This window comes from Lissotriton vulgaris, chromosome 4_1, assembly GCF_964263255.1.
Source record: "Lissotriton vulgaris chromosome 4_1, aLisVul1.2, whole genome shotgun sequence".
NCBI classification, from domain to species: Eukaryota; Metazoa; Chordata; class Amphibia; order Caudata; family Salamandridae; genus Lissotriton; species Lissotriton vulgaris.
The window spans coordinates 127,229,803-127,373,981 of NC_141691.1; positions in this window are offsets into that span (position 1 = coordinate 127,229,803).

Sequence of the window (144,179 nt, forward strand, 5' to 3'; positions counted from 1 at the left end):
CAGTTGAAAGATTGCTCTGCCAAGCCTCAGTAGTAGGCCTAGGGGCGGGTTTGTTGTGTCACTGCAGTGGGTGGAACAATGTGTGCGGTGTACACTGGTGTCAATCAGGTGTATAGCAATTTCATAATGTTTATAGGGGTAGTACAAGCTTTGTGTCACTGTTTAGCAGGGGTAAAGTGTGCGGAGTTCAATGGCCATCAAAAACCGTCAAGGCAAAAATCTTGGTTTATACCATGCAAAAGATGGTCCATTGCAACATCTGTTTTTTGTTGGTTTGGACATGCAAAACTATTGTTAACATCATCTGTACATTAAATTGTTGTGTTTACATTAATTACATTAATTTAAATTCAACTTAATGATACTTATAAGAGGATCTGGCTCAGAGTTCATTTTATGTAAATAAGGACTTCAGAACTCACCAGTGAAAATATTATTATCATCCGCCAGTGAGGGTGATGAGCAATTCTTATGATACTACATGAAATGTGTCCTTTTGTTGATTTAAAAAGTCCCCTAAGGCTCAAAAGAATTGTGCTTAATTTTAGCACTCCTCATTCACACTGTCGCCGCTGTGTATGTGTCGGCCCCCTATCTAGGAGCTTAAAAAATTTGGATAGTCTTCATCATGACTGTAATCCTCATTAGTGGTCAATCTATTAAAAATAATTAGGTTTATTCACAAAAGTTTTGCATTGGCACTCGTCTGCCTAAAAGCAGCGCATTGCAATACAAACATTACATTGATTTATTTAGCATTATAAAAGGATATGGGTGCAGTGCAACATTGTGCAGACCCAGACTAGTGTCCACTCAAACCTTAATGTATAACCCTCACCGTTTCATGATCTTCCTAATATTACAACCTCATTATGATTGAGGAGACTAATTTCATCCAGTCTTGTCATTGTGTCATAATTAGCAGTATTAAGACAAATATCGAGTTGGAAATATCGTGACACAGAAATATCAACAGCAAGAATATTGTGGTCAAGAATATCAAATTAGCAGGGGATGCCCCAAGTACAAAGAAGCCGGAAAAGATCTGGAATATGTGGAATAGTTACCGGGGGTACTTATGTGTGAACCCGAATGAAGAAGCTCAGCAGAGATGGACCAGTTGGAGGACTCCCCGCAGTATCAAAGACACAAAAGCAAAGAGGTGGAGGGTTGGGGGGGAGAGAGACTAAACCACGAAAGTAAAATGTACAACGCATTGTAAAAGGTTTTTTTAATCAAATGTACTATGTACTGTAGAGATCAATAAAAAGATACTTTAAAAAAAAAAGAATATCAGATTAAGTTAAGAAATATTGTTTTAAAAAATATAGAAGGTATTAATATCGTTTGCAAAAATATAGTTGTTTAAAATATCTATTTTTTTATTAGTGCTATGTATTTTAGTATATATTTTATGTTTAAAGTATGTTTATTGTGCTGCACATACGGATCAAAGACAACATCATGCGTTATTCACTGGTTCGGCGTCAACATTCGGCCTACCCAGCACTGATACAGCTTTTAGTTACAAATCAAAACATTAACCATGAGGGACAGACTGGCGTAGGTATGAGCATTTCAGGAACCATGACTAGTCTTTCGAGTGCGAGGAACAAAGGCTCCTGAAGGCTACCAGCGGGGAAGAAAAAACGCATAAAGTCTGTACGAGACATTTGCTGTGCAGGCCAGGTCCCTATAAAGCTACATAACAGTGTCGTCCTAAATGAAGGACCCTTAAACCTTATACCCCAAACCCCACCGCCCCCGACCTACCCACCCACCACCCCAGTTCCAGGTCCAAATGTCCTCCACGTAGGCACAAATGTCTAATTCGATGATTCCGTGACATCACAGTGCGGCAGCCGAAGGAGGCGCAAATATCTGGGACAGGTTAGTATATATTTTAAATGTATGTGAGGTATGTTTTTTGTAAAAGTATTGTTTATGTTTTTTAATATATGTGTTATATTTTTAGTGGTTATTAATTTTATGGTTAGTAAATTTAGCATTTTTAGTTCCGTAGCGGGTTGTGAGTTTATAGGGGAATAGAGTGGGAAGTAATTAAATTAAAATACATTTATGATAATTTTTTAATCATCAATATTTATTTAATTGAGATTTTGTAGTGTTAATTGTAGTAACTAATTTATTATTTATTGGTTGTTAATTAATATTAATTAATTAATTGAAAAATTAATATGGAAATGTAATTAATTTTAGGTGTGGGCCGTGACATTTATAGGGGTAAAGGTTAGGAAGTATTTTATGTTTAATTAATAATTCTTTGTTAATTAATATTAATTAATTAATTGAACATTAATTATAGAAATTGTATAATTCCTTTTGGGTATGGGTTGTGGAGTTTATAGGGGTAAAGGGTGGGAAGTAAATTATGATTGATTAATTAATTAATAATTAGTTGATCATTAATATTCATTATTAATTGATATTTCATTAGGGTATTTGTTTATATCTTTTTAGTGTGTGGGTTTTACTTTTATAGGGATACAGTGTAGGGAGTAAATTAATTTTACTTACTTTATAATTAGTTGTTAAATACTATTCATTTTTTGTTGAAAATAAGTTTCAATTGTATAATTAATTTTTTTGCAGTTTAATTTTAGCTGCGGGTTGTGGGGATTATAGGGTTAAGGTGTGGGAAGTTTATTAATTCTTATGAGTTTTAATTTGGTTTTTAATTAAGGCAAAGGTGTGGGAAGTTTATTAAGTTTTTATGAGTTTTAATTTGTTTTTTAATTAATAATATTCCTACTATTAGTAATTAATAATGTTAATTAAGGAAGTAAATCTGTTTTTAAATTTAGATGTGGGTTGTGAATTGTGTGGTGTTATAGGGTAGGAATTAAAAAAAAGTAAATGTATGTACTAATTAATGTTTTTGTTTCTAAATAATTTCTAATAAAAAGTATTTATTTGTTTGACAATTCTTTTTTATTTTATTTACTATAATATTTGTAGGTATATGTCATATGTATTTAACCCCTTCCACACTCATGACGAGCTGGGCTCGTCATGGTGTAGCCTCCTCGTACACTGATGACGAGCCCAGCTCGTCATGAAATAAAGTAAAACAGCAATTCCCAGCACAGGAGGGGAAAACGCATAGCAGCCATGTGGTTAACATTATAATACGTTTTTTAGATTTTTCTAATATTAAATATATTTGTATTTTAATTTTTAACATTTATAATATTTTTTATTTATTTTGTTTTTTAAATATTTTGTTGTTAATATTTTGTTTGTTTTTAATTTTGAACTGACTGAAGTGAGAATAATAATTCTTACCTTCCGCAATCCAACACTTTCCCTATTGCTGCACTCACTGGAGTAAGAATAGTAATTTTTACCCCTCCGTTATCCAACATTTTCCCTACTGTTACAATTATTGGAATGGGAATAGTAATTTTTATCCCTCTACAATCCAACACTTTCCCTACTGTTACAATTATTGGAGTGGGAATAGTAATTTTTACCCCTCCACTATCCAACACTTTCTCTACTGTTGCACTCATTGGAGTGGGAAAAGTAATTTTTGTCCCTTCGCTATCCAACACTTTCCCTACTGTTGCACTCACTGGAATGGGAATAGTAATTTTTACCCCTCCGCTACCCAACACTTTCCTTATTGTTACACTCACTAGAAAGGGAATAGTAATTTTTACCCCCCGCTATCCAACACTTTCCCTACTGTTGCACTGACTGGAGTGGGAAATTTACCTTTGAAGATTTTTAAATAGTTTAATGTTTTGATTCATAATGCAATGTTTTTTAATTAGATTTCATGTTGTTGGTATATAAATATATATATACTGAAAAAACCATAGGTTTCACACCAGTTATAGTTAGGAATTAGCATTTAAAAAACCTATTAAATTCACTGAAAAAAACATAGGTTTCACACCAGTTATAGTTAGCTGGAAATTTTACTGACATAAAACCATTGAAATTCCCACATTATAGTTAGTTGGACTCACTATAACTTGCGCGCCTGCAATGCACTGCTGATGACGTCACATATTACATCACTCATGACATGGTCAGTGACATCACTTATGACATCACTGATGACACCATCCTTGTGACAGACTGACATACCTCCTTTCGGTGTAATGTAACCCTTGAAACACATATTAAAAAATAGAAACTAACATTTTCAAAAAAATTGAGATACCCATACCACTTACAACAACCAATTAAGTAATTCCACTATCTATATACACATCCTCTCATTCAGCAACAGTTCTATATAGTCACTCATACATATACTCACTCATCATATGTAGTGATACACATATACATCCTGTTACACACCGACAGTCATCCAAAAGTTACTCACACACATACTCACACATGCAAATAAACTATTGAACATCCATTTATTTACATATACAGCTATACACACACTAGTACATTACTTCTAAGGAAACTTACACATACTTACTTCCTTAAACAATCACTTATAGAAACACATACTTATTTAAACAGGAACTCTTTCAATCTCTCACTCTCACATATACTCACTTATATACATCAATACTCACATATACTAGATTAAAACATATGTAGTTACTCATAAAGACACTAGTGAGGCAGGCATTCACTCACTAACACACACATATTCACACTCATCCACCCATACAGTCCTGCACATACGCTGTCTTAAAAACACCACCAAACAGTGAGTCAGTCACCAACCCATGCAGCCACTTATACACAAAGTGAAACACTGATACATATATGTAAAATATTTAAAAATTACTTGCTAATATATGTATTCACTAAGATACACTTTATAAGCCAGTTAACCAATCAATATTTTATTAAAAATAAACATCCATTTACACACTTATTTAAAAATGTATTCGTCCATTGACCTTTACAAATACATATATAAAACATATTGATATTTCAGAAAGACACACATTCACTGGATGGTGTCATCAGTGATGTCATGAGTGATGTCACTGACCATGTCATGAGTGATGTAATATGTGGCGTAATCAGCAGTGCATTGCAGGCGTGCAAGTTATAGTGAGTCCAACTAACTTTAACGTGGGAATTTCAATGGTTTTATGTCAGTAAAATTTCCAGCTAACTATAACTGGTGTGAAACCTAGGGTTTTTTCAGTGAATTTAATAGGTTTTTTAAATGCTAATTCCTAACTATAACTGGTGTGAAACCTATGGTTTTTTCAGTGAATTTCATAGGTTTTTTAAATGCTAATTCCTAACTATATATAAGGCCCCAAACCTATGTTTTTTTCAGTGAATTTCAAAATGTTGTTAATAGTAAATGTCTATAGCTATGAAATGTAATATTTTTGAAAATGAATGAATCCTATATTATAATTGTATTTAAAACAATTTTTTAAATGTATATATATTTTTATATTTTTTTTTGCCTGGAACGCTCCCGGGGCGCGCCCCGGTGAGCGCCCTGGAAAGCGTAGTCTTTTGAAGCGCCCCAGGGCGCGCTCCGGAGAGCGTCCCGTTAGTGCTATTGCCGCGAACGAAAACATCATCGTGACGTATCGCGTAGCCTCATCCACGTGATACGCACAGCGTAAGCGCACCCGGAAGCACTCGAGCGAATACGATTGCGCAATGTAAACATCTGACGCGCTTACGCGATGCGACCCGGGGGGCGCGTCGCGTAAGCGCGTCGGGTCATGTGACCTGAAAATAACACTTTTAATTGGTGCAGAACAGTTTTGGTTTCATAATGATGAAATCCCTAGTCTTGTGACCTGAAAATAACACTTCTCATTGGTTCAGAAAATTTTTTTTTCCAAATGATGAAAGACCCCACCTTTTTTCCTTATTCTGACTTTGTCCTTTGACTGAGGAAGACCTGTTTTGAAATCTTTGAGGTATATTTTGTACTTTGAAATGGCTACAGTAGCAGCATCAGCTGGAGCATCTGCACCACCACCACTACCACCACCACCAAGAGGACCACCACAACATCACATTGGTGGTCAAGAAGAAGAGGAGGAGGAGGAAGAGGAGGAGGGGATGAGGAGGAGGTGGCTGGAAGAACACAATACCCCATACCAACCCAAGCCACACATTGTATGGGAGTTTTTTTCCATCCCTGAGGGAAAAAAGAAAGTGAATGCGGCAAAGGTGACTTGCCTTATCTGTGACATGGAACTCTCAAGGGGTAACCCAAATAAAAAATATTCATTTGGGAACAATACCATGATAAGGCACATGCAGCGCAAGCATCCTAACAACTATGCTGCCGCAGAGATGAGAGAACTGGCCAGCAACCCTCCCCAATCTACACCCAGCACCTCCAAACGAAAACAACCCACTCCGTCAGGACCAGAGACAAGGGAGACAATCCCTTGCATTCAACCACGGTTTGGAGAATTAAGGGTCACCTGTATTTTTTGTGGTAAGACCATCTCCTATGGTGAGCAGAGCCTAAAGCTCATCCTCCTTGCTGGTGACAACCACAATTGCCCCCAAAAACCCTAATTTTTTCCTGATTTTTTTCTGCTCCTGTTGAGCCATTTTCAATTCCCTGTTTTTTGTTTCTCCCTATAAAAATAACCACAAAAAAATACAAAATAGTTCATAAAAGCCAAAAAAGTACAAAATGTTCAAAAAACCTTTAAAAAAATATAAAACAACAAAAAGAAGAAAAAAAACAGTTCTTTTTAGAACTACCTCCAATTTCTAAAAAAAAGGCTACATTTAAAAAAAACTCTATCATTCATTTTTCCCCATGGGAACATCCCCGGTCCGCTCCCCGGTGCGCGTACCAGGCGCTCCCCCCGCGCAAATAAAAAAAAAAAAAATGTTTCACCCGCGGGGCCCTTTTATAGCCCCCACATCAAACCTAGGGGGTCAAGGGGCGTCTACTCTGCCCCCTTATTGTCATTTCCCCCTTTGTTTTTCCCACCTCTTGTGTCTCGATCCTACCGAGACACAAGATGGTGGCCACTCCGGACTGTTTCGAATGTTTACAGACACCCGAGAGCCAATCAGCTTTCCGTGCGCACCTCAAGTGGCGCGCCCAGAGCGCTCCCCGGTGAGCGTACCAGGGCGCTGCCATAGATATATGTATTTTTTTTAACCTAAATTGCTCAAAAACCACTGGAGCACATATCTTGAGACATAGCAAAGGCACATCGGGCTACCAGTCCCTACAATTTTGCCAAGTTTGGTGGAAATCCATTCAGCCGTTCGGGCTAAAAGTGAGTTCGACAGCCCTATGGAAATTAACATGGGGAAAACACGTTTTGGGACCCCCCTTTTATCTCGGCCCCCGCTTCACGAATCCCCCCCAAACTTTCAAAGAAGGACCGGAGCTCCGCGAGGCAAATTTGAGGAAATTTTCAGGCAGATTCGTTAACCGGCGTCAGTTATTCACAATAGAATTTTGAGATTTTGCATTGAAAAAAATCCTAACTATAACTGCCTACTGGCGACCGCCCTGATCTTTGGACTGGGTAAGAGTGGTCTGCTTAATTCAGACACTCTGTTCATCACCACCCCCTTTTCTGAATCATACTGGCGACCGCCAGTAGGTAATATATATATATATGAGCAGTGAGCAAGGACGTAAGTCCGAAACGCGTCTGATGACTGGCGCCACCTTCACCATTTGTTGGAAATAAATATTTTTGCAAAGGAGCCTGGCTTGCGGTGATCATTTAAGGAGTCTGTGAACTTGTTTGCTGGCTGACGGCTGCCGCCGGCAACGTGTTGGATTTCATATATATACATATATAGTCAAAGTCAAAGTCAAAAGATAGCTTTATTCGGTATTTAGCAAACACCATATAAGCAGACACAACAAAATGCAATAAAAAACACAACATTTGACACTTGGATTAAGAAGGGAAATCACTGCAACAAACTCTTCTTCGTTACACTTGTCAATCAAGTAACCTAATATTGAAAGCCATAAAATCATTTCATAAAAACATTTGGTACAAAAAAATAAATTCCTAGGATTATTAAGAAGGTTGAGGTAAATATGACATATTTATGTATTATGTGGTGTTATTAGGCACAGAATAATACTCCAACAAACCCTCAGCCTTCTAATCATTTCTCATGGTTCCTCTACATTTTATAATGAACGACAATAATTTTATCACCACTACGATAGTGAGCTCATCTTGGAGTAAGTACAATCTATGTAGGGCAGTCTTACAGCTTCTCAAACCCCACAGCTTTAATAGTGGCAGCAGGTGTTTTTTCCTCCCCCACTGATAATACTTGCAGAAAAGAATACAATGTATATTGGACTGGGTGGCTACTCCGTCACACGGACATTTCATCAATTTCCCAGACCAATCATTTGGGGCAGGGAACGTTAGCCTGAAGAAAGAATCCGTCCTCAATCGTGCTAACAGCATTCTATGATAGCATGAAAAATTTGGCCCCAAGTAAGGATGAAGGCCATGATCATGGAGGATCTGGCGATGGGCTATGATGGTAGGCTTATTCCCATCTAGATGATATCTCCTCTCCTCCAGTAGGCCAAGGCATGTCTCTTTTAATGCTTTTTATGACACTTGAGCACATGAGGTTGGGTTCGAAAAGAATTCTGGTTGGCCGATAGAATTCAGAAATTTTTTAACATAGGCCAGCCATGGCTGTTTGGCACCGTTAGCTTGCTGCAGGCAATCATGAATTACTTCCCTATTGAAGGTCGTGTCCTCGCATGTCCAAATCTTGTGCCACAACATGACTGGCGCTAACTTTATCAGATCACTAATGTGGGATCTGTCAAGTTCATTGTGGCATATAGTAGTAGATGTGGAACGCGGGACACCTAAAAGATACCTCAGGAAAGCATTTTCCACCCTTTGGATTTCCGAGCTATCTGCAAGTCCCCAGATCCCCGCCCCATAGACAGCTGTAGACACACATTTTGCTGCATAAATCTTAAGTAGTGTGTCTACCGGTTTCCCGCCAAGTTTTTTAGCAAATTGCTTGACCGCCCCTATTGAGCGTGCAAAGGCCAGGTTCCGGGAGGTAATCGCTGTAGACCATGTCCCCCTATTATTAAAAATAATTCCCAGATAAGAAAAGGTTTTTGTCATTGCTATCTTTGAATCGTTAACAAAGGTTTGCAGTCAGGTGCTTTTTTTCTGGTGGTACAAGACATCGTGAAAGTTTTCCCCACGTTTATTTTTAGGCCTCTAGAGCTCATGAAGGTTGCAAAGCCCATTAATGCCTTTTGGAGTCCCCGCTGAGTGCGGGCCATAATCACCGCATCATCGGCGTATAACAATAATGGGACAGCGAGACCATTTATCTTGGGGTAGTCCACCTCCAGATCATTCAAGAAAGCTGCTACCTCGTTGATGTATAGGTTGAATAAGAAGGGCGCAAGTATGCAGCCCTGGCGAACGCCTTTTGCTATTGGAAATTTTCTAGTTCGCTCGCCATTTTTGCCAAATCTCACCGTGGCGCCTGCGTCTCTATACAGCTCCTGGATAAAGCTTAAGATGTTTTTATCTATTCCCATTGTGGTCAGGGTTTTCCACAGTATTCCATGATCCAAACAATCGAACGCCGAGGTTAAGTCGACGAATGTTAGGAACAGGTTCCCTTTTTTAGAACCAATGTATTTATTCATTATGAGGGACAGGTTTAAACCCTGCTCTATTGTTCCCAAACCCGACTTAAAACCATACTGGAATTTTGAGAGTATCCCATTGCTATTGGACCAAGTTTGCAATTTGGTTAGCAACACCCTGCCTGCCACTTTCATTAGTTTGTCTAGCAGGGAGATGGGGCGGTAACATTTTGGGTCTTGTCTGTCCCCTTTTTTAAATATTGGGATGACTATTGCTTCATTCCATGTATGGGGGAAACCTAGTTTAGTGTAAGCGTTCAATACATTTGCTAGTAAGGGGGCCCAAAGATCTACATTCCCCTTGAACAAGTCAATGGGGACTCCATCAGGTCCCGGGGCCTTTAAACTAGCACTCTGGCAAATCGCTTGTTCCAGGTCTGCAGGAGTAAACATTACTTTTAGTGGGAAATTTCCCTGTAGCTGTGAAAGAACCTCTCGCCCCACATCCATCTCATCTCCCAAAGCAAGTGATTCTTTCTTATAGAGGGAGGTAAAATAATTGACCCAGACGTCTTCTGATATGCCTATTTCCAGGGAGTCTACCTTCCTATCCAGGAAGAAGGGGGCATTAATTTCTTTCCAGAACGACGTGTTATCCCTTAGGGCGCTTGCCTTTATCAGGGCTTCCCACGCTGCATTTTTAAGTTCTTTCTTTCTGGTCAGGAGGGTCAGCTTGTAAGCTTGTCTAGCCTCCTTAACTCGGCCGCTATCCCTAGGGACAGTCTTTAAAGCCTGTAAAAGGACTTTGTGTGCATTAGTGCAGGCCCGATTGAACCAGCCATGTAATTTCGTATCATCCCCTACCTTTAATTTTTTGGTTAGCTTGGCGTTTATTGTGACTTTAATCCCTTCATACGCCTGTATTATTAGCCCGGGGTTGATGTTTGGTTCCAGACAGGTGGCAAATTGACTAGATTCTTTCTGTATCAGATCTTTCAGGAAGTTTGTGGGTTCAATTTTTGCCCATTTGATGGCGTAGCCATTTTTTCTGGCCAGCGCCACTGAACGACCATGCAGTATATTCATGGTACTTATTTTTTGGGTCCCAGAATTCCCTAGTCTAAGGGAGGTGCTAATAGGAAAATGGTCGCTTATTGCTAGATCCTCCGTATCAAAACCCCTCACCCATCCTTGGTTCCTATTGGAGACTAGAATGAAGTCAATTACAGTGCCTGCCCCGTGGCCAAAAAAAGTTGTCTGAAACGCTACGGGTGGCTGACAAAGTTCATTTGCAAAGGCCAAATCCCATTCATGCATGAATTGATTTAGCAAGTTGCCCCCTATGGAGTGTTCAAAGTGCGTGGTAGGGTCCCCTTTTAAGTCAAAAATGCCACCGTTTTTTGTTTGACTATGGGGGCATAGGTGACAATTAAAATCCCCTGCTATAAGTAAGCAGTCTGCCGCCTTGAAAAAAATCCTAACTATAACTGCCTACTGGCGACCGCCCTGATCTTTGGACTGGGTAAGAGTGGTCTGCTTAATTCAGACACTCTGTTCATCACCACCCCCTTTTCTGAATCATACTGGCGACCACCAGTAGGTAATATATATATATATGAGCAGTGAGCAAGGACGTAAGTCCGAAACGCGTCTGATGACTGGCACCACCTTCACCATTTGTTGGAAATAAATATTTTTGCAAAGGAGCCTGGCTTGCGGTGATCATTTAAGGAGTCTGTGTACTTGTTTGCTGGCTGACGGCTGCCGCCGGCAACGTGTTGGATTTCATATATATACATATATATATATATATATATATATATATATATATATATATATATATATATATATATATATATATATATATATATATATATATATATATATATATATATATATATATATATATATATATATATATATATATCCAAAACTAACAGGAACCCAATTCGAGGAAAGACCACACAAATCAAATTGCAGCTCACTTCTCTTTATTGAGGGCTTGCCAGCAAGCACCCTGCACAGGAAACACATGTCGCTAATTCTGCCAGACGCGTTTCAGGGGTTATCCTTTCTTCAGTGGCATGGTAGGGACGAGAAAGCGTCATCGCGCACAGTCAGTTCAAATACCGGCCACAGTGGGCGTGGCTACCTGGACTTCTGGGTATTGTAGTGCGCTGGTGACTCGCTCTCACCTTTTCAAAAAACAATGTTGCTGGTGCAAAGTCCTGGACAGGGGCCAGCCCCGCTTTGTAGCACTCAAACGGAGCTGAAGCGTCCACCACCCTGCACTGGTGTAGGCTTCTCTTCGTCCCGATGTTGCCGCACACAGTGGTGCAGTCACGGATCCGCTTGTTAGAAGGCGGTTTGTCTCTCCTCACGAGCGGGACCGTCCGTTGTCATATCCAAAACTAACAGGAACCCAATTCGAGGAAAGACCACACGAATCAAATTGCAGCTCACTTCTCTTTATTGAGTGCTTGCCAGCAAGCACCCTGCACAGGAAACACATGCCGCTAATTCTGCCAGACGCGTTTCAGGGGTTAGCCTTTCTTCAGTGGCATGGTAGGGATGAGAAAGCGTCATCGCGCACAGTCAGTTCAAATACCTGCCACAGTGGGCGTGGCTACCTGGCCTTCTGGGTATTGTAGTGCGCTGGTGACTCGCTCTCACCTTTTCAAAAAACAATGTTGCTGGTGCAAAGCCCTGGACAGGGGCCAGCCCCGCTTTGTAGCACTCAAACGGAGCTGAAGCCTCCACCACCCTGCACTGGTGTAGGCTTCTCTTCGTCCCGATGTTGCCGCACACAGTGGTGCAATCATGGATCCGCTTGTTAGAAGGCGGTTGGTCTCTCCTCACGACCGGGACCGGCCGTTGTCATATCCAAAACTAACAGGAACCCAATTCGAGGAAAGACCACATGAATCAAATTGCAGCTCACTTCTCTTTATTGAGTGCTTGCCAGCAAGCACCCTGCACAGGAAACACATGTCGCTAATTCTGCCAGACGTGTTTCAGGGGTTAGCCATATCCAACACAGAAAAGGCTCCTACTGGAATGCTGGGACCCCTCGAAGGGTGGCGTACACCCCAGTGAAGCACGCCGGTAATTCAATATTTTCCAAAAGTCCAAGTAAAGTATGCTCTCAGGGAGGACAAGGCAATCCAAGCATCAGGTTAGTATTCGATTTATTTCACACTACGCGTTTCGGCAACAAGCCTTGATCACGTGACTTGGACTTTTGGAAATATATATATATATATATATATATATATATATATATATATATATATTCACTGAAAAAACCATAGGTTTCACACCAGTTATAGTTAGGAATTAGCATTTAAAAAACCTATTAAATTCACTGAAAAAACCATAGGTTTGACCCCAGTTATAGTTAGCTGGAAATTTTACTGATATAAAACCATTGAAATTCACACGTTATAGTTAGTCGGACTCACTATAACTTGCGCGTGCAATGCACTGCTGATGACATCACATATTACATCACTCATGACATGGTCAGTGACATCACTCATGACACCATCCTTGTGACATAGTGACAGACCTCCTTTCACTATAATGTAACCCTTGAGACACATATTCAAAAATAGAAACTGAAATTTTTAAAAAAATGGAGATACCTATATCAGTTACAACAAGCAATTCAGTAATTCCACTATCTATATACACATCCACTCATTCACCAATAGTTTTATATAGTCACTCATACATATACTCACTCATCATATGAAGTGATACACCTATACATCCTGTTACACACCGACATTCATCCAAAAGTTACTCACACACATATTCACACGTGCAAATAAACTATTGGACATCCATTTATTTGAATATAGAGTTATACACACACTTCCACCTTACTTCTATTTAAAATTACACATATTTATTCTCTTAAACAATCACTTATAGAAACACATACTTATTTAAACAGGAACTCTTACAATCTCTTACTCTCACATATACTCACTTATATACATCAATATTCATATATACTAGATTAAAACATATGTAGTTACTGATAAAGACACTAGTGAGACAGTCATTCACTCACTAACAAACACATATAGACACTCATCCACCCATACAGTCCTGTACATATGCTGTCTTCAAAACACATAGAAACAGAGAGTCAGTCACTCATGCATCTATGTGCTAAGTAATACCCCCACCAAACCATATAGACACTCATACTGATACTAAGAGAAACATCTAATAACCCATATACATACGCATGTAGCTACTTACCAACACATGTAGCCACTTATACACAAAGTAAAACACTAATATATATATTTAAATATTTAAACATTACTCACTAATATTTACTTTTTCAGAAAGGCACATATTCACTGGATGGTGTCATCAGTGATGTCATGAGTGATGTCACTGACCATGTCATGAGTGATGTAATATGTGATGTCATCAGCAGTGCATTGCACGCGCAAGTTATAGTGAGTCCGACTAACTATAACGTGTGAATTTCAATGGTTTTATATCAGTAAAATTTCCAGCTAACTATAACTGGGGTCAAACCTATGGTTTTTTCAGTGAATTTAATAGGTTTTTTAAATGCTAATTCCTAACTATAACTGGTGTGAAACCTATGGTTTTTTCAGTGAATTTCATAGGTTTTTTAAATGCTAATTCCTTTCTATATCGAGTTTGTATCCTTTTTTTTTTTACAATTTGCTGTTTTTTTGTAAGTATTCTTTTTTTTATATATTTTTTTTTTTTGCGCTCTTGGTGCGCGCTCCGAGAAGCTTTCAGCTAAGCGCTCCCGTAAGCTTTCCGGTGAGCTTAGCAGAAAGCGCACCCGGAGCGCTATTGTCGCTCGTGAAAAAAAATATGAATGAAAAGATAATAATAATGCAAAACTTTTCGTACTATACAAATAAAATCAGTTTTTTTTAATAAGGAAAATGATTATGCATTTCTGTAAAAGTTTGATGACATCACTTCGGCGCGCAACGTAAGTGCCCTCGGAAGCGCCTACGCTCGCGCCTCGTAAACGCACGCAGAAGCGCCTACGGTCGCGTCATATGTGCGCCCCGGAAGCGCCTCAAATCGCGCCGCGTAAACGCACCCGGAAGCGCCTACGATCGCGCCACGTTTGCGCCCCGGAAGCGCCTCCGCTCGCGCCGCGTAAACGCACCGGAAGTGCTCCGAAGCGCGCAGCGTAAGCGCGTCGGGTCATGTGACCCTAAAATAACACTTTTCATTGGTTGCTAACAGTTTTTTTTACAAAGAATGAAATCCCCACCCATTTCCTTCACTATTGCTTTGTACTTGGAGAGAGCAAGAGCTGTTCTGTGTACTATCTTCATCTCCTACTTTCCTGATCTACAGCAATGGCTGCAAGAGAGTCATCCAGCAGTGATTCAGATGCATTTGTAGATGAGGACCCTCCTACGGAGAAGAAAAAAATCCATTTCATCTGGAAATTTTATAACATCCCTGAAGGTGAAAAAAAAGTCAACGCTCCAAAAGTAACCTGCAAAATATGTGGGAGTACTTTATCCAGAGGCAATCCTCTGAAAAAATATAGTTTTGGTAATGCCAATTTAATCAGGCATGTCAAAAGAAGACACCCAAACAACTTTGCGAGGGAGAGTGTCAGAGACCTGGCACGGAAATTACCCACAGATGGCGGCAGCACCTCCACTGGTGGAGCAACACCTTCGGGACCATCCCGTAGAAGAATGGTCCCTAACATACAGCCAGAGTTTGCAGGCATCAAATTTCTGTGCACGGAGTGTAACGAACTGCTCTGCTATGGGGAGCAGAGTGTTGAACTTATTGCCCTAAAGAAACAGCAACACCGCTGCCCTGACAGTCCCTAAATTTTCACATTTTTTTGCTCCTGTTGAGCCGTTTTTGAATTCCTGTTTTTTGTTTTTCCCTTGACAAAAATCCAAAAAAATTATAAAATTGTTTTAAAAAGCCAAAAAAAGTTCAAAAAGTTCAAAAAACACAAAAAAATATAAAACAACAAAAAGAAGAAAAAAAAAAGTTCTTTTCAGAACTACCTCTAATTTATAAAAAAATGCATTTTTTTGTGAAAAAAATCTGTCATTTTTTTTCTCCTTAGTACGCTCCTCAGTAAGCTCCCCGGTACGCGTACCGGGTGCGCCCCCCGCGGAAATCGAAAAAAAATAATTTTTTTTTGAGGCCCCGCGGGGCCCTTTAATGGCCCCCACATCAAAACTAGGGGGTCAGAGGGGGTGTACTCTTCCCCCTTATTGTCATTTCCCCCTTTCTTTTAGCCACCTCTTGTGTCTCGATTTTACCGAGACACAAGATGGCGGCCGCTCCAGACTGTTTAGAATGTTTACAGACAACTGAGATCCAATCAGCTTCCTGCGCGCAAGTCGCGTGTCGCGCCTCGAGCGCTCTCCGGTGCGCGCACCGGAGCGCGGCTATAGATATATATATTTTTTTGAACCTAAATTACTCAAAATCCACTGGAGCACATATCTTGAGACATAGCAAAGGCACATCGGGCTACCAGTCCCTACAATTTTGCCAAGTTTGGTGGAAATCCATTCAGCCGTTCGAGCTAAAAGTGAAATCGACCGCCCTATGGAAATTAACATGGGGAAAACGCGTTTTGGGACCCCCCTTTTATCTCGGCCCCCGCTTGACGAATCCCCCCCAAACTTTCAGGGAAAGACCGGACCGCCATGAGACCATTTTCCTGAAAATTTCAGGCAGATTCGTCAACCGGCGCCAAAGTTATTCAAAATAGAATGTTGAGATTTAACATTGAAAATTATCCTAACTATAACTACCTACTGGCGACCGCCAGTAGGTAATATATATATATATATATATATATATATATATATATATGTCCAAAGGTCGTAGTCAAAATCCTGCCTACTGCAGAACAACGAAGAAAGCGAGACCACAAAGTAGGTGCAGTTTCTTAGCGTGGTTTATTCAGTGCAAAAAGTCAAAGCCTGCAACATCGCCATAATATATATATATATATATATATATATATATTACCTCGAGGTCTCCTCCAACAGAAAGAAACAGGCAGCACACGAGGCTTGTGGAGCATCCACCTTTAATCTTTCATCAGACCATGGGCATGACGCGTTTCGGGGGTTTTTCCTTTCTCAAATGCCCCCCTGGTTGAGTTGTGTCTCTCGCTCACAGTCCCAGAGTAAAGTGTAATTGTCAGTTCCACTTCTAAAGTAGTGTGGTGTGGGTTGCCTGACAAACACGGCATGGAGTCGCCTCTGCCTTGGGTAGTGAACTGCATTTCCTAGCATGCAGTGTTCCATGCATGCCGGCGGCGATACCAATTACCGGCTCAATTTCTTTCTTGGGTCAACAGCCGGTGTGCCATGTCGTCTGGAGGGAGCTGTGGCTGTTGTGGGTTCAGGTGATGACTTCCATACTCCTTTTCCCCTTCCTCGCACTTCAGACTGTCCTGGACAAGGAAACGCCAATGAAGTAGGGGCGTGGCTCCATGCAGGTATGGACTGTTTTCACAGCATTATCCGTTGCAGGCTTGATGCGGGGTAGTCCGAGGGTCTACCTTTTTGCGACCCCCGTTGGACACTTGCGGGGGGTGCACGCCTTGCGTGTGGTTCAGCACGAGTGCCAAACGCTTGCGACACGCTAAATGTTACCTCGAGGTCTCCTCCAACAGAAAGAAACAGGCAGCACACGAGGCTTGTGGAGCATCCACCTTTAATCTTTCCTCAGACCATGGGCATGACGCGTTTCGGGGGTTTTTCCTTTCTCAAATGCCCCCCTGGTCGAGTTGTGTCTCTCGCTTACAATCCCAGAGTAAAGTGTAATTGTCAGTTCCACTTCTAAAGTAGTGTGGTGTGGGTTGCCTGACAAACACGGCATGGAGTCGCCTCTGCCTTGGGTAGTGAACTGCATTTCCTAGCATGCAGTGTTCCATGCATGCCGGCGGCGATACCAATTACCGGCTCAATTTCTTTCTTGGGTCAACAGCCGGTGTGCCATGTCGTCTGGAGGGAGCTGTGGCTGTTGTGGGTTCAGGTGATGACTTCCATACTCCTCTCCCCCTTCCTCGCACTTCAGACTGTCCTGGACAAGGAAACTAGGAATCAAATTGCAGCTCACTTCTCTTTATTGAGTGCTTGCCAGCAAGCACCCTGCACAGGAAACACATGTCGCTAATTCTGCCAGACGCGTTTCAGGGGTTAGCCATATCCAACACAGAAAAGGCTCCTACTGGAATGCTGGGACCCCTCGAAGGGTGGCGTACACCCCAGTGAAGCACGCCGGTAATTCAATATTTTCCAAAAGTCCAAGTAAAGTACGCTCTCAGGAAGGACAAGGCAATCCAAGCATCAGGTTAGTATTCGATTTATTTCACACTACGCGTTTCGGCAACAAGCCTTGATCATGTGACTTGGACTTTTGGAAAATATATATATATATATATATATATATATATATATATATATATATATATATATATATATATATATATATATATATATATATATATATATATGCTAAAGAACTCCTCCAAAAGAAGAAAGAGAGGCCACAACAGGGGAAACGAAGGAGGCACCTTTATTCAGCAGTAATACACTCCGAATGGCGAATGCATTTTGGCGTCTGTATCGCCTTCTTCAGCGCCGGGAGTACATTCAGGATGCGAGCACCAATGTGGGATTAAATGCCCTGCTCCATCCTGTTACTTAAAACGACACTCCGCCCCCATACTTCCTGTAGGCCATCTGTTGTCCAGTTCCTACAAGTCCCAGAATGCACTGTTCATTAAGGGCCAGTGTTGCGGGAGTGGATGTGGTGACTTGATGGTAAGAAACCCCCAATCCAAGTGAGTCCTACCAAAGTCATCCGCCTCCTCAGCTTCCCAACTGCAACAACCCCCTTGCCACGGGTTAATCTGCAGCGGGGGCAAGGCTGGAAATCCACCTCTCCCTACGCGCAATCCCTGATTGCGACACCGCACCTTCTCTTCCCAGGCGTGGAGGCGGGCTTCGGTAAATCCAAAACATGGATGCAATAAGAATTCCACTGGAGCGGAGACCAGCGTTTTTCCGAAGCCATCTTAAAGCTGCGGGGGCCTCCCAAGCGCGACTCTGGTTCACGCGCTGTAAATATGCCAAAGAACTCCTCCAAAAGAAGAAAGAGAGGCCACAACAGGGGAAACGAAGGAGGCACCTTTATTCAGCAGTAATACACTCAAAATGGCGAATGCATTTCGGCGTCTGTATCGCCTTCTTCAGCGTCGGGAGTACATTCAGGATGCGAGCACCAATGTGGGATTAAATGCCCATCCCCATCCTGTTACTTAAAACGACACTCCGCCCCCAAGGTGAGTAGTTTCAGCATATACTTCCTGTAGGCCACCTGTTGTCCGGTTCCTACAAGTCTCAGAATGCACTGTTCATTAAGGGCCAGTGTTGTGGGAGTGGATGTGGCACCTTGATGGTAAGAAACCCCCAATCCAAGTGAGTCCTGCCAAAGTCAGCCGCCTCCTCAGCTCCACCTCGCCTAACTCGCAATCCCTGATTGCGACACCGCCCCTTCTCTTCCCAGGCATGGAGGTGGGCTTCGGTAAAGCCAAAACATGGATGCAATAAGAATTTGTTTGAAATACAGCAGCCCATGATTAAGGGGCAGTGCGCCTTGAAACGCGTTGGGTCTAATTATAAGTTTACCAGAATGCCGAAGCAGGTTTCCTTTGAGTGAACAACCGAATGGTTAACTGAAAGCCGAGTGCGTCCTGAAAAAGCCTTGAGCCTTGTTGAAAAAATATATATATGTACATTTGTATATAATTTGAAAATTATAAAATAAATTCAAATTAATAGTTTATATTAATTACTATGTATGTACGTTTAACTTTTTTTTAATTACGTTTATTTGTTATATTTATTAAAATATATATTACATTTACTTTATGTTTTTATATTAATTTTATTATTTAACATACTTATTATTAACCCTGGGCGTAGTGTGCGAAGTAGGGCTACGCGAAGCTACACGAAGTGCACTTCGCACTACGTGAGCTACACGTAGCACTATGTAAACTGCGTAGTAGCCTGTTCACGATGATTGTACAGTGCCGGATGCTTGCAATCATTGAAAATGGCATCTTGCACATTGCGAGCTGTCGTTTTCTGCCGCTCGAGTAGATTTTTACTCGAGTGGCAGCTTTCTCAACGCGGACTGGTAGTTTCTCACTGCGAGCAGTTGCGAGCATACACGTCCACTCGCAATGAGAAACCTGACCCCCCTGCGTTGAGAATCTCGCCGGGAACTTTATTTTCCACGCTCGCGATCGGCCACTTGATGTTGCTGATCACGGACGAGGAAAAAGTCTCGCCAGGATGTCATTTTGCTTGCTCGGGGTAGCCAGCTTGACGTTGAGGACCACGAGCAAGCAATAAATGACCGCTACGCTATGCTACGTGTGTTTGCACTGTGCTACATGCAATTCGCGTAGTGCGAAGTAGCGCAAACTTTGCAAACTGCTCACATACTTTGCCCAGGCCTACATATTATGTATTATTTTATTTTATATATATATAAAAATCGATATTTTGTACAATTATATTTTTTACATCAATATTTTTCCCCGATATTTTAGTACTTACCTGTTTAAGTATAGGGAGTCAATATTTTTGCATTCTATATTTTTTCACCGATATTTTTTACTTCTATAATTTTTACATCGATATTCTGTCAGTGAACCCTGTTTATAAGTTTGTATTTTGGTTTTCTAATTTTTTTAAATATATTAACATGTGTTTAACCATAGTAGTCCCATTGAACGTTCCACCTCTATTGGTGGCTTAAAATTTTGAGATGAATCTTCTCAGGGTGTCCCAAGGGGAGCTTGAAGATAGTCAATCAATCAATCAGGGTTTTTTTTAAGTGCACTACTCACCTTTGAGGGTCTCAAGGCACGGGGGAGTGCAGCTCTGGGTCACCAGAACAGCCAGGTCTTGAGACTCTTCTTGAAAGTGTGCAGGGTGGGGGAGTGTCTGATGTTTGCTGGGAGCTCGTTCCAGGCTTTGGCTGAGATGTAGGAAAAGGCTCTTCCTCCAGCTCTGGTTCTGTGGATGCGTGGGTTAGCTGCCAGGGCAAGGTCGGTGGAGCAGAGATTTATTATGGGTGCGTGGAAAGAGATTCTGTTGTTGAGGTATTTGGGTCCAATGTTGTAGAGAGATTTGTAGACGTGGGTGAGTAGTTTGAAAGTTACTCTTTTCTCGACGGGGAGCCAGTGGAGGTCTCCTAGGTGTTGGGTCATATGCTCATGTCGAGGGGTGCCGAGGACTTGTCTTCCTGCAGAGTTCTGGATGGTCTGGAGTTTGTGTAGCAGGGACTTGTTGATTCCCATGTGGAGGGCGTTTCTGTAGTCCAGTCTGCTGGTAATGAGTGTGTGGGTGACGGTCTTTCTGGCTTCGGTGGGAATCCACTTGAAGATCTTGCTGAGGATGAGGAGGGAGTTGAAACAGGTGGAGGTGAATGCATTGATCTTGCGAGTAATAGTGAGGGAGGAGTCAAGAATGATGCCAAAGTGCCGGGCATGGTCCGTCAGAATGGGAGGGTTTACGAGGGCGGAGGGTCACAAGTGGTGGGGGAGGGAACGAGGATGAGAACCTCAGTCTTCTCCAAGTTCAGTTTTAGGCAGCTGTTGCTCATCCAGACTGCAACGTCTTTTATTCCTTCCTGGAAGCTGAGTTTGGTGACATCTGGAGTATTCAAGAGGGAGAGGATGAGTTAGGTTTCGTCGGCGTAGGATACCATGCTGAGCCTGTGCTGTCTGACGATGGTGGCGAGGGGAGTCATGTAGATATTGAAGAGCATGGGGCTGAGCGATAATCCTTGGGGTACTCCGTAGTTGATCTCTGTGGGTTCAGAGAGGAAGGGTGGGAGTCTGATCCTATGGGCCCTGCTGGCTAGAAAGTAGCGGATCTATTCGAGGGCTGATCCCTGTATGCCGGCGTCATGGATTCTGGCTGCAAGAGTGCAACGGGAGACGGTGTCCAAGGCTGTGGAAAGGTCTAGTAGGATGAGGGCTGCGGTGTGTCCCTGGTCGAGTAGCATGCCGATGTCTTCAGTGGCAGTGAGGAGGGCAGTCTTGGTGCTGTGGTTGCTGAGGAATCTGGACTGGGAGGAGTTGAGGATGGCTTTCTCTTCAATGAAGGTGGTCAGTTGTGCATTGACGAATTTCTCAGTGAATTTGGCTGCAAGGGGGAGGAGGGAGATGGGCCAGTAGTTTTCTGGATCCGTTGGGTCAGCCAAAGGTTTCTTGAGGAGGGCCTTGACCTTGGCCCACTTGCAGTTATCGGGGAAGATGCCGGAATCGAGGCGTTAATGGTCCGGCATAGTTGTGGCACAATAGCGGCAGCGGCTTTGTGGAAGATGTGAGGCAGGCAGGGGCCCATGGGGCTCCTGAGTGGATGCTCTTCATGGTCGTGGTGGTGTCTTCGGCCGTGACTGGTGTCCAGCTGGTGATGGTGGGCTGGCTGTCATTGCTTGAGGGGAGGGGGATTTCAGGGGTCTGTTTGCTGAAGTTGTCGTAAAGGGCCTTGATTTTCAGGTGGAAGAAGGAGCCAAGCTTGTTGCAGAGGTCCTGGGATGGTGGGATGTCTGTGTTTTCGCTGGGGGATTTGGTGAACTGCTGGATGATGTTGAAGAGTTCCTTTGAGTTGCTGGCATTGGTGAGTAATTTGGTCCTAAGGAAGGTCCTCTTGCTGGATCTTATGAGCTAGTGGTATTCTGTTGTGACGCACTTTTAGATGGACTGGTCTTCGTAGTTCTGCTGTTTCTCCATCATTTCGTGATTCGTCCGCAGGCGCGTCTGGCTTCTTGAAGGTTGGTGGTACACCAGGCAGGCTTCAGCGGGTGTTGTCTTTCAGGGTGGCAGAGGGGGGCGAGCTTGTCTGCCCAGTTGGTGATCAGGTGGTGTAGTTCCGTGTCTGCAGAGTTGGTATCAGTTGTGGCAGAGGGGGCTTGTGGAGGAGGGTACAGTTGTGTTGCTCCTCTGTGACCATGCTCCAGTTCCTTCATGGAGGGCGTTTGCAGCCTTGTGTGCGGTGGTGGTGTTGAAAGAGAAGTGTACGCAGTGGTGGTCTGTCCAGAGGGGCTGCAAGGTGTGGCTGAAATGGATGTTTTTCCCTCCTGCTAAGATGGGGTTGAGGGTGTGCCCAGCCTTGTGGGTCAGGGTGGTGATGAGCTGCTTCAGTCCGAGGTTGGCAAGGTTGTCCATGAGGGCAGGGCAGTGGAGTTGGGGTCGCTGCGGTTGTCGAGGTGGAAGTTCAGGTCTTTGATGAGTATGTTGAACAAAATTAGTTTTCACTAGGTCCTATTAATTCCTCCATTCCTTGCCATCTCGTGACAAAACCCTGCCTACAGCCTCCATTTCTGCTGATGCTAAAATATATCACATACCCACACCCCCGTTCTTTGCAGTTAGCCAATTCCTCAACAGAAAGCCATGAGACACCTACGCCCTGTGTAAACAAGCTTCTTTTTTATCTTCTGCTCCCTTCTTGGTAAACATCCTTGACACCGTGATCAGGTTATCTGGACAATGGTCTGAATGCCGAGCCTTGATCAAGCTGATTGAACAATGGTCTGAACACCGCCTTGATCAGGTCATCAACTACAAACACCGCCCTGATTGAACAATGGACTGAATGCCAAAGAGTGGAGTGAAAATGTATATAAGGCTTGTTCGCTGTGAAGTAAAGCTGCAGCCTCCTGGGTTTTGTCTCTGACTAGCTTGGGACTCTGTTCCATAGCCCAGGCTATTGTAATAAAGGTGGTTCTCTCTGCAGACAAAGGTTTCCGGGTCCACTTTATTATGTAAGGAGGGTAAGAGTAGACTCAAGTGATTCCCGCACCCCCAAGCCCCCACTCCTCCTTGAGGTGGGCTTTTCTTGGTTCTACAATGTAGTCCATGGAGGTGATGGCATGGGGTGCAATGAGGTCGACAATGGCGGTGGTGAAGGGGGTGCGGGGCCCAGAGGGTCTATAGGCGAGGGTGCCGCGCATCGGGGTTCTGAGGTTAGTCTGGACCTGGAAGTGGAGGTGTTTGGTTTTGGAGAGGGAGTCACTCGTGTTGGAGGTGTGGAGTCGGAGGTAGCTCTTTTGTGTGCGATGGCGAGTCCTCCTCTTGGGCGGTGGGGATGGTCCTTCCTCTGGAACTTGTAGCCGATTGGAATGGAGGTGGCGATGTCGGGGCAGATGCAGTGTTTTTCCAGGTTTCCGTGAAGAAGGTGACGTCTGGCGAGAGGGTGTCGAGGAGGTCCCAGATCTCAACGGCGTGTTTATGCAGAGAGTGCACGTGGGGTAGGATGTATTTCAGGGCTTTTTTGATGTGGGCGTGCGATGTGGGTGCGGCGGTTATGTGGGTGCAGTCGATGGTGAAGGAAGTCAGCAGTGTCGGCCGGAGAATTGGCCGTGGTTGATGCTAGGTGTTGATAGCTAGCAGTTGATGTTTCTACTGAGGTACAGTGCGTGGAGGGCAGTTGGGTTGTAGCAGTGGAAGGTCAGAGATCTAGAGTCCCTGGTGCTGGTCGCGGTCAGATCGCAGACGGGCTTGCCTTTGGCGCGCCTTCGGCCTCCATTAAGTAGAGGTCGGGGGATAGCGGGGCAGCTGGGTGGCAGGAATGGGAGTGGGAAGGGGAATGCAGGAGCAGGTGGGGCCGCGGGGCAGCAGTGGTGGGAAGGGGTGGGAGGCTGAGGGCTGAAGGCTGCACAGGACTAAGGCAGTCAGCAGAAGGGGAAGCCCTCTTTAAAATAATAAAACAATGAAATCAATCAACCTGGGACCTGGTTGAGAAAAAAGAAAACTGACAGCTGGGGGCGGGGCGAGTGTACCCTTATTTAAAATATTAGATTGTGGCAATAAACATTTTCTTCACTTACCTTTGTGACCTGAACAGCAAACGGTAGCCTCTGCTTTAATTTCCATTATGCTCAAGCCCATCCCCAAGCATAGTAAAAGAAATACAGATATTTACCATCAGCCTGTCGCAGATTACTATGGGTTGATTAATATGTGAATATCATTTACAACTACCAATAGATTAGATGGGGTTTTTGCCTTTCTCTCTGGATACATAAAAGAATAAGCTAAAACTGCCTCTAGTCAGACCTGAAACCATAGAAGGCACAGCACCACCATGTAGCAAGAAGGCTTTATGCACTATATATAGCACCATGTAGTGGCAATGGCACAGGAGATGCCCATGCTACTAAAGTAGGAAAACCTGCATATGTGAAAATCAGTGCATTAAAACGCCTGTGATATAATAAATACAACAACATTTCACCATAGTATATTAATGCATCGGGTATGTTATCACCAGGTGATAATTCAGGTACATTATCACGTAGGACCATTCATAAGCTGGGGAACCAAGCTTTCAGGGCATCTCAATGCATTCCCTAAGTGACTAAGGGGGATATTCACAAGAAACTGTTGGAGCGCGGTGTTAAGTCAAAGTTGCTAATGCCGCGCTCGGACAGTTTAAAAACAGAGGGATGCGCCGTATTTACAAGAATGTGGCACACCGCTGCCTTTCCCGTTGTACTGGCGCTAAATTAGCTGCCTAGCACCAACGCAGATACCCTTGACCCTCAGTGCAAGGGTGTTTGAGTTGCAGGGAAGGATTGTTCATGTGCAGGAAGGTGTCCCTTCCTCACATCAACAATCACTAATGGCGATTTGCAACTTCTATGTCTGCTGTAGAATGCTGCACCTATTGAAATTGCAAAACGTACTTTTTTTCAATGATTGTTTATGTGCAGGAAGGGACACCTTCCTGCATATGAACAATCTCTTATGGCGATTTCCTGTTTCTCTGTGTGCTGCAGAACGCAGCACACATAGAAACAGCAAAGAAGAGGCGACATTAATCATTTGTCCTTGTTGCGCCCATTTAAGACAAGGTTTTCTTACTTTTACGGCACCCTTGTAAATATGGGGCAGCGTCAGAAAGCAATGGTGTTGTGGAGGAATGCCCAATGCAAAACCCCTTGCCCGCCCCTTTGCGGCAGCGGGCTACTGCGGTAAGGGACATTTTTTCAAGGTGGCGTTAAGCCACTCTAAAGGGCATATTACCAAGGTCTTATCGCCGCTTTAGCGGGAAATTTTCCCGCTAAAGCGGCGATAATTTTATCGCCCTATTACCTAGCTGTCGCTAACCAGTTAGCGACAGCTAGTAGGAGATATCGATCATCTTGCGGCCCACTTTGCATGTCAGCGATAATTATTGCTAATGACATGCAAAGTGGGCGTGCCAAGATGTTAGCGACTGGAAACAGTCGCTAACATCGCTATCTTCTATTACCTACTTTTGGAAATATTCGCGCTAAGCGCGAAAATCTCCAAAAGCTAACGCCTGCCCAGAGCAGTTCTTAGCCATATTATCCAATGGTAGGTGGATAACATGGCTAAGAGCATTAGCTCGGTAATGCATGAATATCACTGACTTTTCAGCGATATTCATGCATTTCGGACGATTTTTATCGCTTAAGAGATAAACCTTGATAATAGCAAGGTTTCTAAGCGATAAAAATATGCGAATCATGGCGATAAAAATATTGCCGCTAAGCCAACATAGCGATAATTATCGCTTATTCTTCGTAATATGCATTTTAGTCGCTTAATGCCACCTTGTAAATATGGAGCCGGGCATTGCACCACAGGAACATCATTAACAAGCATTGGTCTCGCCTTTGGGACCTTATAAGTGTTTAGCAATTGCTATTGGCACATATGGAGGATGGTTGCACTTGAGGCAAAAGTGCACGTAAAGCATCAGGCACCGGAAGCTGGGTACTTGTGGAGCAATGGTACAAGTAAGCTCACGTAAGGCAAGCTTCATAGATCTTATTGACAGACACTCCTGTGCAGATAGAAAGGGGGTTATGCAGCTGCAGCAAGGCGTTCCAGAACCAGTGTGTTTTCATAAGATAATTGTAGGACAGAAAAGAGGCATGCTCCTGAACTACCTTAATGCATTCTGGGAGTTGTAGTCTTGATTACGCTACTGGAATTTGAATAGCACTTAGAAACATTGGACTATCACCCGTAACACTTTTATTCTGAGCAATGTTTAGTAAGTTACACTTAAGCCCATTAGTTGTGGGCGTTGCTTGCTCATCATTTGCTGTCTGTGGTCAGTCAACAGGCTTGGTATTGAAGCGCCATGAATGAATGAATGAAAATTGCACTTGTATAGCGCTAAACTACCCGGAGGCCTCGTAGCGCTTGTGACTGAATTTGCTTAACGCGGGCTCAGGGCAGGTCAGCAGAGTTTGGCATACAAGTGTGTTTTCAGGGCTTTCCTGAAGGACAGGTGGTTACTTTTGCCTCGAAGGGATAAAGGGAGGGTGTTCCAGAGTTTGGACGCAGTATGGGAAAAAGAGCGGCCTCCCCATCGAGCTTTCCTGACTGGCGGAAGTGGCCAGCCGGAGGGTACAGGAGCGGAGGGAACGGGACGGGACGTAGGGAGTAGCCAAGGAATGCAGAATGGCGGGACCTGTGCGATGAAAGGCTTTGTGTAGGATACACATAGCCTTAAATTGTACTCTTGCCACTATAGGGAGCCAGTGAAGCTCCTTTAGGGCATTCCTCGCTGACTGCCAGCGAGGAAGGTTATAGAGTAAGTGGGCCGCACTATTTTGTGTGACTTGGAGCTTCTGGGTGGCAAAGGTCGGAGCTCCCATGTAGAGGGCATTCCCGTAATCCAGGCGGGAGAGTATAAGGGCCTGGACCAGGATCCTCCTTGCCTGGAATGGGAGCAGAGGGAGCACCTTCCGCAACATCCTGATAAGCCCAAAACAGGTGGCGGCGGTCTTAGTAGCTTGGACTGAAAAGTCCAAAGCTTTATCGAACCAGATCCCGAGGCTTTTTATTTGGGATTTAGGAACGGGGGGCAGGCCCAAACATGGTGGCCAGATGGATGCAAGAACAGAGGGAGAAGGATTGCCCAAAAGGATGACGTCTGTCTTCTCCCCGTTAAGTTTTAAGCAGGAAGATTGCATCCATATGCTGGGCGTCGGGCGGCTCTGTGGTGCGGGCCGCGCCCCTCCCTTGGTGAATGAGTGATTTACTTGCCCAGTGTAATTTCCAGTGCCTTAGATAATGTCATCGACTTTCACTTAAATTAGACACCCTCAGTGAGAGACGGCCAGGATCTGCGTGCGTCAAGAGGGAATGCCTGCTGACTTCACAGACACAGGGTGTGGAGGGGTGAGGTGGGGAGTCAGGGCAGGGAGGGATGAAAAATGATTTGATGGTATCACCTTCAATCCCTGATGACTTTCCACCCATCCATGCAGGAAATATAGTCCCAGCCATTGCATGATGTATGCAAGTTAAATGCAAAGATTCTGTTATGTGTGTGGGCCTCCCGTGCTCCTATAAAATAGTTATTAAACAAGTTAAAAAACAAAAAACATGAATTTAAAAGCAGCAATCGGAACATGTAGATTACAACAAACTGCACCTGGCCAACTGAAAAACTGTTATGAGTGCAGGGGTGTGGAATTTAGTAAAATATCTACTTGTCCATGGGGCAGGTTGCTTCATAAATCTACTTGTCCTGGAACAAAATCCACTTGTCCCTTTAGTGCCATGTAGTGCGGAGCCAAATTATGGCAGCAATTTCATTATATAAGAGCTCTAATATAGCCTCTCCGATTATGCCAGGGCTCATACCATCTTAGTGTTTGAATACTAGCAATCCCATTATGTTACAACGTTTCCACAGATCCACATACTGGGACTGAAGGTAGTGGTAAGCCATAGCTCCAGGGTTGGAATTCCCTTTTGATCTGTGCAAACCTACTAACTTGCATGTTTTAAGGGTTTTCAACAACTCTTCTCTAGTTTTCCCATACTGAGAAATGTTGGAAATTCACTCCTGACAATGGCAGATGTAAACCTTCTTCCAGAGTTGGGAAAAAAGTGGTTGGAGGGAAAATAAACTTGCAAACACTCAAGTTTTCACATGAGCAAATCTACACATGCAAATTTGCTCATGCTAAAATACAGTTCACAACTATTTTCTAGGAGTACTATTTCTTGCTCTACTTCTGGAAATTCTTGTGAATTCACGAAAGCCATATAGCTGCACTTAATGCAAGGACATATACCAAGGGTGCACTTTTGAGACTTTCTTTAATAATTGGGCCCCACATTTGGTCTGGCGTTAACCCCTTAACTGCTGCCGTCGGCCAACGGTCGTCACGTGCACTACCTCCCCAGTGCTGCGCACGACCGTTGGCCGACGGGCCAGCATTCGTTCTCCGAACGTTCAGCACTGGGCGCTGAACGTTCCGAGCTCTGATGAGGTTAACCATGGCCTATTGTGTTTATTAAAATTCTCTCTCACTCTCTGTATCGGCTGGCTTTACTGTGAGTGACAGCAGTCTGCTCTTTCTCAAGTAGTTTTGTTCAATGCCAGTAACTAATTTGGCAGCGTGTGCTTTTTTGAGAGCAAAAATAATTTTTTCTTTTGCCAATGTTTGTTATAATGGTGAGGGCCTGGCAGCTCTCACATCAATAAGGTTTTACAAAAACCATGCCAAAACAAGTCACGCATTGCCAAATAAAAAGCTGACCACCAATTGCAGATCTACTGGCTTTGCCAATGCTTGTTTAATTTGATGTTTCTCTTAATCCTATTGAAATTGGTTACACTGATTTTCCAATATGAATATTTTTGGGAAATACGAGCATGCATCAACACATTTTAATAAATGTTGCTGCAAAGAAATGGTACCTGAAATTTTACAGTAGTTTAGCAAATTGTTTTTTTTTCCTACTTTCATTTTTTTGGGAACATTTTATATTGAAAGAAAAGAATCATTAACCCCTTCGATGCGGATGACAAAGCCAGCTCGTCAGGGCGTTACCTGTGCTGCGCGCATGACGAGTTGGCTTTGTCACAAAAGCCGCGATTTTCACATTTCAGCGCGCAACGGGAAAACCCGCTAGCGCGCATGCGGTTAATATTTCTTTCAAGCTTCTGCAAATAATTGCATCTAATCAGAGAGCATTCTTGGAGCAATATGCATAGCCTCATATTGCCAAACTTTGAAACCGTGTGTACACATTTTTATATTGGAACTTCTGTCAGCAGTGCATCAGAACTTACATTTACTTAGAGCGCTCACTCTAAAAATAAAGGCTTTCAATTAATAAACCATAAACACAACTATGAACAGCTTTAACATATGCACACAAATATTAACTTGACTGCAGGCAGTGCCCTTCCCTGGTCCCTAATGTGGTACTGCAAACTGGCAGCCAAAGGGTTTGTGCTGCAAGGGGTAGGGCCGACTTGTCCCAAGGACAAAATACACATTAAAACTTGTTGCCCTTGACCCCAAACAATATGTCCTGGGAGTCGGGCTATAGGAATTCCACATCCCTGGAGTGCAAGGTGAAATCAACATGAGCAGCGCCGGTGCAGGCTGTTGCTGCTGCCTGTAAGGTGCAGGAATAAATAAAATGAAAGAAAAGGGAAACAAAGGGGCACCAGAGGAACGGGCCAAATCTAAAATAAAAAAGCTCAACACTCACTTGCACGTGACGGCCGTTACCTAAGTGTCCGGATCTTGTAGTGAGAGATGGGCGACTCTTTGCCCGGCTCGCTGAGGATGCATTGAAAGGCGTTGACAGTGGTAAAAATAGAAGACAGACACCGTCTTTTGTGTATTCGTTTTGTAGGTGTCGCCTGGCGATCTGCTGCGCAGCAGCGTTCGCGCATGCGAAATCTTTTGAGAATAGTATGTGGCTTTGTCCCGCCTCTCTTTTCCATTGGCTAGCTCCATAAATGGAGGCTAGCCATTGGAAGAGAGAGGTGTCCGTCATTGTCCGAGGCGATTCGTGGGCGTTCTGGCAATTTTTTCCCTCTCCGTCCCTTTGTGAACGTCATTGCGGCGGTGGGCGGATGTTTTTTTTTTTTTGTCAAGCTTTGTTTTGGTCATTTCGACGAAGATGTTGGCATGCAGTAGCTTACTTGAGAAGCTCTGCAGTGCCGTCTTGAACCAGCGTGTGCCAGTTCCCGCCCCCTCCTGCTGTTCGTGTGCCCGTTCCCGCCCCCTCCCGCTGTTCGTGTGCCCGTTCACGCCCCCCCCTCCCGCTGTCCGTGTGCCCGTTCCGGCCCGCCCTCCCGCTGTCACGGCACAAAGGGTATGAATGCTCTCCGCCACTGCATACCCTTGGGCAGGGTTTCAACTTCTGACCCTCTTATCCCCGCCTTCCGGATGCACCTATTGCCGCGGTCCATCACGTGCCTTCTACACAAGGGCACATCTCCACTCTGGAAAGATGTGCTGTGGGACGGCAAGCTCCGTGCAGTGAACACACAGCGTGCAGTGAACACACAGCGTGCAGCGCAACCAGCAGCGAGCGCCTTGAGGCGTGAGCATCAGCCCTATGATAGTGGCAGAGATATCCGGCCACGGGCCCGATTCCACGTGGCTCTGATCATTCTTGTCCACGGGCAAATGGCACATCGCGCAGGGGTCAAAATTGTGAAATGATTGCACCGTTTGGGTAGCCGGAGCGGTAAAATGTGATCTCTGTTACATTTCGACAGGTCAAAAAAATGATGGAATTTAGGGGGGGGAGGGTTGGAATTTAGCTGTACTTGAATTTTGATGCATGTTATTAGTGAGAAAAACTCGGAATAGGTGCTGTTTATTGCACCCCATAAATGTTGAACCTCATGGTGTCAGATTTCATCCCATGATAAATTCTGAGTACTCCTAGTCAGACCCGGAGTTGTCTGGTCACTCGAATGTTTCTGACAAAACCCAGCTTTGAACCTTGACCGCGCCGTCACTGGTGGGCTGTAGGGAGAGGACGGTGACCCGAGTGCTTTTCAGAGACATCTCAAACTAAAGTTAGGCCTTGGTGAAACTTTGTTGGCCCAGTCGGAAGTTCTGCACTGTTGAAAAACTCCACTTTGTGTGAATCCTATACATGGTTATTATTAACACCTCTTTTTGTTGATGGCTAAAAAGATGACAGAGCACTGTTTGTAAAGGAAACAAGATGTGTTTTTTTTAACTACTAGCCTTTCAATTGTAAATTAGTCGCTATTTTGGGATCACATTTTTAAAAAAAAAATTTGCTTGCAGTTTAAAACCAGGCCCTTTCATTTGAAGCGTCCTAGTAGGTCAGATTTGAAGTGCAAAAAATGTTAAGTGCTTGTGTTCACGGTAAACAGGGCTCTTTGCTCTAGGAAGCAGGCACTGTTTAGTGGGTGTCTCTTTAGTACCCAGATGACGTCACATCAGTGCACAATACATACCTTGGGTTTGCTCTCCTCTGTCACGCATTCTAAAAAGGATGTCATTGATAATGGCCATGTGGTATACTGTGCAGTAAAGCACGACCAAGGCCACGTCCTATGGATTTGTATGAGTCATAAAGCACTACAGGGTGATTTGCTTTATACGTACGCTGCACTTCACAGGGACAATGTGTCTTCTCACCTTGAAACTTCCATTCGGAACCCTCCAGAGAGGCAGATGTTGCAGAGCAAGGGATGGGGCTTTCTTTGGGTAGGTGTTGCTCACTTGGGACATTACAGCATTTTCACGTCTGTCACACGACAATGTTTAGAAGGGTTATCTTTTGTGTGCACGTTAGTGTGCACCGTGTTTTTTACCATTTAGGTTCGGAATGTCTTGCTTAGTGCACTCTAGGAAGGTGTGGGGGGGATGTCTGGTGACAGAAGTAGACTGAGAACCAAATTCGAGAAAGTCTACCCTATATATTTAAATCTAAGGGCTCATATCGAGTCCCAAATTACCAAAGTGGGCACAGCTTTGAGCTCGCTGGACCGCGGTCACCACATTTAAATTCTCAACAACGTTTAGGAATAAATATACATTTTTATTTTCATTTTTCAAAATTTAAAGGTGATTCCAGACACATATAAAAACATTTTGCTTTACATATATGTACAAATCAGTGATGAAGTCAGATACAAAAAATTCAATACAAAAACCCCCTAACGCACCCTCTCATCATTCATTCAGATTCAATAGCTAACTCCACTCAAAACAATTCCAAACATTCAGTCCATTCATCCTATCTATACAATACAAAAACCTCAACACCCATTGCACACAATTACGCTGAGGTGGTTCTGCAGTATCCACTCAGTAGGTCACTGGGGGGACACTCGATGTTATTGGCAGAACAGATGGTCACCACGCCGATGCTCGTTTCGGTGCCAGGCCCGTTCTATGGCGGCACCTTCATCAGGGCATGTATACGAGGGGGAGCAGAAATCGGGGGTACAACACAATTATGCAGCCATGGTCACTACTTCTTCACGGAGCAGTCAAAGACACTCTGCATCAACAGCCACGTGGACTCAAATGGTGCTCTTTGGAACTCGTAGTTTAAGATCCTAGATTTCTAGTGGCTGCCTGCTGATGGAATCGTTTAACCAGGGATTCAATTTCTTCCCTCAGTTAAGTGGAGAATAAAATTGGGAGCCTCATTTAGAGAGGATTCCAAGTATAGGATATTACTTCCCGGCCGTCACCTTCTGTATTGCGGCTCGGTGACACAGGCCCGCCGCAGGGGTCCTCCGATGTTGAATTCAGGGACTCCTCTTAGGGTCCTCTCACAGTCGCGGCATAGGTCCGACAGAAGTAGACTGGGCTGCAGTGGTATCTAAAACAGACCCTCATCACACACCTTGTGTGAGGGGGAAGGTTGTCTAGTGGGGCATTCTTCCCGCTTCAGCAGTCGGTGGCACCTGTGAAATCGCACATGCACAATTCTAGTCTGATACGAGCCTAACTTGGTTATTGGTGGTGACCAGTGCGGAAGCAGAATACTTTGTAAAGTGAGCTCTCGTACGTAGGTGACCTGATGGGTTTTTCACTGCTGCTCTGTGCAGTTACAGGACTCCATTTCATACCAGTATGTGGAACTGTATGTGTTAGTTTGACTGTAACCAACTTGTCAATAACATGACCTGATCTGTAAGGAACTAAATCAGGCAGGGGTTATGTGCCAGGCCCAGCTGCCTCGAGCCCAGCCTATGCTCAGATTGCAGAGAAAATGACCTACTCTGGTGTCCGCCCCTCACTGCTACCCTTACATCTGCTGACCTAGTACTTTTTTGTGTGTATGTGGGTATGCACACACAGATGAAAATTTCTGAATCCGCTTCACTGAAAATGCAACCCACGGTGGCAAAAGGAAGCAGAGGTTAAAAAGGGACAGGCTTGAATAACTACATAAAGTCGCTGTGTGTGTGTGTGTGTGTGTGTGGCTCTGGGTGTGTGTGGCTGGCTCTGGGGGTGTGTGTGTGTGTGGCTCTGGGTGTGTGTGTGTGTGTGTGTGTGTGGCTCTGGGTTTGTGTGTGTGTGGCTCTGTGTCTGTGTGTGTGTGTGTATGTGTGGCTCTGGGTGGGTGTGTGTGTGTGTGTGTGGCTGGCTCTGGGTGTGTGTGTGTGTGGCTCTGGGTGTGTGTGTGTGGCTCTGTGTGTGTGTGTGGTAGTAATTGCTGTCTGCTGAGCTCGTCCGTAGGGTACAATAGGTCTCACATTTGCAAGAGATTAAGCTAATGGCAATGTAAATGACAATGCCATTTACTTATCTGTTTTCAAAACCAACACATAAATACAAATTTTGTCATTTACAATGCCAATAGCTCTAACTTTTCCAAAGGCGAAACCGTTGCATTGTAAATGCTTGTCTTGTTTTGCTCTGTCCGATCAGGGAGATGAAAATGTACCCCTTGCGTGCGTCGGACGGCCGCCGGCTATCCGACGTCACGGTGGGCGTGTGGGGAGGACGGCCGGGGGTCATCTGAACCACTCCCACGCCATAAATCACCCACACCGCAGCAAAATTCGAGCCGCGGTCAAGGGGTTAAAGGAACACGTCAAGCTCACAAAGTTATAACGAGGCCTAGCATTGCATGTTAACAAGTACGTCACGACGGACGTGGAAATATTAATTTATTTATTTTCTCCAGCCAGAGTCTCTGCACACACAACCCTTTACTACGGTTGCTTCGTAAGTCACCATCTGCACTTCATTGGAATACAAAAAGTTTTCCTGCTCAACAAATCATAACTTATTGAAGTGTTTTTGCATTGGCACCGCTCCTGCAGACACTTGTAGTAATTACACCGGTCGCTCTCAGCAGCGATGCCCGTTTCAGACTTCCATGAAGTGCCAGTGTCGAGGAGTCCATGCCAGCCTTCCCCGTTGAAATGCAGTGCCCGTGTCTGCAGCTGGAAACGTCTTTAGTGAGACAATGTTTAGTTTTACTGTCCGGCACATCCATGCTTTCACCCTGATGCTGTGACGCGCAACCAATAAAACACCACGACAGCACAGTCATTACCAAAAGAAAATACCATGTCACTCCTAAGCATGAGGGGTGCAGCAGACAATATTGGTGTGGGTGCGGGGGTCACCTCTAGCGGTGGGCGGGCAAACAGAGTAACAGGGAGAGCCGAGCCAACGGCCTCCTAGAATAAAAGAGACACTGCGATAAGTGTTGCATTGTACAAAAGAAAGGCGCAGTGTCCCTGAAGCAGGCACTGCACTCCGAATCAAAGTCAAAATAAATAAATAAACGGAGCACAGTGTCCCTAAAGTGGGTGCCGTGCTCCAAAATAAAGTATCAAGCACTCAAGCAAAAGCACATGAAGAATGAAGAGCGCAACTCTGGGAAGTTAGCTTTGAGTTGGGGGGATGGGGAGGGAGGAGCGGGTAGGATTTGCAATCAGGAGCCAGTAAACAAGCTAGGAGCACACCCTCCTGCGTCACGGGAACAACGATGGCGTCAGCCTGTCCACATGGGCCGTCCTAAAAGTGGACTAGGCGGTAACCCAAAAGCCTGATGTTCAATCAGGCGCCAGCGTTTAACATAAATGATGATGCAAGCCAATTGAAAACAAGGGCTTGGCTTAACCTCATGCGCGCTAGCGGAATTCCGCTCGTACGCTGAGATTTTTAAAAACGCATGTTACGTGACGAGCTGGGCTCGTCATCAGCATGCGAGGAGGCTACGCCATGACGAGCCCAGCTCGTCATCAACGTGGAAGGGGTTAAAGTCCCCTTCCTAAACTGTATCGATTCCAAAATACCCTCGCAGAGCATGCAACGCATGCGCACTGCAACGCTAGGCGAGACCTAAAAAGTGATGTTCCTGTGGTGCAATGCCCTTGTGAATATGCTCCTGATCCGTTGTAGTTCTAGCTTGAGAGTGGCCTTTCCCAGTACTCGCAGACGCACTGTGTGCATTTTGGCATGCCATGTTGTCTTCTTTTATTTTAATTGAATGGACTAAAATTGGCTAGGCTATGGACCAGGAAGTCTACAAAGAAAACTCTGTGGGTGGAATAACCTCTGTGCTTGCAACAATTAGAATGGGAGATGAACACTGGTGAAAAACTCCCTTTGTGGTTTGGTTTCACCCAGTCCAGGATTTAGAATCGGAAATCGACTACAATCAGTGGCGGCTACTCCGCTAAGGTGGAGGAGCCTCACTCCACGCTCCCGGAGCAGTGTAAAAGAAATAAATAAAATGATAATAACATAAGTTATTATAATTTTATTTTTGGTATTGCCAGGTTAGGGTGGGCGGGGCTTGGCTTGGCTCTGGGAGAGGGAGTGGTTGCAGCACTCTAAAGTGCTTATAATGGTTTGGCCAATCGTCTTGGTCCAGCCAAACCGTCATGCGCACTTTGCATGTTCTCCACTCAGGCTGTATCACAGCCTGGGTAAAGAACATGCCCAGGCCCCCAGTCCTCATTTGAGCTATGAGCCACGGCGCTCAGACCAATCACTGTTATGATTGGCTTAGGAAGCCTGGGTGCTTCCTGGCTTGAGGAGCGGAGGAGAGACGACTTGGGAGAGATGGAGGAGAGACGCTGCAATCAGGTAAGTGAATTTTTATTTTGTTTCATCTCCCCACCTTGCCACCCCTCTACTGTACTGCCCGCCACTGAGTACTACAGGGTTGTTGCTATGTTTGGAGCAGACTTCCAAATTCACTGAGACCAACTATCAATTACATAACTATTTCGTAAAATATATGCCAATCATAGACACCAGAGTTTATGCCATCTGGTCAATCAGACACACGCATAATTACTTCCAGGTGGACAATTCTTCAAGGGTGAATGATGTGAAATGCAAATGGTACTTTTTTTTCCCTCAACAGAGAAAACAAATTTCCCTGTAGAAAAAAAACCCTTTTCTGTAGACCGTCATTTACTTCTAACTTTGACAGGAGTAGATCTCAGTGCTTTTTCAAGGTTGGAAATTAACTGCAAATTGTTAGTGAAAATCCACAACCTTACAAATGTTTTTGTGTTCAATGAAAATTGCAATGGTAACATAATGCCCTCGACTTCTGCTACCGTCCTTAAACGTTAGTTTGTGACAAATCGATTAAACTGCTAGATTTCCTGCATTCATGACTGCAATATACAGATATAAAATTCCACCCTTGCAGCTTCTTTCTGTCACCCAGGAATTGAGCTGTTCACAAACTGTTGTGGTTGCACGAGCATACGAAACCTAGATGCGCGAAAGCTTTTGTGACTTAGGGAGTAAACCTTCACAGAAACCTATTAAGTGTGGAAGAGGAGCCAGCCCTCGGCCGTCTTTGTTTACTCAAGCCTGTGTTATATTTTCTTGCTCATGTAACCTTTAAGCGTGCCAACACACGGCCCACAAGTCGGTGTTAAGCTTTTGACTGCATCTCCCTTCCTCAGAGCAGCCGCCATTGTTGACATATCAGCTATGTGTCTAGTTACTTACACATTCCTCACGAGGGTGACACAGTCTGTACTTTATTACTTTTAGCAAAAAGGATTAAGAAAACAATGGCAACCCTTACAGAAAGGTTCCCACAGTGACGTCTGCGCCCTTCCTTCCTTCACCGCGCAGCCAGTGTAAGGCATTGGTGACTTCACCCCATTGTCTCAGCTATTTGTACCGTTTAGAACTTTTGGCGAGGTCACGATGGGTCAGGGCGAGTTTTACAATTCACTAACCACGGAAATGACATTTTCTCGACCTGAATGGACTTTACCGCTTACAAAATAATTCTGTGGATTTTACTAATTGAAGCCCTAAGCAGCATTTTGGCTTAAAATGGACACCAGAAGACCTTTTCTTAAAGAAATCCGAAAATCTACACTCGTAGGTGCACACCTACGTTTTAGTGTAGGTTATCAAATTTCCTGGGATTCAGAAAGATTTCCAAGTATAATTCGAGAAAGCTGCATCAGCCACAGCTTTCAAGGCCTCCTTGAAAACTTCTGTGCATTTCCATTTTGCAAAACCTTTTCTGCATGCATATTGTTCACAGTGTTGATCTGTGCTTAGTCTCTAGGCGCATTAGTGCAATTGCACTTTTATTTTTTTCTCCACTAGAAATGTTTCCAAGTGGAAAAGCTTCTCACTGCCACTTCTTTCTCTTTGGACGTGATTTCTACCTTTTCTTATTTTGGATAGGACTTTACTCTTGACTTTGACACAAGTAAATGTTCTGAATACCTACCAAACCATGCGTTTGTGGGTGTGCAAAAACATTTTAAGCCATCCCTGCTTTTGAGAACCAGCTCCCTTCCTGGGGAGGATTTACTCAAGTGTTTCATTACATTTTAATGCAATGCTTAATTTGATTCGGTGATTTCCGGGGCTTGGCACCGGCATTTAATTGTCAACAGCACATGTATGACGGTCTGCCACATGGTGGCGTTGCTCATTTAATTTAAAGATGAGCAGAACAACCGCTGTTTGTGAATACATTGGGGCCTATTTACAAGCCCCTTGCGCCACTTTTGCGTCACTTTCCCCATGTTAAAAGTGACGCAAAATTGGCGCAAGGGACTTGTAAATCTGCCCCAATATATATCAGAAATGACTAATACCTACCTCCCCAGCCATTCCTTTAGTTATGGGGAACTCGAGTAATCTGAACTGTCGCGCTTGCAGCAGAGAGAGTTGTTTTGATACCGTCATTGGCAGCGATGACAGAGGCGATGGGGGTGCAAGTTGCAGTGGCCTCCTGGCCAGGGCCTGGCACTTATTATTTTACAAATTAAGCACCGAATGCATGGGAACCTGCAATCCATGTATAAAATACCATCTCTCATTTCCTTATTAGAGACCACTTTTGATATCCTCAGTCGCCTCTAGCAAAGAAATGATGTAGCCGCTCAACTGTATCAGGTTATTACCGTTGGGTTCTAACGTCACAATGCCTGCTGCCAGGGCCAGCAGTGGGAGAGAAACGCAGGACACAGAGCATAATCAAAGCTACACTTAAAAAGCCAAAATAAAACAAAACGTGTGTTTTCCTTCTTCTGCTCTGTTTTTCCAGATGAACAGTGATAGGCAGAAAGGAGATTTTTATGAAAACATTTTTTTTCCATGTTATAGAAAATTCTTATGTCTCTCTGCATGTTTGTACACATTCTGTGCTACAGTTTCTTTTTTAAATGAATCTTGAATGACTTGTTTTACACTGATTCTAATATGTTATTGCAACAAGTATTTAAATGCTTTTTCGGGTGTTTAAATTTGCACTGGAGATTCTAGTTTTATTCTTCACGTTTACAAAGATCCTATGTCTTTCATACAAAAGAGCAACACACCAAAGATATAATCCGTTTTAGGGAAAAGTAATGAAGTTCACCATGTATTATAAGGAATAAAGTACCCTCTGCTGACTGTCTCATAATATAAAGATAATGAAAGTCTCCCTGAAGTTCCATGACCTCATAAAGGAACTTCGCATTCGGTTGTGTTCCTCTCTGTGGTCACAGAACTCCTTAGTGACTTGCAATATCCTTATAATGTACGGCAGGGGGTCTTTTATTCCATATATACTGTAGTATTTTATGATGTTATGTGTGAGTAAATCAATCTATGAGCATACATTCACCTTTTGTGAATAGCAAAAGTGAGTCTACATTGCATATTAAGCCATTTACAGGTGTAAGATGAAACAATATTTTCAAGTAGCTTTGTAGATGAGGCCCTTTGTTTAAAGCCCTGTGGTTTCCCTTCATAAAGGAGGAGGATGGCTTGGTATACAGTGCACACATATTTAAGTGAAGCACCCTGCACTAATCCAGACAACCCTTATGAAGGTTTAAGTGATCTTAGACAACCTTAGAAAACTCTCTAAGTGGTAGCTGTGGAGAGCAGCCTTCAGGCCTAGTCCAGAAGGAGTGGTAAGCAGCTTGTTTTACCAGATCTAATAATGTAGTGTAAGTTAAACGAAAAATAACCACACAGTGTAGTTATAAAAATAGTAATATTTATTATACACACCCACTAACACATTGGTATATCTCCTATCTGGAGATATAAACACAATAATCACAATATTTCAAAAGGGGAACAGGTAAGTAGCCAAATACACAGTGGTCTCCAGGTGAAGACCAAAGTCGAGACTTGACCCAGAAGACTTAGAAGAGCTGGGGACCCAAGGAACCACCCGCGGTACGTACCCATGAACCCCATGGAGGTTGTGTGCAGAGTGGAAACACAGCTATTTACTCACTGCAAGTCAATGGGAAAGTCACAGTTGCAGTTTTCAAGAAGGATCCTTCCCAGAGGACAATAAAGAAACCCTATGGAAGAAGGAAAGTTGGAGAGTCACCCCACACGTGGATACCCCAGGATAAGCCGGCTGCATAGGTTCGAAGTGACGTCGGAAACAGAGGTAGACCACAATGGAGGACTTCAGTGAAGATGCCGCTGACGAAGAAGGTGAAAGAGTACAGTAAAATCTGAGGGTCGATTCTTGAAGAAGAGTACCTGGAAGCAGAGGAGACAGAGTCTAGGCCACTCAGGAGTGACCAGGAGGCACGGAAGACCAATGACCATCGATGATGGAAGATGGAGGAGAGTTGATGGGGACCTTGTCGCTGCAGCTGTGAAGACCAGGCGATGCTGTGGAAGATCAGGAGCTGTCCCACATCAGAAGTCGAGAACCAGGGGTCGGTGTCCGGCAGGAGCACCAACAAGCCTTAGCAGTAGCAACAGGCGTGGAAAACAAAGAAAGTGCAGTGTTTGGACCAGCAAGGTCAAAGGGACTCACCAAGTGCAGGAGAGTCAGAGCATGCCCGAGCAAGCAGGGGAGCCCACTGGAGCCAAAGAATACCCTCAACTGGACCCACAGGCCAAAGGTACAGGAGTCGCAAGAGGACCTTGAGCAGCTCACCAAGGATGCAGGCCCACGGTGCAGAGGATGTAGTGAGGACAAAGATCTTGGTAGCATGAGATGCTGGAGGCTGGAGGTCGGAGCTTCTTGGAGCCCGAAGATCTCTGGAGAAGAGAGTTCACAAGACTTGGTACGGCAAGTTGATGAGGTGCACAGGGGTGCTGTTCCAGTGGTTCTGACAAGGTATGCAGGCCTCAAGGGAGTTACAGAACCACCCCTTGTGTTGCTGGGCCTTTCAAAGTCCGGAGGATGTTGAAGCAGCAGACAGGCAGCTTAGTAGCTGTGCCTAAAAATGCAGGGGAGTGATTCCATCCGGTGTCTTTGATGCCTACAGGCCTAGAGAAGAACCAGGATGCAGCACAGGCACAGATGACGCAGAAGACTGGCAGGACGACAAGACAAAGAGCAGCAGCAGTCTTTCCATATGCGGTCTCAGTTCCCAAAGTAAAGGCCAACAAAGTCCGAAGTGCCCAGACGGTAGCATCTGAATCTTGTCCCACAACGAATTTGAAGAGCCACCCATAGGTAAGCCCTTAATTACCCAAAGAAAGGGGTGGGGATAATCCGTCCCAGAGGAGGGGCTGGACAGAGGGGAGGATACTCCCATGTCCTTTGTTCAGTTTTGCAGCAGAGTGGGAGCCAACGACTCCCTGAACTGGTTCCAACTGGAGTATGCAAGGAGGGCACCAGATGTGCCCTTCAAAGAAGTCTGATGGAGCTGGCAAGTGCCCCCACCGCAGCCCAATACACTATGTCCTATCTTGGAGGTGGTCACACCTCCTTGTGACAGGAAACCTATTGATCTACCTTCCACTGCTCGAGGTCAGCAGCAGGAGGGCAGAATTGTGTCTGTGATCGGCAGTAGCACTAGCTTGCTGTTAGACCCTGAAAAGCTGGTACCCGAAATGCAGGGGGGCTCCCTATGCCCCCCAGTACATGGGATCCTGCATCTAATAATGGAATCGGTGTCGGGGTAGGATTCCAACATGTTTCATATCAAACTTGACCAGTTTTGGTGCAGCCAATATATAGTTAGACATCTTGTAATTGACTTGATGTCCAGTATATGTATAAAATGGCTGGCCGTACTTACAGAGCCTGGAGAATCGACTCCTGGGTTTGTACGGGGTGTCCTGCTCATGCAGGGCACCATCACACTTACAACCGAGTACACGACCTTCAGGATTGAAAGGCCTGCCTTAAGAGTGACTTTTGGTATTTAAATGCAGTGACCTCAGATATAAGGAAACTTATATCTGTTGTGAGTGGGGTTAACACCAGCTTACACAGGCTGCAATGGCAGACCTGTAGTCACAGTTTGAGTGGTCTCTCATGGGTGGCATAATACATGCTACAGCCTACTGGAGACCCCTGGTGTACCTATGGTCTGGGTACCTTAGTACCATATACTAGAGACTTAGAAGGGTACACCAGTAGCCAATTAGGAAGGTACAAAAGTACTTACCATAATCCAGTTTAGGGAGAGAGCACAGTGACTGTGGTCCAGATCAGTAGGATCCCAGCCAGACTAGTCAGAAAACTGAATGACACCAGCAAAAAGTGCGGATAACCATGAAAGCAGATCCTACTTTCCTACAATTGTTATGATATTATGTGTGAGTAAATCAATTTATGAGCATGCATTCACCTTTTGTGAATAGCAAAAGTGAGCCTTCACTGCATATTAAGCCATTTTGAGGTGTAAGTTGAACCTACACTTCCAAATACTTTTGTGGATGAGGCCCTTTGTTTCAAGCCCCGGGGTTTCCCGTTCAGAAACCATGGCTATGTTTCATTTTAATCCCCCTGCTTATTTGGAAATCGACCTAAACCATGGCTAGCATTAGCTTCTTAAAAAGCTAATTGCTGGAAAAAGTAGAAGCTATTCACTGTGGTCACTTTCTTCTCAAGTTGGTGCTCTTTCAGCTAATTTACACCTCCCTACCTGAAGAATGCATAGGCACCAACCGGGAACTCGGGCATGCCGCAACTATGGCCGTTGTGCGTGTCCCCTGATGCCATTGTGGGGTGGGGCTGGTGACGGCATTGGTGACATGGCTGGCACCAGCCCCTGAACTTCACCCTGATTGGCTAGGGCAGGCATGCCCCGGATGCACTCAAGTGCTCGCCGGGCAGAGGAGGCAAGGCTAGGTCGGATCCTGCCGTTTTTTGCAGGTCGGGAGGGCAACCCCCTTTAAAGAGAGCCACGGAGCGGCGGGATGGCCTCTTTCCTTGCTGCTCCGCACCCCGCAGGCAACTCTGTCCACGCGACAGAGTGTTTTAATTTTCAGATTTTTCTCTCTTGCAGGTCGGCATCCAGATCCAGGCAGGTCGGCTGATCACTGTCGCAGGATCAGAGGGGGGACAAGGGGCTGTCTTATCTGTACAGCAGCCGGGCGCCATGTGGGTTTGAGTGTATACTCACCTGCCCCACATGTTTGGAATTGTGGGGGTGGCTCTGTTTGTGCTATTTACCTGCATTACCTGTGCTTTTGAAATTAGGGCAGCTGAAGGTCAAAAGAACTTTGGTCTGGTGTTACTGGCAGTGAGGTAAGGGGCAGTATTCTGGCCTGCTAGGCCAACAGCTGTTGTTTTCTTGGGCCCCAATTTCTTACTGTATTATAGGCGTTTTCATAGGCTGTCCATTTGCGAGGGGCCGTTGAATCCAAGTGACTTGGATTAGTTAGATTTGAGGGGTGAGGTTGGCTGTGGGGGGTGAGTTGGCTGTGGTTTAGTGTGCTCTAGTTTTGTAGTGGTCATGGCACCTAATGTAAAAACGGGTGAGAAGCGCTCACAGATGGAAGAATGGATGGAGGCGTTGATGCATAGGATGGAGGAAATGGGGTAGTCCTTGACGGACTTGCAGAACTGAGTTGAGGTACAAGAGGGAGAAGAGGCTTAGGTGTATGGGGTAGCCCCCAGAGCGGCATTTCCTCTGGTACCCAAGATGTTAAAATCCAAGCAGGGTGGGTGGCCCTTACCCCCGGGTTTCTGGACTTAGAGACTCCAGGGCCTTCCACCCGGCGGGGGGACTCCCCTCTGAAGGGGTGAATGGGGCAGCTCCAGCAGGGGTTACACCAGGAGGTACGGGGGACCCCAGCCAACCAATTGTTGTGGTGCCAGCGGGAGGTCCTTGTTCAGAGCGGGCCCGAACCAGCCAGTTTCGGTCCCATGTGAGGCCCCAGCAAGTAGTATGCCTGGGCACCCAGAATTGGTGACCAGTTTAGCAGCGGTGCACCCATGATTAGGTTACATGGACCACTTCAGCAGGCAGCGGTGTTGTGTGAGATGAGGGGTCTGTCTTGGAGAGGGCCAGGAGACTGGTGGCACAGGTGAAAGGATCAAAGCAGGTGGGGACGCAGAAGGGAGCAGCAGGTCCAGCAGCTACGGGTATTGTGGCAACCAGTGGGGCAGAACAAAGTGGAGCAGTGAAAGACAAGGGTAGACCAGACCTTCAAAAAACGAGTGCCACAATGGAGGCCGAACACACCAAGAAACAGGACGCTACGGCAGCAGGTATGGCACAAGTGTTACCAAGTATTGGCTTGGGAGAGTTGCAGTCCTCCAGAGAGCATCTGGGTAGACACATCTCACAAGACATAAAGGAAAAAATCTGGAAAGGGGAATATGTGAATATGTTTTCTTTATTAATTGATAAAATGAGAAAGAGGAAGGAAAAAAGCTTAGGGAGTGGGCCCACCCCAAGGATTGGGGCAATTGGTCTCACTAGAAGAAGATTAAGGAAACTCTGGTGAATTGGATAAAAGGTTTTTCCAATTATCATGCAATAATGGTGAAGCCTTTCCCTGGGTTAGGCGTGCAGATGGCATGCTATCAAAATAGGATCACCTTTGCGCATGATGAATATGGGGGAGTGGGATGGAAAGAATATGACAAGGGGTTCAGGAGGGCAAAAGCAACTGATCCTGGCTTAACCTAGGATCAGACTGACGTCATCATGTGGTTGCATCATATGAAAACTGTAAGTAAAGATAATACACAAAGGCAGTCCTTTCGAGCAGGCCCACCACTTAACACGAGTGGGTGGGAAAGGGGGCATGTTGGGATTTTAACAGGCAAACTTGCACCAGGTCCACGGGCTCATGCAGATTTAGGCACGTATGTTACTTCGGCGGCCTCTCTTCGCACTCTGAATCTAAATGCTATAAAAAGTCAAGGGAAAAAGGAGGTAAAAAGCAAGAATGATGACTTACTTCTCACCAAGGCTCACTCCCCGATAAAGACAACGGCAATGATACCATGGTTGAATAAATACAGTTGCCCAAACACAGCCCAGATTCTTTTGAAAGGCTTCAATTATGGTTTTAGGATTCCTGCACTTGGCTACCTAGGGGTCTCTTACTGACGCAATCAGCAATCGGTGAGATACAACAAGGCAGTGACTGTAGCCAAAGATATGACAGAGCTGCAGTTGGGTAGGGTAGCTGGCTCATTTGATACTGTACTGGAAGAAGATTTTGTTTGCTCACCGCTGGGGGTGGTACCCAAAAAAGACCCTAGAGAGTTCTGCTTAATCCATAACTTGTCCGCTCCCAGGGGCCAATCACTGAATGATGCTATTGATCGGGCCCTGTGCACAGTGAAATATGCATTTCTGGCTCAGGCAATAGAAATGCTGCAGGGGCTGGGACCAGGCACATTACTAGCAAAGTCTGACATTGAATCAGCCTTCCGTTTACTGCCAGTACACCCACAGGCTTTCAATTTGCTGGGTTTTCAACTAGAGGGGAGTTACTACATGGACAAATGCATGCCAACGAGGTGCTCTGTCTCTTGCTCCTATTTCGAGAAGTTCAGTTCTTTCCTTGAAAGGGTTTTCAGGCAGTTGACAGGGCATCAGTGGATGCAGCATTTCTTAGACAATTTACTTCTTATGGGTGCACCGGGGTCTCAGGAGTGTGGCAGAGTTCTAAAAGTATTTTGCGCACTCATGCACAAATGTAGGGTACCTTTAGCGCCAGGAAAGACAGTAGCGCTGGCCACAAAAATTGAATTTAGGGGCATAGAACTGGATTCGATGAACGGGGTATCACGACTCCCACAAGGGAAAGTGGTGGCTTTCACTCTAGCATTACAAGAGTGCCTAAGCAAAGAAATGGTCACCTTGCACCAGCTACAAAAAACAGTGGGACTGCTTAACTTTGCACGAAAAATCATCCCCATGGCCCGCCCATTCTCACGTTCCATTGCACAGACAATGTCAGGTTTAAAAGAAAAACACCACCACACTCGGTTGTCCAGCGAGGTCAGACAGGATATGCAAATTTGGATGGGATTCTTGTGTGATTTCAATGGCACTGTGGTGTGGCTCAGTCCTGCTAGGTCCAGCCCACAGCTTGCCCTAATGACAGACGCTGCAGGAAGTGAGGGGCCCTGAATGGGTGGCGCGACTTTGGCCAGTTTGGTGGGTGCAGGCTGGCCTGACAGGTAACTGTTAAACTTGCTGCTCAGCCGGCGTGAGTGTTGTGTGTAAAGTTGGTGCTTGATGATACCTTGGAGTGTTGGATGAGTGAGAGAGTCAGTTGGTGTATGGGCTGAGCAGCAGGAAGGATGCTCCTGGTGGGGCTCTCTGTACTTTTACTCTTGATCTTACTATCCTAATAAATACTACCTAAGTTACCCTGGGGCTGGATCCACGTTTCATTATAACATTTTGGCAACAATTTCACAAAGAAGAAGTGGTGACAGCATTGGTGACGCGGTCAGCACCAGCCCCGAACTTCATCCTGATTGGTCAGCGCAGGGATGCCCCGGAAGCACTTATTTGCTTCCGGGCCGAGAAGGCGGGGCTATGCCTGATCCTTCCGGTTTTTGCGGGCCCGAAGGGTGACCCTCTCTAAAGAGAGCCACCGAGCAGTGGGACGGTCTCTTTCCTTGCCGCTGCGCACCCCACAGGCAACTCCGTCCACGCGACGGAGTGTTTTAATTTTCTGATTTGCCCATCCACCATCCCCTGAGGCAGCAGATTTAACTCCTTCGATGCTGATGACGAGCTCAGCTCGTCATCACCCACGGGGGTTGTGTGCTGATGACGAGCTGAGCTCGTCATGGTGCCACTAAAATGGCATTTTCCAGCACACAGCGGGAAAACGCCTAGCATCCAAGTGGTTAATGAGTGTCCATTGCAGGTTGTCTGAATATTTCTCTTCCAGGTTGTAATCTGTTCTTGTCAAGCATTGTATGGCTATTTACATAACAAAATGTTCTCCTACAGGGCCGCGTCATTTTGTTGTATTATATGTGATGGTATCCTTGGTCTGCGCTAAGGTCATGATTGGCCGGCCATTTTACCATCTTTAGTAGACATCAGCATTGTTGGTTTTTTTTTATAATCAATTTTATTAAAAGTTTTATCACAACATACAAATTCATTGGTTGCAGTTCATTAATTACCAGGAAAATCATGACTTTACACGCAGGTGACAGAGAAGAAAGAAAAAAAAGGCGTTCCATCAGGGCATTGCCCGGCAGTCCATACGGTAGAGACAGTTGCACACAGAGGAAAACACATATAGGCAGACCATCAAGGTGGAAGCATTGTTAATGGGGATACCTGGGGTCGAACTCCAGGGGGTGTTTACGGCCGGTAGGCTGGAGGGTGCGGTGGGAAGTTCCGCTTCCAGCAGTCCTTTGGGCCAGTCCCCGCACAAGTGCATGTGCACCAAGTTGGCATAACTGCACAGTCCCTTGGAGGTAGTATTTGGGGGGAGGGGGGACGTGAGGGAAGTAATCTTATGGGAATCCGGGCCTCCTTCGCAAAGTCACTCTCGTAAGAGGGGTGGACCTAGCACGTAGTGGAACAGTCATGACCTTGCCCGTTGGCTCACTTGGAATAGGCAGAAAACAAAATTGTACATAATTTAGTTCTAGGTTAGGTATGGCTATGTATTAGACAACATGTTATGGTTAGCCATAAAAATAATTGTAACTATATTGTATAAGAAAAATATACAGGTAGATGTCCTGAAGAAGACCGACGTGACCTGTTCAGTGTGGGCACTATAAGACGGTCGAAACATGTTGGCTACTGTAATTTAATGAGGGGTGTTTTAGGAACTTGATTTCCTTCAAAAACACTTCCCATCCTTTATTTACTTTTAATCCTGATCTTGGAACCTACGAATAAAGGTCTGACAGGTATCCATGAGCCAGTTTTAATAGCACTATCCATTCCCTGCACCTTTGTCTATCACTATACCCAATCTCGGGGTAACACTTAACTGGTTATCACTTAATTAATTAGTTTAATTAATAAAACGAATTTTGTAGCGCGCCCTGCATTGCAAAATGCGATGCAGGGCGTGCTACGAAATTCGTTTTATTAATTACATTGTTTACTTACCTCCAATTATCCATATTCCGGTGTTTAGAACCCCCCACCCTGCCCCTCCCCCGCCCTGCCTCTCTGCCCCACAGAACTCCCTCTACGGGCCACGGCTGAACTATGGCTTCATTGTATATAACATTGAAAATGCTTCAGTTCCGACATGATGAGACTGTGAAATAACTTTAACAAGTCTATATGAAGTTACATCAAAGCCTTTGAACAGTGGCACTGTTCTAGAGTTAAGATTTATTTTTCACCATGAGAATAAGGGCAAAAATGGAGAGCTCGATAGGGACCCGTTTCAGCAGCCATTTTCTAGAACTTCCGGTGCTGAGCATTGGCAGGACCCGGCCCACTTAACGCCCTGATTATCCATATGAGTAACTTTTCTAAGTGCCTGCATATTCTTCAACAATATGACTCATCTCCAAGACCCGAGGGCTATTGAAATTTGTTTTGGGAAGTTAAGACTGTGGTGATGCACTGCTGTGGATGGTGTAAGACAATCTGCATGAACAATGTTGTAAGCGGTCAAAAGATCTGGGATTTACTAAAACACCCCAAATGATGACCAGGATTCTCTGCAATGCGATTAAGGTCTGGACCCCATCATCTTTCACTTGCAGCACTGTAAGAGGACCATTCACAACAGAGGAAAACACAGTTCTCTTTTCCAAGCCATGCATTTCTAATAATCACCAACATTATGCATTTAGGATTTTCATTTTTTGATGATGTCTGCTGGGGTTTTGGGATGAAATGTGACATCATTAGCTGGATGGCCCTTTCAATGTGGGGTTTCAATCTTATGCACCTCTTGTGCAGTTTGATAGATTATGGGTGGCAGTGAGAGGCGTAGAAAACAGAAAGCTAAATTAATGCATGCTGGTGACGTGTTCCACTTTGGAATGTTTCTGGGAGGGAACCCTTACAAAGCTAAGTGAATGTTATCACCAAAAGGTTGACATTGATTTATGTATTGGGCTGATATTTCCTGGTTGACAGTGGGTAGACCATAGTTGTAGAATTCACCTTCCAGGACAGGTAGGTAGGTGGTATCAAGATCTTACATAGACCAGGTGCATTGCATGCACTTTTTTGGGTTCAAAATATTTTATTGAGATTTTATAATAGACAATTACACAAAGACGTACAGAAAATATTAATAAGATGAAAAATCTAGTATAGTACAATCAATATAATAAATGCATATACATTCCAATAGATATACAATTAATATTATACCTAGAAAAATCTAAAAAGGAGGAGGGGAGGAGGGGAGGGATTGCATGCACTTTTAGGCACAACAAAGCAACACATTAATGACACTGCAAGATGAAGAATTTTAAAGTCTCTCGGTGGAAATGTATGTTTGCCAGTTGCAAATAATTTCTTTTGCAGTTACTATGAGGCAATAAGATTTGAAAATCTGGTCATATCTTGGAACTTTCGATCTGTGTTTAGTGGTGTTGGTTGTTTTCAGCTGGTATAAAGCTTGCCTTGTGATTTATTGCTGCAGAGATAAACTCCAGAGTCAGAAAAAATCTGGATGCTGCAATTAAATACGGTGAATTCTATTTGTAGTTGGACAACTGGAACTTATGCTGCGACAAATCGGTTTCTTTGAAGACATTTTACATAATCAAATATAATCCGAGAGTGCCTTGTGATATGAACATGCTGCCTTGTCAAATATTTGCCCCACTGGGACCAGGCCTTCACCAGCTTTGCACCATGACTGCACCAATCACAACTTCCCCTCCGGTTCTTCAGAGAAGGGGTGACCAATCTGTGGCAGATATTGTTCTCGGAATTCCATTAAAAATAATTACAGCCCCTTGCTTCATTACAGGCTGTGCTAATGTACATATATTAAATAGACACGGCTACAGGCTCCACGGGGGGTGTGCAGAATAGCCAGTCTCTCGCGATAAATAAAAGGCCTGCATTCTTCACCGAGAGCCTCTTTATTGAAGACCTAAGCTTTTGTAGGACAACAAAGGCATCCGTGCAGTCACCCCAGTGATGAGCATAGCTCCCTGCTCTCCAGGCTGTGGTACCCAGGAGGCTGCAGTGGCATGGAGACAGATGCTTGATTCATGTCTGCGATGCCTGCTGTGCGTGAAAGCCAAGCCAGAGGCCCGGCCCTGACTCCCTAGCAGCAGTCTGCTGAGGGCGCACAACAACTATGGTGCGTGCACGTCTCACATTTCATAGCCTCAAGATAATCAAGCGGTGGTACACCCTGCACGAACTGCCCCGTGGGCCTGTGGGTTGATTTCACTACAAAACTGTTTCACATTGGAGGTGAGTCGCAAACAGCAGGGGATAAATGTCTGACACGTTACACCTCTGTTTGGAGGAAAGTGCCGGCTTTTATTGAATCCTGAATCCGTAGAGGGTGCCAAAATCTGCAAAAAATAGGGACCATGAAACTGCACTCGTGGTATTAATTTTCAACATTCCTGAAAACAATCTCACTGAAATATCTAACACGTGTCGGTGTGCCCACAGCACATTTCTGTTCAGCTTCAATGTGTAAGGTGCCATGTTGAGTTCTCATGTCTCCCACCATCATCTCTCAGCAGCCAGCCAGCCTTCCCTTCAATGTGCATATGCCCACTGCATGAAAGCATCCCATACTGAAATGTGACCTAAAAATGACTACAATGCAGTTAACATATTCTCCAGGGGGAATAATACACCCCTGTTCATTTCGGTGACGTTCACTCATCATTCACACTTCGCCTGCACTTAGCAGGAGTAAATGTCAGAGCGTTTCCAGGTTGAGAAACTACTTGGAAGTGTTGTGTGACTAACCACAACTTGTGAGTTTGTGGCACAACTTGTGAGTTTGTGGCACAACTTGTGAGTTTGTGGTTATAAGGGTGTTCAGTTAATGCTGCTGGAAGACCCATTCCACCATCCTAGCAGTGCCTTTATATCCATGCAGGTAAAATCTGGTCAGCTCAAACTCTGGGTAACTGAATCAGGATCTGGTTCTTGTAAATTGATTTTATTGCACACCTTGCTTAAACCTGGGTGCACACACAGCTGTGCGGATTAGGGCCAATGTTGGTGCACAACATGAAATACAATCATTTCAAGAAGAAAGGAGCAGGATTGACTTATATGGGACAGAGGAGATTTTGTGAGGGGTGAGAGCGGGCATGGCAGGTGGGGGCCTGTGGCCCTTGGCTCTGTGAGTCTTGCTGGCCTTGCCTCTCTCATCCCAGTGTTTTTGGTCCAGTCCCTCGGTTGCTTTGAGTGGGCTTACCTCAGTGGTTGCCACTGGACCTGTGGCCCCTAAACTTTTGATGCTGAGCTCCCTTTAAACAATATAATTTCTCTCCTTTCCCAAAATGACAGAATTGCCTATATTTTCCCATAATATATGTTTAAAACTTCAAATATAGGGAGGAAATGTATCAAACAAGGCCTAAGTGATGTCTACAAAACATTCAGCAAAAACACAGTCCAAAGCAACTTTATTATTGATTAGTCAAAATCAGTACTATAAAAAACAAAAATCCTGATCACCATGGCAGTTAATATAAATAATAAACATATTTTGCTGTCAAAGGCCAATTTTAATCCCTTCCCACCTTGAAGGTTTACTTTCATCTTTTACAACGATAAATAAAATGTTATTATGCAAAATACAATATCATATTTTACCTAGCACCTCACCAGAGTCAGTCATCCATAGGCGTAACACAGGCCTGTCTTGTGAAATAGAAAATAAAAAAAAATGTTAGTCAAGCTCCCCAGGTAAAATAATGCACAGAACCGCCCCTCCACTAATCTCCATTTACGCAGTAGATTACAGACTGAAACCTCAATGTGCAACGTGGAAAGGTAGCCAATGTAGCCCTGCAACCCTGATTTAAAAATGTTTAATGTTCAGGTGTCTACAAATTATGATAATCTACTAATCTGCCTGTTAGTTCCTGCTAAACTCATCTTCAATATTTGAAAAAGTCTGATTCACAAAGAAGGTGGTTTCTACAATCTGACTGTTCACCGATAGAATATCGATGCTCAAAATATCCCCATACACAAATATCTAGACATAAATATCGATGTCAAAAATATCGACATCCTATATTTTTTATGGTAAGTATAAAAATATCGAGAAAAAAATATTGTTGTACAAAAATATCGATTCTTTTATTTATATAAAAAATAATATTAAATAATAAAATTAACTTTAATAAAATAATTTGGATTTAATATACATTTTAACAAGCATAAGAAATACTTTTAATTAAAAAAAAATGTAAACATACATATTTAAAATATAATATATATAGATTTACTTTAAAACAACTAATGAACTATTAATTTAAATTTATTTTTAATTTGATAAATATATAAACATTTACAAATACATATATAAATATATATATATTTATATATCTATCTATATATATATATATATATATATATATATATATATATATATTTGTTAACGAATTTTAACGTTTGCTCGGAAATTTGATGCAACCAGAAAAAGATTGGCCCAAGGCACTCCCAGCACAAATAATAGAGATCCATCTGAGTCAGCGGCTGAAGTCTCAGAGGGAGAACAACCTACGAGCATAGAACAAGGAGGGAGAGACCAGGTACCTCCTTTTTTGCGACGAGTACCAAGTGATGAAAGAGACACGACAACGACCACCTCTGAGAACCCATCCCCTGAAAACGGTTCAAGGCAAAAAAAGAAATGCAAAACGAGGAGGAGCAGAAGTAGGCAATGCCGTGGTGCCCACACCAATGGTAACAAGCAGCAGAGGTGGGAGAGGCCATTGGTAAATGAAGATAATACAATCATAAATCTCTCTGATAGAACATTGACACCTGATGAACAAAGAGTACTGAAAAGAGGATTGACATTCTGCCCAACGGCAAAATTCGACCTGGTTCAGACTAGGAAAGACCTTTTCAAATATGTAAGTAAACTCAAATTCCCAAAAATCTTTTCGCTTCACCCAAGGAATGATAACATTGTAAGAGAAGAAGCAAATGACAACAATGATGAATTAATAAATAATGACTTTGAAACCTTAATTACCATACAATCTTTGGCACAAGCAGATGAAATTCCTAATTGCATTGAGGGTCTAGAAGCAGCAGGGGTTCCACAACAAAAGGACCCGAGCAACCTCAAAAAGAAATCTAAGATTCTACCACAAACTCCCCATGATGTGGTGGATGTTTTTAATGAAGCTGTCCTGATGGACTTACAGAAACTGGCACAAAAATCAACAGAAAAAGAGATAAAAAAATCTAACATCACAAGAAAGGAATGGGAAGCCATCAAATCCCTCAAATGTGACTCCAACATCGAAATAAAACCTTCGGACAAAGGAGGAAACATGGTGGTGTTCAATAAGGAACAATATAGACAAGAGGCAATAAGACAACTTACAAACAGAGACTGTTACGAAACAATACAGAGGACAGAATATGTAAAACGTACTCTAGAGTATCAAAATCTTTTGGAAGGGTGGAGGGATCAAGGGATGCTCAATAAAGATGATTTTAAATTCCTACGATGTGAAGCACCAGTCATGCCCACCTTCTACCATCTTCCTAAGATTCATAAAGATCCCACAAATCCTCCTGGGAGAACTATTGTCTCGTCAATTAGTAGTCTCCTGGAGAATACCTCCAGATTTATAGACACCTATTTGGCACCATTTGTCAGAGATCTATCGTCATATGTGAGGGACACTCAAATTTTTTTAAGGCTGATTAATGACATCACATGGGAACCTGACATGCTTTTAATAACTCTAGATGTCACTAATCTATATACATGTATAGGCCACAAGGATGGCATATTAGCCGTGAATTGGTTTCTGAACAGCAAACCTTGGAAATTCCACCAACACAATCAAATGCTCATGACAATGATTGAGTTCTGCCTTGAGAATAATATCTTTCTGTTCTCAGGGATACTGTACAGACAAATACGTGGAACAGTCCTGGGCACGTGCTTCGCCCCCAGCTACGCAAATCTTTTCGTGGGCTGATGGGAGAAGTACGTGGCCTGGGGCAAGGCCAACGAATGTTGGATGGACAAAATCATGATGTGGGCAAGATATATTGACGATCTCTTTGTCATTTGGCATGGCGACCGGGCCTCGGCTGAGGAATATGTTGCCACGCTAAACGACAATGAGTTCAGTTGGAGATTCACCAGCACCATAAGTGAGACCTTGGTGAACTACCTAGATTTAGAGGTCTAAGTGACAGAAAATGTCTTCCAAAACACGGCTTTATAGAAAGCCTACAGCAGGCAATGCTGTACTACATGAAGCGAGTCATCATCCTAAGAGCCTAGTATTAAATATACCTTTTGGAGAACTTCTCCGCCTCAAGCGTAATAGCTCGGACGGAGGGGACTTCAAGAAAGGAAAAGATGAGGCCATAATAAGATTCCAGAAAAGAGGATATTCGAATGCAATCCTAAATGACACTGCAGAAAAGGTAGAAAAAATAGACAGGAAAGAGCTATTGGTGGACAAAGTCAAACAGAAAGTAGAAGGCCCCACACAAATGATCACCAATTTTAATGCAAGATCAGGGGAGCTAGTGCATGTGTTCAAAAAAGACTGGCACATTTTAAAGACAGATACCACCTTAAGAAAAGTTCTACCAGCACACCCTTCAATAACATATAGACAATGCCAGTCCTTAGGCGATCACCTTGTCCACGGTCATTTTGAAAACCCTGTAAAAATTCCAGCTATGAAAAACATAAAGGGTTTTTATCCTTGCCTCCGATGTAAGGCCTGTAAACATAGCAAAAAAAGATTCAGCTACAGGGGAAGGCCCGATGATCCACGTCCAACAAGAGAGATATCAGAATTTCTCAACTGTAACCCTGACTTCACTGTGTATTGCTTGGAGTGTCCATGCTCCAAGCGGTATATTGGAAGTACAATCCATCCAACAAAAAAAGTGTCCTAGAGCACATGCTCGCAATAACGAATTGGGATAAAACACATCCCGTGGTGCGCCACTTTGAAAAATATCATAAAAGTGACAGGGACCTTCTAACATTCTTCTGTCTGGATCAAGTGGACAGAAAAGAAAGGGGAGGAGACCGTGTGAAAGCTCTGAGAATGTTGGAATCAAAGTACATTGTTGATCTTCAAACCAAGGCCCCTACAGGGCTTAGCAATGATGTAGAGTTATGGATTCATCTATAGTGGGATGATAGTGCAGGAAAGGGATGGGGAAGAGGGACTCATGAAGAAAGTGTATGGAACAAGTAGTAACAACATATGTCTGTTCACTTCCCCGTCTGCCCTAAAAGACCGCGTCATCTGATTCACAGATGTTATTAAAAAAGATCTCTCTCTCTCATTTAATCAACACGTGAGAATGCACATACAGGGCGAGATGCACCATAAGGGTATAGGTTTAGCATGTAAGTGATACATATTATTGAATTCAATAGCAGGCATTGGTCTTGAATTTATGATGGAGTACATCTATAAATGCGGTATAGAATGTAGACAAAAGTATCTATGGGATAATTATTGTTGCTGCATGCAATAGCTAATTGTAGTATCACAAACATAAGATTTGATTTATTATGTTTTTTCTTTTACCCTTATGAATTTGTTCTTATTATCACGAATTGCACTTGCACTTTACTTAATGTCTGTCCATTTTAATGAACCAAGTCCTATGAAAAACATGTCTTACAATGGCCACCATTGTGGTAATGAATGATGCAGTCCATCTTTACTGTCTAATGTTTACTGGGACTCCGTGAGGCTTCACGGAATAAAATGGTCGAACTGTATGCACAACGCTAACACTGACGAAGCTGTGAGGCGAAACACGTCTGTTAGAGGGGTAGAGGGTCTGTAATAAACCACTTTGGAACTGTAGACCTGTGTGCTTTCCTTTCGGCATTAAGGAAAATGTTGACGTTTTTTGGATATATATATATATATATATATATATTATTTTCTTGGTGTCCTGTGATGTCTACATTTGGAAATTTCTATGTGACATTGTCCTTGACATCATGTAATTAATTGTAGAGGTGTTTTTTCACGAATAGGTATTTTACCTGCATTTCTAAACAAAACTATTTATATAAAAGTGTATATATCTTGTATTTTACATTGAGGATACATCAGGTCTGTTTTCTATGTTTATGCAACCATGACCCAATACCATTGCAGCACTGGCACTTTAAATACTCACCCTTCACAATGACATGCTGTCATGTGATCAAGGCTCAAGCGAGCCGAAACGTTATGGCGACAGCAATAAAATAAATCATCATCCGAATTTGTGGTCCGTGCCTGGTTCCTGTTTGTGTCTGATATCAAGGAGGCAGCGCGAAGGAAACGGAGGTTTTGCATATATTTAGCCGCTTTATTCTGCACGGCTATACACGGTACCCTCTCCAACTCATCAGCCTAAGGTCGACACAAGCTGTGGAATCTCACCCAGGTTTTCTTGGGCGGTTTTTTTTCCGGGAGGAAGACGAGTGTTTGACCGCTCTGTTCCTGGAAGAGTACACCGGAAGTGAAGGAGCCCCCATGAAGACCGCGCCGGAGAAGGACGCAGTGAACCTGGGGAAGAGTTTCGAATTCCTTGAAGTGACTGTACTAGGTATTTCAGAGGAGGGGAGTACACCGGATGTGTAGGCACAAACTTGTTTGTTCATATTTTTACAAACTAACTGTTATAGCCTGCAGCTACTTATATATTGCACAATACAATATCTGCCGACAGCGTGAAGGAGAGGGAGGCTCGGGCGAGCACAATGTTCTCTGATGATCTCCCATCAACAACTACCACACGGGAAAGATTGGACACTACTAGTGGCCCCAAAAATGACACTTTACACAAAAAAATTAAAATACTCGAGAAAAAATCCAGCTAGGAACAAAGCAAATGGTGGGAATCTAAGTCCCTCCAGCGGTACATTGATGTGAATAGGATACCGAGAGGGCTAAGAATTCTGACCGCACCAAGCTACGAGAACCCAAACCCTGACCTAATGCGGGAATGGGCGGACAGTAACCTTGAAGCATCAAGACGTTTGGTCCTAATCCTCATCAAGTATGCAGATATCGACCGTGCCAAACTCCTTGACGAAATTGTGGTGTTACAGGAGGAGTTGGAACCCATGGGTCCTGCTGAGGAAAAAACCAAACTAATTAAGGAAATGCACATTAGACTTAAGAAAGAGGAGGAAAAAATAATTGACCGCAAGACATACAAATTCCAAAGAGACAGATCCGATTACGAACTGGGCCAAATATTCACTTTTTCAAAAAAATACGACAGCATGCGCATAGCAGCTAGGGGCGCACAACCTGGTACACCCAGTAGATGGAACTACAAACAGACACAAAAAAACACGCTGGACTCGAGCGCGTCGGACTTCAGCTCTGGGGCAGGGAGCGAATCTGAGTCCGATCTAGGGGTGCAGCATCTTCACGATCAAGAAGAAGCCATCACCAGGTGAGGAGATTCGTTTTTTGTGCCAGGATCGTCTTCAGTCCCTACGACCTGGGACTCAAAAGAACTACAACGAAAGCACAAAAACTACGTCCGGAGGAGGAGGCAAAGGGCAAGGAAACGCGGGACAACCCAAAAAGAGAGGCAGGGGCCAGTGGTCCAGAAAATGATGAAAAATAATACACAATTAACAATCATCAACCTTACACCTATGGTTTTGACAACAAAGGAAGATGACATCCTCAAATTAGGATTATCATATGCCCCCAGAACTAACCTGAATTATGCGGCAACTAGAACAGATATATACAAAGCCACCGAAAGCTTAAACTTAAAAAATGTCATCTCCTGAAAACAGATAATGGTCGGCAAAACAGTAGTGATCTTGATCAGGGAAACTCTACTACTACGTTCTCACGAGTTATGGTTGATCTATGGGAAAATGAAGGGGCAGATTCAAACGCAACTATTGACAGTACTAATATTACGGATGCTATTCTGGAAACTACCAAGTCCTCTGATGTGGCCCCCCTCACTCCTTTCAAACCGCCCTCCACATTTTGTTCACTCATGCCACGCGATGCCATCGATGTGTTTCATGAGAACCTTACCAGTGATTTGAAAGATCTACACAGCAGAATATGCAAGAGTCATTACAAATATGATCCGATAACAGCTGACTATGAGGCATTGGTGGCTAAATTCAGCAAGGACAACAATTTCATCATACGCCCCAGTGACAAAGGGGGTAATGTGGTACTACTAACCAAGGCCAACTATGAAAAGGAGGCATTTGCTCAGCTAAACAATCGTGACCATTACGATAGGATGAACGGGGGTGAAATTAAAATTATGCAAAATGAATATCATCTACTTTTGTCGAAATGGAAGTCCAGGAAATGATTATCCGAATCTGAGTACAAGTACCATAAAATTGGTTACCCTGTGACCCCGGCAATTTATTTCATCCCCAAGGTCCACAAGGATAAATGCAACCCCCCTGGCAGACCTATCATCACGGACAGAGGGAGTCTCCTTGAAAGGACATCTGTACACATCGATCATTCCCTACAGGGTCACGTTAAATCTCTTGAATCGTACATTCAGGACACAGGAGATTGCTTGTTCAAACTGAACAATGTCCAGTGGCAGGAAGGTGACTGGATGTTGGCCTTGGATGTAACGGCCTTATATACTAGCATCCGGCATGCTGATGGCATAGCGGCAGTACGGTATTATCTTGAGCGGAGGGATGCTAGACATAAACAGCATAATGACATGTTGATCCAAATGCTTACATTTTGCCTACAATGAATGAGGTGGAGTGCACACCTGCATTTGTCAGCATATTCCATTGAAGTCCATCACTTTCCATGCTTTAACAATTGCGTGCGAACTGGGTTACGCAATGCCCTCCTGCAACATAAACATATGAACAAATGGGGAGCGTGAAAATCGCGCTCCACACCCAGACGTACTGCAGTTAGAGGATACTAGATCCAACTCATTGTAATCCATTTGTCCTCATTTTATATTCATCCAGTTATTTTCCAAAGTTTGTCATCTTTTTCTTCTTTTCTTTAGATTTAATCCACATATTCAACATATTGCGTTTTAGGAAACTTGACGTATTAACTTGTGCCCATCCAGGCTTCTTCGTGCATACGAATCCAACGCAAAAAGTAGTTCAAAGCAGTATATTTTTATTCATGACCCAATGCATTTCGGGCAATTCTTTTGCCCTTCGTCAGGGGTAACTGTGAATCAATGATTATAAACATTCCATCCTTTCTATCTCAACTCCCTCTCTATTAAAAAATACATATAGACCAACAGTACAAGCAAAGTCATATTTCACAGGTGCTAAGTTGAAATATGACTTTGCTTGTACTGTTGGTCTATATGTATTTTTTAATAGAGAGGGAGTTGAGATAGAAAGGATGGATAGCATACAAATGCACTTGTGTAATTAGTTAATGTAACGTGTGTGTAAGAAATGTACAACATTCATGATTTGTGAAATGCGAAATTAAGCTTGTTTAAAAGATTATTAATGGAATGTTTATAATCATTGATTCACAGTTACCCCTGACGAAGGGCAAAAGAATTGCCCGAAATGCATTGGGTCATGAATAAAAATATACTGCTTTGAACTACTTTTTGCGTTGGATTCGTATGCACGAAGAAGCCTGGATGGGCACAAGTTAATACGTCAAGTTTCCTAAAACGCAATATGTTGAATATGTGGATTAAATCTAAAGAAAAGAAGAAAAAGATGACAAACTTTGGAAAATAACTGGATGAATATAAAATAAGGACACATGGATTACAATGAGTTGGATCTAGTATCCTCTAACTGCAGTGCGTCTGGGTGTGGAGCGCGATTTTCACGCTCCCCATTTGTTCATACATTTTGCCTACAACATAATGTGTTCATGTTTAACAGTTTACTGTATAGGTAACTACAGGGTGTAGCGATGGGGACCAGTTTTTCCCCAAGCTTCGCGTGCGTGCACATGGGAGCTTGGGAGGAACTGGTCCTCAAAACCTGCTTTCAGTATGAAATGACGAACCGAGTCATTGCATGGTACAGGTTTATAGATGACCTGTTTGTGTTTGGAGGGAGAGTCAAGAGGAGGCCGTGAAATTTGTTGAACGGCTTAATAACAACCAATACAATATCAATTTCACGGTCACAATGAGTCAAAAACAGGTCCCCTTTCTTGATACTGAGGTGTATATTAGTAACAACAGGTTGGAGACTAGATTATTTCGTAAAAGCACAGCCAAGAACACAACTTTACATGCGGGCAGTACTCATCCAACCCACCTGATAATGAGCATCCCATTTGGTGAGATGATACGCCTTAGAAGGCTCTGTATTAACGAACAGGAGTTGCATAAGGCACAAGCAGCTAGCTCTGAAAGGTTCCTTGAAAGAGGGTACACACGCAAGACCATAGATAAGGCCATACAAAAATCCCTGTGCTTCAGTCGTCAAACATTACTGTCCAAATATGACACTGCAATGGAATCAACTAATGACAATACAGTGAATAATTCTAGGATTACGGAAACAATTGACTCCTTTAGGTTCATCACTGGGTATTGTACTCAACACAAAGATATTCGCAAAATGGTGAACAAAAACTGGCCTATTTTACTCAAAGACCCGGCAATTGGGCATCTACTACGTAAGAAGGCGTCCATAACCTATAGCAAAGCACCTAATATGAAGGACAGGTTGGTCGATACTCGCCCTGAGATACTGGCAAAAACATCTTGGTTTCATAGTAAGGGAGGCTTCTTCAAGTGCAAAACTTGTAAAGCCTGTACACACGGCATCAACAAAAGGGTGTACAAGGATGGTTTCAGTGATCATGAACATCTGATCAGCAAAACCCTTACTTGCAAAACAGAATTTGCTATCTACATTCTGGAATGCCCTTATGCACTACGTTATGTGGGGAGCACTAAGCTCTCTGTACACAAACGTATATTGCAGCACCTCAGAGCGATAACCTCACAAGACAACACCTACCCTATGGTGCGACATTTTAAGCAACATCATCAAAGCAGCAACAGGGAACTTATTTTCTATGTTATAGATGCAGTCTTGGCGAGTAGACGAGGGGGCAATAGAGAGGCAAAACTGCGCAAACTAGAAACAAGGTACATCTTACAGTTAAACACTAAGCAGCCTGGGGGGTTGAACGTTACAGAAGACCTCTACACTTGTTTACATTAGGCTACTTAGGACATCATTTTGATTCCTTTTTAGAAATTCATTTGAGCCTGAGCGTATGAAAAACTTTTAGATAGTGGTTTTATGAAAATATTAACTAACTATTTATTTATTATTTTAACCTGACGCCGGCTTTAGTTATATTATAGTGTTTTGACTGTTTATCTTGATTGTTTACATTTTGTAATATTTGATGAGTATATATTTATTGTGCAGTTTGCACATTGTTCTCCTCTGACAGGATTTTGAACACATGGTACTGCAAGTTATTTATCTACCTATGTACCATACAGTTCCTCTTTGCCATAGTATGTCTAATAGCAAGGTCCACCTCCTAATTTTATATAGCATATATTATATATTATATATTATGTTGATTTTTTCTTGTCTTCTGTATATACCCTCACGTTGAAAACCGATTGTTCCTCCAAGCTGTGTCAATGGGAGCTTAGCTGACAACCATATTTTACTGAAAAAGGCAGACTGGGCTCGGTCTGTTAGGAAATTGGTTGTTGGATATGTGTGTTTTACATTAATTATTTACAGATGATTGTACTTTTGCACTTTCACTTTTTTAAGCACTTTAGGTATGGGTCGCGTTATGTTTACTCCATACACCACCGGGGATTTATCCTGTTATTTTCTTGGTGTCCTATGATGTCTACATTTGGAAATTTCTATGTGACATTGTCCTTGACATTATGTAATTAATTGTAGAGGTGTTTTTTCATGAATAGGTATTTTACCTGCATTTCTAAACAAACCTATTTATATAAAAGTGTATATATCTTGTATTTTACATTGAGGATACATCAGGTCTGTTTTCTATGTTTATGCAACGATGACCCAATACCATTGCAGCACTGGCACTTTAAATACTCATCCTTCACAATGACACGCTGTCATGTGATCAAGGCTCAAGCGAGCCAAAACGTTATGGCGACAGCAATAAATGAAATCATCATCCGAATTTGTGGTCCGTGCCTGGTTCCTGTTAGTGTCTGATAGCAAGGAGGCAGCGCGAAGGAAACGGAGGTTTTGCATATATTTAGCCGCTTGATTCTGCGCGGCTATACACGGGGTCCTCTCCAACTCATCAACCTAAGGTCGATCACAGAGAGAGGTCCGTTTGCAGCCCTAATTAAAGGCTTGTCACCTACAACACGTGCTTGGGTGCTAATCAATTTTTTGGGGCAAGTTGGAGCGAACATTTGAGGCGGCTGCCTAGCTGTTGAGTCAGCACCACCCTGCGAAGTGAGGGGGCCACGCGGCTCAACATCCTGTTTGGCCGTGTAGTGGAAACATGTGTTGGGGATTTGAAATGGACGCTTTCTGTGGTGACTTATCCAGGGTTTGAAATGTTGGCAGAAATTAGTGCACAATCTGTGGATTAAAGAAACAAGGACTTCATCACCCACAACCGGCCCATCTGGGGGCATGACTTCGCATTGTGGAATGAAGTCCAGAGCACGCATTCGCCATTGCGATTGCCTCTGAGGAAGAGAGATGAACTCTTGAAACGCGTCAGGCTTATCGCGCTGGGACTGCCTGATTGAAATCACAGAGAGAGGTCTGTTTGCACCCCTAATTAAAGGCTTGTCACCTACAACACGTGCTTGGGTGCTACTCAATTTTTTGGGGCAAGTTGGAGCGAACATATATACATGTGAACAAGGCTCCTGTGAGCCGAAACGTCATGAGACTACCCTGCACTAGGAAATAAAAAACGCAAGCACTTAACTGGTCCGTGTCCGTGGACTTCATATCCTGGCTGGTGTGACTCCAGAGCGTGAGAGAAGTGGCGGAGCGTTTGATATATATATATATATATATATATATATATATATATATATATATATATATATATATATATATATATATATATATGCCTTCAAAAGGGTACATGGAAACAACAAAGGGACTATAACAATATTATATAGCCCATATATATATATATATATATATATATATATATATATATATATATATATATATATATATATATATATATATATATATATATATATATATATGGGCTATATAATATTGTTATAGTCCCTTTGTTGTTTCCATGTACCCTTTTGAAGGCATGTTACGTTTTGAATATGGTGGTTACAATTTAGTCCACCTTTTGTGTCAATGAATAGAAGGATAAAATTCCCATGTAACTTTGCGATCACATCATGTGATCAAGACAGTGGATACTGTCGAAACGCGTAATGGCGGGCATGCTGAGCGAGATTGAGCTTTAATAAAACGCACTTGTTTGGCACCATCTTTGGGTTCCTCTCTTCGTTTTTCCAGGACTGTGCAAGATTTGGCAGTGTTGGAGATTGGGATGAGTTTTTCTTGGATATATATATATATATGTATATATTACCTACTGGCGGTCGCAGTAGGTATATATAGTTAGGATTTTTTCTCTATGGAAATTTTGAAAATTCTATGTCTAATAACTTTGGCGTTTGTGGACGGAATCGGCTGAAATTTCAGGAAAATGGCACATTTTGTTTTTGATCAGCCCCTGAAAATTTGGGGGGGTTTCGTCAAGGGGGGGTCGAGAAAAAAGGGGGGTCCCGAAACACGTTTTTCCCATTCATTTTTCCGTAGGGCGTTTGGCCTCACTTTTAGCTCGAACGGCTGAATGGATTTACACAAAACTTGGCAAAATTGTAGGGAATGTTAGCCCTATGTGCCTTTGCTGGGTCTCAACATATGTGCTCCAGTGGATTTTGAGAAATTAACGTTTAAAAAAACAGATATATCTGTGACAGCGTCCTAGATAGCGTACTAGTTCGCGTACTTTTCGCGTAACTGAGCTTTGCAAAGCGAAGCTGATTGGCTCTCCGGTGTCTGTCAACATTCTAAACAGTCCGTAGCGGCCGCCATCTTGTCTCTCGGTAGGATCGAGAGACAAGAGGAGGCCAAAACAAAGGGGGAAATGAAGGAAAGGGGGCAAGGTAGACCCCTTCTGACCCCCTAGGATTGATGAGGGGGATATTAAAGTGCCCCGCGGGGCCCAAAAAAAAAAAAAAAAATGCGATTTTTCATCGTAGAGGCGCAAATCGGTACGTGAACCGGGCAGCTAACCGGCAGCGTAACGGGAGTCTGAGGAGAAGCTGATTGGCTGTCAACATTGTAAACAGTCCGGAGCAGCTGCCATCTTGTCTCTCGGTAGGATCGAGAGACAAGAGGTGGAGAAAAACGAAGGGGGAAATGAAGGAAAGGGGGCAAGGTAGACCCCTCCTGACCCCCTAGGATTGATGAGGGGGATATTAAAGTGCCCCGCGGGGCAAAAAAAAAACATTTCAAAAAAAATTGCGATTTTTCCCTGTAGAGGCGCGTCCCGGTACGCGAACCGGGCAGCTAACTGGGCAGCTAACCGGCAGCGTAACGGGAGTCTGAGGAGAAGCTGATTGGCTGTCAACTTTGTAAACAGTCCGGAGCGGCCGCCATCTTGTCTCTCGGTAGACAAGAGGTGGTGAAAAACGAAGGGGGAAATGAAGGAAAGGGGGCAAGGTAGACCCCTCCTGACCACCTAGGATTGATGAGGGGGATATTAAAGTGCCCCGCAGGGCAAAAGGAAAAAAGAAAAAAAAAATTGCGATTTTTCGCGGTAGAGGCACTTCCCGGTACGCCAACCGGGCAGCTAAACGGTAGCGTAACGGGAGTCCGACATCTTGTGTTTTTGGAGCGTCCGGTTTGCGTACCAGGTAGCGTTCCGGTAAGCGTAACAAGGGGAAAACCAAGAGAAACAGTAAAATAAAATTTAAAGGAATAGAGTTCCACCAAACTTGGCAAAATTGTAGGGACTGTTTGTTTGATGTGCCTTTGCAAGGCCTCGAGATATGTGCACGTGTGGATTTTGTCTAATTAAGGTTAAAAAAAAAAAATATATATCTGTAAGCGTGCTCTGGCGCGCTTACGTTACGGGTTTTGTTTGCGCTGCAGAGACGATACGTCACGTTTATGTGACGCGTCATGAGGCGTCTCACGTGGCTACGTGACGTAATAAAGAATATATTTTACAGCTATAGATATTAGCTTCTAAAAAACCAATGAAATTCACAGAAAAAACCATAGGTTATAGACCATATATAGTTAGGAATTTGCATTTACAAAACCTTGAAAATTCACTGAAAAAACCATTGGTTATAGACCATATATAGTTAGGGATTAGCATTTTCAAAACCTTAATTTACTCGCACAAAACCATAGAAATTCGCATATATAGTTAGTTGCAATAACTATATATCGCGCACCCGCAATCCACTGCTGATGATGTCACATATTACATCATTCATGACATGGTCAGTGACATCACTGATGACATCACTGATGACATCTCAAATGACATCACTGATGACATCTCAATTGACATCACTGATGACATCACTGAGGACATCTCAAATGACATCACTGATGAAATCACTGATAACATCTCATTTGACATTACTGATCACATCACTGATGATATCATTCATGTGATAATACGATGAACCTCTTCAGACTCTAATATATCCTTAGATACAATCAGTGTAAACAGACACTCACAGACTGTCACTCATCCATGGAGTTACTCACACACCTAGTCAGTCATGCAAAGAATCAATCACACCTCCATTTCCTCAACTATACAGTTATACACACCCTACTTAATCAAACATATACTAACACATATTTACTCTCTTATACAATCACTGATACAAGTTCACAATGATCCATACAGCCACTCACACATTCACTGGCTCTTATGCACAGTTATTTATATATGTCAACTCTTACATGTACTGTGTTTTACATATGTACTTACTTTGACATGTAGCACTGAGAAATCAAATCACTCACCAATACACTCATGCAGACAGTCAACCGCCCATACAGTTGTTTCCACATGCACTTTTGAACCCATACATCTAGTGAATCAACTGCTCACACATCTATGCACAGAGTCACACACCTCCCAGCCACCCCCCCACACACACTCACTCTCCCATACAAATACTTGGGCAACCAATCAATAACCCATATAGTTACTCATATAGCTACTGATCAACACATGCAGCAGTTTACAGAACAACAGATATAATGATGCACAACTTAAGACAGTTTAGTCACTAACCCATGCACTCAGTGAGACACATTTAATCATTCTCTCATACAGTCAGTCATGCACCTACTAAATCCTTCATCCAGACACTTATACATCCACTCATTCTTCAATATGTAAGACATATTTTAACTTTACAGAAACATACAGTCGCCAGTAGGTATATATAGTTAGGACCTAGTTATCATAGGAAATTCCGAACATTCTATTGGGAATAACTTTGGCGCCGATTGAGGGATCTGCCTGTAATTTTCCTTAAATTTGCCCCGCTGCGCTCCGCTCCTTCCCTGAAAGTTTCGGGGGGATTCGTAAAGCGGGGGCCGAGAAAAAAGGGGGTCCCAAAACGTGTTTTCCCCATGTTAATTTCCATAGGGACATTCTGACAAGGCTACAGCTCGAACGGCTGAACGGAATTATACCAGATTTGGCAAAATGGTAGGGACTGGTATGCAGCAGTGCCTTTTGTATGTTTGGTGTAAATCCCTCCAGTAGTTGTTGAGAAAAGGAATTTGAGCAAATTATATATCTATATGCGCTCAACATTCTATTGGGAATAACTTTGGTGCCGATTGAGGAATCTGTGTGTAATTTTCCAGAATTTTGGCCAGCTCCGCTCCGCTCCTTCCCTGAAAGTTTTGGGGGTATTCGTCAAGCGGGGGTCAAAAGGGGGGTCCCAAAACGTGTTTTCCCCATGTTAATTTCCGTAGGGACCTTTAGACACGGCTACAGCCCGAACGGCTGAATGGAATTACACCAAACTTGGCAAAATGGTAGGGCCTGGTATGCAGATGTGCCTTTGCTATGTTTGGTGAAAATCCCTCCAGTAGTTCTTGAGAAAATTGAATTAGAAATTTTTCAAATGGCATTTTCTATGGGACCTTTAGACACGGCTACAGCCCGAACGGCTGAACAGAATTACATCAAACTTGGCAAAACGGAAGGGACAGGTATGCAGTAGGCCTTTTCTATATTTGGTGAAAATCCCTCTAGTAGTTGTTGAGAAAATTGAATTTGATCAAATTATATATCTGTATGCGCTCACCGTACATGCACCGTACGAGCACCGTACGCGTACGGTACGCGTACCGTACACGTACATGCGCGTACCCTTACGTGCGCGAGCGAGTTCCTGATTGGCTGGCAGTCGACTGTCAACATTCCAAGCTGTCCAAACCAGGAAGTCTTGGCCACCATCTTGTTTTCAGGAGAACTGAGGCACAAGAGAGCCCAAAACAAGAGTGGAAAACACGAAAAGGGGGCAGGGTAGAGACCCCCAACCCTCTAGCCCTTCTCAGGGGGTCCCAAAAGAACCCCCAAGGGCAAAAATAAATAAAAAAATTGCGGGGTACGCGCACCGTACGCATAGGGTACCCATACTGTGCGGGTACCCCGCGATTTAAAAAAAAATACACATTTTTTTGCACTTGGTGGTCCTTCTGGGACCCCCTGAGAAGGGCTAAGGGGTCATGGGGTCTCAACCCTGCCCCCTTTTCGCGTTTTCCACTCTTGTTTTGCGCTCTCTTGTGCATCACTTCTCCTGAGAAACAAGATGGGTGCTCAGGTGGTCCCAGAGGGATAATAACATATATAAACGTTATCCGCTAATAGAATTAGCATTTACAAAACCTTTGAAATTTATGGAAAAAAAAATATAGGTTTCACGCCTGATATAGTTAGGAATTAGCATTTAAAAAACCTTGCAAATTCACTGAAAAAACCATAGGTTTCAAGCTTTATATAGTTAGGAATTAGCATTTAAAAAACCCTGCAGGGGGCTTGGCCAAGATGGCGGAGTGAGTGGTCGCACATGCCGCGATCTCCTCCGAACCCGGGCCCCATGACTGCTGTATTGCCGCTGATCTCCCCCCACCCTGCTATCCAGCGGCAGCGGAAGGTGCAGGGAACTTAGGTGTCTCACCCCGAAGGAAAACAAGGCTTGGGGACACCGTCGGCGAGCTCCGGGAGTCGCGCCGAGGTCGGGGACGGCCTCCGAGTCCGGCCGGTAGTGGAGCCGGGCCCGCCCTTAGGCATTGATCGAGCCCGTAGAGCTACCCTGCGGCCACGGATCCCGCTCGGACCTGTGCAGAGAGACCCTACCGGGGCTGGCTGATGCCCGTGAGCAGCCCGGCAGGTTATCCCCCGGAGGTGGTGGAGCGGAAGGCCGTGGGTGCGGGCCAGGGCTGAGTGAGGCGAGAGGCCGAGTCGCGGCCATGCAAAGGACCCGGGTGGCGCTGGGAGAGACTCCTGGCTTGAATGGACTTACGGGAGGCGTGGTGGCAGTCCTCCCCGGCGGCCCGGCAGTGACGAGTGCCCGCATCCAGGTGAGAGAGACCGCTCGGGCCGGCTGCGTCCCTGGCGGCCGTCGGGGCAGTCGACCTACGCAAGGCCCCGGCTTCACCCACAGAAGGCCTGAGGGGGACTGGAGGAGGTCCTCCAAGGCAGCGAGTAGACACTACCTCCCAGGTGCCCAGGGGTCGTGATTTTGAAGGGCAGGGACTGAGTCAGGCCAGGAAGCTTGGAGGACCCACAGCAGGGGCTAGCTTGGTGCCGGCCCTCATGCTAGAGAGTGGGTACCGGGAGGCCGGAGGAGCCAGGAGATATGGAGGCCTGCCGAAAGCCCGGAATAGACCTACAGGGGGGATTGGGGCTCCATCCCCCGGCCCCTACAAAACCGGAGAAGCAAGGAGCCCAATCTGACCGGACAGCGGGGGACTGCGCAGCCTGCCGGCGGGGGAGGCAACGCGGCGCCACTGCCGCGGCCTGCGGGCCTTGAGCTGCTGGTGGAGAGCGGGCCTTGGAGGCGGAGGTGGAAGCGAACACGCCCGACCCCCCCTCAATATTACCTGGGGGGGGACTGGATGACTGCCGGCCGGTCTGGCGGGTGGCTGCTTGGACAGGTTGGTGGCGCAGTGGCATAGTGAGACAGCGTTAGGCTTAACTTGCCCTTGAGACACAATTGGCCTCGGAGCTTGAGGTCTTGCCCCCGCCCGGTCCGAGTGGTGGTGGAATACATTGGCGTGGCCCTAGGAGTGATAGGCGAGTCTGGTGGTGGTTTGGATTGTCGGAAGAGGGGTGCTGTGCTCCGGGTGGACCGCCTCACCATCGTTGCCTACGGTCGTGCCGGCCCGACGCGTGAGGCCAGACCCCCAGGGAGGAGCCGGATTGGGACAGAGCAGACAACAAGAGGCGACATACGGGCAAAGGAGACTCAGGAGATCGGGGCAGGTCGGCTGGCTAGTGGCCCGGAGGTGCGACGATTATTGGTATCTCTAGTGGTGACTGCAGACTCCAGAATATCGCTCAGAATGGCCGGCAATAAAGGGAGTAAAAAGGGTGATCGTACACTACCGGACATGCTGAACAGGGGCGCCGCACGGCAAGATCGAGGCCAGCACTCTCCAGGACAATCGAGCGGCTCTCAAGGGGCAGGTGGAGGGGAGCCACCAGTCACCAGGTCCTTCCTGGAATCACTCTTTAGCTCCCTCCGAGAGGACTTTCAGACACTTAAGCAAGAAGTGGCGGGAGAGGTCCGCGAAATATGGAGGGAGGTCGATGGCCTGGGAGAGAGGGTGTCCTCCGTAGAGGAGGCCGGACACGCTCGAGATGAGGAACTCACGCAGCTTCAACAAGAGGTGATACGGCTTCGAGACCAACAAATCGATCTTCAATCACACGTGGAGGACCTCGAGAACCGTTCCCGGAGGAACACCATTCGGGTCCGGGGTGTGCCTCTCGGAGAAGAAGGGGAAGACGCTGCGGCCTATCTGCAGGATCTGTTCAAAGACATATTGGATGAACCGACCTACTTTCTTGTCAGAATCGACAAGGCGCAAAGAGTGGTCCCGCGGCGCAGATCCCCAGCCCACCCTCCTGACCTCTTGGCCTACTTGCCGGACTACCCCTTAAAAGAGAGGATCCTCTGGGTGGCCCGAACCAAGCCTTCTCTGGAGTTCAGGGGTCATCGTGTGGCCCTCTATCAAGATCTTTTAGTGGTCACACTACAGAAACGCAAGTCCTTTAAAATTGTGACCGACTTCCTGAGAGAGCACGACACTCAGTACTCTTGAGGCCACCCGTTCCGCCTAATTTTCCAATGGAATGGTACATTGCATCAGCTACGCTCACTTCAGGACACTTGTGCGGTACTGGGCATCACAGCAACTGATGAAGAAGCACCCACCCCACGCCGTAGACATGTCACCAGAGACGGCTGGCAATCGGTCCCTGCCCGCCGACACTCAGCTTCCTCAGCAAGACCTGACTCGCCTACTATCTGAGCAGAGATGGATAGTGCAGTGAGAGGAGTTGCTAGAGACACGGCGACTGGTGAAGTTGCACTGACCGCATAAGGAGTACTCCGGGGGGAGATCGACATCGCTTTCTTGGAATTGCAGATTTGGGGGAAGGGGGTGGGGTTGGGGGGAAGTGGGGGGTCTAGTTGGGGTATGGGAATGTTGGGGTGGGACCCGGGAGTTGGGTGAGGGGGAAGGGGTCGTCCAGTGCACCAGGCAGGTATTCGTTGCTTTAGCTGCTTTTCTTTACCTTGCTTTGGCCAGAAGTGGACGAGGTGCGCATGCAGAGAAGTGGGGATGGGTTGGACAGTGCGATACGCAGTACGAGGGTGTGTTGGAGTCAGCCACGCTCTGCAGGTTCCCTGGCAGGAGGGGTTGCATGTCCATATCTTATTCTCTGTCCGCTGTTTCACTATTGAGGCCGGGTTGGGTGCGCGCGCCTTACGTGGCCTCTGCGCGGAGTGACCTCGCTTCCACACACTCCATCCATTATGCCTCCTTACACTTTTAAGGTTATGACTCTGAATGTTCGGGGTCTGAATAATTCCGTCCAGCGGCGGGCAGTGCTCTCCCTACTGTAGAATACTCGCGCGGACATATGCCTCCTTCAGGAAACACACTTGCTGCCCCAAGACACGCATAGGCTGCACTCCCATAAATTTCCACTCCAATTCTTCTCCTCCTGCACCACCAAGACAGCGAGGGTGGCGATTCTGGTGGCCGAACGCTTTAAGGGGGGACATCTCCATAAGTTCACTGAGCAGAAGGGCAGGTTGCTGGCGCACAGGTTCAGGGTAGGGGGACTCACGTTCACGATCGGCTCCCGTTACAGCCCCAACGATAGACAGGACCGCTTCCTGCAGTTAGCTGTGGAGGACATCACGGCCTCGCCAGACAGACATATTATCCTCGGAGGAGACTTTAATATGGTATTTGACTCTACCATGGATAGATCGGCGCAGCGCTCTACGGAGGTCGGAGACTTCTCAACCTGTTGTAAGGCCCGGCTTGCAGAGGTAGATCTTGTGGACCTTTGGCGTTATATGCACCCCACAGACAGGGATTACTCGTATCCTTCCCACGCACACAAGACCTATGCGAGGCTTGATCATCTTTTGGTCACATCACCAGTACAGGCGTTGGTCTCGACAGCGGATATGGGGGTGTTGTCCTTATCAGACCACGCACCAGTTGAAGCCTCGTTGAGTCTGCCCCCGGCCACTCTTCCTTCAAGGACGTGGCGCCTTCGGGACACCCTGCTACATAGGATGGTGGTTTTGGACCGGGTTGAGAAGGTGCTCCGTGACTATCTGGCCCACAATGATAACCTTGACACCACCCGAGCTACAAAATGGGCAGCTCTGAAGGCTGTCCTCAGGGGGGAATTTTTGGCGATCTCCGCAGCTGAGAATAAGGAACGAAGGGCTAAGAGGGATGAGCTTACCGATAGGGTCCGGGAACTGGAGTTAATTCACCGCAGGACGGGGCGCCAAGGATTTGGCGACAGCTCAAAGAGGCAAGGAAGCTTTCGGCTGCCCTGGATATGGATCGGGCGGAGTAACCGGCTCTCCGGCTGCGCCATGCATTTTATACAGGGGGGACCGTTGTGGCAAGCTGTTGGCCAATAGACTCCGGGTTGCACGTCAGAGCCAGCTAGTAAAGGAGATCTCCGACACCGCGGGGAGAGTGGAGACGGAGGATGCTCGTATCTCGGCCGTGTTCCAGGGGTTTTACGCCAACCTTTACGCCGGGGACCCACCGGACGAAGCAGCCACGACCTCTTACTTAGATTCGGTCACCCTGCTGTCCCTGGACCCTTGCAGGCGGAACACCTAAATAGAGATATTAGAGTAGAGGAAGTGGTGTCAGCCATTGCCAGACTCAAACATGGCAAGGCACCGGGCCCGGACGGCTACTCCGTGCTTTTCTATAAAACATTTTAAACATCGCTAGCCCCGGTCCTTACTCGCCTCTTTAACTCATTTGCGGAACCTGGGGCCATCCCGTCGGAGCTCCTGCGAGCCTCCATCACGGTCATCCCTAAGCCGGGGAAGGACCCGAAACACTGTGGGTCCTATAGACCGATATCCCTTTTGAACGTGGACTTGAAGCTCTGGACCGGGATCTTGGCCAGTCGACTAGCGCCTCACTTACCCGGTCTAATCGACCCTGGTCAGGCGGGCTTTGTCCCGGGAAGGCAGACGGTCGACAACACAAAGCAGGTGGTCCACTTGCTGGAGAAAGGCTCCCGGGTTCCTGGGGAGAGGTTGATGCTGGCGATGGATGCAGAAAAGGCGTTCGACCGAGTGCATTGGCCCTTCCTGGAACAGGCTCTGCTGAAGGCGGAATAGGAGAAAAATTCCGCTCCATGATCCTCAACTGCTACAAAGAGCCGACAGCTGTGGTCCGCATGAATGGACACAACTCTACGGCTTTCAACATTGAGAGGGGCACTAGACAAGGTTGCCCACTCTCACCCTTACTCTTTGCCTTATACATGGAGCCGTTTCCCCAACGGGTTCGAAGCAACCCGGCTGTGAAGGGGATACGGATGGGTGGCTTCACGCACGCGATCAGCCTCTACGCTGACGATGTCATCTTCACGTTAGCTGCACCCCGGACCGCCTTACCGGCGTGTGTGGAGGAGCTGGCTTCCTTTGGGGCAGTCTCCGGCTTTAAGATGAACATGGGGAAGTCGGTAGCTTTGGATGTCTCCTTGGAACCAACCACTAGGACATACCTACAGAATAGATTTCCCATGCTCTGGTCGTCGGAGGCGATCTCATATATGGGGATTAAGATAGCGCCCACGCTACCGGCTATGGTTTTAGCTAACTACTCGGCCCTGGGGGCAAAAATCAGAAAGGAACTGGGTCGCTGGAACCGTGGCACCCTCTCTTGGCTAGGACGGATTGCTGCCGTTAAGATGACGATTTTACCGCAGGTTCTTTACTTATTCAGGGCTTTGCTGCTCCGGCCACCTGCCGGATGGATCACTCAGCTGCAGTCGGAGGTGGCGCGCATCATCTGGCATGGGAAAAAACCCAGGATGCGCAGGGCCCTCTCCCTTTTGTCTCCTGAGGCAGGAGGTCTGGGCATCCCCGATTTTCGTAAATACTTTCAGGCAACTCAACTGAGGTATCTCGTAGAAAGGAGCTGATGGGAATCGGATAAGCATTGGCTTTTCCAGGATCAGGCGGTGGCGGGTAGGCCCCTGCAGGAGATACCGTTCTTGCGCTGGTCACACCGTCCTAGGAACCTGTACGCCTCCTTCATCACCAGGGTGCCTTTGCAGATCTGGGACGCTACTTGCCTTAAGTATGATCTCACCTCCTTTCCGTCGCCGCTCACACCATTATTAGATAATCCGGATTTTACTCCCGGAATGGAGAAAGGGGCCTTTACGCATTGGTGGCAGGCGGGGTGTAGAGCTCTGTGCCATATGTATGGACCGGAGGGGATCGTCCCGTTTACACAGTTTCGTCAGGAATTCTCTCTTCCTGAGACCGAGAGACACCGCTATTTGCAAGCCCGCCATTGGGCTCTCCAGCCGCAAGTGAGAGAGACGGCGGATAGGCTTCTCTCACCGTGGGAGAGGTGGCTATTATCTCGTACGTCGGACTCGAAACTAATCACGGATCCGTACAGGTTTTTACAACTACCCTCAACACATTACCACAATCCGGGGAGGGAGAGGTGGGAGCATGAACTAGGGAGAACACTGAGCCCCAAGGAGTGGGATCACATTTCCTATAGGGCGCGTCACTCGGCATAACACATGGGCCTCACAGACACACTGACCAAAGCCCCCACCTACTGGTATTACACGCCTGAACGGACCCACCAATTTGACCACAGTAGAGAGGATACATGTTGGCGGGGGTGCGGACAACGGGGCACACTTACGCATATTTTATGGGATTGCCCCCTTTTGGACGCATATTGGAAGGAGGTGCTGGATGAAGTAGACTCTCATTTTGGTATTGAGCTCCCGCGCTTCCCTGCATATGTCCTGTTAGGACTCCCAAATGGCTTAATGTATCCCCTCAGGTCCTGTAAAGGTAGGCAAATAGCCATCGCCCTAGGCTCCGCGGTCCAGAACATCCTGATACACTGGCGCACTGTCACGCCGCCCACCATCACAGGCTGGCTCCATAGATTGTGGCACCTGCTGGGTATGGAAAAACTATCCCTCATGGTGGCTGGGGACATAGCACAATTTAATGAACTCTGGCAACCGTTCCACTCTTTACTGCTTACGGAGTTCAGAGACATTACTTGTCCCAGATATCTCCGCCTCCTGCGGCTTGCGAGCCCGGCAGCTCCTGACCGGTGAATTGGTACGAGACTCGCTTCCCCGTGAGTGGTGGCCTTGAGGTACATGTTAGATGGAGATCGTGCACTGGACGACGGCTGGGGAGGGTGGGGGGGAGTTGAGCTGGGGAAGTTGGAAGTTGGGGCTGGGGGGTGTTTGTACTGGAATGTCGTGTCACGCTGGATCGGCGCACTCCTTCTATCGCCATGCTGGACTACCGTATCCGGACTATGCTTCATAGCTTTTTGAACAAGTTGGGGTACTCTGGCTGAACCGGGTTGCTATATGGTGGTGTGTATTTGTCCTGGTTTGTCATGATGAATAAAATACTTTAAACCTAAAAAACCTTGCAAATTCACTTTAAAAACATAGGTTTCAGGAGTTATATAGTTAGGAATTAGCATTTAAAAAACCTTGCAAATTCACTTAAAAAACCATAAGTTTCAGGCCTTATATAGTTAGGAATTAGCATTTTAAAAACCTTGCAAATTCACTTAAAAAACCATAGGTTTCAGGCCTTATATAGTTAGGAATTAGCATTTAAAAACCATTGAAATTGCTCCTATATAGTTAGTTGTACTAATTATATTTTGCGCACCCGCAATCCACTGCTGGTGATGTCACATATTACATCATTCATGACATGGTCAGTGACATCCTTGATGACATCACTGATGACATCTCAAATGACATCCAGGCCACAGTACGGAATCAGCCATGACACACATAATTGATGACGCGCTTCAAATTCTTGATCAGAACGGTACTTGCCTCCTCATCAGCCTTTGATACGGTCAAACACGAGAACTTACTCGATCTGCTGAATCTCAGAATGGGTATATCAGGGACAGTACTCAAGTGGTTTACCTCCTTTCTGCATAACCGGACTCAGAAAGTCGAGATTAACAATACTATGTCCACACCAGTTCCTGTAACACGATATGTCCCACAAGGATCCTCCCTATCCCCTACATTGTTCAATCTACTCATGGAACCACTCACCACACTGCTTCAAGCATCTAATGTGCAATTTCAGATGTACGCAGACAATACCCAACTCTACCTTAAAATACACACCCCTGAAGACATCAAACTACTCAACACAATGCTTAGGAACACACAGACTTGGCTGGCAGAGAATCATCTCAAACTTAACGCTCTAAAAACGGAATTCCTCCTAATAGCACCTCCCACCAAAGTCCCCATCACTCAGGCCTGGCTTAATCATCTCAGTGCACTCAATGTTCAACCTACTATCGTGGACTCAGCGAAATCTTTAGGCATAACCCTCAAATGCAATCTAAATATGCATCATCATATCAGCAATGCAACCACGGGAGCTAATTTCCAAATCAACACATTGCGGAAGCTGAAACCTTTCCTCCCTGCCAATGACTTCAGGACTGCAGTCCAAGCCCTAGTTATCACTCGAGTGGATTACGGAAGTGTTGCCCTCTGTGGCCTCCCCATATCGACAACCACATCCCTAAAAGCCTCTATTAATGCTGCAGCTAGACTAATCACGGGCTCAAAAAAACGCTCACACATCTCTCCCGACTTAAAATCCTTGAACTGGCTGCCATACGAAGCTAGAATACACCTGAAATTTGCATGCATGACACACAAAGCTGTACACCACAACTCCCCCAGTTATCTGGCTCAGAAACTGACAATCTCGGGTGGCTCAAGAGCCACAAGAAGCGCAGAAAGTCTTCTTTTGAAACCTCAAAGATTACACAAGAAAAAAACATATAAACGCTCCTTCTCAGGGATAGCGCCCAGGACCTGGAATGCCCGTCCTCCAGAAATCAGACTTATCTCATCCCTGGCATCCTTCAAAAAAGAAGTAAAATCTCTCCTCTTAGCTAACTTCACATGAATTTAGACTAAACAAATCTCGTAACTCATTATTTTTCCTCTCATGACTATGTACAGCCGACCACCTATGCACCGTTGCCACCTTACCTTGTTTCTATTGTTACCATTTGCTCATCTCTGCACAAAATGACTTGTTTATTTATTACTCCTTTGTCTTTTTATCCCATTTGTGTGTAAAGCGCTCTGATATCCGTAAGGATCTTGTTCCCGCTCTATAAAACTTTCAAAATAAATAAATATTAAATAGGAGGTCACAATTTGCGACCTACTATGATTGCCTGGAAAGATAGGCAAGGTAGCCTGCAAAGGACAGCAGACCACCAAGTCTGTCTGTGCATTTCAAAAGTGAGGACTTTTTTTTAAGGCAGTCCAAATTCATTAAAGGTAATGGTGCTGCACAAACTAAACCACTGGCTGTTCCCCCCTTGAACCTGCCACCCTAATTCACTAAGAGGACGGGGCTCAAAGTGGAATTACCACCACAACTTGGTAGTCAGCAAATTATCCATGGTTTGTGACCAGAATTACATTTCAAACCTGTGCCACCTATGTTACTGATTCACAATTAGAAAGGGCTGCCCTAAACATGTCCCTTCCAAATTGTGCTTGCCATCCATTTATGAACCCATTAAAGACTAAAGACAAATTGCTAAAAGGGCATTAGAAAAAGTCTTTTCACGTTTGCAAACCCTCTGATTTATGGATTCTGAGGGTTTGCAGATTCTAAAGTGTTTCATACATCCTGCTATTAGTTCTGGGAAGATGCAAATCAGATGGCTAGATGTGCGGCTTTTGCACCACAGAAACGTTAATGACAGCTGCTAAATTTGACTCGTTCTGCCAGCAAAATCGATATCAGCCATTGGCAACATTAAGGATCTAAACCTCATGAACTTGGGGTGGCTGAACACACATTAAGTGGTGGTGTAAATATATAAAAATACATGGAGTTACAAAGCTCAACTGCCCTGCAAACCAGAGACATTCCCATACAGCTTAGATGGCAGGGGGGTGGAATACAACTTTCTAGGGGCTAAAGTTGCAAACTTTGTGACCTACGCATCTTTCTATCAATCCTAGCTTTAGCACATGCCTGATCATTGTGTGATTCTAGGCAACCATGTTATTCTCCCCTGCCTAAAAAATCTAAATTTAAAAAATACTATTTCATTTGTGATTGTTGGAAATGGCCCTCTCTGTGGGGTCACCCCCAAACCTTCTGCCTTTTCCCTCCACTTTTTGCTGAATTCGTTTTTGTTGGCATTTACCACTGCTAACCACTCAGCACCTTGTGGAGGGACTCCAAGTCCCAGGGAGCCAAGCTGCACGCACCTGGAGGCGCTGTCATCAGCGTGTGCGCCTACTTAAAGACTCGCGGCTCCCGCTTCGCTGGAGCCGCTTCGCCGCCACTCAGCACCTTGTGGAGGGACTCCAATTAATTTCCACAATTAACACTATAAAAATCTAAATTAAAAAAATACAAAAAAAATAATAATTAATATATTATAATTAAATTACTTCCTACCCTATTCCCCAACTCGCTACAGAACTAAAAACGCAAAAGTTTGTTTAAAAAAAATTAATAACTACTAAAATTTTAACACATATATTAAAAAACAAAAACAATACTTGTACAAAAAATTGTTCACATACTTTTAAAATACATACTAAAATATATAACACTAATAATAACATTGATATTTTAAACAACAATATTTTTGTAAACGATATTAATGACTTCGATCTATTAAAAAACTATATTACTTACCTCCAAGGCGATATTCTTGACCATGGTACTATTGCTGTCGATATTTCTGCATCACGATATTTCCAACTCGATATTTGTGTATGTCGACATTTAAAACTCAATATTCTGTCTGTGCACCCAATCTGAAACATTTAGATCTCATAGGCATATGTACTAAGGTTGGATTTGCAAAACTTTGCAGCAAATTGTGAACTAACTTGTTCGCAAATTCAAATTTATTGTGCAAACCAGCCAATGTACCAATAGGTCAGTTCACAAAATTAGCAACAGCCCCACCCACGATAAAGGCTCTATCCTGGATCTAATCATTTCCAAAGACGACTCCATCCACTCGAGTCAATCCAACCCTGTGACTGGTCTGACCACCACATTATCACATTCTTCATCAATGAAAAAGTGAAATCTAACCCGGGTCAATCCACCAGATCAAAGATCTGGAAGAGAGACTTGAAGAAACTCAATCCTTATTCACTACCCTCTCCCAGCTACAATCTTCTCCTACCCCCTACCGGCGCTTCTGACGTACAGGTTCTCACTGACCACTACCTCAAGTCGATGACCTCTATTATCAACGAAGTTGCCCCCCTTCAGTTAAAGAGAGTTTCCTCTAAAAACTCGAAACCATGGTACGACGGGCTGCTTAACGAAGACAGACGAGCTATGAGACTGGAGGAACGCATTGCAGATCAGTCCCTTCAGCTATTCACCTCAAAACACTAAAGAAACAAAGAAACGCTTACTTTAGAAAAATCAAACGCTCAAAAGCAGCTTTCTTTAGCCACCAGCTTGACCAAGAAATAAACCGACCATAAAACTCAATCCAGGGATGGACCTCAAAGACTACAAAACACCACTTGTACACTAAAGACCTGTGAAGAATTCTCTATTTTCTCTAATCTAAAGATAGACAACATCAAGAAAGATCTCCTCACTCATCTAAGCCTTTACTCTAGCCCCCACAGCAAAACGCCCCTTGATCTAAAAAAACAATGCTTCGCGGTCATCCTTCGAAACTTATTCGGAAGAAACTATTGGCAAGATTCTAAGTACACTGAAGCCCTCCAATCACCTCACTGATCCTCTACCTACAAACGCTGTAAAGGACTTTATCTCATTGCTTCTCCAAAATCATTAATAGCTCACTTCAACAAGGATGCATCCCGGACTCCCTCAAAGTGGGACAAGTATCGCCCATACTAAAGAAACCCACAGCGGACCCCACCGAGCTGAACAACTATCGCCCTATCACCAATATCCCTACCTTGGCCAAACTCTTAGAAAAATGTGTACACCTCCAACTGACAAAACACATCGAGCACTTTCACCTCCTCAACTCACACCAATCAGGCTTCCCAGCAGGCCACAGTACGGAATCAGCCATGACACACATAATTGATGACGCGCTTCAAATTCTTCATCAGAACGGTACTTGCCTCCTCATCAGCCTTTGATACGGTCAAACACGAGAACTTACTCGATCTGCTGAATCTCAGAATGGGTATATCAGGGACAGTACTCAAGTGGTTTACTTCCTTTCTGCATAACCGGACTCAGAAATTCAAGATTAACAATACTATGTCCACACCAGTTCCTGTAACACGAGGTGTCCCACAAGGACACTCCCTATCACCTACATTGTTCAATCTACTCATGGAACCACTCACCACACTGCTTCAAGCATCTAATGTGCAATTTCACATGTACGCAGGTGATACCCAATTCTACCTTAAAATACACACCCCTGAAGAAATCAAACTACTCAATACAATGCTTAGGAACACACAGACTTGACTGGCAGAGAATCATCTCAAACTTAACACTCTAAAAACGGAATTCCTACTAATAGCACCTCCCACCAAAGTCCCCATCACTCAGGCCTGGCTTAATCATCTCACTGCACTCAATGTTCAACCTACTATCGTGGACTCATCGAAATCTTTAGGCATAACCCTCGAATGCAATCTCAATAAGCATCATCATATCAGCAATGCAACCACGGGAGATAATTTCCAAATCAACACATTGCGGAAGCTGAAACCTTTCCTCCCTGCCAATGACTTCAGGACTGCAGTCCAAGCCCTAGGGATGTATGACGTTACAACGCATACTTTTACTCCGCATACCATTACAACGCGGTATTTACAACGCATACCATTACAACGCATAGCGCTTTGAGGTGCTGGATAGTGGTAAGTATAATTTACTATTCTAACTCCAGTCCCCGTGGACCCTAGGGAAGGTGTTGGATAGTAAATTATACTTATTCCCTATCCTAGAGCGCCCCCCAGCGCAATGCGTTGTAATGGTATGCGTTGTAAAAGATGCGTTGTAGTGGTAGTGCGGAGTAAAAGATGCGTTGTAACGGGTGTATACCAAGCCCTAGTTATACCTCGAGTGGATTATGGAAGTGTTGCCCTCTGTGGCCTCCCCATATCGACAACCACACCCCTAAAAGCCTCTATTAATGCTGCAGGTAGACTAATCACGGGCTCAAAAAAACGCTCACACATCTCTCCCGACTTAAAATCCTTGAACTGGCTGCCATACGAAGCTAGAATACACCTGAAAATTGCATGCATGACACACAAGGCTGTACACCACAACTCCCCCAGTTATCTCGCTCAGAAACTGACAATCTCGGGTGGCTCAAGAGCCACAAGAAGCACAGAAAATCTTCTTTTGAAACCTCAAAGATTCCACAAGAAAAAACCATATAAACGCTCCTTCTCAGGGATGGTGCCCAGGATCTGGAATGCCCTTCCTCCAGAAATCAGACTTATCTCATCCACAGCATCCTTCAAAAAAGAAGTAAAATCTCTGCTCTTAGCTAAATTCACATGAATTTAGAATAAAGAAATCTTGTAACTCATTATTTTTCCTCTCATGACTATGTACAGCCGACCACCTATGCACCGTTGCTACCTTTCCTTGTTTCTATTGTTACCATTTGCTCATCTCTGCACAAAATGACTTGTTTATTTATTACTCCTTTGTCTTTTTATCCCATTTGTGTGTAAAGCGCTCTGATATCCGTAAGGATCTTGTTCCCGCTCTATAAAACTTTCAAAATAAATAAATATTAAATAGGAGGTCACAATTTGCGACCTAATATGATTGCCTGGAAAGATAGGCAAGGTAGCCTGCAAAGGACAGCAGACCACCAAGTCTGCATTTCAAAAGTGAGAACTTTTTTTAAGGCAGTCCAAATTCATTAAAGGTAATGGTGCTGCACAAACTAAACCACTGGCTGTTCCCCCCTTGAACCTGCCACCCTAATTCACTAAGAGGAAAGGGCTCAAAGTGGAATTACCACCACAACTTGGTAGTCAGAAAATTATCAATGGTTTGTGACCAGAATTACATTTCAAACCTGTGTCACCTATGTTACTGATTCACAATTAGAAAGGGCTGCCCTAAACATGTCCCTTCCAAATTGTGCTTGCCATCCATTTATGAACCCATTAAAGACTAAAGACAAATTGCTAAAAGGGCATTAGAAAAAGTCTTTTCACGTTTGCAAAGCCTCTGATTTATGGATTCTGAGGGTTTGCAGATTCTAAAGTGTTTCATACATCCTGCTCTTAGTTCTGGGAAGATGCAAATCAGATGGCTAGATGTGCGGCTTTTGCACCACAGAAACGTTAATGACAGCTGCTAAATTTGACTTGTTCTGCCAGCAAAATCGATATCAGCCATTGGCAACATTAAGGATCTAAACCTCATGAACTTGGGGTGGGGAAACACACATTGAGTGGTGGTGTAAATATATCAAAATACATGGAGTTACAAAGCTCAACTGCACTGCAAACCAGAGACATTCCCATACGGCTTTGATGGTAGGGGGGTGGAATACAACTTTCAAGAAACACAGTTAAACAAGCATTTGCAATGCAATAGGTCTCGCATTAGGAAAGTTTGAGCTGTTGGTATTGTAAATGACAAATTTTTATTTATGTGTTGGCTTTGAAAATAGCGAAATTAATAGCTTTGTCATTTACAAAGACAGTACTTTTAACTTTCGCAAATGTGACACCTATAGCATTTGTAATGCAATATGTGTTGTATTACGTGTCTTAGATGTATTGATATTACAAATAACAATTGCTTTTAATTTTTTTAAATAATTAATACTTAAATAAAAGATATTGTAATTTATAATGGCAATATCTTAAACTTTTGTAAATAACTTTTGTGAAGATTATGTTAAGTGTATTTTATTGTGACGAAAATCCAAGAACAGAAGTGAAATATTAACATTTTTTTGTGACATTTGTAATAAAGCTCGAAACATTGAGAGAACATATTTGAACCAGTTGTTGTTGAATGGTTGCACAGATTGAAGCTGTGGTGGCGCTGAATGATGTGGTGGTGACGAGGGATGCTGTGGCATTCAGTGATGCTGTGGTAGCGTATAGTGATGTTGTGGTGCCCCCGAGTGATGCTGTGGTAGTGCTGTGGTGATGCAATAGAGTGTAATTATGTGGCGTGTAACTATGTGGCACTGAGTGGTGTTTGGAGTGTATGCTGCATTGAGTGCAGTGTAATTATGTGGCGTGTAATTATGTAGCACTGAGTGGTATTTGGAGTGTTTGTAGCATTGAGTGCATTGTTATTATCTAGCATATAATTATGTGGCACTGAGTGGTATTGTGTGGAGTGTGTGTTGCATTCAGTAGTGTAATTATGTGGCGTGTAATTATGTGGCACTGAGTGGTATTTGGAATGTTGCATGGAGTGCAGTGTAATTATGTGGCGTGTAATTATGTGGCACTGAGTGGTATTTGGAGTGTATGTTGCATTTAGCGCGCTGACATTTTGTATCATATAATTATGTGGCACTGAGTGTTATTATGAGGAGTGTATGTTATAAGTGTAATTGTGTGGCGTGTAATTATGTGGCATTGAGTGGTATTGTTTGGAGTGTATGTTGCATTGAGTATAGTGTAATTATGTAGCCTATAATTATGTGGCACTGAATGGTATTTGGAGTGTATGTTGCATTGAGTGCAGTGTAATTATGTGGTGTGTAATTATGTGGCACTGAGTGGTATTTGGAGTGTATGTCGCGCATTGAGTGCAGTGTAATTATGTGGCGTGTAATTATGTAGCACTGAGTGGTATTTGGAGTGTTTGTAGCATTGAGTGCATTGTTATTATCTAGCATATAATTATGTGGCACTGAGTGGTATTGTGTGGAGTGTGTGTTGCATTCAGTAGTGTAATTATGTGGCGTGTAATTATGTGGCACTGAGTGGTATTTGGAATGTTGCATGGAGTGCAGTGCAATTATGTGGCGTGTAATTATGTGGCACTGAGTGGTATTTGGAGTGTATGTTGCATTTAGCGCGCTGACATTTTGTATCATATAATTATGTGGCACTGAGTGTTATTATGAGGAGTGTATGTTATGAGTGTAATTGTGTGGCGTGTAATTATGTGGCATTGAGTGGTATTGTTTGGAGTGTATGTTGCATTGAGTGTAGTGTAATTATGTAGCATATAATTATGTGGCACTGAATGGTATTTGGAGTGTATGTTGCATTGAGTGCAGTGTAATTATGTGGTGTGTAATTATGTGGCACTGAGTGGTATTTGGAGTGTATGTCGCGCATTGAGTGCAGTGTAATTATGTGGCGTGTAATTATGTGGCACTGAGTGGTATTTGGAGTGTATGTTGTGTTGAGCGCAGTGTAAGTATGTAGCATATAATTATGTGGAACTGAGTGGTATTGTCTGTAGTGTGTGTTGTATTCAGTAGAGTGTAATTATGTGGCACTGAGGGGTATTGTGTGGAGTGTGTGTTGCATTCAGTGGGAGCATTTCTGAGAGCCCCTACTTAATATCTCTGCCAAAGCATTGCTAACAGAATGCCTTAGACGAGACCTAAAAATTAAGGACTGGTTATAATAACTACAAGCACTTGAATATATACAACATATAGGGGTTAAAATAGTGAATCCTGCACCAATAATGCACATAAACATGGCAACCAGAGAATGAAAACCCGAGCAGTGACTAAAGGAGCGTGCCTCGGAAATAATCCTAAGAGACAAAACCAAACCGGGAAAACACCATGTGTGTCATGCTCAACACCACCACAAGTGAGCCAACAACAAAAGAACGCTCAGATTGCATCTCAAGGTAAACACTCAATAATATGAACTCATGCACCACTGTATTGCAGACCAAGTGAAACACAAATGCATGTTAACTGGTAGCTTACGTGCTGAACACCAAGATCTAATGTTGAAGATGTGAACTGAATGTTGCTATCTGAACAGAAGGGGAAAGAAGTATGATTGTACAAACTGACATAAATGAACAAACGCTGGTACCCATAATACCAAATTAATGAAATACCCTACCTTTCTGAGCATGTACGCAAAGACGCACCACTGAAGTCTCAATACCCCGCGTACAAGGAAACTTCTAATGTTGTGAGGTAAAATGGGAATGGATCCTATTATAAAAAACCAGCAGAGTACTGTATGAATCTACGTATACATTTCCCGTGGAACGACTAAATACACAAAGTGCAACCCGAAATTACCTGGCAAAGTGAATATGCAGCCTCAACTGAAGCGTGGTCCTACGGCAATAAAACAACCTCCAGAAGTGGTGTTTAAACCAGGATGGGGGAATGCCCCAACGTCCAATGTTCATAATAGAACAAGAAGCTGTGATAACTAAAAAGAAACACAAGTTCCGTCGTTAAGGACATCTGTGGATGTCCCGGGCTCAAGTATATATGCCTAACAAACCCAAATTCTCACCGTTCTGCAACTGACAAGAGTCCCACACTGACTGACATGCACCTAATACTCCGTGACAACCGGAAGACCGGAAAGTCGGTCTCAAATATAGGAGTTTCAAAGACATTGAAAGTTGACTTGACGCAAACATTGCGGGGAGCTTTAATGATTGAACGGTCAAATAGCACACTCTGATGGAAACCCTAAACTGAAATGCGGCTGCTAGAAAACGTTCTTTCTAATACCGAGCATGACAAAACACTACACTAAGGCCATGGTTGAATCAAAAAATGAATACGCGCGTGGCTGTTACCACCATGAACCTCACCCCTTGTACTAAAAGACGAAAAACCCAGAAACTAGTGCCATTCTGACTCCTAGATTATTAACCATGAGGGGCAATGACTAAAACCTTTATCCAACTTTGACCGGACTAAAATAAGTGATGCATGAAGAATGCTCTCAAAGTAAACAAGACAACAATGCGGCGCAGGTAGGATCTTCCAGTTTACCTTCAGCCTCGAGGAGCTGTACACGAGCTGCATGGAGCAGCACTGTGGCGGAGTACACCACAGACCTCTACACCTGATTCATCAACCCCTCCTTGGGCCATCTGAGGAAGTATCAGCTGAACTGGAAGTCACAGCACCGCCGTCACTCTGCCGGCCTGCGACCAGGAAGTCAGGCAGGCCGGCGCGACAACAGGAAACAGGAAGTAGGAGGGCGGGAGCCTACCCCGCCTCCCACTGAAGAGCCGCGATTGGAGGGGGCCGTGTTTGGAGCACCGGAGCAGGCAGGAGCCTACCCTGCGCCCCGGTGCCGAAGGAGGGAAGAAGAGTCCTGCTGCCGGGCCCTGCAGCTGAGAAGAGCCGCCGCACGAAGGAAGCCGGTGAGTGGGTTGCTGACCGGGGCGGGGGGGGTGGGAGCGGGAGCATGTGCGCGCGCGAGTGCGGGCGGGCGGGCTTTGTATGTATGTGTGCGTGCGTGTGACTGTGGGGGAGGTGTGTGTGTGTGAGCAAGTGTCTGTGTGCCTGTATGTGTGTGCCTGCGTGTGCATGCGCTCGCCTGTGTGTGCGTGCGTGCATGCAGAGGGGTGGGGGCTGCCTGCCTGCGTCTGTGTGAGCAAGGGCTGTGAGTTACTCTGCGCATGCGCGGGAACTCTGCGCATGCGCGGGTCAGACGCGCGCTCCCGCGGTGAAAACTGCGAGGAAAAACGCTCGTAACAGATTGGTGTCCTCATTCCCAATAACGGGCCTAACGGGCCACAATAGGTCTGAAGCAGACACCTTCAATGCTCACGCATTGAGGGTAGGTCTGCTCGACCTAAAAATGAAATATGGTCTAGGGGCTAAAGTTGCAAACTTTGTGACCTAGGCATCTTTCTATCAATCCTAGCTTAAGCACATGACTGATAATTGTGTGATTCTAGGCAACCATGTTATTCTCCTCTGCCTAAAAAATCTAAATATAAAAAATACTATTTAATGTGTGATTGTTGGAAATGGCCCTCTCTGTAGGGTCACCCCCAAACCTTCTTCCTTTTTCCCTCCACTTTTTGCTGAATTCATTTGTGTTGGCATTTACCACTGCTAACCACTCAGCACCTTGTGGAGGGACTCCAAGTCAAAGAGAGCCTAGCTGCACACACCTGGAGGTGCTGTCATCAGCGTGTGCGCCTACTTAATGACTCGTGGCACCATCTTCGCGGGAGCCGATTTACTTTGTGGAGGGACTCCAAGTCCCAGAGAGCCAAGCTGCACGCACCTGGAAGCACTGTCATGAGCGTGTGAGCCTACTAAACGACTTGCGGTGTTATGTGAGAATCCAGGATCCTAGTGAAATTTTCCCGATTAATGCCCATATATAGGTATAATTCACCCAATCCTTAAATAGGCATAAGGAATCATTACCTTATTTAGTCTTAGCATGTGCAGCCCAAATACGGCATGGCCACTTCCACTAAACTCCGAGAATCCACAACGATTTCTTGGAAAAACCAGCCTTCAGCAGTCAGGTACCTCCCCCTGCTTTAATACTAATTTATCCAAGAACTCCTGGAGTTTTCAAGGAACTGAGACACTAGTGACTATATTATGTCCAATCTTACGTCAAACTCGGCACCTTCAAAGTATAAATATGCCTACATTTGCCCAGTCAAACACACAGTGGTTTAGGAGCAGATCGACTAACTACTTGCCCGACGCCCTGCTGCTGCAAGTGCCGAAGGAAGCCGACCCTACAACTGACGCACTGAGAAGACGCTGTCTTTTCTCTTGCAGAGAAATCCAGCTCCGGTGTTTCCAGGCTACCCTTGCGGGTTGCTGGGAGATCGAGTCCTGAGAGAGATACAAGACCTCTATGATTCTAAAACCAAGGTACGGAGCTGATTAGACCCTTAGAGAATTCTTGGAACAGATTCTTGGCAACAAATTACTAGACTTAAGCTACACCACACTTACTCCACCCTCGTCCTAGACTTAGGTTAGGTACACCGGGGTAGGTGTATTATAGAAGCACCAGTTGAGTACTTTTAGTCATTATTTTATCACTGTATGTATTTTATGCATTTTATGTATTCTATGTTTATGGCTTAGAAACCATATCATGCTTTCACAGTACAATTTTATAATACTATTCGTATTATATGCCTCGTACTTCTTAACTATCATTTCAATTGTAGCAGTGCATTTCATATGCTTAAGAAATAAGACTGTTCAATAAATACTTTTATTGAAAACGCCCGTCTCTCTATTTCTAAGCAACTCTGGTGAAACGAAGCATGCACGAATGACTGAGTGAAATAGCCGTCTATTGTTTCCGCGACTCTAGAGATACGTTTCATTCTGGGGAAACAAAGTTGTCATGTTATATGGTTGTCAGAGACTAATCCCTTCTTGTTTATTCCCGAAAGTTTCAAGTGACCTCTGAGCTAGCTGGCACTCACAATTAAGTCTAATATACACGATAAAGACCTAGTCGACTTCAGTCCTACGTCTAAACTATAGTATATGTTATTCCAATGCGCAGAGCCTATTGGAATATAGGAACTACACTACATGGCGCCCAACGTTTGGTAAGGCGTTAATTTAATGCTAGATACTAGAGTAACTCAGTCATGCTTTTCACACAGACCCCTTTTTCTCCCGTAAAAACTCCAAAAGACGTCTGGAGTGGGTGAAAGGATAATATCCGCCAAAACTGAGTAGGAAGAAAAATCCTATGTATTTGTATTTGGTTTATTCAACGTTGAAGGATACAGTGTTCCAAAATATTGTGCACCTAATCTTTGTTTCCTTGAAACTTTTTCGGCAAACTCTCAGCCGAATAAAATGTCGGATAGTGATACCGAAATAGAGAGAGCTGCAGCAGCAGCTCAAGCGGCTTTAGATGACGCTGCAATCTTAGAAAATGACACTGATGCCATACTGCTCCCGGTAAATGTAAGGAAAAGTGTAACTTACAGACTCATAAATAATGGAGTATCATCAAAGGGTGGCAGGGTAATCTTCGTCATAGAGGCACATGAATATCGGCAGACAGAGGTATTGTATTCATGGATTCAGTTTCCAGCAGCTAATGCGGCAACACGTGAGTTCCACTACTACAAAGCAGAGGAAACTCCAGCGGAATACGTTCTTTTCGAGGACGTTGAAATTCCATTAACTTACCAAGAGCATCACCTCTGGTTTAAAGGCGCCCTAAAACATCAAAATCACATTACCAGGCTCGGTCCACTAGGTAGACCAGGAGCAACATGGCCGGTACTAGCCAGCTATACACCTCATCCAGGCATTGAAAGGATGTCAGACGCAGAATTATTAACTCAGCTAAAACAGTTAATTAAAATACATAGACAATTGGTTCAATATGTCATGCGGACATTAACAGTCCAATCAGCTGTAAGAATTCCACAGCATAACCCGCACCAGGGGAACACAAATAAAATTACACCACAGGCTATACAGTCAGTCATTGGTAAACTACCAGCAAAACGAGAACAAATTCGGTTCTGGTTAGCACAAAAAATTACTCAGATAGAGGCAGTATTTCCTGATAGTACACTTCATGAGAAACACAGGATTCTGACAATCTGTTTACCTATGGGGATTGCACTACACATAGAGGATTGTGACACTTGGGGCACACCTTTTGCTTCAATCTACACAAAAACACATCGTGTACTGTCCAGACGTTCTAAGACAGATTCAAAATGAATACGGTCCAGAACCGGCCTTAAATCTAGGTATGAAATTACTGAAGGATTTCAAACAGGTCTCGGCTATACTATTAGCCAACATTAGAGGAGAAGCAGCATCAGTGGCAATCCACCAGAAATTAAAAGAAACAGACATAACTGAGCAATCGTATGAGCTTGCCAGAATCATTGAAAAATCCTATGAAGAACTAGATAGAGATAGTTTGGGTGGGAAACCACTAAAACCACAACTAACAGAAAATCCTGAAAAGGTTTTTATTAAAAATAATCTCACTACTCCTAAAAGAAGTGGGAAAACAGTAAACAGATACTTCCTAGAGAGAAGCGTTCTCAGTCCAGAGGAAGGTCTCCCCAAAGGAGAGTTAGGTCTCCTGAACAGGGAGGTAGGCCTCCCCAACGAGAGCCCGCAGAAAAAAGGTATAACCTTAGGAATAGGGATACTTTAAGAAAACCTGACAGATATCAAGATAATGACATACGTCCCTCTCGATCTTTTCAGACTTCCTCGCAGAAATCAGAAAGGAGAGGGCGGTCAGAACACAAGGAAGAACGCGTCAAGTCCAAAGACAAAGAACCTGTTCACCAAAGTAAAAAAGCTCAATTTTCCAAAAAGAAGGTAGCAAGCATAAAGATCAGACATGCCGAGGATTCTGAGGACACAACTCAAGAACGGGGAGTGGGCCCAGACAATGCTAGACAGCGCAGCAGAAGTAACCATAGTTCGCAAGATCCTGAAGGATCATCTGGAGACAGTGGACTTGAATGAATGCATTCAAGTTCAAACTGCCGACACCAAGGTTAGTGTACCCCACAAGTTATATGAAGTAACACTCCGGATGGAAGGGGACATAACTAGAAAAATAAGAGCACTCTTTTGGAAGGAGCTCTCTAAGGGCTATGACATTCTTCTAGCTGAACAAGACTGGCCACCTGCAGTTGTTAGGGAGTGCCCACACGGCGAAGGGATAATTATTAGAATTGGATAAATGCACAGCGATTTGTTAACTTTCAAAGTTCAACAGTTAGTCATTTTTTTGGTGCACCGTAAGGTGGCGTCGAGGGTCCTGCGACGTCAAGATACACAACACAGATGTGGCACTAGAGGATCTCTAGTGTCATCCCTTAACGGGCACACAAGTATTTGTCTTCCCACACAAAGAAGACTTTCAATCCAATGTTTCAATTGTTCATGAAATTTATTTTATATTTGTAGAAGAATTTATCATCATCATCTTTTATGTTGTTCATTCGATAACATTCTTATATTTGTAAATCAGACATTGTCATAATAAGGCATCCAATGCATTTCGGGCATTATATAGCATGCCCTTCATCAGGGAAATAGACACTGTAAAACAAGGAATAATAAAATCATATCATCAAAAGGTTCTGTGTGAGTCTTCGTAACATCAATCATAACATAAACAATGCAGGATCTGCTAAATATATGCATATAAATCAGTATGAGCTGTGTGTGAATTCAAGAGTTTAGTGATTCACATGCTGTGGTTAGTATTAGTGAAAAAAGAAAGAATCTTCTCAAAGAAAAAATGCTCTAACTCACATGGCTGGGTCTCTAACAATACTTGTAGTTCTGCAAATCAAAAATAAGGCAGTGTTATAAAAACAGCCTCAACTAGTGGGGCAGTTCATAAGGTAAAAAAACATACTAACAACCAGGCTGGTGGTCTATAAAGTCCCTCACAACTAACCTTGTTCAAGAATAGGTGCGCGATAGCGTCCTTCTCTCCTCGTACTCCGCGATGGCTCAATGAAATGCCACTCGCGTTCACCTATTTAACCTGGATTCTGGTCATGTGACAAGTCACATGGCATGGCCATGGAAGAAAGACTCAAAATCGAGGGTTCTAAGTAATACCCGAATCACTGAGCATTATCTAACTACTGATTATCGTGATGGGTGGCCTGGAGAGCCGGTTGCGAAAAAATGCTAGAAAATATAGAAGAAGATATATATAAGCTAACACGATTAAGAAAAATAGGTTAAAAAAATTAGGTTAAGAAAATGAAAATGGTTAGAAAGAAATACCGGGAATCGAACTAATCACTACTGGGGTGTTAAATGAGCTGTTCTCTGGTTAGTGCTATCATGGAATGTGAAGATATGGAAAAGAATATAAGAAGGTGTAAGTGTCAGATGTGTATATGAACTCACATAGTATACACAAGGAACAGTCAGGGGAGCAATTAATTATAGGTAACATGCAAATTCAATTCTTTCATTTAACCCCAATGGTTTCTGGCAGGATAAATTTTGTATCCAAAAGTTCTCTCTCTGCAGAAGGTATTTAGAATTGTCTCTGCCTTCTACTTTCTGGACCGTTTCAAGGATGATGAATTTGATCTGGGAGATGTTATGATGTTCTTCAACAAAATGGGAGGATAATGCAGATTTCATATTTTTCAAACGAATGTTGGACTTGTGTTCGGTTAGACGTACTTTGATTCGACGTTCCGTCTTACCAACATACATTTTGCCACAAGGACATCTGATTCCATAGATGACATTACTCGATTCACAGGTGGCATTTACCTTTAGTTTGATGGGGTAACCTTTTGAAGGATGACAAAATGTGTTGCCACGGATTATGTTGTTGCAACTTCCACAGTTAAGGCAAGGTTTCGTACCAGAGAATTTCGTTGCAGGTGTTGAGGTTGTAGATGTTTTGTGTTGAAGAATTTCTCCAAGATTCTTTGATCTAGTGTAAGCAAAGATAGGAGGTTGATTAAACGACTGTTTGAAATCGGGTTCAAGATTCAGGATGGACCAATGTTTTAAAATGGTTTGTTTGTATTTCTTGCTGGATGTGGAATATCTGGATACCACCACTGTACGTGTTTGTTCAGATTTAGTTTTGATGGTTAGGAGTTTCTCTCTATCCAATGTTTCAACCTTTTTCTTTGATTCCTCTAGTAGAGGTTCAGGGTAACCTCTATCCAAGAATTTCTTTTTGACTTCTCTTAGTTTCACACCTAATGCATTTTCATCTGAGGTAATTCTCTTTACTCTTGCCATTTGTGAAAACGGCAGATTATTAATCAAGTTAGGTTGATGAAAACTCGAGTATAACAACATGTTGTTCCTGTCCGTTGGTTTGGTGTAAACATCTGTTTTAAAGCCTGCTGGAGTTCTAGTGACTTTAACATCCAAGAAATTTACTGAGGTTTCTGATGTGGTCCATGTCAGTTGGATTCGTGCGTCCAGATTGTTGAATTTAGTGAGTTCCGTTATTAGTTTCTCCTCAGTGTTAGACCAAAGAATGAAAAGGTCATCAATGTATCTGATCATTGTTTTGAGATTGCGAGACCATTCTGTGTTCAAAAAGATGTGTTGATTTTCATACCACTGCATGAATATGTTGGCATACGAGGGTGCTGCCGAATTGCCCATAGCCATGCCGGTTAATTGTTGGTACCAAGCTTCATTGACCTTGAAATAGCTGTGATATAGAATGAAACACATCAGCTCCATGAGGAAAGTTTGGAATTGTTGATCAAGATCTGTGTTTAAAAGAGCAGACTCTATTGCCTCTAAACCCATGTCATGGGGTATGCTGGTGTATAAACTGCAAACGTCTGCAGTACACATAATTAGTTTTTCTGATGGATCCAGCTTAATTTGTTGAAGTATTTGCAAAAACTGAGATGTATCTCTAACATAAGTTTGCATCGATTGTACTGTCGGCTGTAGATACCTATCGATAAGTTGGCCAATCGGTTCATGTAAGCTCCCTCTCGTCGATACTATAGGTCGCATCGGGGGGTCATAGGTATTCTTGTGTATTTTTGGTGTCATCCGCAATGTGGGACTCTTGGGATTGAGTGTCACCAAGAAATTCTTTGTCCGGTCTGAAATGGTACCTTGTTTATGTGCGCCGTCAATGATATTTTTTAACACTTTGGAGTACTCCAGTGTAGGATTGTGATCCAATTTACAATACGTGTTTGTATCATTGATATGCTCTGTCACTTTGTTGTTATACATATCCATGTTCATTATGACGATCGCACCGCCTTTATCAGCTTTCGTAAACATAATTTTGTCATTAGAAGCCAATTTCTGCAAGGTATCAAGATCCTTTTGTGTGGTGTTCCTTCTTTTGGGTTTATAATGTTTGAGCTTGCGGAGGTCTTGTTTCACCAAGTTTTCAAATAGGTCTAGCGTCTTGTGGCTAGTTGGAGCTTGAAAAGTACTGTGGGGTCTTAGGCCTAACAGTTGGTCTTTCTCGATGCTCGGTCGGTCCGGTATTGTGTTGTCAAAAAAATGTCTGAGTCTAAGTTTCCGCATCAGTTTAAAAAAACTGACTTCAAGTTCCAGACTATTTGTAGTGGTAGTTGGGACAAATGATGTTCCTTTTTGCAATAGGCTTAACTCATACGGGCTCAAAGTTTGGTCACTGATGTTGATTACTAATTGTTCTGAGGCTGAGTCTTTTTGAGTTTCTTCTCTTTCTCCTTCTCCTTGGCTATAGCTGACGTGCTCCGTGTCGTCGGCGCATCCCTTTCTTTGTCCTTTTCCTGTTCCTTTTCCTGACCCTCTCCTGGGTCTCCTTTTTGGGCTTGGCCCTGGTCTAAAAAAGGACTAGTGTCTGTGGTTTTGCTGGTAGTGGGTTGGTCAGTAGTTGTTTGCTCCTGTGGTGCCGGGGTCGATTGAGGTTTCCGTGGTCTTTGACTAGTATCACTGTCTGAGGAAGATGTCGTAGTATTTGAATTGTAAGGACGATTTTTACGTTTTTGTGCATATACCTCCGCCCAAGTGTATACTTCTCCTAAGCGGTAGTCCAGTGTGTCTCTTTTAAATTTCCGGATTTTCCGTTCATTAATTTCTTTGGAATGTCGATCTATTTGACTTTTGATATCCTCTAAGGTGGTTTTTAATTCATCTTCCGTCAGCATCTTGGATAATTCAGACTGTGTTTCCTCAATTTCCATACTTAATTCTTCCAGAATAGAGGATAATTCTTGTATGATCAGGAGAATCAAGTCTAAAGAGCATTTATTCAATATTTCATACCAGCGCTCCTGGAATTTTTTGGAATATTTACAAAGGGATGGTTTGAGTGCAATTCTTAGCCCCCTAGGTATGCGTGAATTCCGGTGATATTTTATGAGAGTACTAGCGTGGAGTTGCTGATTGGTTTTCCTTTTTAGTAGATAAATTAGTTGTCTTATGTTTTGCTCTTTTGACCGGCTCGTGGTTTCCTGTGTGAGTTCATCCCTGATTAGGGAGTAAATTTGATCAACATCCTTTGATTCAAACGCAAAAGTGGAGGCTCTGGCCTCAGTAGTTTTAGAGATGTCCTCGTAATTACTCATGTTTCAAGTTATACTGATTTTTGGTGCGTGCTATTAATCCTTGGGACACTAAAGTAATACAATATTAGAATTGGATAAATGCACAGCGATTTGTTAACTTTCAAGTTCAACAGTTAGTCATTGTTTTTGGTGCACCGTAAGGTGGCGTCGAGGGTCCTGCGACGTCAAGATACACAACACAGATGTGGCACTAGAGGATCTCTAGTGTCATCCCTTAACGGGCACACAAGTATTTGTCTTCCCACACAAAGAAGACTTTCAATCCAATGTTTCAATTGTTCATGAAATTTATTTTATATTTGTAGAAGAATTTATCATCATCATCTTTTATGTTGTTCATTCGATAACATTCTTATATTTGTAAATCAGACGTTGTCATAATAAGGCATCCAATGCATTTCGGGCATTATATAGCATGCCCTTCATCAGGGAAATAGACACTGTAAAACAAGGAATAATAAAATCATATCATCAAAAGGTTCTGTGTGAGTCTTCGTAACATCAATCATAACATAAACAATGCAGGATCTGCTAAATATATGCATATAAATCAGTATGAGCTGTGTGTGAATTCAAGAGTTTAGTGATTCACATGCTGTGGTTAGTATTAGTGAAAAAAGAAAGAATCTTCTCAAAGAAAAAATGCTCTAACTCACATGGCTGGGTCTCTAACAATACTTGTAGTTCTGCAAATCAAAAATAAGGCAGTGTTATAAAAACAGCCTCAACTAGTGGGGCAGTTCATAAGGTAAAAAAACATACTAACAACCAGGCTGGTGGTCTATAAAGTCCCTCACAACTAACCTTGTTCAAGAATAGGTGCGCGATAGCGTCCTTCTCTCCTCGTACTCCGCGATGGCTCAATGAAATGCCACTCGCGTTCACCTATTTAACCTGGATTCTGGTCATGTGACAAGTCACATGGCATGGCCATGGAAGAAAGACTCAAAATCGAGGGTTCTAAGTAATACCCGAATCACTGAGCATTATCTAACTACTGATTATCGTGATGGGTGGCCTGGAGAGCCGGTTGCGAAAAAATGCTAGAAAATATAGAAGAAGATATATATAAGCTAACACGATTAAGAAAAATAGGTTAAAAAAATTAGGTTAAGAAAATGAAAATGGTTAGAAAGAAATACCGGGAATCGAACTAATCACTACTGGGGTGTTAAATGAGCTGTTCTCTGGTTAGTGCTATCATGGAATGTGAAGATATGCAAAAGAATATAAGAAGGTGTAAGTGTCAGATGTGTATATGAACTCACATAGTATACACAAGGAACAGTCAGGGGAGCAATTAATTATAGGTAACATGCAAATTCAATTCTTTCATTTAACCCCAATGGTTTCTGGCAGGTTAAATTTTGTATCCAAAAGTTCTCTCTCTGCAGAAGGTATTTAGAATTGTCTCTGCCACCCTCGTATGCCAACATATTCATGCAGTGGTATGAAAATCAACACATCTTTTTGAACACAGAATGGTCTCGCAATCTCAAAACAATGATCAGATACATTGATGACCTTTTCATTCTTTGGTCTAACACTGAGGAGAAACTAATAACGGAACTCACTAAATTCAACAATCTGGACGCACGAATCCAACTGACATGGACCACATCAGAAACCTCAGTAAATTTCTTGGATGTTAAAGTCACTAGAACTCCAGCAGGCTTTAAAACAGATGTTTACACCAAACCAACGGACAGGAACAACATGTTGTTATACTCGAGTTTTCATCAACCTAACTTGATTAATAATCTGCCGTTTTCACAAATGGCAAGAGTAAAGAGAATTACCTCAGATGAAAATGCATTAGGTGTGAAACTAAGAGAAGTCAAAAAGAAATTCTTGGATAGAGGTTACCCTGAACCTCTACTAGAGGAATCAAAGAAAAAGGTTGAAACATTGGATAGAGAGAAACTCCTAACCATCAAAACTAAATCTGAACAAACACGTACAGTGGTGGTATCCAGATATTCCACATCCAGCAAGAAATACAAACAAACCATTTTAAAACATTGGTCCATCCTGAATCTTGAACCCGATTTCAAACAGTCGTTTAATCAACCTCCTATCTTTGCTTACACTAGATCAAAGAATCTTGGAGAAATTCTTCAACACAAAACATCTACAACCTCAACACCTGCAACGAAATTCTCTGGTACGAAACCTTGCCTTAACTGTGGAAGTTGCAACAACATAATCCGTGGCAACACATTTTGTCATCCTTCAAAAGGTTACCCCATCAAACTAAAGGTAAATGCCACCTGTGAATCGAGTAATGTCATCTATGGAATCAGATGTCCTTGTGGCAAAATGTATGTTGGTAAGACGGAACGTCGAATCAAAGTACGTCTAACCGAACACAAGTCCAACATTCGTTTGAAAAATATGAAATCTGCATTATCCTCCCATTTTGTTGAAGAACATCATAACATCTCCCAGATCAAATTCATCATCCTTGAAACGGTCCAGAAAGTAGAAGGCAGAGACAATTCTAAATACCTTCTGCAGAGAGAGAACTTTTGGATACAAAATTTATCCTGCCAGAAACCATTGGGGTTAAATGAAAGAATTGAATTTGCATGTTACCTATAATTAATTGCTCCCCTGACTGTTCCTTGTGTATACTATGTGAGTTCATATACACATCTGACACTTACACCTTCTTATATTCTTTTCCATATCTTCACATTCCATGATAGCACTAACCAGAGAACAGCTCATTTAACACCCCAGTAGTGATTAGTTCGATTCCCAGTATTTCTTTCTAACCATTTTCATTTTCTTAACCTAATTTTTTTAACCTATTTTTCTTAATCGTGTTAGCTTATATATATCTTCTTCTATATTTTCTAGCATTTTTTCGCAACCGGCTCTCCAGGCCACCCATCACGATAATCAGTAGTTAGATAATGCTCAGTGATTCGGGTATTACTTAGAACCCTCGATTTTGAGTCTTTCTTCCATGGCCATGCCATGTGACTTGTCACATGACCAGAATCCAGGTTAAATAGGTGAACGCGAGTGGCATTTCATTGAGCCATCGCGGAGTACGAGGAGAGAAGGACGCTATCGCGCACCTATTCTTGAACAAGGTTAGTTGTGAGGGACTTTATAGACCACCAGCCTGGTTGTTAGTATGTTTTTTTACCTTATGAACTGCCCCACTAGTTGAGGCTGTTTTTATAACACTGCCTTATTTTTGATTTGCAGAACTACAAGTATTGTTAGAGACCCAGCCATGTGAGTTAGAGCATTTTTTCTTTGAGAAGATTCTTTCTTTTTTCACTAATACTAACCACAGCATGTGAATCACTAAACTCTTGAATTCACACACAGCTCATACTGATTTATATGCATATATTTAGCAGATCCTGCATTGTTTATGTTATGATTGATGTTACGAAGACTCACACAGAACCTTTTGATGATATGATTTTATTATTCCTTGTTTTACAGTGTCTATTTCCCTGATGAAGGGCATGCTATATAATGCCCGAAATGCATTGGATGCCTTATTATGACAATGTCTGATTTACAAATATAAGAATGTTATCGAATGAACAACATAAAAGATGATGATGATAAATTCTTCTACAAATATAAAATAAATTTCATGAACAATTGAAACATTGGATTGAAAGTCTTCTTTGTGTGGGAAGACAAATACTTGTGTGCCCGTTAAGGGATGACACTAGAGATCCTCTAGTGCCACATCTGTGTTGTGTATCTTGACGTCGCAGGACCCTCGACGCCACCTTACGGTGCACCAAAAAAATGACTAACTGTTGAACTTTGAAAGTTAACAAATCGCTGTGCATTTATCCAATTCTAATATTGTATTACTTTAGTGTCCCAAGGATTAATAGCACGCACCAAAAATCAGTATAACTTGAAACATGAGTAATTACGAGGACATCTCTAAAACTACTGAGGCCAGAGCCTCCACTTTTGCGTTTGAATCAAAGGATGTTGATCAAATTTACTCCCTAATCAGGGATGAACTCACACAGGAAACCACGAGCCGGTCAAAAGAGCAAAACATAAGACAACTAATTTATCTACTAAAAAGGAAAACCAATCAGCAACTCCACGCTAGTACTCTCATAAAATATCACCGGAATTCACGCATACCTAGGGGGCTAAGAATTGCACTCAAACCATCCCTTTGTAAACATTCCAAAAAATTCCAGGAGCGCTGGTATGAAATATTGAATAAATGCTCTTTAGACTTGATTCTCCTGATCATACAAGAATTATCCTCTATTCTGGAAGAATTAAGTATGGAAATTGAGGAAACACAGTCTGAATTATCCAAGATGCTGACGGAAGATGAATTAAAAACCACCTTAGAGGATATCAAAAGTCAAATAGATCGACATTCCAAAGAAATTAATGAACGGAAAATCCGGAAATTTAAAAGAGACACACTGGACTACCGCTTAGGAGAAGTATACACTTGGGCGGAGGTATATGCACAAAAACGTAAAAATCGTCCTTACAATTCAAATACTACGACATCTTCCTCAGACAGTGATACTAGTCAAAGACCACGGAAACCTCAATCGACCCCGGCACCACAGGAGCAAACAACTACTGACCAACCCACTACCAGCAAAACCACAGACACTAGTCCTTTTTTAGACCAGGGCCAAGCCCAAAAAGGAGACCCAGGAGAGGGTCAGGAAAAGGAACAGGAAAAGGACAAAGAAAGGGATGCGCCGACGACACGGAGCACGTCAGCTATAGCCAAGGAGAAGGAGAAAGAGAAGAAACTCAAAAAGACTCAGCCTCAGAACAATTAGTAATCAACATCAGTGACCAAACTTTGAGCCCGTATGAGTTAAGCCTATTGCAAAAAGGAACATCATTTGTCCCAACTACCACTACAAATAGTCTGGAACTTGAAGTCAGTTTTTTTAAACTGATGCGGAAACTTAGACTCAGACATTTTTTTGACAACACAATACCGGACCGACCGAGCATCGAGAAAGACCAACTGTTAGGCCTAAGACCCCACAGTACTTTTCAAGCTCCAACTAGCCACAAGACGCTAGACCTATTTGAAAACTTGGTGAAACAAGACCTCCGCAAGCTCAAACATTATAAACCCAAAAGAAGGAACACCACACAAAAGGATCTTGATACCTTGCAGAAATTGGCTTCTAATGACAAAATTATGTTTACGAAAGCTGATAAAGGCGGTGCGATCGTCATAATGAACATGGATATGTATAACAACAAAGTGACAGAGCATATCAATGATACAAACACGTATTGTAAATTGGATCACAATCCTACACTGGAGTACTCCAAAGTGTTAAAAAATATCATTGACGGCGCACATAAACAAGGTACCATTTCAGACCGGACAAAGAATTTCTTGGTGACACTCAATCCCAAGAGTCCCACATTGCGGATGACACCAAAAATACACAAGAATACCTATGACCCCCCGATGCGACCTATAGTATCGACGAGAGGGAGCTTACATGAACCGATTGGCCAACTTATCGATAGGTATCTACAGCCGACAGTACAATCGATGCAAACTTATGTTAGAGATACATCTCAGTTTTTGCAAATACTTCAACAAATTAAGCTGGATCCATCAGAAAAACTAATTATGTGTACTGCAGACGTTTGCAGTTTATACACCAGCATACCCCATGACATGGGTTTAGAGGCAATAGAGTCTGCTCTTTTAAACACAGATCTTGATCAACAATTCCAAACTTTCCTCATGGAGCTGATGTGTTTCATTCTATATCACAGCTATTTCAAGGTCAATGAAGCTTGGTACCAACAATTAACCGGCATGGCTATGGGCAATTCGGCAGCACCCTCGTATGCCAACATATTCATGCAGTGGTATGAAAATCAACACATCTTTTTGAACACAGAATGGTCTTGCAATCTCAAAACAATGATCAGATACATTGATGACCTTTTCATTCTTTGGTCTAACACTGAGGAGAAACTAATAACGGAACTCACTAAATTCAACAATCTGGACGCACGAATCCAACTGACATGGACCACATCAGAAACCTCAGTAAATTTCTTGGATGTTAAAGTCACTAGAACTCCAGCAGGCTTTAAAACAGATGTTTACACCAAACCAACGGACAGGAACAACATGTTGTTATACTCGAGTTTTCATCAACCTAACTTGATTAATAATCTGCCGTTTTCACAAATGGCAAGAGTAAAGAGAATTACCTCAGATGAAAATGCATTAGGTGTGAAACTAAGAGAAGTCAAAAAGAAATTCTTGGATAGAGGTTACCCTGAACCTCTACTAGAGGAATCAAAGAAAAAGGTTGAAACATTGGATAGAGAGAAACTCCTAACCATCAAAACTAAATCTGAACAAACACGTACAGTGGTGGTATCCAGATATTCCACATCCAGCAAGAAATACAAACAAACCATTTTAAAACATTGGTCCATCCTGAATCTTGAACCCGATTTCAAACAGTCGTTTAATCAACCTCCTATCTTTGCTTACACTAGATCAAAGAATCTTGGAGAAATTCTTCAACACAAAACATCTACAACCTCAACACCTGCAACAAAATTCTCTGGTACGAAACCTTGCCTTAACTGTGGAAGTTGCAACAACATAATCCGTGGCAACACATTTTGTCATCCTTCAAAAGGTTACCCCATCAAACTAAAGGTAAATGCCACCTGTGAATCGAGTAATGTCATCTATGGAATCAGATGTCCTTGTGGCAAAATGTATGTTGGTAAGACGGAACGTCGAATCAAAGTACGTCTAACCGAACACAAGTCCAAAATTCGTTTGAAAAATATGAAATCTGCATTATCCTCCCATTTTGTTGAAGAACATCATAACATCTCCCAGATCAAATTCATCATCCTTGAAACGGTCCAGAAAGTAGAAGGCAGAGACAATTCTAAATACCTTCTGCAGAGAGAGAACTTTTGGATACAAAATTTATCCTGCCAGAAACCATTGGGGTTAAATGAAAGAATTGAATTTGCATGTTACCTATAATTAATTGCTCCCCTGACTGTTCCTTGTGTATACTATGTGAGTTCATATACACATCTGACACTTACACCTTCTTATATTCTTTTCCATATCTTCACATTCCATGATAGCACTAACCAGAGAACAGCTCATTTAACACCCCAGTAGTGATTAGTTCGATTCCCGGTATTTCTTTCTAACCATTTTCATTTTCTTAACCTAATTTTTTTAACCTATTTTTCTTAATCGTGTTAGCTTATATATATCTTCTTCTATATTTTCTAGCATTTTTTCGCAACCGGCTCTCCAGGCCACCCATCACGATAATCAGTAGTTAGATAATGCTCAGTGGTGATTCGGGTATTACTTAGAACCCTCGATTTTGAGTCTTTCTTCCATGGCCATGCCATGTGACTTGTCACATGACCAGAATCCAGGTTAAATAGGTGAACGCGAGTGGCATTTCATTGAGCCATCGCGGAGTACGAGGAGAGAAGGACGCTATCGCGCACCTATTCTTGAACAAGGTTAGTTGTGAGGGACTTTATAGACCACCAGCCTGGTTGTTAGTATGTTTTTTTACCTTATGAACTGCCCCACTAGTTGAGGCTGTTTTTATAACACTGCCTTATTTTTGATTTGCAGAACTACAAGTATTGTTAGAGACCCAGCCATGTGAGTTAGAGCATTTTTTCTTTGAGAAGATTCTTTCTTTTTTCACTAATACTAACCACAGCATGTGAATCACTAAACTCTTGAATTCACACACAGCTCATACTGATTTATATGCATATATTTAGCAGATCCTGCATTGTTTATGTTATGATTGATGTTACGAAGACTCACACAGAACCTTTTGATGATATGATTTTATTATTCCTTGTTTTACAGTGTCTATTTCCCTGATGAAGGGCATGCTATATAATGCCCGAAATGCATTGGATGCCTTATTATGACAATGTCTGATTTACAAATATAAGAATGTTATCGAATGAACAACATAAAAGATGATGATGATAAATTCTTCTACAAATATAAAATAAATTTCATGAACAATTGAAACATTGGATTGAAAGTCTTCTTTGTGTGGGAAGACAAATACTTGTGTGCCCGTTAAGGGATGACACTGAAGAGATAATTATGCCAGCCTTCTCAAATAACATTACAATTCATAAAAAATATACATATGCCAGGAAATGGGCAGTAGCTCAAGTCCCAGCATTATATAAAAATCATGTAGGATGGGATGAGGATTCTCCTCACCACAAAATCCAGTTAAAAAGTCAACCTACTGCACAAAGGCAGTACCCAGTAAAGCAAGAAGCTAAAAAACAAGTCAGGGAGATATTAAATCAAATTGAATACCAAGGGGTGATTGAAACATGCACCTCGTCAATGAACAATCCTTTGTTTCCTGTCTCCAAACCAGACAATTCATATTGTCTAGTTTGGATTACAGACATTTAAACTCCTGTTGCAAAACTTTTGCAGTATAAAATGCACACAGTGCTGCACTGATGAATAACATCGTGCGCAAGAAATATAAAACCACATTAGATATTTCAAATGGGTTTTTCTGTCAAAACATTGCACCTGAAAGCAGGCATTTGACCGCTTTCTCAATCTTGGGGACACAGCGACAATTTTACCATCTCCCCAGGGTTTCAAGAATAATCAGGGTTATTTTCAGCCAGAGTAACAGAGTTACTACAAATGTATGATGAGGCATTATCTTATGTCGATGACATCTATCTTACAGATGACGATTTGGATAGGCACTTGAAAAGAGTAAACACCATAATACTTGGGTTTGCTTCAGAAGGGTACAAATTCAATTTTAAGAAATCTCAAAGTGCTCACCTCAACGTCCTATTCTTAGGCTACGAGTTATCAAGTGAAGGCAAAAGCTTGGCATCAAACTTTCTTGAGAAATGTGCGCTGCTCCAGCCTCCTAAAACGCTGAAAAACTTACAGTCAATTCTAGGTTTCCTGAATTTTGGAAGAACTTACGTTCTGAATTACGCAGAAAGGGTTAAACCTCTCAACGAACTAATCAAACCTGATTTTAAACCAACAAATTGGACTCAAAACCATACAGAAATTTTGCGTTGATCCGAATCATCCCAGGGAGATGCGGATTCACATACCTGACCTTTAATGAAGGTGAAAAGGTACCAATAGCATGCAAATCACACTTGTACACACAAGCTGAAATGAAATTCACTTCAACAGAAAAAATTCTGACAGTGGTTCAAACTGCAGTAGCAAAAGAGAGAGCTCTAGCACAGGGTAAACGCATAATGATCGTTACGCCTGTACCTGCCGTAAAGGCAGTGACAAAAGCAAGCATTCCAAATGCAAAAGCTTTACATCCAAGATCGATACAATGGGTTAACTCTCTTGCTGCAACAGACGTTGAATACGTGTTTGACCCCTACTTGAAGACACAAGAATTCCTACAATACGAATATGAATGTCGTCTGCCGACCAAAATTCTGCCTCTAGAACATTACGGATGTATAATTTATAGCCCGCAATTGGGGGTAAACAAGCCTATAGTGCTGCGTGCACGATCGTTAAAGGTCGTTGGCGTGAAGGTAAATTCAGACCTATGGTCACTAAAACTCAATCACTCGGGGACTGTACAGCTCAGCGAGCTGAACTACAGGCTTTTAAGATGGCGCTTGAAAATAACAATCGTGAATTCCCCACACTAATAGTGTGCGATTCGTATTTCTGCGTTGAATCTTACAACGAAAATTTGCAGAACTGGGTGAAAAACGGGTTCAAAAATTCAAAAGGTGGCAACAAGTAGTTCTTTTGCAAAAAGAACTACAAAAGACTCATGTGATTCATACACTGAGTCATCAGCGTGATGGCGTTCACGTTGCAGGGAATTCATTGGCTGATGAAGCCGCAAAGGCAGCTGTGCAAACAGCTTCCGTATAAAAAGCTCAAAAAAAGTAATAGATGGTGAAACGCTATTAGCAGTAACAGCTTCAATGGAAGGAAATCATGTAGCGTTACCTCTAAACTATCCACTCCGTAATACATATATAATTCATGCAAACTCTGTTCCTTTTGCTCAAATCCCTGGAGTGGGGGACAGAGTAATTCCAAACAGGAAGCAGAGGGCTTAATTAGTTCAAGAAGCACATATGGGAGAGGGTCTGAGACATCAAGGGATCTTGAATTCTCTAATAGAATTAGAAAAGATGTACTGGTGGCCAGGAATAGGAGTTGACATGTACAATTTCACAATTTATTGCCATAACTGCAATAGAGATCACAGCAGCGAAAGCCACCAGATACCTGACTACAGAGTAGCCAGCCCAGTCCAGATACCGTTGCTAGACAGCATTAGACTATCTACACGCAAACGTTATATTGAACGGATGCGGCCCCATAACTACTAGGACAAGATTTATTTGGATGAGGCCCCAGCGCTCGGCTGACGCCAGAACTGTTATAAAGGATGTGCGAGTCTTTATCGGCACATACGCAATAGGCACGCTAAATTCTGCCCAGGGTCCTGCGTTTAGCTCCTGAGCTTACAAGGAGGCCATGGCTAGCTTGGGTGTTGCATTGTGGTATTCTAGTCTCTTCCATCCTGAGGGTACTGCGGTAGTGGAAAGAAAAAAACGGACATAAAGTAATCCATAACAGCTAAGGTATTAGGTTCAGGTGATGGGTGGGTCAAACATCTAATAAGTTTCCAACGTAGTCTTAATAATCTGCCAAGAAATTCTCTGGGTGGAGTCACTCTGTATGAACTAATGCTTGGTACTAGAATGATAATGGAAGACCTCGATTGTCAGACTTCAGTGGTGGAACAAAAACCCTTTGATGTCAAAGATCGTTTGACTGTTTTACAGGACATAAATGAAACATGAAGAAGTCTGAGTAATACCATACAGAAGCAAACGACCACTGAAGAAAAACCACCTGTCCCAGCAAGGCCTGTCTGGATTCCAAAGATTGGAGATCTAGTCAGGGAGAAAATTGCGGTAAAGAAGGAATTTGGGCCGTCTTACAGAAAAGCAGTACCTGTCTTGGCAATCCAAGGAACAAGATCAGTAGTACTACCGCCCCTTGCTGGTAAAAGGGAGAACAGAGTTGTATCCATCGACCTGGTCAAACCACAACATGTGGCCGATAATAAGTAGGAGGCCCAGTGGACACCCGAGAAGTAGCAGAGGACCAAACCTTGTTACAATCCAAGAGGTTCAAACTGAAAGACTTATCACCTTTGATAAACCTACAGTACGAAAGAAAGGACTATGCAACTAAGCCATGGAACTGGTACCTCTGGAAACCCAAATAACAGTTCGGCAAGACACGCCCGTCTACAATGATGTGACATCTGACTATACAAATGTGGCGAAACATGAAACAGCTCCAGTGATTTCAAGTAATCCTGATGCAATCCCAACAATTGACAGAACTGCTTCTGGCTACTTTATCAACTTCGATAACTTTTCTGAGGATCCCAGTGAACCTGAGGATAAGCCAGCAAAGACAAACTTCAAGGAAAAAGTAACAAAACTCCTTCATCTAATGAAAAAACATATCTGGTTTCACCATTAATTGAATTTTGGATTGGATTAGGTGTATTTTTCCTCCTGCTATGGCTCGTACTAGTGTTAAGCTTGGGAAGGATGATTGATGGAAAATATAGTACTATGGACATAGCAAGTAAGAAAATCAACTTGGTCCTGAAACCTTACAAATCATCTCATCGTGAAAGAAGAAGCCTGTCAGCAGGCAACATCACAGACATTCCTATACCTGGGGGGTATAGCATGGGATAGAACTGATTACGACATCTATGGTCCAGTGGAATTATTGAAGATTTCACATCAGTTTAAGGTTTCTTTGAGTGAATTTGTCGCACCCAGTAAATTTTCTGATGATTGTGACTTTGAGACTGTTAACAACATGATGAAATATTTAGAAATGTCAGCTAAATTTACAGAACATGACTACTTAGAAGGGTCATCAGATTATGAACAAATGTATTGCTTTAATCATTATGGTCACCATTATTTGCATAAATCTGCAAGCCCTAGAAATGTGTTTCTTTACAATCAATGGGAACATTGTCCAACGCCGCCAAAAGGCAGTTATAAAACATTTCAAGAAAATGTTTCGTACTTCTAAGGGTTTAATGTTACCAATCCTGAAACGTTTTATTTTAGAAATATAAACTAGACAGGTCTGAAAACAATGTTGACAAATACTAAACAAATGTATTCTGCAAACTTTTATGCTCAGCTGTCTACATTAGGTTTTGACTTTTGGAAAGACAACATCGAGACAGAAACTGTCTGGGGCACAAAAGACTGGCAGGTACAAGGTTTAGAAGCCCTGTTCAGATCCTGCATTATACCAGAACAAATAATGTTTTTGAATGACACTGTTCAACAAACTTCATGTCTTGGCTTAGCTAAGATGAAAGATTTAAATAAACCGTCTATACCTAAACCCACATCTGACAGTAATAATGCTACAGAAGAGGAGGTAGACGTACCCTATATTTTAAAACCGAACAGAACAAATCCTGATTGGAAAAAATGGTTAATCTGGCCAACAGACCCGAGTAACTGTCAAGATTGATTCCTGAACAAAACACAGGGTCTCAAAATGAATAGGCCAGATCCAAGATATTTCCAGAGACAACATCAAGGGATAGTTACCACTTACAGTGTAGGGAAACTGTGCCCTGAGTGGCTTCAGAAATCTACACTTCCAGAAATAAAACAACACTTATCTTTACTTAAAGAAAGCAATGATTTGCGAGATTTCTTAATGGGGCCTCGCAAGCCACGGCAAAAATGTTTCATGTACGCCGGAATAAATGCGGCATAAAACGAAATATGGAAAGTGACGCAAATGGAAACTGCAGAAAGAATAGGAGAAATTGATCGTATTCATTTAGAAAAAAAGCTTATCTGCAGTGGACAATGGGTTAACGACTCTGTCCTCCAGAATGTATTCTTTGGACAGCATCGTGTCATCTGCAATTGACATCATAGAACAAGACTTGTTAATGTTACAACATGGCCAGTCTCAATTACGTTCTATCATGCTGCTAGGCTGGACGTTGCAAAATCTGCGTTCAGGCTATGTGCCATGGCATCTAATCAATACCACGTCATTGCTTGCTGTATTTAACCTTACAGATAAACAAATCTCTTTGGCACAAAGAGGAGCAGACTATACGGTTCTGAGCATTGAAAAACTCAAAAGATTACAATTAACAGTTTCTGAGAAACCTGTCATTGAATGGATAATTCATGGCACCATTACGATACCAGTGACGTCTTTCCTGTTTCAGTATTGTCTGGAGCATATACCAGCAGGCCTGTACGAAAGGTTGGGTAAAGAATACATTAGGTCGACCTGGGTTTTACCATAAACACACAGATGTTGGAATAGGGGACATGAAATATTCCTTAGTGGTAATAATTGCAAAAACTCACTGAGTGGTACACTTTTGTGCCAGGGTATTAATTTGCATGGAGCCTGCAAATAACTTCTCTCCCCCTCCACAACAATAGGACCGATTTTCAGGCAGCTATCCAATGGCAGCTACGTTATGCTGAATGATCACAGTTGTTGTGGCATGTTGCCTGGAAAAAGTTGTCTTGTAACTGTGTCATCCACGGTCACTTGTTGTATGCAAGTATTGTATCCAAAAAGCGAGACGGAAAGGGAGACGGCTTTATGGCCTTCACTGAATATCTCTTCTATACGAATTGATACTTTAAGCAGAATGAAAGCCATTCTTTTACAAAAAAATATGCCACTGACCTCGTCTAGAGAAACGTATGATCTGCAAGTAGCAAGGTCTTCTGCAGAGATACATGCATTATTATCAACAAACTGCCTAGTACATATCGCAGAAATGTTAAGTCAAATCTTAAACATGTCTGATACCAGCGGCATCGCACATGTATTTAAGACGATTTTTTCGGGACTGTTAACACTATTCGAAGCATTCCTCGGCATTTTTCCAAATTTTGTGCACTCTGTGTTCGGCGGCCTGCCTCTCATCTTGGGACTAGTAGCAGAAATTCTATTTTTATTCCTTCTGCTCCGATATGGCAAGTCCGTCCACCAGCAACGACCAGACCACCATGGAACAATGCCTCCTGGCCATGAGGTATCGTGAGAGGATTTCACATATTCTTGGCTTTACTTGTTTAAGAGATCTGAACACAACTTGGTTTCTTTCGTTCAGACCAATCTGGCAAGATTGCATCTTACCTGTTCTTCTATGCCTGCTTTGCGGACAGGAATGCATGTTGGACATTTGTCTTACACTTCCATCAGTACTGCCATCGGATGTTGACGCTTTGCTGGGTCCTGTAACGGCTCATGCATCGTGTTGCCCCCAACGGCTGCCTATTCTGATGACGGCATCCATTGAGGTCTCACCGGCAAGTCTAACTGAGGGTGAGATACGAGAAACTACAGGCACACAGGTACCATCTACTATGGACATTGCTAATGCAGCAAACGCTGACGGCGATGATCCACACTTCTGCACTTTTGACCTGCTAACTGAAGTGGTTCCACTTTCACCTACTACGGTAGACGGTTTCTATGCCAGCCTAGATGATCTGATGTTTTCTCCTGACACTCCTGAGAATAACTTTTGATTAATTCACACAGCGTTCCCTGAACTCTGCAATTCAGCCTTCATTTTTCAAAACCAATTCACTGATTTGAACTTTTTTCTAAAATAGAACTTTTGGCACAGAGTAATCTGCTTAAAGTGGAACTATTCTTAGAGAACAAGATTTCTTGTTTGAACTTCCTGAAAAAACAATATTTGGCTTCAACCTCGAAAACAAACACAGTTAAAAACGTATGCTTTAGGACAGATTTCAGGCATCAAATTGATGAATGTACTTTCGTTTTATTTAATAAGAGGATATATGCTCATAATTTATGCTTGATTTCAACTGACGCCTATAAACTTTTGCATACAGTATATACTCATTTCATGTGCACAAGCCTATTCAAATGCATTTTTGTATTTTGGGGTGGGATTGTGAACACTTTGCTTTAGATATGTTCGGTGCTTATATATTATTGAACTTAAGAATCGTGGAGTGGGTGTTATGTGGGAATCTAGGATCCTAGTGAAATTTGCCCTATTCATGCCCATATATAGGTATAATTCACCCAATCCTTATATAGGCATAAGGAATCATTACCTTATTAAGTCTTAGCCTGTGCAGCCCAAATACGGCAGGGCTACTGTCTTATGTTATTGATGAGAGTATGGATGTGTGTGTGGATGTTGAATTTATTTAGGTTGTTTGAAGGCTGTAATGTATATATACTGCAATGTAAATAGACTGTATATATGTCCATGATTCTATTGCATCTATGAAGGTTTTGATGATGAAAAATAATAAATAGATATATATTTTTGAAATAAACGGTTCTGTGTGGGACAATGTTGATATTTGAAAAAAATTGGAGTTAATACCCTACTGTATATTGTTTTCTAGGGGAGGTTTTCTTTGTTTTTTTGAGGAGTATAAGCTAGTACTTCACAGTCGGAAAAAAGAGATCAAGGATGAGGCATGGAATTCATTATTGTCCGTGGAGGTGTTAAGGGATAGCTCCAGGTTTTGGGCCATTCTAAGCACCCCTTTCCTTTCTGGGGAGGATAATGAAGCTCAGGATTGTAACCTCATAGAAGCCCACTGGCTCTCTAATTTTGTGGTGATTTATGAGTCCAGGGGGGCTTTGCACTGCACCCCTTGGCCCTCGCTCCATCAAGCTAGCACCCCAATTGAGTTTAATGAGGGAGAAATTGAGAAAGCCATAAGAGATACAGCCAGCAATAAAGCGCCGGGCCCAGATGGCGTTCCTGCAGATCTCTATAAAGGTAACCCTCAATTCTGGGCTAAAATACTTGCAAATGTTTTTAGTTTAGTGGGTTCAGCAGGGTTTTCCGGCTCTTGGTTAAAATCAATTATTATCCCTATTTTTTAAAAGGGGCAGCGAGGGGATCCTCTGTGTTACAGGCCGATATCCCTCATTGATTCCTCTGTGAAAATTTTAGGAAAGGTAATCTTAACTAAAATTACAGACTGGGTAAGCGAGAGGGGGATTTTGTCTAATTTGCAATATGGATTTAGATGTGGGAGGAGCACTGTGGATCAGTGTTTAAATCTGCATCCCTATTAATAGGCAAATACACTATGGCCAAGGAGGGTTGCCTGACGATGGCATTTATGGATTTATCCAGTGTTTTTTACCTGGTTAACAGGTCAAAGCTTTGGAACATTTTTATTGGAAAATGGACTTGAACCTTGTCTAGTTTTTTTTTAGCTAATCTTCATCAAGACCGGTTAGGGTATCCCAGGCTGGGGACTGCACCAGATCTTTTAACTCGGGCAGGGGCGTCCGGCATGGATGTATTTTAGCACCCCTGCTATTTACTCTTTATATTAACGATCTGGACAAATCACTTGTGGAGGCAGCTCTGGATATTCCGTGTGTGGGAGACTGCCCAATCCCTGTTCTCCTATACGCGGACGGCGCAGTACTTTTAGCCTGTACTGCGGTGGGCCTTCAGTGGGTCTTAGATCCTTTGGGGCGCACATGCACTCACTGGACTTGAATGTGAATAATGGAAAGTCACACACTATGAGAGTAGGTCACAGAGCTAGAAAAACCTTTTATAGTAATGGCGTGAAAGTTTCCTCTGTGTCCTCCTTCACTTACCTGGGAGTCCTATTTGATGATAGGTCATCCTCGGTTCTGCAACAAAAAGTTAAAAAGAACGCGTCATACAAACTTCCTCATCTCTTTTAGGGTTTGCACAGCGTCTGGGGACTAGACCGATAGAGGCTATCCTAAAGGTATATAAAGCCAAGTGCTTGGCTATTGCGGCCTATGGATCCTCTATATCGGGCTACAAAGATCAGGCTGGGATAGAGATAGCTGAAAATAAATTCCTATGGAGTGTTTTGTCTGTACCACAATCTAGCCCATCGTATGCTATACATTAGGAGTTAGGGCTAGGCTATGTCATTGACATTTTGAGTGCAGCTCCGTTGCTCTGCTGGCTCAAAACTTGGCTGATTCCTGATTTAACCCTGAACCACATGATTTTACGGGACTGTGTTAAGTTAAATAAGTCTTCTAAAATTAAATAGCTGTCGTATGTTAAAAGCATGTTATCAAAATAGGACGGCCATAGCTTTATGATGAGCCTGATAAGATTCGAAAGGAGGATTGAATTTTAAGAATTTTTTTATGCTGGGGCGAGAAGAACAGGAGCTATGTAAATCTTTAGGGCCCCATCCTATTGGAATTTGGGACCACTCGCCATAAGGGCGGGGGTCCCGTGGGGGGTATTAGGATGCGCCCGCCACAGTGGCAGGCGCATCCTGCATTGTTAACATTGTGGCGGGCGATGCTCTCAGCACCGCCCGCCACCATGCTAAAAATGCACATTTGCATTTACATTAACAAAGCGGCAGGCACCGCGCGGTGCCTGCCGCTTTGTTAATGTAAATGCAGGGGGGTACCACAGGTACCCCCATGTGCATCCCCCACCAGTCCTTCACTCCGGGGGCCCGCAGGGGGCCCCGAAGTGAAGACCGCATGCGCCACGGAAAGGCATCTGTTTTGGGCAATGCTAATATGGGTGGCGGTGTCTATTAGACACCGCCACCATATTAATCCTTTTCTGCCCTGGCCGCAAGGCGACCGGGGGCGAAAAAGGGCCGAAGGTCTTTCCGTCCGCTGCGTCCCCCCGCCATACTAATATAGGGGGGGAATTTAGGTGTGGATGGCGGGCGGATTGCCCCCGCCAGGCCGGCGGTGGCTACCGCCAGCCTGGTGGGGGCAATCTGCCCGCCATCCTAATGGGCCTCTTAGTTAGGGCCCATTACCTGTTAAAAACATCTATCAACATGGAACCGTACTTGTCAATTGTTAACAAGCCTTATCATCGTTGGCTCCTAACTAGGCTCCATTTTAATTTGATTCATCTAACATTGGGGGATTATCAGGGATGGTGTAATCCTGATGATGCCGAACCCTGCCAATGTGACAATTTCTCATCCCAGGATACTTTACATTTTAAGATGTTCTGTGACTTTTATTCCAATATTCGCATGAGATTTCTGGTACCTATCCTGAGAGGAAGAGGTTTCTCTCAGGTTAGACCTGAGTTCGTTTTTCTACAGTCTTTGTGTAACCCTGGTGATATTTTTAATATTGCATCTTTTCTGGTATTGGCAGTGAGGATTAAGAATAAGAGAATTTTGATGATGATTTCTTCTTAAGTAAGAGTTTAAGGTCTACTGCTATTTTTATTAGGACAACGTGTTTGACTCGTGTTAGTGTTTTTATCTAAATGAATTGAAATATTGTCTATGTATTTTAATTGTTATGTTAAATGATTTGTAATATTGTCTATGTTTGTGCTTTGTTTTTGTACTTTTATAATTTTAATTAATCGAATAAAGTGGATTGACTGACTGACACTGCTAACCAGTGCTAAAATGCTTGTGCTCTCTCCCTAAAACATGCTTAGATTGACATATACCCAAACAGCATATTTAATTGACTCATGAGTCCCTAGTAAAGTGCACTACATGTGCCCAGGGCCTGTAAATTAAAGGCTACTAGTGGACCTGCAGCACTGATTGTAGCCCCTTAACCATGTCTCAGGCCTGCCATTGCAGAGCCTGTGTGTGAAATGTTAAACTGCCATGTCTACCTGGCAAGATAAACCCTTGGCCAGGCTCCAGCCTTCCTTTTTAATACATATTAGTCACCCCTAGGGTAGGCCCCCAGGAAACCCACAGGGCAGGGGGCAATGTATTTGAAACGCAGGACATGTACTTTTAAGTTTTGTTTTTCACTACTGCAAGACCTATCTCTCCCATAGGGTAACATTGGGATTACCTTATTACATTTTATAAGTATAACTTCAGATTATGCAGAGTTAAACTAAACAAGTTTAGTGACTCTGAAATCTTATTTTAAAATTCTAACTTATGGTAAAGTGGGATTTTGAGTTACATTTGCGAGAATGCCACTTTTGAAAAGCTGTCATGTTCTTACTTTAGCCATTTGGTGCCTGACGCCTGTCTCTGACCACTTGTCTGGGGTGGATGACAGCTGGGCTTTGTGTATTTCCTCTAGACAGCCACACACAGTAAGAGCTTAGGTGCAATTTGATAGGCCTCAATGGGCCCATGAACTGGCTTTATGGGGGGACAGAGCTAAGCACTGCCTCACTTACACCGGAATAGGCTGTGTTCTGCCCCACACGAAGGTAGTGAGCCTGGAGCCAGAACAGAAAGGTTAGGGGCTCTGGACACTTCAAAGTCCTTCTTTGTATTTTCCCCAACTTCAAAGGCCCTAATGGGTATAAGTACTGGACCTGCACTTCATCTTGAACCCAGGACCCCGGAGAGACTCCAAGGGCGAGTCTGCTGGCCTCCTGATCTAAGCCCCAGGGACAGGCTCCCCACAACTCCTTGACCCGTCTTCAACAAGCTGCCTACACCCAAGAGGCGCCTTTCAGGTCCTGGGCCCTTGGAAGTGTTTTTTCCCTGCCTGAAAGCAAGCTTTTGGGCTCTTCTGGAACACGAACAGGCCCGCTTGCTCCACAAGAGTGCCACTTATTCAAAGAATCAGCACGAGGCGCCGCAAGTTCGTCTCTGCGCACAGCAAACATCGCTGCTCGCGACTGCAATGCCCGGCTGACTCTTCGCGCTAGCCGACCACCATCAGCGACGCTCTCCTTGCTCCTGGCCAACTTCTTCCCTGCAAACAGGACTCTTGGCCCAATTCTTGAGAAGGTAAAACTTCAGCTGATTATTTGGGGCTGTACCAACCTGTGCTCCATTGCAGTCAGCCTGAAAATTTTAATTTAACCCGGTCTAGCATCACCTGATATTCCCGGTATGCTTTTAAGCACTGTATTGCATTTTAATCTTTAGAAATTCATAGCTTCTGTTCTAATTATTGGATTTTTTGTGTTTTTGTCTTATTTTGTTCATAAAAATATAATCAATTGGCCTACACTGCTGTGGAGTCTTTTTGTGGTGTGTTCACTGTGTCACTGTTTGAAGTGTTGCACAAATACTTTACACATTACCTCTTGTGTTAAACCTAACTGCTCTATGCCAAGCTACGAGGGGGGGAGCACAGGTTGACGTAGGGTGTGTTTTGATTTACCCTAAGTAGGATTGTGGTTCCTGCTTGAACAAAGTGCTTATCTCCGCGAACCAGAACCCCACTTTCTAACAGTAATGTTGTATCAACTCCCAACACCACATTTTTTAACCAATTTTCTATTGCTCTCATGCTAGCTTCTTTCAACATGAATACAATACTTGTTTTCACTAGTACATGGTGGTTTCCCATATTAAATATGTGAACATGAGGAAGTGCACAGTACTACACATTTCTAGATGCAGTGGATAGGGGATTTCGGTCATATTTTGCAGAGACGTTTTACAGTAAGGCATTTTTCCCAATTAATTTGCCAAAGTGTGATTGGTTTTCTAAGATATTATGGGTTGACTGAGGGAGCCAGTTTCAAGCGTTACATTAGTGTTTTGTCCCATGCATTCTCGCTTGTTGGCAGTGTTTTATGTGCTGTTTTCATACTTTGTCACAGTGCTAAATTTGTAAAAAGATTAAGTGCCCTGGCATAAGGCACTTCTTAGGAGTCCACTACAGCTGACACCACCAACAGCCTGCCACTGCTGCTGAATGCCAGTACCAGCATTACCTATGTGCTAGACTTGTTGGTTTAAAAAAAAACAACACTTTACTGTTAAATTCGGCAGAAGAATAGACATACAGTGCCTCCATGTGGTGTAATCCAATGATATGTGGTGGAAATTAGCGCTGGTGCTGAGCACGGGAGAATACCGGCACAAATTAAGCACTGCATCCCAATGGCACAGGAAAGGTGCAATGAGTCCAATGCAAGCCCAGGAACACAGCCACCTTGCATGCCAGACAGGCCTAAGAGCTACTACGTTCCACCATCAATGACCCTCCTACAGTGTAAACACCAGTCTAGGCTGCTTATTGGCGGAGTGGCTGTCACGTGCTCTAGTAGGGAAGATGACGTACGTGACCGTAGAACGACCGAGACATCTTGTGCCACCTAGAGAACGGCATGCACACACTTTGCAGATGCCGAGGACGGGTTCAGTGCACAATTCCAAACAAATCCGAAGCTTGCTTGGTATGGACTTCTTGGTCGTAAGGAATTTAAGCAATTGTGCAGCCTTCATCTTCATCTCTGTGCTTCATGTAACTCCCTGCATGTTCAGACTGAACTGTACTGGATGTGAGAGGTCAGCAAATCACGAGGCGGATTTTATCCAACTCGCATGATCACTTTCTAAACTCCTCTTGAGAAAATCCTCGCTCTCACCCTGCAGGGTGCCTTGGCGCATCTTCGGAGAGAACATTGAAAAGATATAACGTGACCCAGACTTACAACAGACAGGACATTTCTCCAGCACTGAGAGTAACAAAGTGGTATTTATTTGTATCAATTGATGAATTCACATACTGACTTTTAATTACAGTTTAAATGATAATGCCTCAGTAGCCAGGTGAGGCTTGACGCTTAACACCAAGGCACTGGTTATTAGGTAGGATGTGTGCGCACAACGCAGCACACATAGAAACAACAAAACCGAGGAGAAATCAAGCATTTCTCCCCATTTGGCCAGGGTAAGACCAGGTTTTCCCTAGTCTTAATTTTACTGCCGTCCCATATTTTCATCACCCTTGTAAATATGGTACAGCATCACAATCAATGTGTGTTGCAGCAGAACCCCCACTGCAACACCCAATGCCCACCCCTTTCACACTAAGTATAGAGTGAATGGGTGCCTTATTCACCATGTGACGTTAAGTGGCTTATCTCCTCCTTGTAAATTAGGCAAATCCTCTATCGCAACAGGGATGTCACAAAAAATGACGTTCCTGTGGCGACAGGATCTTGTAAATATGCTCCAAGTGCAAAACACCTAATCAATTTTACTACACATGATCAAAAAGATTCTGAGGGATTTAATACAAAATATAATTGTGGTCACTGCTCAACAAGAAATTCTTAAATTCACATTTACAGATTCTGCAGGCAACACCCAGCATGAGCATTAGAAACACTTCTCCGGAAATTCGATTGGCAACCGGTTGTACAAAAGGAACTTCACTTTTAATGTAAGAATCGTGACAATGACTTGGTGTTTGTGAAACATTCTCTTACAGTTCTACGAAAAAGAAGCATATGGAAAAATGGTAAGTATGAGGTAGAAGGTGGCAGCTTCAGCATGAAGAAGATCCTAAATAAGATGTCTAGTAGATATGTAATCTTACCTCTTTAGAGAACATAATCACGCGGTTCCTCGCTACTTATTCTATTTCTACCTTTACAATACCTGCAGCAAATAAGCACATAGGAGAAAGTAGGGAAATGCATTAATTGTCATTAAATCCTGAATCCATGAGCCTCATCACAAGTTGCCATTTAATTAATTTTTCTACAATAAAAAAATTAAACAAAACCCCCCCCCCAAAAAGGGGGCATGCAACTCCAATCACCAACTCCACCAGGTTTCTCCAGAGATGTCGCCTGCTCCAAGCAAAAAATGGGGTAAAATGAGGAATTACTGTGGGAATCTGATGCATAGTTACCATTTCCATTAGTAAAATTCCTCATTTCTAAGGAGGCTCTCAGGATTCATCAGCGAGTAACTCTGCCGCACGGGAGTTACCTGTACACTTGGGGGCAGATTTATAAGAAAGTGCAGCATCTGTAGAGATGCGTCACTTTCCCTGCGCCTCCATACGAAACCCTTACACCACATGAATGGGCCGTTTTTACAATACGGCGCAACATGGTGCAAGGATTGACAGATGCGTCAGAAATTCAGACGCATCCGTTGACCCAAAAGTGATGCATTGCTGGAGTTGCTCATGAAAGTGACACAACTCCAGCAATGCGCCGCAACAGATAGGTGAGTCCCATTTAAAAAGCCATGCGTCATTCCTTATGCCTGGTCTGAGCAGGCATAGGGATTTTGACGCAGTGAAGGCGTAGAGGGATGTAGTGAAATGTTGTAAATTTCATACCCTCAGTTCTACATTGCTTTTTGAGTGGGAACGCCCACCCTGCATACATTATACCTTGCTTTGGCTCCCCATCCAGGCAAGAATAGAGTTTAAGGTCCTTTGCCTCACCCACCGTGCTTTTCACGGTACTGGATCAGAAGACGTCAGATCCTTGGTGACCCTCTATGTCCCCGGCAGGGCACTTCGCTCAGCCAACAAATATCTTCTTTCTGTACCCAAAATCAACAAAGCCAGATGGGGCGAGAGGGCTTTTTGCTCCCTTGCACCCAAGACTTGGAACACCCTGCCGGTCGAGATTAAGGGACAAACCTCCCATTCTCTCTTCCGAAGGGCTCTGAAGACCTGGCTCTTCAGGGAGGCATACCTGTAATTGGCACCCTCCACTTTTCTATCACACAGCTTTTCCATTCTCAGCGCCTTGACGCCTACGGGCAAAGTTGCGCTTTACAAGTCCTTTCTCAACTCAACTCAGGCACGTATAATGTGACGCAGAGCTTTACAACGTGACACATCTCCCTAGATGCGTCATGCTGTAAATGGGCCGCAATATGGCGCACGGTATACTCCGCCATTGCGTCACAAAAAGTGATGCAACAGTGGCACAAAAGTGTTGCAAGGGGCTTTTAAATCTACCCCTTGGTATTGATTATGCTGTTGGTATGGAGTTATTGATCGAGTTTCTGGGACACTGGCAATGCGATCTTGTACATGTTTGAAGTTGGTTCTTAAGATTCTGATGAACTTTGTTTTAATGTGGTGTATATGCTCTGTAACATAATGCTCTTTACTTTAAATTATAACAAATCTGTTCATAGTGAGGGAGGAGCTCGTTTTGCAGAAGAAAGTGACAGGTATTATATCACCCATTCTATTTTCTGCCTGGTAATTGTACTCATGAAATTAGTTGTGTTACTGAATATCGACCCCAGAGTATTGAGGTACAAGAATATCAATGACAGAATATTGAGTAACAAAATATTAAAAGGTAGGAGCCTATAGGGAAGTATAGACTTACTATTCCAAACTCTACACCTACATACTTGAAGACATATACATATTGCAAAGGTACATATATGTGGAGTCAGGTATAGAAAGTCTAAAATTACTTACATGTTAATGTATTATTTTAGATTTTTTTTCCACGATATTGTGTCCCAGCTCTGGTTTCGATATTGAGAGTGCACACCCCTGAAATGAATGCAGATGGCCAATGTCCCTGATCATTACTGCTAATGACCTGCACAGAAAAGGGTAAACAAAGACATATTGTACTCTACCAACTCTATTTCCTCTCCAGGCAATAGTCATGTATACTAGTTCTTCTTTTCGAGTTGCATGGCTGTTTTAATCTCAATGGCCCTGCATAGGATTGCCCTGGTAAGGTGTGATAAATATTTCTTAGTACTAGTTCAGCCCTTCAAAATGGGGCATAACATTCAGTTTTGTGGGCTTTCTACACGAAAATCCTCATGTCCTGTAATTTTCAAGGCATCATTTTACCCTGGTAGATACCGACCAGGCAATAATCTACCTGTGGAAATCTGCAGGGGTGTGGATTTCATTGCACTCACTAATCACCATGTATAGTAAACTCTGCACAACTCACAAAATCTACACCTGTGCAAACCTGGGGCCTCATTTATGAGAAGTGACGCATCGCTGCGCGTAAGCAGGGATGCGTCACTTCTCAGTGCTCACTCCTTCCGACATCGAGATGCGTCATATTTCATGTATGACGCATCATGCCACAAGGAGTTACAGATACGTCAGTATTTCTGACGTATCTGTATGACGCAAAAGTGACGCATTGCTGAAGTGCGTCACAAAAGTGACGCAACTCCAACAATGCGTCCTTTCACATGGGAGAAGCCTCATGTGAAAGGGCCTGCGTCAGTCTTATGCCTGCTGTGAGGCAGGAACAAGATTTTGACGCAACAGCATCCTAGAAGTGACGTCGTGAAATCTCATAAATTTCACTGCGTCACTTATTCGAAGCTTTTTGCGGGGGAACGCCCCCCCCCCCTACATACATTATGCCTGACGCAGGTATAATGTAGCGCAGAGTTTTACAAAGTGACGCATCTGCTTAGATGCGTCACTTTGTAAATAGTGCGCAACAGGATGCATGTTTTACGCCACCGATGCATCACAAAAAGTGACGCATCGGAAGCGCAAAACTGGCGCAAGTCCTGGCTCATGGGTTTTACGCATTGGTTTGAATTTTCTGGTCCAGTTATATTGAGACCATTAAGGACCTACCGCACCACCAATGCTTAATTTGAGCTTGTGATTGCATGTGGGGGCCCACCCACCGGCTCTCATTTTTGGGGACCAGAAGAAAGAGTAAGAGAGAAAAAAAAGTGACAATGGGAGAAAGCAGAGATGAAAAAGAACCTTCAGAAGTGAGATAAAGTGGGAGGGGATGTTTGGTGATGAAGACTACGCAGCCTCTGTATTCTGCACCCCAGTATCAGTAGCATGGGCTGCAGGCTTCTGACTAAAACTTTTAGTTTTACAAATGTAGCACTGCACACCGCACTGACGTCGGCTTTAAACAAGGTGTTACTTTGCTCCCTGTCCCAACAGTAGGAAGAATTGCCTCTGTTTCTCTGATGTACAGAAGATATCTTCTCTCCCTCCAGCGTTTTTTTCTTTTTGAAAGACTTTCCGGCATGGAAGGAATGCATTTATTACAGAACAATACTGTGCCCAAGGATACGTTCTGTGCTCGATTTCTCGCCTCAGATCTTGTCTTGAAGCCAGAAGCACGTGTGCACTGTATATAACCCCCCCACTTCCGGGATTCAAATGAAAGAATGTGTTTTTCGGGACAATGTCGGTTAAAGCAAATTTAGATCAGGGAGGAAGGAGGGAGGGATGGATGGAAGGTTGCAGTGGTGGCAAGGAGTACCAAAGGAGGGAAAGAAAGATGCGAGGAAGGAAGCAGGGTGAAGGAAGACAAAGGGAAAATTCCAGAAGGTGCGTGCCATCAACAGGGCACTGTTCGAGGGCCACCTAGCTCCATCAGGGAACCTTTGCAGCAGAGACCCCTCTTGCCCCTGCACCCCCCTTATTTTTAAGTCAGACCAAACATGTCAACATATCTGCCCCGGCCTGTGGGACGCCTAACTTTTTTCACAAAAACTTCTGGTTCCTTTCTTTATCTGAAACAGTTAACCCATGCGTTCCCGAGAACCTTCCAGAGTGGTCCCCAACAGGGATAATGCTTTACCGGCGAAAAATAAGGGAACCTACCCATCCCTGATGGACTGGCTAATCCCAACTCACTTTTCTACCACAGGTCCTCTGTCTGAATCAGTCATCCTAAAGTGTTTGCTGTGTCCAAACCTTTTCTTCCAGGTGTATGGACAATCCTGAAAAAACAAAGGGACAATACGAGTATCACTTTTGTTTTTAGATACATTCATTTATTATTTTATATAAAACAATCCCATCAGGACTAGGGGCCTGATTATGAGTTTCGTGGTCCAATGGACCGCCAAATCCACAGTGGTGGTGCGGCAACTGCAGCACCGGCGGTCTGCCCCCTCTATTACGAGTTTGGCTGTTGGACCGCTATTGGACCTCCGCAACTCCCGATGATCCGTGATCCCTGGGCGATGGAACGGCGGTCGGAGGCTCCCACGGAGCTGCCTTGCTAAGGCTCTCATATGAGCGTAACTACGGCACTGCTGTGGAACCGCCAAAGGACCTCCTTCCGGACCAGGAGAAAACTTCTAATCTGGCGGGTGGTCGTGTTTGGCGGTTTGGGAGTGGAGCCGTTGCGTGGCAGCCCGCTCCCACATTGCCAAACTCATAATCAGGCCCTTAGTTATCACTTACTATCTATTTTTTTCACACGAATACAGAATTACACAAATACATCATAGGTCAAAAATATTAGTAATTTCCAGAAAAAAAATACTTCCCGTTTGTCTCATCCTGTATGATGTGTGCCAAGTAGAATTTATCATCAAATGAGTTTATCTAATTTCCCTAATCATAGTCAATGTTCCAAATCATTCAAAGATGACCCCCGCTGTCTACACATGACGTAGATTCCACATGAAGAAATTAATGTAACCCGCCAAACTATAACATAGAAACATTTGGTAACAAGATGATGTTACTGATGGAATCTTTGCCAGGGGTAGAAAGCAGATATCAAATTTGAGCATTTGAGGAAGTTGAACCTCACCCCACTCAAAACGAGCTATTTGTTTTCAGTTCATACTTTGAAGAAGTGCTACCCTATCTCTGGATACTTTTCACAACAAAGCTTGCAAAAACCAAGAATGGCACCAGACTATAAATGCTGAGGAATCACATTTGAGGGGCCGCATACCAACCCAAAGCATTTTCAGGGGGGATGGCAAGAGAATTCCTACGCCTTCAGGAATTACAAGATCAGTTATAAACCCTGGACCTGGTAGATTTCACCCAACCACTCTGGATGCTGAAAGCAGACAAAATGTCTAGATATAACTACAGGTGGGATGAGAAATTCCAGAGATTGGATGCAGAATAACCGACCCACCCAGCGACTCTTCATTTCTCAGTGAAACCAAACGTGTACACTTGTAATCTCTTTTAACTCTGTCTCCAGAGTTCCTGTCATCTCTGGAATTAGTGAATCAGGAGGAAGAGAGGGAGATGTAAAAGGGCCAGGGCTGGGGACCTCTTATGAAGACATTAGTGGTTCAATTAGGTTTCATTGTTGACCTCAAGAGACGTGCAGTGTGAATTACGCAATAGAGGAAAAAGAATAAGGGGCTCATTAGGATGGCGGGCGGACTTTGTCGGCCCGCCACCCTAACGGAGAACGGGACCGCCCGCCATAAGTGCGGGGGTCCCGTAGGGGGAATTAAGATGTGCCCGCCACAGTGGCGGGCACATCCTGTATTTTCAGTATTGTGGCGGCGGTGCTCTCTGCACCGCCCGCCACAATACTGCAAATGACATGCAGCATTTGCATAACCAAAGCGGCAGGCACCGCGCGGCGCCTGCCGCTTTGCTTATATAAATGTGGGGGGGTACCACAGGTACCCCCCGTGTGCAACCCCCATTCTCTTTCACTCTTGGGCCCGCAGGGGGCCCCCAGAGTGAAGACCGCCTGCCTTTCCGTGGCCGCATTGCCGCCACGGAAAGGCATGTCAATTTGCCCTTTGTAATATGGCTGGCGGTGTCTAACAGACACCGCCACCATATTAAACAATTTCTGCCCCGGCCGCAAGGCGACCGGGGTGGAAAACAGGCGGGCAGTGTTTTACACCGCCGCGGTCCCCCCGCCATCCTAATATGGCGGGGGGGGGGATTGGGCAGTGGATGTCGGGCGGATTGCCTCCGCCAGGCCGTCGGTGGCTACCGCCAGCCTGGCGGAGGCAATCCACCCGACATCCTAATGACCACCTAAGACTCAAGACTTGAAGCAAAGGGGGTGGGTTAACCATTTTCTTGCTTTTTAACACAGACTTCGACGTCCTTTTAATGTCCACATTCCTCTTTGATCCGGTGGCTGTTTGTTTTGGGCGGTCAAGTCAAAAGTATGTAAATGATTCAGAAATGTTAATCTCTTCAAACCTTATCTCTCACAGACCTCACTGACATATTCAGTTCACACAAAGCCACTTCTAATGAAGATGACCCCATACCCACGTCCTACATCATAGCTCTCTCTGGGGACATTCTCTCACCCGTGATCAACACGGTCAATGTCTCCTTCACTCAAGGCATCATCCCAGAAGTTCTTAAGACCAGTTCAGATCCTTCCACTCCTAAAGGAACATTCACCTTACTGTGATGATATCATCAACTTCTGTCCCTACACTCACCTACGATTTATCATGTTCAACTCCAAGATCACATCTGCAATAACAATATCTTGCACCACTACCAGTCTGGCTTCAGTACGCACAGCAGTTCAGACACCCGACACCACCACCTTATACATCATAGATGATGCCCTTCTGACCACGGAGGAAGGTGACCTCCCCCCTGAAATTCTTGGACCTCTCAAATGTCTTCAACACAGTCGTACATTCCACCCCCATAAACACCCTGAACTCCTGAATGGAATTAAACAGCAACGTCCTTCACTGGCTCTCTTCCTACCTGCCAACCAGCACTATTTATTTCACCTGGACACTATCAGGTCCCCAAATGCCTATCATTGGCATTCTCCAGGGTTCCATACTGTCTCTTTTCATCTTCAATCTCTCAATAGAGCCTTTTGGTGCTCTACTCACACATAACCTCCTGGTCTTCCACTGTCCTGAAGAGGCCTGGGTTCTAATGGGCCAAAACGCGTTGACAATTCTTGTTGGAGAAGTCTTCTAAACATAAAAAAGTTTTTTGAAAGGTACTGCTGGGACACATGAAAGGAATAGAGGACACATTTGCCCTCATTGTCTGGACTACTTTAAAAACTTTATCCTGGTGTGGATTGTCAGTTTACATAAGAAGACACCATACTTTCCCTAAATAGCTCGAAGATTGGCATCTAATTGTTATTTTTTCCGACATAACATTGTAAAGTCACATATCTGTGAATGAATACAGTTTTAATGATTGATTGTTTTTGTTTTGGTTTTCTTTGTTGCCATAAGCTTGTCACAGTTTTATTTTTATGTACCTGTACTGGTGTATGACCTGTGCTTTGTTCAGGTATTTTTCAGGTATAAGCACGAAAAGCGAGGACTAAAGAGCTTGTGTATAAACTGATTAATAAATTGACTTGTGCTGAATAAATTAACATACTGGTGATTAATTTAAGTATCCACGGTGTCAAGACTGTTCTGGTTAATCTATCCCCACTGTATACCGTAATTTCTGTTCTGGATTTGTCTATGTGCAGGTACAGTGGGGTCAATTGGGCTAACCCCTCGAGCTTGATATCTATCTACTCACACATAACAGCATCGAGATTCACTAACATTCTGATTATACTCAACTCCACTTGAAAGTCTGCTTTGCTTCAGACATCCAATACTTCAAGCTCTGCCTACACATCAACCACACCTGGAAGTCCAGTGACTGCCTGTTGGACCTAGTGTTACCAAGTCACATAGGGCAGCCTGGCCTAGGGTAAGTCAGTCAGTTCCTAGAAGCACAAGTGTAAAGTTTGCGCACCACCCAGCAGTGACTCAATGCACTTCCACACAAAAAGGACACTACACCAAAATTTTGTAGGAAAATACCTGCTGTTTTATAAAAATAGTACATAGTTCTCTTTTCCACTATATATCCTTAGTCAGTACAGAAAAATACATTTAAACATTGTTTCTACCAATTACTACATGTTGGAGAAGAGTTCTCACAATTCAATTTACCATCATTAGGGTACCATACACAGGCTCTCAGAAAGCAGTGTCTGGCCACTTTGCAAGCTCAGGGAATCTTTGGACCTCCAAGAAAGGTTAATACCGATTATCCCCCACCTGCAGCACCAAAGACGAATGGCTAGAGACCCCCACTTTACTGTTCTGTGAAAGCTCTCCTCTAGACCTGTCACAAAGAGGTTTATTTATCAGCACAACACTAAGCAGCATTCAAAATCAGCTTTGGTGTGATCGGGTCACTTGTGGAAGTCTTGAAGGCTTCTGGCTGGTATAATCCACTCTTAGTGAGGCCAATAGTTACGTACCGCTCCTCAGCCCTTCGATCAGAAGTTCTCCAATCTTTAATTTCCCCCCACACACACTCCTTACTTCTCAGCGATGGGTCCAAAGTCTCGGATCGCCGGGGGAGGGAAGACCACACAAGGGGACTCGGCGAGAATCTGTCCGCCGCTTGACTCTCCTCACCCGCCAGTCCAGCCCCTCGTTGACAGAGCTGGCGCGGGGTAAAGGGCCACACAGGCTGAAGGGAGCCGATGCTCGCCTCACGCCCGATTCCTCCTCAGACGCTGACTCCGCCTTCCTTGAGGGAAGCGGCCTGACTGAGCAGGCGCGAGGGATTAGCAGCTCCACGACAGAGCCTGCTCAGCTACGGCGAACCTCCTCCTTTTGCTCCGCCCTCGCTCCAGGACCCGTGTTCACTCGGCGGGGCCTGCGCAGTTCGGGAAAGGGATTTCTTGACGCGAAGCCTTCAAACCCCTGTCACCTGCCTAGGAAAGAATAGAGCTGCCTTCGCTACACGGCCAAACTACCCGTCGATACTGCCCCAGGCACTTGGCTTTAGCCTCCGTCCAGGGTGAATCCACTACCCCTATCGTGGCAGTTCGTTACCACAGGTACAAGGGGGGGGGGTTGTTGAAATGCCGGTTGAAGCCTTTACACTCTCAGTTCTTGTGGCGACTGACAGGGGCTCTCAGGATTCAACTCCTCTGTTACAATTCTTTCTTCTGTCTAAACCTCCACTCCTTGAGTCTCAATGAGGACCTATCTTACTGGGCAGTGGACGGAGCTACACTCCAGTTCAGTCTCCCTCACCCACTCTTTCTTCAAGGTGCTGGATGGGGTCAGGCGCCCAGGGTCTCCAGGATTTCCTCGTGCAGGGTCAGGTCGGTAACTACAAGGGGGGAGGGGTGGTGAAGCAGTAAGGAAGCGTCCCTACACTGGGAGGTCAACCCTCTGATTATCCTACCCCCGCCTTATGCTACAGCCTTTACTCCAGCTAACCCTCTCTGGTAAGACAAAATGGCTGCACTACAGCTGACCTTTTATAGGCTGGCCTCAGAAGGTCCAGAAGGGACCAGAAGGTTCTGGAAAGTCCCTATTCTAGTCTATGGGTCCTGTCCAGGGGTGACCGTTATGGCAGTTAATGGCGACCATTTTGTGGGTCCCAAACTCTCTAGTCAGAAAAGGCACCTAGGCCCCAGGTGAAAAACTATGAGGGCAAAAGAGCATCTATCCCCCAGACCAACACCACAAAAGTATCCAGTGGACATAAAAATTAAGAGGTATGAGGGGCAGAAAGGGGACAAAAATAAATAATAAATTGGAGGGACTACCCAAAGGCAGACAGGTCTAACACGCGTCCCCCCCAGCTGAAAGTGGGGAGAGCTACCCAACCCCTTGGGAGTCCTCATCACTAAGGCGGAAATACCTAGAGAGACCGTCTGCATTGGCGTGGTCTACTCCAGGCCGATGTTCCACCCGGAAGTCCATTCCCTGTAGGGAGATGGACCATCTCAACAACTTGTGATTTTCCCCCTTCATCTGCATCAGCCAACGAAGGGGTCGGTGGTCAGTCTGAACCAGGAAGTGCGAGCCAAACAGGTATGGCCGCAACTTCTTCAGAGCCCACACCACCGCAAAAGCTTCCCTCTCAATTGCACTCCACTTCTGTTCCCGGGGAAGCAGTCTCCTGGATAAGAAGACTACAGGCTGATCCAGGCCCTCTTCATTTAGTTGCGATAACACTGCCCCAATGCCATGTTCTGATGCATCTGTCTGGACAATGAACTCCTTGGAGAAGTCTGGGGCCTTCAGGACCGGTGCCGCACACATCGCCTGCTTCAATTTCTCAAAAGCTTGCTGACAAGCTCCCGTCCAAACTACCCGTCGAGGTTGTTTCTTTGAGGTGAGCTCTGTGAGGGGCGCTACAATAGTGCCATACCCCTTCACAAAGCGACGGTAGTAACCTGTGAGGCCCAGGAAAGCTCGGACCTCAGTCTGGGTCTTGGGGGGTTCCCAGGCCATGATTGCCTCAATCTTTGCCTGAAGGGGCTGCACTGTTCCCCTACCCACCAAGTGACCTAAGTACACAACTGACCCCTGCCCAATCTGACATTTGCTGGTCTTGATTGTCAAGCCAGCTTGTTTCAGGGCCTGGAGAACTGCTTGCAAGTGATGCAAATGGTCCTCCCAACTGCTGCTGAAGACAACAATGTCATCCAGGTAAGCAGCGGAGAAACCCTCCATTCCGGAGAGGACCTGGTTCACCAGCCGCTGAAAAGTGGCAGGGGCGTTCTTGAGCCCAAAGGGCATCACACAGAACTGGAAGTGTCCCTCAGGCGTGGAGAAAGCTGACCTTTCCTTTGCTCCTTCTGTAAGGGAGATCTGCCAGTACCCTGAAGTGAGGTCAAAGGTACTCAAGTATTGGGCAGCTCCCTGCCAGTCAATCAATTCATCCGCCCTAGGGATCGGATGAGCATCAGTTTTGGTAACTGAGTTCAGTCCCCGGTAATCCACACAGAACCTCAGTTCTGGAGTGGTGCCTGGTGGAGCTGCTTTTGGCACTAGAACCACCGGACTGGACCAGGGGCTACTGGAAGGTTCAATAACTCCTAGCTCCAGCATCTTGGTAACCTCACCGTGAATGCTGGCCTTCACCTTGTTTGACAGCCGGTAGGTCTTTGACTTCACTGGTGGGCTGTCTCCTGTGTCCACATCATGGGTACACAGGTGGGTCCTTCCCGGGACAAAGGAGAACAACGTAGAGTACTGCTCCAGTATCTGGCGGCAGTCCTCCCGCTGTTCAGGAGTTAGGGATGGGGAGAGAATTACTCCCTCCACCGACCCATCCTTTTCCTGAGACGAAAACAAGTCTGGGAGAGGTTCGCTTTCCGCTTCCTCTCCTCCATCAGTCACCATCATTAAGATGACCTCGGGCCTCTCATGGTGGGGTTTAAGGCGATTAGCATGTAGCACCCGTAGGGGCTGTCGAGGGGTCTTAAGGCCCACCAGGTATGTGGCCTTACCCTTCTTCTCTCACACCTCAAAGGGGCCTGTCCAGCGATCCTGGAGGGCACTTAGCTCTCCAGGCTCCATCACCCACACTTTCTGGCCAGGCTCCAAATCCACCGGGTGAGCGTTGTGGTCATACCACTCCTTCATTACTGCCTGGCTGGCCTCCAAGTTGTCAGAAGCTTGCTTCCACAACTTCGCCATTTGGCTCCTGAAGGCCAGCATGTAGCTCACCACATCCTGGGGAGGCTTCCTGGGAGACTTTTCCCATCCATCCTTCACCAGGCTGAGAGGACCGCGTACAGGGTGCCCATACAGAAGCTCAAAGGGGCTGAAGCCCACTCCCTTCTGTGGCACTTCCCTGTAGGAGAATAGCAAACAGGGTAGGAGGACGTCCCATTTCCTCCGCAGGCTTTCAGGCAGATTTCTGATCATGCCCTTCAAGGTCTTGTTGAACCTTTCTACCAGTCCATTTGACTGGGGGTGATAGGGAGTGGTGAACCGGTAGGTCACTCCACACTCCTTCCACATTGCCCGCATGCATGCTGACATGAAGTTGGTCCCCCTGTTGGACACAACTTCTTTGGGAAAACCCACACGGTTGAAGATCCCCATCAGGGCCCTAGCCACTACAGGTGCAGTGACAGTCCTCAGAGGAATTGCCTCTGGGTACCGTGTGGTGTGATCCACCAGAACCAGGATAAACCTGTGACCAGCTGTTGTTGGTGGATCTAATGGCCCCACAATGTCGATGCCCACCCTTTCAAAGGGGGTGCTAACGACAGGTAGTGGTTCCAGGGGAGCTTTCAGCTTCACCCCTGTTTTCCCACTGGCTTGACAGGATACACATGTCCGACAGTAGGTGTCAGATGCCACTTTCATCTGAGGCCAGTAAAAGTGGGGGGCAAGCTGAGCAAAGGTCTTGTCCTGACCTAAGTGTCCTGCCAAGGGTATTTCATGAGCCAATTCTAACAGAAAGGCTCCGTAACGTTGTGGGACTACCAAGGCCCTTGATGTACCGGGTAAAGGTACCTTGGGTTCACTGTAGAGGAGTCCGTCCTCCCAGTAAATGTGGTAGTGTCCCGCAACATTCCCTGCTGCCTGGGCTTCGGCCTGTCGCCTCAGTCCCTCAAGGGTAGGGCACTCCTTCTGGCCCTTACAGAACTCCTCCCTGGTAGGCCCTCCCTCCACATGCCACTCAGCAGGGATGGGTAGGTCCTCCAGGGAGACTACTTCCCCCTCCACGGACTCCTGGCTCACCACCGCAGGTGGCCGATCTGTCACATGGGGTGTGGAAGCCGAAGCAGGCTTCTCCTTCCTTCGGGTCTGTCCCTTTTTGGCAGCGGGCTGGGCCATTGTTCCAGGCTCCAACTCGGGCGAACTCCCTCTCCGGGCAGTTGCAGACCTTGTGCTTACACAGGCCCAGTCAGGTGTACCCAGCATCTCTGAATGAGTCCGGTATTCCACCTCTCTCCAAGCATTGTGCTCCATGTCATTCCCCAGCAGGCAATCGGCTGGCACGGCAGGGCTTACGGCAACTCGAAGTGAACCTGCAACCCCTTACCACTCAAAGGGAACCTCGGCCACAGGGTAGTAGCCCATTCTGCCGTCAGCCATCACGGCGGGGTGGAGTACATTGGGAATCACCTGCTGTGGAGACACCAGTTGACTCCTCACCATAGTCATACTGGCCCCTGTATCTCTCAGAGCCTCCCCTCTCTGGCCATTGATGGTGATCCATTGCCCATACTTGGTAGTATTTGGGGGCACCTGGATCTTAGGAACCATCTCCCGATCTCCCAGGGACACTAAGGTTACACCCGCCCACTCACCCCCCTTATCTAAGGGCAACTCCTCCCCGAGAGCTACACTAGCTACTCCCGGGGCTTTTCCTCCGGTGGGAGGGGGTGGTCTCTTTGGGCATTTGACATCCCCCTTATAATGTCCAACACCACCACACTCAAAGCAGTGGACAACCCTTGGCTGCTGGCTTTGGCCAGGATGAGGGTTTCTGGGCGGGTTAGCCTTAGGGATGAAACCTGTTCCCTGGAAACTGTTTTGGGGACCTTTAGAGAACTCCCGCTTTTTATCTCCCCCCTCCTTCTTCTGAGGGGCACCCTGTCCGGCCCTTTGGGAATCCCCTCCAGTCCCCTTTGAGGACACCCGGGTACTTGCCCAGATGTCCGCCTCCTCTGCAAGCTTCCGGGGGTTGGTCAGCTTGCTGTCCACCAGGTGTTGGCGCAGCTCGGGAAAACATTTCTCGAGTAGATGCTCTTTAAGAAAAAGGTCATATACCCCTCATAGTCCTTCACCTTGCTGCCCTGTACCCAGCCCTCCAGTGCCTTCCTCGCATAGTCCAGGAAATCCACCCAGTTTTGGGTGCTTAACTTGTGGCTCCCCTGAACTTTTGGCGATACTTTTCCGGGGTTAGCCCGAACCTTTTGATTAACGCTACCTTCATGGTGGGGTAGTGGGTCTGCTCCTCCTGTTCCAGGGCTAACAAGGTGTCCCGACCAGTAGGAGGCATATACTTGTATAACCCACCCCCCTGTGTTTCTCCTGGATCCCATGGGCTCTTAAGGAGACCTCATAGGCAGCCAGCCACTTGGCTATGTCATCCCCTTGGCTGTAGCTGGCAACTATGTCTTTGGGCAGGTAGGGTCTGGACTCCCTGGTTGGTTCTCTAGTTTCGCTGCCACCATTCGGAGAATTGGAGGGTCCTAGCTGTAGGGCCTGGAGTTCTAGCTCTTTTAGTTTAAGCTCATGAGCCATCCTTTGTTCCTCCCTCTCCTGTTCTAACCTGGCTAACTCCCACTTCAGCTGCCTTTTCTCCCTCCTGTCTGTTAGTTAAGCTTCGGTCAAGCTTCCTCCGGAGACACTACTGCCACTCCTGGAGTAGGTCATTGGTCCTGGCAGTAGGTTTCCCATCTCAGGATGGAACAATCCCTCTACCCCTATGACTGTGTCCCGGTCCGTACCTCTTCCTCCTCCTTCCCTTCACCATGTGCTGTCACCCAAGCCCTCAAACTGGTCTGGAGTTCCCCCTTCTTGGCACCACGCTTAAAGAACACTCCCATCTGTTGCAAAAGTCCTTAAACTGGGCTACAGAATAAGTATCCAGTTCTTCCAAAGCAAATTCCATTTTGCTGAAGAGCAATGTAGGGACTAGCACACAAAAGGAATAGATTTACAAGGGGCAATTTGAAGCTACCTCCACCCACCACCAGGAATGAATTTAGAAAAAGCAAAAGTAGAAATTAGGAAGTCCGCCAGGAGAAAACTCCTGGTGTAGGTCAGTGGATTACACTTAGTTACTGCAGAGTAGTCGCAACCACAATTCTCATCCCACCGCTAGACGCCAAACATGTTGGACCTAGTGTTACCAAGTCACATAGGGTAGCCTGGCCTAGGCTAAGTCAGTCAGTTCCTAGAAGCACAAGTGTAAAGTTTGCGCACCACCCAGCAGTAACTCAATGCACTTCCACACAAAAAGGACACTACACCAAAATTTTGTAGGAAAATACGTGCTGTTTTATAAAAAATAGTACTTAGTTCTCTTTTCCACTATATATACTTAGTCAGTACAGAAAAATACATTTAAACATTGTTTCTACCAATTACTACATGTTGGAGAAGAGTTCTCACAATTCAATTTACCATCATTAGGGTACCATACACAGGCTCTCAGAAAGCAGTGTCTGGCCACTTTGCAAGCTCAGGGAATCTTTGGACCTCCAAGAAAGGTTAATACCGATTACCCCCCACCTGCAGCACCAAGGAAGAATGGCTAGAGACCCCCACTTTACTGTTCTGTGAAAGCTCTCCTCTAGACCTGTCACAAAGAGGTTTATTTATCAGCACAACACTAAGCAGCATTCAAAATCAGCTTTGGTGTGATCGGGTCACTTGTGGAAGTCTTGAAGGCTTCTGGCTGGTATAATCCACTCTTAGTGAGGCCAATAGTTAGGTACCGCTCCTCAGCCCTTCAATCGGAAGTTCTCCAATCTTTAATTTCCCCCCACACACACTCCTTACTTCTCAGCGATGGGCCCACGGGGCCAAAGTCTCGGATCGCCAAGGGAGGGAAGACCACACCAGGGGACTCGGCGAGAATCTGTCCGCCGCTTGACTCTCCTCACCCGCCAGACCAGCCCCTCGTTGACAGAGCTGGCGCGGGGTAAAGGGCCACACAGGCTGAAGGGAGCCGATGCTCGCCTCACGCCTGATTCCTCCTCAGACGCTGACTCCGCCTTCCTTGAGGGAAGCGGCCTGACTGAGCAGGCGCGAGGGATTAGCAGCTCCACGAGAGAGCCTGCTCAGCTACGGCGAACCTCCTCCTTTTGCTCCGCCCTCGCTCCAGGACCCGTGTTCACTCGCGAAGCCTTCAAACCCCTGTCACCTGCCTAGGAAAGAATAGAGCTGCCTTCGCTACACGGCCAAACTACCCGTCGATACTGCCCCAGGCATTTGGCTTTAGCCTCCGTCCAGGGTGAATCCACTACCTCTATCGTGGCAGTTCGTTACCACAGGTACAAGGGGGGGGGGTTTGTTGAAATGCCGGTTGAAGCCTTTACACTCTCAGTTCTTGTGGCGACTGACAGAGGGGCTCTCAGGATTCAACTCCTCCGTTACAATTCTTTCTTCTGTCTAAACCTCCACTCCTTGAGTCTCAATGAGGACCTCTCTTACTGGGCAGTGGACGGAGCTACACTCCAGTTCAGTCTCCCTCACCCACTCTTTCTTCAAGGTGCTGGATGGGGTCAGGCGCCCAGGGTCTCCAGGATTTCCTTGTGCAGGGTCAGGTCGGTAATTACAAGGGGGAGGGGTGGTGAAACAGTAAGGAAGCGTCCCTACACTGGGAAGTCAACCCTCTGATTATCCTACCCCCGCCTTATGCTACAGCCTTTACTCCAGCTAACCCTCTCTGGTAAGACAAAATGGCTGCACTACAGCTGACCTTTTATAGGCTGGCCTCAGAAGGTCCAGAAGGGACCAGAAGGTTCTGGAAAGTCCCTATTCTAGTCTATGGGTCCTGTCCAGGGGTGACCGTTATGGCAGTTAATGGCAACCATTTTGTGGGTCCCAAACTCTCTAGTCAGAAAAGGCACCTAGGTCCCAGGTGAAAAACTATGAGGGCAAAAGAGCATCTATCCCCCAGACCAACACCACAAAAGTATCCAGTGGACATAAAAATTAAGAGGTATGAGGGGCAGAAAGGGGACAAAAATAAATAATAAATTGGAGGGACTACCCAAAGACAGACAGGTCTAACACTGCCTAATGCTCAAACCAACCATGACACAATTCCTTTTATTTTGCAAGAACAAATAAGTAACAACATGAAGCAGTGTGGTTTATACATTATGATTTAGGCTAACTATATGTTAGTCCATGTGTTGACGTGTGGCTAAATATGTATGCAGAAGCTGCACTTTATATACTCAAGTATAAGCAACCACGTTTAACTAAATGTATTTCTTTAACTTAGCTTAGGGACAAGTAGGACTCAAATGCCTTTTACTGTTAAATTTAATGGTCTTGCAGACGTTTTCACGTCCTTCTCATTTCAGGGGCACAATAATATGTACTGTTTAGAGAAGAAGTTTGCTTTTAAATGTTAGAGCAGCTAGTATTAATTGGCAGTTAGTTGTGATTTAGACTATGTGTAGGGATGAGGAAGAACCACCTATAACAGGCCAATCCGACCTATGATACGTCCAAGGCCGTGCAACTGTGTGCCCCAATGTTCGACGATGGGAATGAAAGGGGTTTACTTGATTCAAAGAGACAACACATGCTGACTGGTACCTGTTATGATCTTCTATGTTCATTATGGAGCATGGAGCACTGTGTTAGTGCATTCCACATTCCAGTTGTGTGTGGATGTTCTCAACCCTGGCAGTTGCTGTCTGACTGGCCAGGGGAGAGCCACACTTTCTTTACTCAGGATAACTTAATGAGAATAAACCTTTTATTAATCCTTTACTACCTTGCCATGTTATTGGATTTACCCACAACAGTACCTGTAGATGGGAGTTGGTGGGGAGGAGTTGTGAGTGCAACTAAATGTATTAATGTTGTGTTCTTAGAATAGACGGATCATTTCTTTACTTCACTGAGGCAAGACTGCACCCTGACTCTGCTGCAGATCTCTCTCTTACCTGAGGCTTTACATTGCTTGTTCTTGAGTAGGACTTGTTATGATGTAAATAAGTCCATTAGATGCCGAGGTGTAGAAAACATGAGGATGATTTTTTGATGGAGATATAGATGGTAATGATAAAGTAAGTCAATCAGTGAGCTGATAGATCTTAGTGCGAGCCCCACCAGGAGCAGCTCCCTTGCTGCTCAGCCCCTTACTTCCAACTGACACTCACCTCACCAGGCATCCCAAACATTCCATTACATCACATACACCAGCCTTTCACAACACATCCACTCACAACACATTAATTCTGGCTGAGCAGCAAGGCACGGAAATGGGAAGGATCTGTGGCACAGAATACAAGATACCACAGGACTCTTGACCACAAATACCTTCTAGAGCTTGAAACTTTATTTGGTTCAACTTTAGAATCCTCTTGAAGGACACCTTCTTAGAATGTCCCTGTAGATTCTCTTAGTTAGTTTTAGGGACGTTCCTTTACGGAACTGAAACTATCTGTACTTTGTATTTGACATTATTCATATAGTTTAGGCTACACATACTCAATCGTGTTCTGTTGGGATCTATGACAGAATATCGACTACAAAAATATCGACCTACAAGAATATCGAGTCAACAATATCGAGGGCAAAAATATCGACATCCTATCTACAACATGGTAAGTACAAAAATATCGAAAAAATAATATCGTTGTAAAAAATATCGATGTTAAAAATATCGATTTTTTTTTAAATATATATAAATGTAAAAGTAAGTATATAACACTAATAAATAAAATAAACATATTTAAAAGTATCTAATAATGTTTAAAATTAATAAATAAAAATATATACAGTAAAGATATAATATATATGTACTAAACAATAAGTATTAATAATTAATTTACTAAAAATACCCCTTTACCCAAAAACTGAAAACTGACCCTGAACCCTAAAAAAACACCCCTTTACCCAAAAACTGAAAACTGACCCTGAACCCTAAAAATACCCCTTTACCCATGAACTGAAAACTGACCCTGAACCCTAAAAATACCCCTTTCCCCATGAACTGAAAACTGACCCTGAACCCTAAAAATACCCCTTTACCCATGAACTGAAAACTGACCCTGAACCCTAAAAATACCCCTTTCCCCATGAACTGAAAACTGACCCTGAACCCTAAAAATACCCCTTTACCCATGAACTGAAAACTGACCCTGAACCCTAAAAATACCCCTTTCCCCATGAACTGAAAACTGACCCTGAACCCTAAAAAAACACCCCTTTACCCAAAAACTGAAAACTGACCCTGAACCCTAAAAAAACACCCCTTTACCCAAAAACTAAAAACTGACCCTGAACCCTAAAAATACCCCTTTACCCATGAACTGAAAACTGACCCTGAACCCTAAAAATACCCCTTTCCCCATGAACTGAAAACTGACCCTGAACCCTAAAAATACCCCTTTCCCCATGAACTGAAAACTGACCCTGAACCCTAAAAATACCCATTTACCCAAAAACTGAAAACTGACCCTGAACCCTAAAAACACCCCTTTACCCAAAAACTGAAAACTGCCCCTAAACACTCAAAATACCCCTTTACCCAAAAACCCAAAAATGACCCTGAACCCTAAAAATACTCCTTAACCCAAAGTTAAATAATATTTTTTAATTAGCAATTAATAATTAATTAACAATAACAATAAACTAAATATATTAGCACATAAGCTGTAATTAATATAATTTAATAATTATTATCATTTTTCCCCAATTAATTAATTAACTGTAACTAAAAATTATATATAAATAAATAACTCTAATAATGTAATTAACTAACTAATATTATTTAATTACCAATTAATTACTAATTTAAAATATGTACCAAATTATAATAATTAATTAACTAATTAATATTAATTATTTGCCAATTAATTAGTTATAAATATTTAAAAACATATATTAATTAATTAATTAATATTAAATTACTCCCCACCCTATTCCCCTATAAACCCACATCCCGCTACAGAAAATATATATCAATTAATCAATTAATTATTTCCCAATTAATCAATATTAATTAGCAAATAATTATAATTAATTAATTAATCCTACTAATTATTAATCAACTTACCATAATTAAATTACTTCCCACCCTATTCCCCTATAAACCCACAACCCGCTCCGGTACTAAAACATCAAATTTACTTATAAATTTCTATATTATTATAGAAAATGTATACACATATAATAGTAATTATTTTAAATACTTAAATTAAACATATAACACATACATAATAAAAAACTATAAAATAATACAAATATCGATATTAGTGTCATCGAAATTATTAACATCGATATATATGCTATCGATATTACTAACTTCGATATTACTTACATCGATATTAAGTATTTCGATATTACTTACCTTGGGTCGATATTCTGTCCTACGATATTCTTGCCTTCGATATTATGCTCCTTCGATATTACAGACTCGATATTATGGTAAGTCGATATTTACAACTCGATATTTTGACTGTCTACCGTTCTGTTGGGTTGATTAATTGTACTGAATTTTATTGAATAATGAGTAAATGATTGAATAAAATATTGAACTTGAATAATTTGCTAATAAACCTTTGTGGTTTGGTAACCATCTTCTCTGTCATTTGTTTCAAATACATGGTTTTCGGTGTAATTTGAATACATATGAACTGATGTTTTACACTCTCAGCTGAAAGCTCAAGATCCATTCAACCAGTGGCATAATTAATTTGGTACCAACAGCCAAGGTTTAGAAATAGAAAATTTTGCATCTTCGAGTACAAACATGGCTCAATTACATCAATCTTGGTGGCTTCAACCTCAACTTTCACCAAATGTGAAGTCGTTTGGATTCACCATGGACATCTAGCTCGCTTTCATGGAACATATTGCCAAAACACAAGGATAGGCTGGTACCACCTCTCTCTTCTAAGGGAAGTTAAACTGTTTCTTCCGGAAAATGACATCAGAAAGGTTGTTTAAGCCTTTGTACTCTAGTATCTGGATGGTGGTACTGCCCTGCTCTATGGCCTTCCCTACTCCACACTAACACCCCTATAGGACATCCTACACATCGCAGCATATCTCATTCAGGACCTGAAGAACTAGGATGACTTCACCCTCATGTTAACGGAACTCACTTGGCTCTCATTCCCAGACCACACTATCTTCAAAACGAGCTTCATCATTAAAATAAAACATCATAGGCATCACCTTCCCTTATCTTACAGACAGGTTCTCCATCACAGGTGGTCCTCAGTACACCCAGAGCCAGGATGTCACCTGAATGCAGACTAAGGAGTGAAAAAAAGAAATAAACAAGGTAGCAGGCCTTTTCTAACTAAGCCCCCAGCATCTGTAACAACATCCCCGCCTTAATGCTCTTCAATTTAGGAAAGAGTTGAAGACTCATATCTTTCAAGAACACTACATGGAAATGTGTTAACCATGCATGATCCAGCTACCTCTCCTATCACTTCTTGATTTCATGCTTTTCTTTAACCCTGTACAGCACTCCGCTGTCTTTTAGCCATACATTCTTACAAGTGTGAGCTAAGCAGTGGTCTGGAACATGCAAGAGTCAAACAGATGGTGGTACATTCCCTGTGTGGACAGTCCCTGATTGGCATATGGCCATTTTTTATACAAACAAGAGCCTCTTAATCTGATACATTTTCCAGTGGAAGGTGCAGGTCTGACATTGATCTGATGGAAATGGAGAGGCTAGGACATTCAAGAGAGGATGTACATATGTAGCCCCTCTTTCCCCAGTGTGGCATCAATGATGCTTTGTTCTATAGACTCTGGGCCATTAACTGATGTCAGTCTCCTCTCAACCCCTGGCCTGGTGTTACCTGATGCAGGACGAACAAATTGCTGGTCCCAGCCGTTGATGGGAGATTCTGTTAGCACCAGGAGGTTGTGTGCAATCAAGGACAGCCAACCACATGGGAGCAACTAGGGCCTATTTAAATCTCGGAAGATCCCACTCTTACAGTGGACAGGTCAGTCACTATCTTGTGAGGGTCCTAAGTTCACTTTGCGGCTCAGGGCAAATTACTAAAGAATGAACAAGCATAGCAGGATAGAGTGCCATTACTATGCAATGACGACCTGCACTGCTATACAGAGATGGGCACACCCTCCTACACTCACTGCATATCGAATCACAGGGCACATTCCTCAATATGTTTGCAAGGGTTTGCTACCACCTTGAATTTTTGGTAGCATATTCAGAAGTCCTTAATATGCAAGCAAGGGATGTGCAGGGGACCAGTGCTTTTATTTAACCCTGTGCGTAGTTTGCATAGTAGCACTACGCATAGCTACGCGAAGTGCACTTTGCACTACGCAAAATGCTGTTCGCACTGACTGCACAGTGCTGGATGCTTGCCTGCACTGGGCAATCAGTGCAAACCGCATCTTGCACAGAGCAAGTGGTCGTTTTCTGCAGCTCGAGTAGATTTCTACTCGAGCGGCAGTTTTCTCAACGCGGACTGGTAGTTTCTCATCGCGAGCGGTCGCGAGCATACGTGACCACTCGCAACGAGAAACCTGACCTCCCTGCGTTGAGAATCTCGTCGGGAAGTTTCTTTTCGGCGCTCGCGATCGGCAACTTGATGTTGCTGATCACGAACGAGGAAAAAGTCAGCCGGGATGTCATTTTGCTCGCTCGCGGTCGCCAACTTGCCGTTGAGGACCGCAAGCAAGAAAAAAATGGCTGCTGCACTGCGCTATGTGTGTTTGCACTGTGCTAAGTGCAATTCACGTAGTGCGAAGTAGCACAAACTTCGTAAACTACGCGATCGTAGCGTAGTGCTTCGCCCAGGGTTACTTTTATTAGGAACTCATCACTGCTTTTGCCAATTGTCAGGGTTGATGACTACCAAGACTGCCTAAAACTTAGTCTACCTCATGTCTCTTGCTACCACCACCCTACATTTCCTGTCTCCATATGTCACTTTTTCAGACTCTCTATTTTCCCTGCTTTCTTCCTTTGTCACTGTTTTCTTATCTTTTTCTGTCTCATTTGTAGATTGAAGTCTACCAGACTAAGAGCAGCTCCCAGGTTTGCTAAAGACAACTTGGGGATATTCAGTCTGGTTCCCTTGGAATGCATTCAGCCTGTTGCTTACCATTGGCTTTGTAGTTTGTAAATCACATTTTCGATTTTTCTATTTGCTAGCTTTATTTGTTTTATGCTGTCCAGTGTGAGTGTGTCCCTCACAAAAGACTTTTCACACCAACTCCTCTTGTATTCTCATACGAGTGCTCCTTTCTTTAAACAGGCCTTTAAATCTTGTTCTTATTTTATCACATTTGCTGTGCATTCAAAGACAGATTTCAAATGTCAGGCTCTGTCATCGGAGGGAGCTTGGTGTTTACTTTTCTTTCTCTGACTTGAAAGTGAAAGGATTTATGTGACAACCTTCCTGTAGACTGGGGGTAGGAAAGGGACATTTTTCTAGCGCACAAGAACATTTAACTGAACTGTGCAAGTATTTTAGAAAATATCAGAATTTGGAAAGCACAAATGAAGCACATATTTTTTTCATTCTGTAGTGTGTTGTAAACAAATACTTTAATATGATCAAAACAAGTCAATACAACTAGATGATGCCATTTCCACACAGTATTGCTTGTGCGCTGTATAGTTTTAGTAGTAAAACTGTAGGTCTGTGCAGATGTAATGGCCATTTCAACTGAAAATGTGTTGTCTGTAATGGCAGCGCACTAACACACCATATATACTCACTTTATACTACTCTACTATACTCTGCACCACTCCAAACCACTGCACTCTAAACTGCACCACTCCACTTTACAGCACTCTGCACTCTGCGTCACTGCACTCTACACCACTTAACTCTACGCCTCTCTACTCTACTCTGCATCATTCTACTCTATGCTAATGCACTCTATGCAACTCTCAACGACACCACTGCACTCTTTGCCAGTGCACTCTACACCAATCCAGTCTAGGCCACTCCAATCTACTTTGCACAACTCTACTCTACGCCACTCTGCAATACTGCACTCTGCACCACTGCACTAGGGCACAGGTCCTATAAAAAGAAGTGGGGGCACTAACCTAGTTAATCAGTATGCAAGTGACATCACAGCGTGTGACATCATGGACCGAGATGTTACCGCGTGTGACATCACAGGAAGTGGTATCATAAGAAATGACATCAGATTTTAAGCCCTCACATATATGTTTAACATGTCTATCATGAGTAAATTGGAGCACATTTCCAGTACACAGGGAAACTCTCTTGAAAATTCACACTTTTGTAAGCTACACATAAAACAATGTTGCCTTTTGTCAGTGTACCCTCAGGGGTAGTAAGAACTACATAAATGCTATTTATTTTGTGTAAATACTGGGAAAGACCTACACATCTGACATTCTTACAGTGCATGCATATCTAGTAAACAGAGCCTAAACAAAGTGAAAAGCTGCCTCTGTTAAGTATGTGAAAAGTGCTAACAAGGTGTGAGCATTTGTTTCCCCTAAGCTTCATTTGCTTCTAGATGTGAGGCTCCTGACTGCTGCCAGCGAAGAGACTCGAACAAAAGAAGGCCTGATGACCCCTCAGATTCGTCGTTTGTTATGGGCCCAGCAAGAGTCTGAACTAAGAAATCCCCTTCCCCACCAGCACGTTGTTGCGGATCGAAAGTAGACAACAACATGCAGGCACTGCTGAATGTGTCCCGTTGTTTGCAAATTACACCGGGATGAATTCAGCATATTTTTCAGTGGGGCCCAACTTCTTGACAGGGTGGACGGCGTCCACCCTGTGAAAAGAGTGGGTGGACAGTGTGTTCCTGCGTGTACCTCCGACTTGTGCCCTGCACTGCACTCTATGGCAATTCACTCTACGCCAATGCACTCTACTCTGTAACATTCAACTTTAAGCCCCTGCACTTTACACCACTCTATCTACTCTGCAGCACTGCACTCTATACCACTTTCCTCTATGCCATTACAGTCTACGCCCCTCACCTCTACAACACTGCACTTTACCCTGCACTACTCCACTCTATGCCACTTCACTCTACTGTGAAACAATCTACTGTATGCCACTGTACTCTACTCCACTCTGCACCACTCCACTCTATGCCACTGCACTCTATCCCATTCAACGCCAAAGCACTCTACACAAATGCACTCTGTCACTGCACTCTACGCCACTGCAGTCTAATCTGCACCACTTTAGTCTTTGCCACTGCTCTCTACACCAATGCACTTTATGCCACTTTACACCACTACACTCTACGATGCTCTACTCTGCAACACTGCACTCTCTGCCACTGAACTCTATGCCACTCTATTGTTCACTGGTACACAGTATGCCAATGCACTCTAAGCCACTCTACTGTGCACTAGTACACTGTATGCCAATACACTCTAAGCCACTCTACTCTGCATTACTGCAGTCTACGCCACTGCATTCTGCATTACCTTACTCTATGCCACTCCACTCTCTGCCACTCTACAGCCAGCACTCTCTGCCACTCTACTCTAAGCCACCCTACGCCACTCTACTCTACTCTGCACCACTGCCCTATATGCCATTCTACTCTGTACCACTCCACTGTGCACCACTGCATTCTACTCTGCACCATTCTAGTCTACGGTACTGCATTCTTTGATGCTGAATTGTACGGTGCTGTATTCTATGCTGCCACACTCTAAGCCACTTCCGTCTATGCCACTATACTCTGCAACAATCTATGTCAATACACTATACACCATTCCACTCTATTCTGCAACACTTCACGACACTGCACTCTACTCTGCAGCACTCTATTCTACACCACTACACTCCACGCCACTGCACTCTACTCTGCACCACTGTACTTTACGCCACTTTACTAAACATCATTCTAGTCTATGCCACTGTACTCTACACCAATGCACGCTACGTGAATGCACTTTACGCCACTCCACAATACTGTACTCTATGCCACTGAACTCTTTGGCACTCTATTCTGCACTACTGCATTCCATGCCAATGCAAGAGGGTAACAATTTATCCATGTTCACATTGAACATTCTAAATTTCATACAATATCCAATAGCACTAAGAGAATAGCCAACATGTTCTGAAGTATGAAACATTCTACAGGATCACAATGATCAACAGAGATCATTGTAGTTATGAAATGGTTTATAGATAGAATTGCCCTGATGAAGTCCCTGTAACAGTTGAAATGTGTTGGCTGGGTCTCTTAGTGCTATTGAAAATAGGATGTTTAATGTGAAAAAGACACCAATGTTTGGAAATTGATTAAAAAGAAATGAAAGACGTAGTATGAAAAATTAGAAATAATTGAGAAAGTGATGACAAGGATAAATTGTTAGCCTCCCACGAATGGGAGACTATTATATGACAAGTCAGTTTGCTAGTGGTCAAAACTTTAGTGTGCACATTCATAATAATAGGTGTGATTTATGACCAGTGCTGTCCGAGGAACGCTACCGCTGTTACTTTGGAAACTAATTTCTATGCCAATGCACTCTACGCCACTGCACTCTATGCCACCTCAGTCTACACCACTTCACTCTCACCACTACATTCTGCAGAACTCCACTTTATGGCACTATATTCTACTCTGCACCACTCCACACCACTCTACTCTGCACCACTCTTCCCCACTGCACAGTGTGTCATTCTCACCACTGCACTCTATGCCACTGTACTCTATTCTGCACAACTCCACTCTGCACTACGACACTCTATGTCACTGCACTCTACTATGAAACTCCCTAATCTACGCCACAGCATTCTACAATATGGCATTGAATGCCGCTGAATTCTATGCCCCTACACTCTATGCCACAATACTCTGCAACACTCTATGCCAATGCACTTTGCACCAGTCCACTCTACTCCACGCCAACCTCACTGTATTCAACTCTACGTGACTCCACTCTATGCAACTCTAGAAGACAACATTCTATACCACTCCACTTTACGACACTCCGCAGCACTAACTTTCAGCCATGCTGAACAGCAGCCACGCTGTTGTACAACATGGCTAAAACACGTTGGCAAAGTCAATAGCTCTTGCATAGGCCAAACCTATTGGGTTTGCCAATGCTTGTTGCC